Here is a 135,889-nt window from a genome sequence, read left to right on the forward strand (position 1 = left end):
GCGGGTTGAATGTGACCCTCTTTATCTCAGGCCATTGAGCTGACAGCTGGGGGGTGGGTCGGGGGGACGATCCACAATGGGCAGAATTACCTCCATCTGATCTTCAGGCTCCGAGCTGACTGTTGTCCCTCCTCGGGGAGGAGCATGAGGGGGACAGGTCCTCTCTGCCTCCAGGTGGGCGAACTATCTGGATCCTGGATCGGAAACTGGAACAAGGGGTCAATTTTCTAAAAGGGGCAGGTCAGGGAAGGAGGCGAGGAGTCCCCGGGCGAGGAGGGGGGGTTGGCATGGCCCTGCGAATCCCCCGTCTACGGGGACACCACCTTGCCCTGGGAGCCGGGACCAGGCCCCGAAGCAGAGGAGAGGGGGACGGCTGCCCCTCCCCCCTCAGCAGGGAGAAGGGCTGGTGGGCACAGCCGCCGGCCGCTGAAATCCTGACTCAGAACCGCCAGCACCCTTGGCTCTGCCTCATGGCCTAATAGCAGAGGCCCCCTGGTGGCCGTGGGCTGCTAGTGCATGAGGACGCGGAGGCCAGGCCGCTGCAGGGAGAACTGGCCATGCGAAGGCTGGGCGGGCGCTGCTGGGGGGCCCCGGAGGTAGCCCCCCCACCCAGCACCACCTCCATGTCTTCCCCCAGTTCAAGGGTTTGGGGAGGAAGGCTCTTTCCCTCGGGAGGGAAGGCAAGACACAGACTGCCTGGAGGTTGTACCGGGAAGGGCCCTCCGCTGCCTGGTGGTCTTTGTCTCCGCAGCCCTCCCGACCGGCCCCTTGGAGAGGCCAGGGGAGGTTTAGGCCCCAGGCTGGCCTTGCAGGAGGGACTGGTTTGGACAGAGCTCCACCCCTGGAGGGCGCTCCATCTGGGCGCCCAAGCCATCTTGAATTGCCTTCCCCTTCCCCCTCCCCACCAAGGGCTGGCGCTTGTGATGGGGGTGCTGACGGTGACGGTGCTACAGTGGCACTGGCCGGGGGTCGTGGTGATGGTCACGAGGAGCACAGTACGGGGCTGGATGCCAACCTACAGGTCGAGAACAGCGAGGACTGTGAGTTAATGTTTGGTGGTGACGATGACGACACCCCGATTCAGTGTCCCGCTGAGTCTGCTGAGAAAAGCAGACAGCTGCACCAGAGAGTGGGCTTGGACGGCAGAAGCAGAAGTGGTAAAGCACTAAGACGGTAAGGTGTGTAAAGTGTTGAGTATTCAAGCAGAGTCAAAGAGGATCTTGCATTCAGAGTGGACCACAAGTTGCGTAAAAAGAGCAAGGAGCTGGGAGGCAGTAGCATCCCAGTAGAGAAGAATCTGGAAGTAATTTCCCTGAGGTCATTCCTCCAAGACTCTGGATTTCATTCTAGAGAGGCCCCCTGTCGGTAACTGGCTACAGGTCCCCGGAGAAGAGGGGTTATGGACACTTTAAGGCGGAAGAAAAAGCAGCTAAGGGGGCCACTTCCCTCAGTTTATGGAAAACAGAATCCAAATATAGACCCAGGACGTCCCCACTGTCACCAGGTCAAAGGAGGATGGGCGTGGGGTGAGAATGGCGAGCGGTGAGTGAGGGCAGCCACGCTGGCTCTACGGTGGCCTGCTTCCAGACCCGCCGCCTCTGGCTCTTCTCCAAGGCCCCTCCCTCAGTGTTTCTTAGGAGTCCCCTGAGCACACACTGGACAGACCCAACCTGGACAGGACCAGTCGGCCCTCCCCCGCTCTGATGCTCTGGACGGGGTCCAGAGTCTGTGCTTTTGACTCCACCTTCTGCCCATAACTCCTTTCTCCTTCCATTCAACCGACCACCCACTCTCATCCGCCTCCCCATGCATCCTCCCCACCAACCCTCACAGGCCACCCACCTCTTCGGCCCTGCACGCACACCACGCCGCCGTGCTTCTGATTATGCGCCTATCTCTCAGTCCACACTCTCCTGCCTCTTTCCTCCATGCACCCGCCCTCCACCCTTCCGTTCCACATCCTGCCCACCTCTCCAGGCTTCAGGTCCATCCATCCTTCCACACCTCCTTCCTCTACACCCCCTTACCTCATCCTTCCTTCCATGTGCCTGTATTGTCTATGCACAAGCCCCTACAACCTCCCTCCACCTGTATGTCCTCTGTCCATCCCCCCATCCACTCATCCATCCAACCATTGAACCATCCATCCATCCATCATCCACCCACCCACACATCCATTCCCTTACCTTACACCCACCCTCTCACCCATCCATCCACCCACCTACCCAGTCATGCATTCATTCACTTACCCTACCCCCACCCATCCATCCACCCATCCATCCATCCATCCATCCATCCATCCACTTACCCGCCCAGCCATCACCCACCCATCATTCATCCACCCATCCATCCACCCATCCATCCATCCATCCATCCACTTACCCGCCCAGCCATCACCCACCCATCATTCATCCACCCATCCATCCACCCATCCATCCATCCATCCATCCACTTACCCACCCATCCATCCACCCACCCATCATTCATCCATCCATCCATCTATCCATCCATCCATCCATCCATCCATCCACTTACCCGCCCAGCCATCCACCCACCCATCATCCATCCATCCACCCATCCATCCATCCATCCATCCATCCACTTACCCACCCAGCCATCCACCCACCCATCATTCATCCATCCATCCATCCATCTATCCATCCATCCATCCATCCATCCATCCACTTACCCGCCCAGCCATCCACCCACCCATCATCCATCCATCCATCCACCCACCCATCATCCATCCATCCATCCACCCACCCATCATCCATCCATCCATCCATCCATCTACCCATCCATCCATCCATCCATCCACCCACCAACCAGGCGGTGACTAGCCACTCCTCGGCTCCTGGAAGAGACAGAGAGCAGAGACCCAACTCTTGGCGTTCCTTCTGCCTGGGGCAGGAGCTGGGCTTTCCTCGGTGTGCGCGCGTGTGTGCATTTTATCCGTACCCCCCCCCCCCCTTATCTCTCTCCCCTCCCCCACACCCCGCCCCCCGCTCGCGCTCCCCTCTAATGTGTGATCTGGAAGCTCTATAAAGCCTGATGTAATCCGTAATGCAGTCTCTGGCTCCCGATTCGGGATCCAGTTTCAGAGAGCAAGAGATTGGGGAGCGCCGGCAGCCCGGTGGGGGGAAGCGGCTCGCCTCTCTCCTCCTCCTTCTCCCCGTCCTCGGCCTCCTCCTCCTCCTCCCCTCGCCGCCCCGCCCCCGGCTCGGCTCGGCTCGCCCCCCCCTCAGGAAGGGGAAAAAAGGCGAGAAGAGCGGGGCAGGCGAGAGGAGCGGAGCGGCGGCGGCCGGAGAGGGAGCGGCGGGCGCAGGCGGCGGCGGCGGCGGGCGCGGCGTTGGCGGCGGCCCCGGCGGAGCGAGCGCGGAGCCGGCGAGCCGGGAGCACAGGCGGCCGCGCCGCGTCCTGGCCGGGCCCGGGCCCGCGCGCCCCGCATCGCCTGCAGCCCGGGCATCCGGACCCCCCGGCGCCCGGGGGGCTCCAGCAGGCGGGGGGGAGGGGAGGGGGCCTGCGTGCGCCGGCGGGGGCACCCCGGGGTGCGTCCGGCTAGGCCTGGAGCGGGCCGGGGGCGGCGGCGGCAGGAGGAGCGCCCCCCCCCCCCACCTCGGGTCGGGCGCCCGGCTCGGCCGCCGGCGACGCGGGGCGCTCCTGGGGATTTGCAACTCGCCGGATCAAGTCTTCGCCGGCGGTGCCGCTGCTGCTGAGGAAGGTAAGGAAGACTCCGGCCGGGGACCGGGGGCCGGGGGCCGGGGGCGCGGCGAGGGTGGGAGGGGGTCGGGGGAGGGGCGGGCGCCCGGACTTCCTAACTTCGCCGTTTGGGGCTTCGCAGCTCCGAGGTTTGCGCTCGGAGCTCGGGACTTTGGACGCCCCCCCCCCCCAGCCCCCTGCCTCCTCCAGCGGCAGCCAGGGAATCTGGCAGGTCTCAGCGTGCCCGCACCCGGCGGGCTGAGGAGGGGGCGACCCTGGACGTAGTAGAGGCTCCTTGGCTTTGCTCACCTCCCCCCCAGTCCACACACGCAGCCTGGCCAGCCTGGCAGGCTGGGCTGGGGAAGGCATCCCTCCCCGTCACATGCACAGACCCGGGGCAGGCTGGAGAAGGCGTTCCCGTTGTGTCCCCGACACAGACAGATGCTGGCAGGGGTCTTGGGGACCCAGATGTGACCCCTAAGGCCACACATAGACCCAGGGAGGTTGAGGAGAGACACCCCCGTGTGTCCCTCCTTCCCTTCACCACCCTCAGAGCCCCCTACAGACAGTGTAGGGGCCCGAGGTGTCCTCCCCCCACGCAGAGCCCCCGGGCGGCCGTGAGAAGCCTCCAGGCTCCCCCTCAGCCCTCACCCTTAGACCGGTACTGGCTTTGGAGACCCCCGGAGGCTCTCTCCCCCAACCCCAAAGCGGGGGAGGACTACCCTAGTGCCCCCCACCACCCCACCACCTCCCTCCCCCCAACACAAACGACCTGGCTCTTTCCGTTCCCGTCTTCTTTTCCACTCGCTCGGACAGGCCGCGCGGATAAGCCGCTTCGAACTTTGGGTCTGCCCTGCGCCCTCTCCCTGCCAGGCAGCGAGGCGAGGCGCCCGGCACTCCTCGGCCGGTCCCCATCCCCAGCGAACAGAGGCCGCCGGCCCTCCGCCGTGGCTGCTCTCTCTGGGAGCCGCGCGTAGCTGCCTCGAGGAATGAGCGTTGCCCCCTCCTGGGGAGGTTGGGGGCGCCGGGCCCAGCCAGACACCCTCTCCTGGGTCCCTGTGGCCCCCCGGGCCGGGCAACGCGCGCCTCGGGCCTGCCTCGGAGGGGGCGGCGAAGATGAGAATCGCCGGGAGCCAGGCGGCGGGGAGGACGAGTCCGAGGCTGCGGCTCTGAGCCCGGGTCCCTCCGCCGAGCCCCAGCGGCTCCTGCTGGGTCACTTCCCAGGCAGCTCAGAGAGAGAGCCCAGCCTGGCAGCCAGGCCCCAGCCCGCTGGGCACCTTACCCTTCCCACTTTTATTTTGGGCTTCCAAGTTTCTTGGAGCGCGAGGACCCAGGCTGGGACCTGACGTGCCCTAACCCACCCCACCCCTAGCACCCTTCCCCGCGGCGCACTCCCCATCACGCCCGGTTCCCCCGGGTCCGGGGCAGGGGTTCCTTAGCTGCAACTCGGGGGGAGTTGAAAGGCGTGAAGGCGCGTGGGAGGGCAGGGGGCGCGCACCCCCGCCCCAGAAGAGCCTCTTGGCGGACGTGTTGGGGAGGTGGCCCGGAGGTCTGCTCTCCCACCCCACCCTGGGGACCCAAGGAGACCGTTGGTGCCCTCCCCCACAGACACAAACACACACCCCCTCTGAGCAGCGGCCGCGCGGGCGGTGGAGTGGGGGGGGGGGGGAGGGAACCGGAGCCTGGGGTCCCTTGTCGCATCCGGGAGGTGATATATGGTTTTTGGGGTCTGGAGCAGCGGCCATGGCGTCTCCTAGAACCCTGAAGACTTCCATTCCCCGGCGAACCCCGCAGCCGAGGAGGCGGCGAAGGAGGTCGAGGGAGGGAGCCGCTCCCTCCCCGACCGCGGGCGATGGAGAAACTCTGCGCCCGGACGCCGGGTGCCGCCGGGTCCGGCTTTGAGTACCCGAGCAAGGTCACGCCGCCGAAGGAGGGGGCGGGGGCTCTCGGGCGCGCCCCCGCCCGCGCAGAGTCGCAGCTCAGGGAGGGGACGTGGGCCGCCCGCCGAGTCACCCGAGCACCCGCCACCCGCGCCCGGTCCCTGGAGGCGGACGTTGCGCGCATTCGGGGATCCCGGAGCGCCCCGCGCCGAGCCCGCCGCCTTCCTCCCCGGCTCGCTCGCTGCTCCTCCGGGCTGCTTTCAGACTTGTTGCGCGTGCATCTGGGGGGCGGGGGACGGCCCGCGAGCCGCGGAGCCCGGGCGGCCGGGGGGCCGAGCCCGAGGCCGGCGGGAATGCGCCCCGGCGGCGCGCGGCTCCGCGGGCGGGCACGGCGCTGGGGGCTCGAGCGGGGCGTTCTCTGCCTCGCATCCCGGAGAAGGGCGCTTGTCCCCGCCGCGCTCCCGCGCGGGGGCGGACACCGGGCGGTTCGCTGCCCTCGGCCTCACGCCGCACTCCGCCGACCCCGGGCGGGGAGCGGACACGGCTAAGTTGCCGAGCCCTCCAGGTCCCTTCCCCTGTCCGCGGGCCCCGGCCCGCCGCGGGCCTCGGCGGCCGCGTCCGTGCAATGGGAGCACGGATTGTGCTCTCGGAGCCCTTCCAGCCGAGGCCCCTGGTGCTCGTCCCGCGATCCAACGCGCTGGGCCCGCAGCGTGCTGGGCCTGCGGCGTCCGGGCCGGCCGGGTCCCGAGGCAGCGGGGCGCCTGCGGACACTCGGCTGCGAGGCCTCGCCGGCAGGCGGCCCCGGCAGGCCCCGGCCGCGCGCGGGCCGACTCGCGCGGCGCCTTCGTCCCCTGGCCGGCCCCGCCTCCCGGAGCGGGTCCGGGGACCCGAGCCCGCCCCCTGGGGACAAACTCGCGGCCGGGGCCCGGGCGGCCGGCGCGGGGCTGCGGTGGCGGTGGCAGAGGGCGGCGCGCTGCCCCGGACGGCCGGGAGAGGGCGCCCGCGCCCGCCCGCCGGCCTGCCCGCCCCTTCCGTCTCCTCCGCGCCCGCCCGCGCCCGCCCCATCCTGGGCAGCCCCCGGCCGCCCCGCCCTCCCGCCGGGCGCCCCGCCGCCCGCCCGCCGGGGCCGCTCGCTGGCGTCTCGGGCCGGCCCCGTCACCTGGCTCTTCCCGGCTCGCCCGGCCCCCGTGCCCCGGCGCACGGTGCGCGGCCACGGGCGAGCGTGTTTGTGTCCATGTGCGCCGTGCACGCTGCCCGCATGTGTGTGCAGGCATGCAAACTGTCACATCTGTGTGCGTGGCGCGGTGCGGGTCTGCCGTGAATGTGAGCCCGGATGGCTGTGTTGAAGTGAGCCGCGTTTTACCCTTGGGCGGGCCCCGGGTCGGCTCCGTGCGCAAGAGCTGGGCCGGAGACTAAAGCTCTGTCGTGAAGACCCCGCACCTGGAGGGGGTCGGTAACCCCATTTGTGCCGGCGAACCCACACTCTCCCATTGTCCTCTGGAACCCTCCCACCTCCGGCCTCCCTGGCTGCAGCTGCGCCATAGGGCAGAGCCGTGGTTGCTGGGTAAACACGCATGGCCCGGGGGCCCTCGTGCACACATAACACTAAACGTGTGGGTGCCCACGTGTGTACCCTTGCACTGGGGGTGCAGTGAGGGCCGTGAGGAGGGCACGGTCCCCCCCCTCCGCAGGATGAGGGCTGACGGGAATCTGGGAGTGAAAAGGCTCTGACAAGCTCTGTGAATCAGCTCTAGACAGTGGAGGATAAGGAGAAGCCTGCAGGCGTCCAGATGTGGGGCTCCCACGGAGGCTGCTGCAAGGAAGCGGCGGGCTAATGGGGACCCACAGAAGGGGTGGGTGGGTGGTGGTGAAGGGGAGGGAACAGCCACGCAAAGGCCCCGTGGCAGGCGACAGGACAGCTGCGAGGAACGGACGGGACTTGGAAAGGAGGGTGAATGGCAGGACGGGGGCTGCAGGGGGAGGCGGGCCAGACCTGAGCCCTGGAGGCCTTGGGCCGTGTCCCGGGAGCTGGGGGAGTACCGAGGGGATCTTAAATAGGGGTGGTGACTTGGCCCGACCAACGGCGGGGGGCCCCTGCGGGCAGCGGAGTTACAGGAGGCAGAACACGCCTAGTCACACCAGGTGCCCACACCTGCACTGCAGACCGCAGCCATCGTGACAAAATGCCCACCTCCCTGACCCACCCGAGACCCCCCACGTCATCGTCACGGTGCACGGATCCCATAAAGAAAAGCGCACAGGACGCCCTGGACTCTGGGCCCCACTGTGTTGCTCGACTGTGGGGAAAAGGTTTCAGTGGCACAGTCGCCGGGGATGGAGCCTGAGTCCCTCCCCGCGGGGGACAGGTCTTGGCAAGGAGCCCCTACGACCCGCAGAGGGAGCTGAATGCAGACCCCTGGGCTCGGGTCTTCTGACACCAGGTGCTAAGGAGCCTCCCTGCCTCGGTGTTCTCAGCTGGGGGGGCGGGGGGACGCAGTCCTGCTCGCAGGGTGAGGCAAAGACGAGCTCAGGGACAAAGTGTGCTACGGGGGCACATCTGTCCCGCTCTGCCCCCACCTCCCGTGTCCCCCTTCTCCGTAGGGACCCTTGCCTCGTAATTAAAGAAGCACCAAGGGCTAGGGAGCAAATAGGAGTCTCCGTCTTGCCCCCAAACGCAGGTCCTCTGCCCCGAGTGACCCCGTTAGTGACTCCCTGTTGTCTTTCCAGAATGCTCTGTGCTTCGGCAGGACAACTGCCTATGTCTTGCATGGGCAAGTGGAAGTGTTCAGTGTACATCATGGGCACCCGGCTCACCCGCCATGCCCCGGCACCCCGCCCCCTACGCCCCCACACCCCCACTCCCGGTTATCACCTCTGGCACCTCCATTATCTCTGTGCTCGTCCTGCCACCTGTCTTCCAGCCCGTCGATCTCTGTGGCCCCAGCAACCACTAGAAGCCAGGAGAGGCTCCAAGGCAGGCACTGGAGTTGAGCCCCAGCCCAGGCAGTTTTGGGGGGCTGGCTGCCGATTTTGGGGTGCTGTTTCAGGGCTGAAGGTCTTTGAGGCGGAGACGCCGAGGGCTGGTGGGCAGGGCCACCCAGGGATGGCCTGGTCTCATCACTGACCTCCACCCAGATGGGGGGGGTGTGGAGAGAGCACCAGACCCCACCCTCTGAAGCCTGTGCCTCCGTCCACCCCCACCCCCACCCCTCTTTAAGGCTTGAGCCTGCAAGGGAGTTGATGGCCCCAACCTCCCTCCCGCGTGGCAAGGTGACTTTGGAGCAGCCGCTTCTCTGAGACTTGGTGACTCAGGGCTGGGAGCCTCCCCGCCCTGTGCCCCAGAGAGCCTAGAACTGCAGAAGGCAGGGCAGCCTCGGGGCTGTCGAGGGCAGGACCTGGTACGGACCTGATCCGGCTGGGGGGTGACAGCTGGTGCCCTGGGAAAGGCATGTGACCATGGCTGCAAGACCTGAATGGAAAGGAGAGGGAATCGGCAGGCGGGAGAGCGCGTCTTCTGCCACCCCTGCCCCTGCTCCCAGCTGGACCCGCCCCTGGTCCCCACCTCACACGTGGCGCCTCCAGAAGCCCTTTGTGGACAGCAGCACGTCCACTCACACACCCACGCCTGCACACGCACACACACCTGCACGCGGTCCACTCACGCCACACGCACACACTCCCTCACCCGCACAAAGCCCCCCCCCCACTTGTCCTCGGACGTGCACTCCCTCCTACACCGTGTGCACATGTAGGTACACTCCCGCCCTGCACCCACACCTGCTCCTCAGCACCCGGCCTGTCCATCCGTGGGCCCCACCGTCCTGCTCGGGGCCGGGGGTGGGAGGGCACAGCGTCTGCTTGCTCCCGCCTCCCTCCAGAGCTGGGGGACCGTGGGCAGAGGTGGTGACCTTGAGCCCCGGCCCCACCCTCGCTGGCCGTCCTTCTCCTCAGCTGCCCCCCACAGAGGGGAGAGGTCACCCCGTGGGTGTCGGGGGAGGCCCCGGGTGCAGCCTCCAGCTGGGGGAGCCTTTGCTCCTCTGAGCAGTGGGACAGGACGGTCAGCCTTGCCGCCCCAGCTGTGCTGTTGGAGCAGGTACAGGGGACTTTGGGAGCCGGAGGACCTCGATTCCACGAAGCAGGTGCAGGCTAAGTGCCGGTCGCTGCTCGCCCCCTGCCCCCCCCCTTGCAAGCGGTCAGGAGCTCTGCTGACGCCACCCAGTCGGGCCCCCGCGATGCCCTGGAGCCTCAGCACAGAGCAGCCCCAGGGCCTAGGTAGGCCCCCGGGCCCCTTCCTGACCCCCTCTTCCGACCTTCCTGCTGTCCCCTTGCCCTCTCCCATGCGACCTTGGGCAGGTGACCTCAGACGAGCCCCTCCCTCTGGAGACCCGGGGAGCACAGATCCCGGTGTGGGGTGTGGATCGGAGCATCACTCACAGGCCTGCAGCGGGGGGGCCAGGGCAGCCTCGGGGCTCAGCGGCTCCCCCCGGGGTGCCAAGCCGGCGGACCCTGAGAGGACAGCACAGTCAGCCACCCCCTCCTCGTGAGAGTCCCCCACCCCCACCCTGGGACCTATGCCGTCGCTTAGGACTGTCTCCGGGAGAGGCTGGCTGTGTGCACGCACATGCTACTGCACGCTTACGCCTGCGTGCCTGGGTGCGTGCGCGCTTGGGGTGCAGGACACGCCCACTCTGGGGAGGGCCCGGCAGGCGCAGGTGAGGCCCTCGAGGGCAGGCCGCTTCGGTGTCCTGGAGGATGAGTGCTCCCCAGGCCGGGGCCGGGCCAGGCTTCGAGGCCTGCAAGGGGTTTAGGGTGATGGGATTCTGGGCAAGAGGAGGCGTGACAAGGCCGGTCAGGGAGCTGGCCCCCAGCTCCAGGCCCCAGCTCCTGAGCTACCCTTGGTGCGGGGAGTCCGTCAGCCTCCCTTCTGAAATACGGGTGAAGACCGCCTCGCCCTCGTGGGGCTGCTGGGCGGGGGGCTGCGGCCGAGCCACACAGGGTTCCCCCCTCCCAGCCCCCAGCAGCGGCCCTTCGGGTGGCGGGGGGCCTTTCTCTCTTCTCTTGGGCAGACTCCCTGCCATGGCACCTGTGCCCAGGCAGGGGCGCAAGGGAAGGGGGCTTCCCGAGGGGCCGGGCCGGCAGGCGTGGTGATGCGGTGGGCCTCTCGGGGTCCGGCCCCCCCCCCCCCCGCGGCCCTGTGGTGGCACCTCCCTGCTCTGCCCCTACCTCTCTGCTGAGTGCGGTGTGACCTGGGGGCTCCTCGGGGCAGGCGTGGGACTCCCCGCAGGTGAGCAGAGGGGTTCAGGGGAGCCGGTCCACACAGGCTGGGAGCACGAACACACGGTGACTGTGGGGTGGGGAGCCACATTCTCACGCCCCACCTGCGTCTGTGCTCACGGACAGAGGCCCCTCGTCCTGGGTTGTCCTGGATCTACGCCCGCCCCCCCACTCCCAGAGCCCACACGGCCACCTGGGGCCCAGGCTGCCACTGCCCGGGAGGGATCCATAGGGGCCCCTGGGCTCCCTGGGCAGGGAGGGCAGGCTGCGTGGGCAGGGGCGGTCGCGCGTCCCCGGACGGCCTCATCTGCTTGCTCTCCCGGCCCCTGCCCGCCAGCCAGCCCCTGGGCTGTCCTCGGTGCTGAGGGCGCCCACCCCACCCCTCCCCCAGCGCAGCCTTTTCCCAGGACACACAGGCAGGCACTGTTCAGGGGGCCGGGCAGGACAACAGAGTGCCTTTTGTGGCTGGCATCTGGGGATGCCATTGGCGGCCTGGGGTGGGTGGGGAGGGGATGTGGAGGCAGGGCCCGGGGTGGGTCTGCGTGTGTGCACCGGGCCTTGCGGGGGAGGGCGCTGAGCCTGGGGAGGAGGGTCGGACAGACTGGAGTGGGGCTGGAGAATCACAGTGCCTGAGGGAGCGGGGAAACCAAGGCACCCAGGGCTTCTGATGTCGGGGCGGGGGCACCGCTGGCCTGCACGTGCAGGGAGACATCTGGGACGGTGTGGCAGGTGGGCGCAGGATCCTCGGCTGACGGTGACCCTGTGAGCCTCACAGGGGGGCTTGGTTCTGCTCCTACCTCACGACGGGGCCGTGACATCCAACAAGGGGTTCCCGTGGAGCTTAGGCCAGTCCCAGCCTGTGGTCGGGACTCAGGAACTGGCGGTGACTCTTAGGGGTCCTCCTCGGCTGACCCCCAGCTTCCCGTCCCCACCCGGCTCGCTCTCAGTCCCTCACCCGCACGGTCGCCCACCTCCCGTCCCAGCAGCCTCCACCCTGCAACCCTGCTCAGACACCAACAGGGCTCCCTGGCCCCCATCCCGAGGCCAGCCCCGGGCCTCTGGGAGGCCTTGCGACGACGGGCTGGGGCTGAGGCGGGCCTCAGGGTGGGGGCTGGACACCGGGAGGAACTTTCTGGCAGCAAGGGCAGTTTGGTTAGTTTTCCCCACGCAGGAACCAGAGGGGCTTGGGCGTGAGTCGTCGCTGTCCCTGGGAGCCCGAGGGGGGCAGTGGGCAACAAAAGCCTCAGTGACCCAGGCCGGGATCGGAGGACAGGTGGCCTGTGTCTGGGGAGGAGACAGTGGGAGAGACTGTGAGCGTTCACGGAAAGGAGTGACCTGTGGCCACACGAGAGCCCATCGCTGGGGACGGCCAGAGACCCCTAGCGCCTCGCTTTCGGCCAGCGGAGGCCCGGGTGCCAGGTGAGGCTGGGGTGGGGGCCTGAGCCAGCCCGGGGACACACAGCGGAGGTGCTGCCAGAGACACCGGCCATCCACCCCGCCCGGCCCTCACGTCCCAGTGAGCACACACTGAGCCCGGCTCTCTTCTTGCCGTGTGTCCTTGTGCAAGCATGCTACACGTGTGCGTGCATGCAGACACGTGCACACATCCAGAGGCACGCGTGCACACGGTCACGCGTGTGCTCACGAATACGGGGAAACATCTGCACCCAGGTGCACGTGTAGCCATGCATATTCACACACGCACACGTGTGTGCACGCATCCGCCCCTCATCCCAGTGAGGGCCCCCACCGCCCATCGCTCACTTGCCCAACCTGGAAGCCTGGTCATCTCTGAGACCCTGGCTTCCCCCCCCGCCCCCCACCGCCCCACACCCGCCCAGATCCCACACAGGCCACATCCTCGGCTCTCCCTGCCTGCACCCGCCCGCAGCGGTCAGAGGGACCCTGGAATGAAGTCAGATCAGGCCCTGCCCCCACTCGTCCCAGGACCCCTCCCAGACGCTGTCCCCTCCCTCCAGGACCCCACCCCGAGTGCCAGGTTCCCCCCCCCCCGCCCCCCGCCGTATGCCCCCACCCTGTCTCAGCACCAACTGCCCCGGCCTGGGAGGGACTTGACCTGTCCTCCACCGTGGCTATGTGACCTGGGGCCTGACACCAGCGTGCCCCAAGCCTGCCCGGCGCTCTGCCTGCCTGGGCCTGCCTTGGTGCAAGGAGCCTCAGAGGGGAGGGGCCTCTGAGCCATTTTTCCGAGGCCTCGTTGGGAGTCAGGTATGTAGTTAATGAGGATAAAGGAGGCTCATCTGGCCAGAAAGGCCTTGTGAGCCGCTTGGGGATGGGGCGTGGAGAGGCAGGGGGACAGCGCGCACTGGCAGGTGCAGGGGCCATCCACAGTGGCAGCCCGGGCCTCCTGCCCAGCTCTGCCCTGCGACCCAGCCGGGAGAAGCGAGGCCGGGCTGGTGTCCTCATAGCCGGCACAGCCCTCTGGCTGGCAGAGCCTTTCCCGACGCCCAGGGTGTGGATGGAGCAGTTCGAGTCAGAGATGTTCTAGAGGACACCTACTGCTTCCCACCTGGCCCCGACTCCCTGACGGCCCTTGGGGTCCCCCCTTTGGAGCCCCAGAGCTCCATAGGAGCCCTGTTTGAGAACCCCATGGGTGAACACTCACAGGCCATCTTCCAGCCCTGGTAGTCTGTTGAAGGCTCGCTTCGGGGCCTCGGTCTCCGGGCACCGCCGCCTGGAAGGGCTCTGAGCTCTGCCCTGACCTGCCCTTACCGCACACTCACCCCTGCACTTGCCACCTCAGTGTCCAGGCCGGAAGTGTCCCTTCCACATCCCATACCCCAGCTGGCCACTGGGGCCTCTCTGTCCTATCTCCTGAGCATCTTCCCCCTCCCTCCCCACGACCACCCCCTGCCCCACCGTGCCTCCCTTGCCTCCCCCCGAGGCCCACTCCCCCCACCATGGGCCACCCGGGCTCCCCTCGTGAGGGACCCTTCTGATTGGAGCGCTGTCCTGCTTCTAACCCCGCTGCCACCTCTGTCCTGCCACACGGGACGCTGCAGGGGGGCCTCCGCCCCCGGCAGGTGCTCCGGTTGTGGAGTGAGCCAGTGACCAGGAGGGCTGGCCGGGAGACATGCCAGGAGGACCTCAGCGTGGCCTGGGACGGGAGCAGGCTTAGGTCCGGTTCTGCCCGCCCCAGGGCAGTGCTGGGCGGTGCAGAGGGCACCAGCTCTGACTGGCAGACTTGGGTTTGGATCCTGGCTCTGGCGTTCAGCACCTACCAGCCCCTACCAAGACACGGCTCCTCTGGGGTCCCAAATATGCCATCTGCAAAATGGAGCCCTAACAGGTGCCCCTGGGGTGGCTGCTGTACAGATGCGACGGCCTGGCACAGCACGGGGCTCACCAGAATGCCGAGTCCTCCTGGAGGCGCGGAAGGCGGGGGCCGTGCTCTCACCCGCAGCCCCATGGCTGACCGTTCTCCAGAGGGGCTGGCTGAGGCCCTGGAGAACTCGTGCCCGGCACAGGCCCTCAGTGGTTGGTGCTTGTGTACGTCACCTCCTGTACCTGCTCCTGGCCCCCCAGGTCTGCCAGAACCAGCCCCTCTTCCAAGAGTCCCCCCTTCCCTCTCCACCACCGTCCCCTGCACCAGCCTGCCTCCCTTACCTCCCCCCGAGACCCCGAGGGAGTGTCTGGGCCGGAGAGGGGACACAGGTGACATGGGCCCTCACGTGGGTCATTTCAGACCATGCAGGCCCCCTGGGGGTAGTGATGGGGTGCAGCAAGGTGAGCACTAAGCTGGGATCAGTGCCGACATTGTTCTGGGACTGGGGCTAAGTCCCCTGGACCCTCTGGGCGTTAGGGAGAGTCTGTCCCAGGGCCGGGGACTGGCTTCCACATTAGGTCCCAGCCCAGGACTTGGGTGGGGGGGTGCAAGTGGGGCTCAGATGAGGTTTTGGAACACACGGCCACCCCTCTGCAACAAGATGGCGGGGACCTCCCAAGTCTGGGATTGGCTGTAGGACCCTGGCCATGGCCTGTCCGTCCCCGTAATGTGGGGGCAGGTGGCCAGGGCAAGCGGGCTCTGCTATGCCCATATCCAGGGCTGGCCCCAGGTGGTCTAGAGGTGGGACGAGCGTCTTCCCAGAGGTAAGGGCTAAGTTCAGCGTCTGCTCAGCCCTGCCCACAGGTGCCAGGATGAGAAGTTTGGGAATTTCCTCCTCAGGGCACCTGAATGTCTGTCACTAAAGAGCCCTGGGGGGCCAGGTTTGGCCCAGCTCCCCCTGGTGACCCAGAACCTCACTCTCGCCTCCTCTCCCCTCCTCCTCCTTGCCTCCTGCCCCAAACATGGGTAAACCCCCAGGTCTAGATCTTACTCTCTTGCTGAGACAGTGAGGCTTCTCCCCCATTATACAGATGAGGAAACTGAGGCTAGGAGGTGAGGCCTGCCCGAGGCCACATAGCCACGAAGGGGCTGCCAGTCCTCTCAGGGCCGAAGGCCACCTGTGCCCAGCTCCCCGATCCACCAACAGCCCACGCAGGAAGGACGTTGGGCAGCAGGAAGTGGCGAGTCCCTGGGGGCAGGCAGTCATCATGTGCAAGGTCTGCATAGTGGAGGCCACGGGCACCAGGAGGCCCAGCAGCCAGGGGTGGGGGGGTTGGGGGGGGCTGCTGTCTTCCTCACCCACCGGCTCAGCGGCTGCATGGGGCCGGCGCCTGGCCCAGCTAGGAGCTGGGGGATGGTTGGGGAAACTGAGGCCCGGAAGCAGAAGGAAGCCACCGGGGTCCACATGGTGGCAGGTCCAGCAGGGCCACCGTCCTTTTCTGAGCCCTGGGTGGCTCTGCTGTGTCCCTGCTCCAATGGGCTGGCAGCTGCGTCCCCTTCCCCCAGGAGTGAGGGGGCGACACACAGCCGGCACCTTCTCTCCCAGAGCAGGGGAGGGGACCCAGCGGCACAAGGCTGGGGCCGCGAAGGGGTTCAGGTGTGGGTTTTCCCGCCTCTCACTGTGACCTCCTGCGAGCCACTTACCCTCTCAGCCCCGGTGTCCTCGTCGTGAAGTGGAGGGGTGGGTCACAAAGAAGGGGTGAGGGGAGGGGTTAGTATAGGCCGAGGCCTGGATGTGTGCGGTTCTGGGTGACTCCATGCCCAGCCCTGCCTTCCTAGAGCCGTGGGCCCAGGGGCCAGTGGGTCCCAGAGGGGGAGGAAGACTGCCTGAGAGGCGGCAGTGACCCCCATCACACTGTCACAGGGTCTGCGCTCCCACTGCTGGGGGATGGCCGGAATGACCTCTCCCCTTCCCCTTCTGAGAGGATTGCACTCTCCTCCCTGACGGGCAGGGACTAGGGAGGAGGAAGGGCACAGAGAGAGGAGACCGATGAGGGAGACGGCCAGGAGAGAGCGCCCAGCCCCCCACCACAGGGCCAGGGAGAGACACAGAGGCCCACGGGCCGAGTGGCCGCCGTGGCCATGATGGCGTGAGCAAGCAGGCAGCCCCGGGACCCACAGGGGCCACGCGTGGCCAGTCTGAGCCGGGCGGGCCCGGCCCAGGCCTCCGGGGCCCCGGGGCCCCGGCCGGGGGCTGCCCACCGCTCCCTGCTCAGGCCCAGCTGGACGAGGAGGCCACCGTCCCCCTGCAGGTGGACACGTTGGCGGGTTGCAGGCACGGCCCCCCAGTGCCCAGAGTCCCAGCCTCCCCGGGGCAGGGGGCGGGGGTGGGGGGGTGGGGCGTGGCCTCACACCGTCCCTCTTGTCCTCTTCTTCCAGCTGCTGCTGAGGGCCACAGGCCAGCGTCGGGGCCCTGAACCTTAGGTCGTCCGGAGCCTTCTCCCGCCCCCGCTCGGAGCCCCCGCCCCCGGCTCCCGCCAGCCCAGCCCCGCCGTCGCCGGACCCTGGCATGTCAAGGCCTGGCCTGCGCCTGCCTGCCCAGCCCGCGGAACCCCGGCGGCCCCGCGAGCTAGGATGAGGGGCCAGGCCGCCGCCCCGGGGCCCCTCCGGACCCTCTGCCCGTCGCTGCTGCTGCTGCTGCTGCTGCTGCTGCTGCTGGGGCGCTGGGCGCGGGCGGCCGCGGGGGCGGACGCGGGGCCCGGGGCCGAGCCGTGCGCCACGCTGGTGCAGGGCAAGTTCTTCGGTTACTTCCAGGCGGCCGCCGTGTTCCCGGCCAACGCCTCGCGCTGCTCCTGGACCCTGCGCAACCCAGACCCGCGGCGCTACACGCTCTACATGAAGGTGGCCAAGGCGCCCGCGCCCTGCGGCGGCCCCGGCCGCGTCCGCACCTACCAGTTCGACTCCTTCCTGGAGTCCACCCGCACCTACCTGGGCGTGGAGAGCTTCGACGAGGTGCTGCAGCTCTGCGACCCCTCGGCGCCCCTGGCCTTCCTGCAGGCCAGCAAGCAGTTCCTGCAGATGCTGCGCCAGCAGCCGCCCCGCGAGCGGGGCCCCGGGCTGCCGGCCGCGCCCCAGAGCCCCGGCGACGACTTCTCCGTGGAGTACCTGGTCGTGGGCAACCGCAACCCCAGCCGGGCCGCCTGCCAGATGCTGTGCCGCTGGCTGGACGCCTGTCTGGCCGGCAGCCGCAGCTCCCACCCCTGCGGCATCATGCAGACCCCCTGCGCCTGCCTGGGCGGCGACACCGGCGACCCTGCCTCTGGCTCCCTGACCCCCCGAGGGGACGTCTGCCTGAGGGACGGCGTGGCCGGCGGCCCCGAGAACTGCCTCACCAGCCTGACCCAGGATCGGGGCGGGGACGGCGTGCCAGGTGAGTGGCCGGGTGGGAGAGGGCTGGCTCTCTGGGCACAGGGCGGTGGGAGAGGGTCCTCTCTGCGGGGGGCTGCCCCGGCCACCTGCCCCTGGGCAGCGCCCTCCCCCCGGGGAAGCCAAGCGCTGAGGGCAGGCGACCTGAGGTGTTCGCCACCGGCCCCGGAGGTGCGCGCTGAGCGTCAGCGAAGGACCGAACCGAACCGCGGACGAAGGAGCTTTAACTCCTGGCTGGGGGAGGGGCCTCCCGTTGTGGCAGGCAGACGACGCTATGGGGCCAGTAGGCCCGGGGCCGGGGTCTGCGGGGGCCCCTCGGGCTGCGGGCCGCGTGGAGAAGTGGGCCGGGCGGGCCCTTTGGAGTTGCGGCCAGGGGACGAGGTTTGGGGATCGCGTGCGTTTCGGCGGCACAGATCATTCACCCAGCAGCTGGTTACCGCGCTTGCAAGGTGTCCAGGCGCCAGGGACACGCCGTGACAAAAAACAACCACAAAGACCCGCTGTTGCGAGGCTGCGGCGGGGGGAGGGGAAGGTGCCAGGCAGCAACAGGGGAGGGCGTCTTGGGAAACGGCGCAGGGGAAGGGTCCCCGGCGGGGTGGGGCCTCTGTTTCGCCTGGAGGTCAGGGTCACCTGCACCAGGGGACCGTGTTCAAGATTCTGGGAGGGGTGCACGTGAGCGCCGTGGGGGTGGGAAGGGCAGTGAAGGCCCAGGACGGGCAGGGCAGAGGTCGGAAGTGGATGGTGCCGGGGTGCCCGGGGCGTCCTGTGTGACTGTCGGCCCTCGGAGAGATGGGGCCCGAGCGGAGGACGTGGCACGGGGGACGGAGGGGGGTGGGGCTCGGTGGGCAGCGGGCAGGAGGTCAGTCCTGTGTGCGCTTGGTGGTCGAGAACCCCTGGCGGGCTGCCCAGGGTTTTCTGGGCGCCCCTGGGAGGCTGGAGCAGCAGGGGGCAGCCTGCCTCAGACCTCGGGGCTGCCAGCGGAATACAGGTGCTGGGCATCCAGGGGCCAGGCCTGGCTGGGCGTTCCACGCTGGGTGGGTCACTGCGGGGCCGGGTGACGTTGTCCAGGGCCTTTAGCCAATGAGGTCAACGCCCTACTAGGAACAGAGTCTTTAAAGGCAGAAAAGAAGCCCCAAGGGGTTACAGGGGAAGCCAGTTACCCTGGAACACGGTTCCAATCATGGTCCCGGCTGTAGATTCCAGAAACCTCCGTGAAGCCGTGAGCATAACTGGAGAGGAGCAGGGGAAGGGGGGCAGGCCAGCGCCTCTCCGGTGGCCTCAGGAGGAGGCAGGCACAGCCCCCGGGGGCAGGGGCAGACGGGGTGTTCAGGAATCCAGCAGAAAGCCGTAGGGTAGGAGTCTGGAAGGGCTGATCCGTGGGCTGGGCAAATGTAGGTCACTGTGACCTTGGCTTGGGCAGCTTCTGAGGCGTGGCAGGATGGGAGTGGTCCTCAGGGGACCCGGAGGAACAGAGCGGCCGGGCAGCGGCTGGTTTGGGAAGTGGGAGGACCAGCGAGGGCCGGGTCACCCCCCACGGCCATTTCCCCCCTGAAGGACTGCCGTGTCACATGGGGTATGACGGCCCCAGGGCCCGGCACCTGTGCGAAAGAGCTGGTCTCTGTTAGCGTCGAGGGGCTTGAAGCAGAAGAGTGACACAGGCTGATGGTCCTAGGCTGTAAATGCAGAAGAGCGTTGGAACTGGGCAGGGGGAGCCGGGGACGGGGAGGCAGCCGGGCCGGCACCCAGGAGGGAGCTGACCTTGGCCTGGGGGGGGGGGGCAGGGCAGCAGCAGGGTGGGAGGATGCCGGTCTGGGGGGGGTTAGGAGCAGGATTTGGGGAAGGAGGTGGCTAGACACCCCACCCCACCCCCCAGATTCCCAGCTAGGAATGAGGACATCAGCCGGGTTGGGGAAGCACTGGGTGGAGACACAGTGGGGAGGAACATCCAGAGGTCAGAGTGGACTTCAGGGTGGGATGCCCGGGGGTCTCCCAGGTGGGGCTGCATCTGAGTGGGGCACTCTGGGGCCCGGAGCACAGGGCCGGGTCAGCCTGACCCGAGCACGCTGTGAGTCCTGGGCCAATCCCAGCAGCGGTCAGCCCCTCAGGCCCCTTGACTTTGAAACGGAAACAGCAAAACTAATCCTTCCTGGACGGCACGAGGGATGACACCTAGGAGGAAGTGCGTCTAAGCCAAAACAATGGCAGCGATGCGGCCGAGGCCTCGGGTTCATCACTAGGTGGGAGACAGAGGGCTCGGGGGCAAAGAGGCAGACAGGAGGAGGAGGGCGCTTGGGGCGGGGGGCTTGCCCACAGATTCCGGGAAAGGGAACGTTGGGAGGTGGTGCTCGGAGGACGGTAGGAAGGTGGGGGTGCACACGCGTGTTTTGAGCCGGGCTCTGCGCAGGGCTGATTTCAGCGTTTTTGACAAAGCTCAGCGCGGGGGGCTGCGTGGCAGGGGCCGGCGGTCTTGTGGGAAGGCGATGTGGACTGTGTGTGGGCTGGGACTGCCCGCCACGTGGACGGGGCGGCGGGGGGCTCATCTGCACTGGGCAAGGTGGGCCAGACGGTGGTCACCCAGGCCCAGAGATAGCTTGGACCCCAGTGCCTGTCCCCGGATCCAGAGGGCCCTGATACTTCTGGGACCTCGGGAGTAAAAATCATCTTAGTAGTAACAGCAGCCACGTCTTGAGGGTTTCCTCTGTGCCGGAAGCATCCATATATTAACGAGGTTACTCCCTCTAGCAGCCGGTCAGATAGGCCCACCGAAGCACCCTCCTGCCCCAGGGCCTTTGCACTGGCCGTCCCCTCTGCCTGGAACACTCTTCCCCAGATCCCCTCGGGGCTCCCTCCCTCAAGTCCTTGCTCAGACATCACCTTCTCAACAAACCCTGACCGTGCTGTGTAAAGTGGCAGCAGCCAGAGCCCCCCTTTCCGCCCCCAGACACTGTGTCTCTTTCTCTGTCCACAGCGCACTGAGAATTTCCTCTATTTGTTAGGTCCGCACCCCCTTCTCTGTCCCTGCCGGGTTGTAAGCACCACAGGGCAGGGTGTGTGCCGTGGTCATCCACGTAACCCCCGGCACGTGGAACGGCACCGGGCCCGCAGCAGGCACCTGATGAGCGCTGGTGAATTGGAATAAGGCACAGAGATGTTGAGGCAGCAGCCAGGGTCACACAGCTTGTAAGGGGTAGGCTGACGTCAGAGCCGGCTTATGGCTTCCTGGTGGTCCGCCCGGGGGCTTCGCCCACAATAATCTCTTCTGGGAGGGCCGCGTGCGCACGTGTGGGGGCGCTTGGACCAGGAGGTACAGCGATCACTCAAGGCCTGCAGCCGAGCTGGGCAGGTGCCAGACCCCAGATCTCGTCTGCTGAGCCTGGTGCCCAGGGAGCTTCGCCCCCTCACGCTGGCCAGGGGAGGCTGGGACAGGCACGTCCTCTCCATCTGCACCCCAAGAAGGCGGTGCACGGCTGAGCTGCGAGCGAGCAGGCGGCCTGGCCAGCCCGTGGCCCATTTTCAGCCCTCCCCCAGCCTGGCCTGTCCAAACGCCACATGGCCACGTCACGCCTCCGACCCCGTGAGCGTTCCTCAGGCCAGAGCAACTGTCCCCTCTCCTCCCTGCTGCCGGCCGGCTGCCCGCCTGGCCACCGCTTTCCGGGGTCTCTCAGGCAGGGCCGGCTCCCGCGTCCCGTGTCCCCGTCTCTTTCCCACAGTCTCTCTGTGCGCTTTTCCACCTCTGGTGAGATGGGGCCGTTTCTCTCAAGGGCTGTTTTAAATATTCATGTTTTAATTAAAGAATTTTATTGCAGAAGCGACATGTAAGATAATGAAAGAGCAGCATCCTGGGGGCTGGGAGCAAGCGTGCGTGTGTGTGTCCGTGTCCCTGTGTGTGTCCCTGTGTGCGCGTGCGCGTGCGCCCCGCCTCCGTGTGCCCGCGCAGGCCGGGGCTGCCGGGCTGGAACGGGAGTGGGGTCCAGGCGCGCAGGTCGGGGCCGTGTGCGGGCGCCGGAAGACTGAGGCGCTGGGCAGAGGAGCCAGACCCGCCCAAGGCCACGCGGCCCTGCCTCCAGGCCTGTCACGCTCAGCTGGGGTGGCCCCTGCCGTGGCACACATGACCCCTGCAGGGCGCGGGAGTCGTCCCAACCCTAAGTTCGGTCCGCCCCAACTTCCCTTGGGAAGAAGTGTCTGGAGCCCCTCTCTGGGGTCCACAGGCTACAGAAGGAGGCTGGGTGTGGGATTCGGGTACAAGAAAGGGGTCCCCAGGTGTCTCTGGAGGTTGGGGGGTGGCAGGGACAGTGCACAAGGGCCAGTTGATAAAACTCTGGGAAAACAAGGTTTCAGGCCCCGTCGTAGACAATGCCCATTCCAGATGGAACAGCAGGACGAGCCCCCCTGAGGCCAGAGCCCCCCACCCACGCTCCCCCGGCCCAGGATGCCAGGGATGCCTAGCGGTACGGCCCTGCTTGGGTCCCATGTCCCGGAAAGATGGCGAGACGGGGGTCCGTCGGACTCGGGAGTGTGTCCAGGCCACGCAGCGCCAAAGGGCAGAGCTGGGGCTCGGCCACCAGGCTTTTCACAGGACACCCTTCCCGGGACAGGGGACGCCTGCCTGACCGCGAGAGAGGAGCAACGAGAAAGCATATAACCCTGCAGCTGCGGCCAAGCCGGCCACCTAGGCAAGCCTCAGCTTCCCTTCTGTGATCCGGGTTGAGACGAACCGGGTCTGTGCGAGGCTAAAGGAGGTGGTGCCTCTAGCGCACGTGCTTGGAGGAGCCCTCCTGTCCTTACCTGGGGAGTGGCCCGTGGGCACGGCTCTCAGCCCCGTCCTGAGGCCTGATGGCACCTGCCGCAGTGCGGTGGGCTGCTGGCCCCTCGGGCCCTCGCATGGGGAGCTGTGGGCCCCACTGGAGGATCAGTTCAGTGTCGGGCCGCGTGGGGTGAGGGGCCGGTGGACGGGGGTTGGGTTGGGGAGGGGCATCAGAGAGCTGTCTTGTCCCCCGTGGTCCCCATTTGCACATCCACGCGAGGGTCGGACAGGAGGAGCCTGGGTGCTCCTGGATAGGCCCTAACTTGGTGGGGGGGGGGGTGGGCAGGGGCCTCCCAGGGAGCTGGACTGCGCGGTGGGCCCCTGGGGAGCCCTGCAGGTGCAACTGGCAGGGGCTGACCCCACGTGCCGGACTGGGGAGCCCTCTGCTGGAGGAGACGGGAAGTACACGGGCCGCCTGCCTGGGGAACCCGGAAGTCGGCGCGGCCCAGCTGGGGGAGCGCCCCCATCCCCAGCCCAGACTGGGGAGACCACAGCCTCCAGGCTGGGGCACCGGGGTGGGAAGGAGGCCGGGAGCCCCCTCGCCGGCCCTCTCTCCTGGGTGGCCAGGCTGCCTGGCGGCCATTAATTGGCCCCATTCATCCTTTAATGAGATGGAAATGAGGCTTTGAGACAGAGGGGCATTGAGTGGGGAAGAATGGGGGCTTCTTTCCGCGCCTGGAGGGGCAGCCCACCCCCCCAGCCTTGCCCACTCCTCCGCTGCCCCTGGAAGCCCACTCAGCCCAGGAACGCCGTGGCCACCCAGCGCTGAGGGGCCAGGAGTGCTTGCACGGGGACTCCTGTCACGAACGTGTTCGCTCAACAAACATCGTCAGCCGTGTGTGGGGACCCACGTTAAAAATAAAAATGACAACAAAAATAGCAGCTTCCATGTCCTGAGTGTTCATTAGCGGTGAGGGTATGGCCAAGGTTGGGGACCAGTGTGTGACGGGGACCAGGTCTCAAACGTGATGGGGGAGCAGGGATCCTGTGCCCGGGATCACAAGTTAATCTGTCATGAGGATCAAGGTTCAGTGTGTGATCAGGGCCAGGAATCAGTGTGGGACCAGGATCAGAGCTAGACCTGGGGCCAGTCTGTCCTCTGAGCCGGTGGCCCCCCCTCCCCAGCCTCTCCCGGTGCGCCCCCTCCTCCTCACCCCCTCTCCCCCCATCCTCACCACCTGGGTCACCAAGGTAACCAGCCCTGAAATAGTGGGTGCTTTGGCAGCTGAGGCCTAACCTGAGTCTATCCTGAAAGACTGAGCTCTGCAGCAGTTGCCATGGGAACCGAGTGGCATCCTCCAATTAGCCTGGCTTGGACACCCTCTCTCTCCCACCCACTGCCAGTTTCCACGTCACTCAGGCTTCCTTGTGGGGGCTGGGCTGGGGCAGCCAGGAGGGACAGGCAGGACACGCCCCTGACCCTGTGACCAGGCCCGGCTCCCTGAACTCCAGCGCTCTCTGTTCCTTTGGGTCCGCGGTTCGGGACGGGATGGCTTCAGCAGGTGACAGCACTGAGGCCTGGAGCCTTGGGTTGGGGCTCGTGGTCAGTCCTGGCAGGCGGCCTTCATCTGGAGGCACAGGGGGGCTTTTGGAGGCTGATTATGGGCTCAGTTCCGGCCCCTCTCCTGGTCCAGGGAGGTAGCTTGGCCTCCTCGTCCGGCCCGCCCAGCGGCAGGGGCGTGAGGCTGCCGAGACCCCCGCGTGCGGGCCAGATGTCCGGGCAGCCTCCGCCGTCCGACCTGAGCCGCTCACCAGTGTGCCTGCGGAGGCCATGCTGGGGGCTCCCCACCCCTCTCCCAGGGCCCCCCAGCCCCACCTCTCTGGAGTCCTCGCAGGAGATTTGCAGTTTGAGAGGAAGTGGCATTGAGGTACTATCCTCCGTACTTATGGTTCTTACCCAGCACTTGAGACCCTGGCTCCGTCCACCTTCCGAAGCTCAGGCTCCCTCCAGGCAGACCCTCCGGCAGTGGCCTCGCCCTAGCCCCCCGGCAGCCCAGACCGTCCCTCTTTGAGCCTCAGTTTCCTCCGCCGTAAATGGGCTGCAAGTTGCTTCCCGGCTGGGCTGGGATTCAAGGCTCCTTGTGCTGAGGCACCTGTCGTAGACAGAGCCCACGGGGCAGGGGAGGGGCAGAGGCAGGGGCAGAGGCCAGGGCAGAGTTCCCCGCCCAGGAGGTCCGTCCCCTGGGGGGAACTGGCCACAGTAGCTGGGGGAGGAGCAACCTTTCTTGCAGGGTCCAACAGCCTGGCTCAATTCCCATTTGTCTCTTCCTCGCTGGGGGACGCTGGGGGACGCGGGCACCTCTCCACTTCTGCTGGGCCTTGGTTTTCGCATATGAACAATGAGACCCACGAGGTGTCCCTTGTGGGAATTCAGTGACCAATGAGAGCATCTGTCCCAGACCCCAAGAAGGGGCTCAAACCAGGCCCCTCTGCCCCCTAGGGCAAGGCACCACGAAAAACACAGCCCTGCACCCACCGTGTGGCCCTGGAGAGCGCCTTCCTAGGGCCCCCACAGCACATCTGGGAGCCCCGTGTTACGGTGTTATAAGCCCCAGCGAGCAAGGTCCGCACCTGCCCGCTGAGGGGCAGTGGCTAAGGTCTGAGCCAGCCCCTCGGGCTTGGTCCCTGTGGTCTGGATGCATTAGCTGACCTGCTTTCCCCTTCCATCCAGCACCGACATGCCCGCGTGCCCTGGAGGACAAGAGGCTTAACCGCTGTGTGTCCTTGGCAGGCGTGTCCTGCCTCTCTGGGCCCAGGGGGACGCGGTGCCCTCAGGCCTGTGCCTCCCATGTGTTTGCCCCTGGCTCCCCCTGCTGGTCGGTTCCCACTCCAGGCACACAGACCACGAGGAGGTGGCCGGCCCCTTAAAAGTGGCCGTCTAGGGAACGGATCGGCACCCGACAAGCTTGCTACAAATCAAAGTGGGTTCTCGGGTCAACTCTGACCCCAGCGACTGCCCACTCCCTCCCTCTCCGAGCCCTTGTGGGCCATTTATCTTCACGCACTCAGTTCTGGGAAGTAGCCCCCCTACTGTCCTCAGATGAGATGCATGAGGCCAGGGTGGGATGGACCGGACCATCCTGGGGTCAGCCGGGGGGGGGGGGGGGCGGGGCGCCGCATAAACCTGGTCTTTCCACTCCCGCCCCGCCCTGAGCCCCTGTCCTGGGGCCCGTCCTCTGGGGTCTCCTGAAGGCCTCATTCTCTCCCCATGTGGCAGGGCCTACTTCCCCAAGCCACAGATAAATCCAGACTCCAAGAGGCACCTGGGCCCTTCTGACAGGCCAAGTGTGACCTGCCCTTGGCCAGCCCGACTGCCCTGCTCTAGCCTCAGGCAAGCAGGCAGGGTGGGGTGGGGCAGAGGCCCAGCCCGAGTGCGGGTTCCAGTGCTGGGCTTTGGCAATGTCCTCTCCCTGGCCACTTCGTAAGTGGGTGTGAGGTCAGGGTGCCCGCCCACAGGAGGTCCTTGGGGAAGCTGGTTACCCTTATTGAGCGTGCTCTGATCCTGCTTCGCTCAGGGTGAGGGGGCCCTGGCGCTCCTGAGGACAAACGAGATGGCGGTGGCCACAGTCCAGTGCAGTGGGGGCGTCTGGGCCCCTTAAGCATGGCCTTTGGACAGAAGCAGCCCCCTCCTCAGCCCATCAATGCAGCCTCCACACTCCGCCCGCCCCTCAGCGGCCCCCAGTGCTTGGAGGCTCTCCTGCCCAGTGCCCTTAGCCACTAGGGCCACCAGGGGGCTCAGCCCCGCAGGGAAATGAGGTCCTGGGTTTTGTGGGGGACAGGGCGAAGATGAAGGAGGCTCATGACAGAGGCTGAAAGGGGGCGGCTGGGGTCGGAGCAGGGGGTAGCTGGAGGGGTGTGGAGGCCTTTGTCCCCAGGGTCCCTCAGCAGCCAGAGGCCAGCCAGGTCAGGTCTGGGGGAGGCTTGCCCCAGTGCGGCCACCAGCTATGGGACGTTGGTCTCCTCTGGTGTCCCTGCGCGGGGTGAGGGAAAGAGCACACAGGTCGTGGCCAGGGGTGGGGGCCTCAGGGAACACTGTACTGAGGACCATGGGGAGGGATCCAACAGGGCTTGAAGATGTGTGTCCAGGAAGGAGGGCCCCTGCTGCCCTAGGGCCTATCACCAGAAGCTTATAAGGCAGCCATTGCGGTGGGCAGGGGTGTCATTCATTCATTCATTCATTCTTCACACGCCCCTGGGGCTCCAGCTCTGTGTCCAGCCCCTACATTGGGGACCTGGGTTCAAAGCCAGTAGAGACCCTGGCACAGGTATCTGAACACAGAGAGCTGGAGAGCAGCTGGAGAGCACCCCAGAGGGACGCCAGGCCCCCAAGGCCATCCCCCCAGAGCAGACCCTTACCCCAGCACCTCTGCCCCTCCCTGTCCCTGCCTGCCTCTGCTTCACAGGCCATGATGGCCTGTCTAGGCCTGCACTGGCCTCCTAGCCCTGCCTCCACAGCCGGGGACTTGCTGGCTTCATACCTGCGAGTCTTCCGTGCTGGGGGAGGGCAGGGGGTGGTGGCCTGTGCCCAAGGTTCCCGCCAGCAGACACTCCCAGAGGTCACTCCCTGAAAGACACCCCAGCCCTTTGCCCCACCCCTGGCCCTGACCCCCGCCCTCTGATTCCTCCCAGGTGGTTGGAAGCTGTGGTCCCTTTGGGGCGAGTGCACGCGGGACTGCGGGGGAGGCCTGCAGACGCGGACGCGCACCTGCTTGCCGGCTCCCGGCACCGAGGGCGGTGGCTGCGAGGGGGTGCTGGAGGAGGGCCGTCTGTGCAACCGCAAGGCCTGCGGCCGTGAGTGCGCGGACGCGCGGGCGGGTTGGGCTGGGTAGGCCGGGTGGAGGGAGGGGGCCCGCGGGGGGAGCAGGTGAGGGAGGAGACCGGGGCGGGGCCAGGTGAGAGAAGGGAGGGCCCCGGGACGGGGCCCGGGGAGGGAGGGGGCCGGGGAAGGGGCTAGGAGAGAGGAAGGTGGGGGCGGGGCGGGGCCAGGGGCGGGGAGGGGGGGGACTCGGGGCGTGGCCAGGGGAGAAACCCGTGGAGGAGGGAGGAGCCCGGGGCGGGGCCAGGAGTAGGGAGGGAGTGGGTCCGGGGCGGGGCCAGGGGACGGACGCGCGGGGTGGGGGGGGGTGCCTGGGGAGGATCCCGGGGAGGAGGGAGGAGTCCGGGGCGGAGCCAAGGGAGGGGAGGGTGGAGACCGAGGCGGGGTGGGACCAGGTAGCGGAAACCCCCAGGGCAAGGTCGGATGGGGGTGGGGCCTTGGCCTGAAAGAGGAGGGGCGGGGCCAGGAAGGTGGAGCCTAGCCAGGGGCGGGGCCGAGGCCCGGAGCAGGCAGGGCCAGGACCAGGGAGTTAAAGGCCCAGGAGGAGGGGTGGGACCTGCCCCGCCCCACCCCGCCCGGAGTTAGGCGGGAACTGGGTGGAGATTTCTTCGGATCTGAGCGGATTGGGAATTTTGGGGTGTTCCGGGAGGGCTAATTGTGGGGTTGCCCCTTTCTCCCCCACCCGAGGAGCCCTGGCCAGACCTGCTGGCCCCAGCCTGATCCTGACTCCAGAATGAATTTCTGTAATAAGGCTCTAATGTCTTTATGCATATTTTAGTCGCTTCCATAACGTTAAATCAAGTTATAATGAGACTGTCATTTTTCGGGTGGTTTATTCCCTGACGAACCTTTCCTGGAGAGAGGAGCTCATCTCAAGAACCTGGGGAGGGCTCTGGGGTGTCGGGAGGCCAGGCCACGGGAGACAGGGGCGCTGGAGGAACGCTGAGCAGGAGAGGGCAGCAGCCGCTGGGACTAACAGTCCTGCAGGTGGACCCCAGGGGGAAGAGACGGAAGGGGTACAGGAAGGGGGAGAGGGGAGCCACAGGAAGGGGTCTCATGGTGACCGGACAGGGGCTGGTGTCAGGCCGGGGTTGTCCTGGCTCCAGCTTTCCCAGCTGTCCAGTGGGGCCAAATAGCCCTGGTGTGGCAAGCCTGGCCAGGGACTGAGGGCCACAGGGCCCAGGGCGCCGCTCTCGCATTCTGGGGTCGGTGCTGCAGGCTGTGGCCTGGACACTGACCCGAGCCGCTCCTGCAGCAGCGGGGGGCACCAGCTCCCGGAGCCAGTCCCTGCGGTCCACGGATGCCCGGCGGCGCGAGGAGCTGGGGGATGAGCTGCAGCACTTCGGGTTCCCGTCCCCACAGACAGGTGAGCCGCGGGATGGGCCGTTTTAGTTGGACTAAGACACCGTAAAGTGGGGAAAGTTGGTTTCGGGGACTGGGTCTTTGGGCAGATACTGTTCGTTATTAGTTGCTGCCAATTCTAAGTAATAAGCTTGACAACTCACCATTAGGCCAACCTCTTGGGTGCCAGGCCCTTGTCGGCTTTCGGAGATTGGTGTGAGGCGAAGGGGTCTGTTTGGGGCTGGACCCCGCGGACCCAGAGAGGGCACGAGCCGCCCCCAGGGGCTTTCAGCCTTGTAGGGGAGACGGCGAGTCCCGCAGGTCAGCCCGGGTTGGAATCCCAGGGCCTTAGGAGCCTGGCTGCGGTGCCGGCTGCCCAGCGCGGCGGCCCTGCTCCCGGGGGTCTGAGCGCAGCCTCAGCACAGAGGCAGCCGCAGGCCTGCGAGGATGTCGGTGTGGGCCCGCAGGCGACCCCGCGGCCGAGGAGTGGTCCCCGTGGAGCGTGTGCTCCAGCACCTGCGGCGAGGGCTGGCAGACCCGCACGCGCTTCTGCGTGTCCTCCTCCTACAGCACGCAGTGCAGCGGGCCTCTCCGCGAGCAGCGGCTGTGCAACAACTCGGCGGTGTGTCCAGGTGGGCCGGGGAGGGGGCGGGGCGGTGGGGGGGGGGTGGAGCAGCTGGGAGGGGGCGGGGCGGCGGGGGGGCGAGGGGGAGGGGCAGCTGGGAGGGGGCGGGGAGGAGGCGGGGCGGGGGGGAGGAGCAGCTGGGAGGGGGGCGGCGGGGGGGCGAGGGGGAGGGGCAACTGGGAGGGGGCGGGGAGGGGGCGGGGGAGGAGCAGCTGGGAGGGGGCGGGGCGGCGGCGGGGCGGGGGGAGGAGCAGCTGGGAGGGGGCGGGGAGGAGGCGGGGCGGGGGGAGGAGCAGCTGGGAGGGGGACGGGCGGCGGGGGGGCGAGGGGGAGGGGCAACTGGGAGGGGGCGGGGAGGAGGCGGGGCGGGGGGAGGAGCAGCTGGGAGGGGGCGGGGCGGCGGGGGGAGGAGCAGCTGGGAGGGGGCGGGGCGGCGGGGGGAGGAGCAGCTGGGAGGGGGCGGGGCGGCGGGGCAGCCTCGTCCCCCCCGGAGCTGCTGAGCCCAGCGGCGGGCGCCCTCCGGTCCCCTCCGCAGTGCACGGTGCCTGGGATGAGTGGTCGCCTTGGAGCCTCTGCTCCAGCACCTGCGGCCGCGGCTTCCGGGACCGGACGCGCACCTGCCGGCCCCCCCAGTTTGGAGGCAACCCCTGTGAGGGCCCTGAGAAGCAAACCAAGTTCTGCAATATTGCCCTGTGTCCTGGTAGGTGAGAGAAGGGGGAGCTGGGCGGGGGACTGGGCAGCGGAGGAAAGGAAGTGGGGAAGGGCCCATTGGACCACCGGCGCAGGTCACAGGGCCGGGTCACGGGAGTCCAAGGCCAGCTTGCTGGGTTGCTTAGAGGTTGGAGACCCTAGGGCATTCTCCCTCACGTGTCATAGGCGTTGGGATGGTGTCCCCCCCCCACCCCACCCCAGTGGTCACGCTCATGCTCCAGGCTTCATGACGGTGTGGTGGGCCCCAGAGGTGTTCACACCTATGACCCAGAATGCGTGGTGGAGTGGTAGGCCCCTAGGGGTGTTCACACTCGTGCCCCAGGCTTGGTGTGGGGTGAGACCACGGGCGCATTCTTACCCGTGGCCCAGGCTGGGCGGTGGGGTGGCGGGCGGGCCCCCGGAGTCACACCCGCGGCCCAGGCTGGACGTGGGGCCCTGGGCATTCACGCTGGCTTCCCGTCCCCTTCCTCCCCCGGGCCGGGCAGTGGACGGAAACTGGAACGAGTGGTCAAGCTGGAGCACCTGCTCTGCCAGCTGCTCCCAGGGCCGGCAGCAGCGCACCCGGGAGTGCAATGGGCCTTCCTACGGGGGCGCCGAGTGCCAGGGCCACTGGGTGGAGACTCGAGACTGCTTCCTGCAGCAGTGCCCAGGTCAGGGTCCCGCCCCGGGGCCTGCGGGTGGGGGGCCTGAAGGGCGTGAGCCACGGGGGTGTGGGGGTCCGTGGGACACGGGGGTGGCCGTGGGGACTGGTACACGGGAGGCGCTTGTGTTCCTCTGCGCCAAGCTGAGCTCCGGTTCCGCTCCCTCGGTCTCCGTTTCTCTTCCTGCTGCTGGGCCCCTGGTTCCCCGTGACACCTGGACCTGTCCCCGCCTGGTCGCCATCTGTGTGCCCTCATGCCTGGCCGTGCCCCGCAGTGGATGGGAAGTGGCAGACCTGGGCGTCGTGGGGCGGCTGCAGCGTGACGTGTGGGGGCGGCACGCAGCGAAGGGAGCGCCTCTGCTCCGGTCCGTTCTTCGGGGGAGCAGCGTGCCAGGGCCCGCAGGATGAGTACCGGCAGTGCAGTGCCCAGCGGTGCCCTGGTGAGGGTCCTCCTGCCCTGCGGCGGGGCTCTGGGGGAGGGGCACCCCGGCGACTGGGTGGGCTTGGGGCTTCGCTTTGCCGGGAACAACCCCGGACGGCAGATGTTCCGGAGGGGTCTTGCCCTCTGCGAGCCTGCTGCCCGCTCACGGCCCCCCTCCCCGCGCCCTCCCGCACCCACTGCCTCCGGCCCCTGGCAGAACCCCACGAGATCTGTGACGAGGACAACTTCGGCACCGTGATCTGGAAGGAGACTCCGGCAGGAGAGGTGGCCGCGGTCCGGTGCCCCCGCAATGCCACAGGTGAGGGACTCCTGTCCCACCCTCAGAGATAACATGCGAGGCCCTGAGAGGCCCCTGCAGGCCGTGCCCAGGCAGCTCCATTGGCACACGGGAGCCAGGACGGCCCGGCCAGGAGCCACGCCGCCGGCTGCGGTGTCCTGAGCGCTCACCCAGAGACGGCACCTGCACCCACCGCACATCGTGCCCCTCGAAGGTGCCCAGTTATGGGTGGGAAACTGAGGCGCAAAGAAGTTACCGCACTTGCCCTGGGCTTGCTGGGCCAATACGTGGGAAGCCAGCAGCCTTAACCCCCATGCATTCTTGTGGAGGGTTTGGGGGGGTGTGTGGAAAAGCGGGGTGTGCTCCTAGGGGAAGGGGCTTAGCGCCCTGAGGGGTTGGCGGTCTTTCCCCTCTTGTTTGAAGGAACGCGGCACTTTGCGCACCCTTATGTGCCGTGTGCCGTTTAGGAAGCGCCATGACCTCTCTGAGCCTCCCTTTTCTCTCTACAAAAGGAGGGTGTTTGGGGCTCTCCCTACAGGGCTGTCATAAGCGAGCGGTAGAGGGTGGGGACACACGGGGTGGGGACAGCGGTGGAGGTGACGGTGGGGTCCCATTCCTGTTTTGTTTGCACGTTCCTGGTAGCCTATTGCAAATTCACAGAAGCAAGAAAATACAGGTCCCGGGGGTGTGACCTCTGGCCTTTTGCCTGCCCCCATGACCTTGTTCCCACTCGTGATCCCGCACCACGCTGTGGGACAGGGGTCCCTTCCTACCCAGTGGCTCCTGCCAGGTGACAGGGTCATGACAGTTCTTTGGGGCCATCACTGTTGGACACGCAGCCATGCCCAGGTCCCTGGCCACTTCCTGGGAGTAAGTTCTGGGTTACAACTGATGCCAGGTGCCCCCTCAGTGTCGACGGGCCATCAGGGCCTTCCGAGGCCTCTAGTGCTCTGTGGGTGACGCTGGGCAGGGACCCAGGCGGTTGGCTCTCCGGGGGCTCTGGGTTGGGGGGACTGCAGGAGAGCCCCCCCCCCACTCCGCCCCCGTGCACGTGGGGTCCCGGGCACCTGACTTCAGGAGCCGCTGCTACCTGTGTGGAAGGAAAGGAACAGGGAGGCTGGGCCGCGTGCTGGCCCTGCTCTCCGTGGAAGGCCGTGGGCGAGTCCCTGCTTCCGGGGCGGGAGGGGCGTGTGCCGGGGGGCCACGGGTGGGACCCCTGCACTGGAGGCAGAGATGACCCACTTCTCTCCAGGCCTCATCCTGCGACGCTGTGAGCTGGACGAGGAAGGCATCGCCTACTGGGAGCCCCCCACCTACATCCGCTGCGTCTCCATCGACTACCGGAACATCCAGATGATGGTGAGGGTGGCCGCTGGGGTCTCCTGCCCTGGCCGGCACTCCGCTGCCCTTTAACCCCAGACGTGGCCCCGTGGCCCCCGTGGCTTGCCCCGCGGATGCGAGTCAGCTGGGGCCACGGGCTGGGGGCTGCAGAGGGCCCGGGCGTGGGGGTCCTCGGTACCTGCCCGGGAGGATCCTGCAGACTCGTGGCACCCGCCCTCCATCTCCCCAGACCCGGGAGCACCTGGCGAAGGCTCAGCGTGGGCTGCCCGGGGAGGGGGTCTCCGAGGTCATCCAGACACTGGTGGAGATCTCCCAGGACGGGACCAGCTACAGCGGGGACCTCCTCTCCACCATCGACGTCCTGAGGAACATGACGGAGATCTTCCGGAGGGCGTACTATAGCCCCACCCCCGGGGATGCGCAGGTGGGGCCCCCGAGGGCAGCCCCGGGGAGGACGAAGGGGGAGTGGGCCCCGACCTGGCCCCCTGCAGAGCCCCGACCCCACTCATGCGCCGAGCCACATTCTGGCACTTTTTCTCGGCTCACTGGCCCTTCTTCCTCTTCTTTCCAGAACTTTGTGCAGATCATCAGCAACCTGCTGGCAGAGGAGAACCGGGACAAGTGGGAGGAGGCCCAGCTGGTACGGATGCCAGCCTGGGCCCCGCGGTCACGGCAGCAGGGTGGGCACGGGCATGTCTCCTCCCTCCCTGGGGCCCAGGCCAGCGGGCCGGAGGGTGGTGGCCTGGGTTCCCATCCCAGCACAGCCTCTGCACCGGCGTGACTTTGAGGAATCTGATTCCCGCCCAGCTTCCGTCTCCCCATCTGCCAGGGGACGGTAGTTCACCTCGTGGGCTCAGTGGCGGGCGTGGGAAAATGTGTGGGCCACGTGGCGCGAGTCAGGGCCACCGGGACAGGGTCAGCCTCCCTTCCTCCTGGACTGACCCCGGGACAGTAGTCAGCGCGGGGGCCGTGGGTGTCCGGGGACCCCTCCGGTCTCCGCGGGCTGGACCCCTGCCCGCCAGCACAGCAGCCCCCTCCCCCGGACTCAAGGTTCCGCTCCACAGAACGGTGCCGGTGCTCAGAGGTGCTGGGTGCTCAGAGGTTCTGGGTGCTCAGACGCCCCGCTCTGCTTCCAGAGTTGGGTCCGGAGTGTCGGGGCGCCGGGAAAGGAGCACCGGGACCCTGGAGAGGGGGCCACCGATGCGGGAGTGGAGGGACGGGAGGGTGTGACCCGGGCCGGGCGCGGGGTGTTCCGGGACACCTCATTTTGCTCTGGGCCCCCCGCCCCCCCCCCCCCCCGGTCCCCAGATGGGCCCCAACGCCAAGGAGCTCTTCCGGCTGGTGGAGGACTTCGTGGACGTCATCGGCTTCCGCATGAAGGACTTGCGGGACGCGTACCAGGTCACAGACAACCTGGGTGAGCCCCGGCCCTCCCGCCTGCATCCCCTCGTCTACGGGGACGGGCCCGGCGGCCTCCCTGCGGCCCTCACGCAAGCGGCCCCGCGCCCCTGACCGCCTGAGGGGTATCGGGAGCTGTGCTCGCAGCCGCAGCCGTGCCCGTCGTCACCCCTCACGCCTCACACCTGCACACCTCACACCTGCACACCCCTACGCGTCTCACACCCCACACGCCTCACCCGTACGCGCCTCACACGCACGCGCCTCACACGCACGCGCCTCACACCCCACGCGCCTCACACGCACGCGCCTCATATCCACACGCCCACACACCTTACGCACCCCAACCCCCATGCACCTCATATACCTACACACCCCATAGTCCGTGTACTGCGCACTCAGAGAGTGGGCCCCATCTGTCCCCACGTCCTCATAGAGGGAAGACGCCCTGGTCCCCAGAGTTGGCCCCACAGGTGAAGGAGGGCCCAGGCAGGTAGCCAGGCCTGGAGGGGCACGGGCGTGCGGGCAGGGGGCCCCATGTGAACAAAGGCACGGACGGAGGTGTGAACTGGCCGCGGGGGTGGGTGTCTGTCGGGGGACGGGCCCGGAGGTGGGTGAAGGCCCAGGCGTCCGGGCACCGTGGCGGAGGCCGTTGGCCCCGGAGGCCCTCCCCCTTCACCCCACACCCGCCGAGGGCAGCTCCGCGCGGGCCCCGACCCGGCCCCGGGGTGCGGGGTGAGGGGAGCGGGCGTCCACCCGACACCGGTGGGCCGGGGTGAAGGCGACTTGGAGACACCGGGACCCCCCCCACCCCCGTCCCGGGTGTGACACGCGGCCCCCAGGGATGCCCTGTGAGGTGGGGTGTCTTCCTACCCCTTCTATAGAGCCCGTAGGGAGGGGGCCCGGGCTCCAGCCTCCCAGGGAGGAAGGGGGGCCCCTAGGGGACCCGGCCCCCGGCACCCCTTGGTGGCTGCAGGCCTGACTGCAGAAGCCGCCTTCGACCCCTCCCGGGGCCGTGGGGGCCGCATCCAAGCCTGGGTCCTCACAGTGGCAGGGGGGCTCCCGCTGGGGCGGGGGGTGGGGGCTGTCTGAGGGCTCGGACGAGGCGGGAAAGCTGCCCCTGTTGGTGCCCGCTCTGAGCCGGGAGCTCCCCAGGGCTGAGGCACCTGTCGTGTAACTGCCCTCCGCCTCTGTCCATCCGTCCCCGTGTCTCTGGCCGTCCCCTCCGCCCAGTCCTCAGCATCCACAAGCTCCCGGCCAGCGGAGCCACAGACATCAGCTTCCCCATGAAGGGCTGGCGGGCCACGGGCGACTGGGCCAAGGTGCCGGAGGACAGGGTCACCGTGTCCAAGAGTGTCTTCTCCACGGGGCTGGCAGGTGAGGGGCCCCAGGCTGCGGGAGGGGCCCTCACGGGAGACTCACCGCCCCCCCCTCTGGGAGGTTCCTTCTGGAGTCTGGCCTGCTGCCTCAAGGACCAGGCCAGCGGTCGTTTCCTCTCCGTGTTCCTGAGGTCCGCCTCCTCCAGGAAGCCTTCCCTGCCCTTCCTGCATTTGGAGGCTCCCAGACAACCTTTGCTGAATGGACCAGGGACCTTCACCTCAGGGAGGGGAGGGGTCCGCCTGGAGGCGCACAGCTGCCGCTCTGGCTCCTGGGACGGGAGGCCTGCCCTGCCCGCCCCCCCCCCCCCCCAGCCCTCAGGGGTCACTTAGAGGGACCTAGGCAGCCACCCCAGCTCTCCGAGTGCAGCGCTGTGCGCGTGATGGGGGTGGACATGACCCAGGAGCCCAGGCCTCCGCCTGGGGACACACACTTCCCTCGCCGGAGCAAGGTCCAGGCGGGGGCGGCCGGGAGAGGTGACCGCGGCACCCTCTTCCAGAGGCTGACGACTCATCTGTGTTCGTGGTGGGCACCGTGCTCTACAGAAACCTGGGCAGCTTCCTGGCCCTGCAGAGGTGGGGGGCCTAGCCTGGGAGGGACGGGGCCGAGCGAGGGGTGCGGGCCTGCGGGTGGCGTTCCGGGGTGGGCCTGGGTCTCGGGGAAGGCTCGCTGACGCGGCCTGCTGGCTCTGCCCCAGGAACACGACTGTGCTGAACTCCAAGGTCATCTCAGTGACCGTGAAACCCCCGCCTCGCTCCCTGCTCACGCCCTTGGAGATCGAGTTTGCCCACGTGTATAACGTGAGTGCCCTTGACGCGTGTACGTCTGTGTACGTGTGCCTGATTCCTCCCACCTGATCCCAGGGGGATCCCATGGCCTCCTTGGGTCTCACGTCGGCCTCGCAGGAGAGCCGCTTTGATCCCCGAACGAGGGAGGAGAAACTGCAGCTCAGAGACGTATAGCGATTTGCCCAGGCTCACACAGCGAGCTTATGCGGGAGACAGATTTCAGTCCTCTCCTGTAGCCCTGTTCTTTCCCACTGTGTGGCCTTGGGCAAGTTGCTCAACCTCTCTGTGCCTGGGCTCTCTCCCTTATCAGATGTGAGCTAGAGGCTTGGCTGAGAACTGAGCAATTACCACCAGTGCTTAGAGCGCACCACCCCTCACGAGGGCCCCCGGACCCTGCCGCTCTCACCTCCGTGGTCCCAGTGCTGGCACGCCAGGCCTGCAGGACAGGCGCGTTTGCTCATTCCTGCTCGCTTACCCCTCAGGGCCCCTGGGGAGGGGTCTCCCTCTTCCACCATTTGTATTAAGCTAGGCTGGTCGCCTGGGCACCCAGAGACGGGCCGCAGCCATTGCTGCCGGGAGCTGCTCAGAGAGGGGACAAGAGCTGCTCAAGGCCATGCAGCTGGGCTTGGGGGCTGGGCCAGTCCCTTCCCCACTCTGGGCCTCAGTTTCCTCCTCCTCAAACTCCACCTCTTGGGGCAATCACACAGTCCCAGCACCTGCCTAGCATGCCTGGGGGTGGGTCCCGGCAGTGACCTTGGGTGGGGCCTGGAGGGTGGGCACATGACCCTGACTCCTCTCTCTCCCCCAGGGCACCACCAACCAGACCTGTATCCTGTGGGACGAGACAGATGTGTAAGTTCACGTGGACGTTGTGGCCTGGGGGGGGCCTCCAGGGTGGACTGGGGCGGGGGGGCGGCGCTGACCCGCAGGGGAGGGCTGCGGTTTCAGGTTGGAGGCCGTGTCGTCCCGTCCGTCTGTCTTGAATGATCCCCCACTGCCCAGGTCTGGCTCTGAGGCAGCTTGGAGCCCCCCACCCCAGCCCGCCTCCCAGCCCTCCCAGGGAAGAGTTTGTGCAAAGGCCCCAGAGAGGGAGCAGCCTCCAGAGGAGGGTCAGAACTGGGGGCACATGGTGCGGGAGAGAGCTTGGTGGCTGGATCCCGGTGGGCCAGGTGAGCCTGGGGGCAGCTAGGCCTCCCCTGCTGGGGAGGGTGTGGTCAGGAAGTTGGATGACACTGCCACCACCCGCCTCTCTCAGCCCTGGCACCACCTTCTCTTAGGCTTCCCTGCACCCCTGCCCTAGGCCGGCCAGGAGCATGAGTGTGTGCAGCCTGGTCCGCTGCGCCTGGGGGTATGTGCGGTGATCCCTTGTGCTCTGGGCGGTGCGGTGATAAATGTGTGTCCTGGGAGGTCAGGAAGCCTCCCGGAGGAGCTGACACTAAAGTAAGACAGGTTTGCCTGGCAGAGGAGGGGACGCAGAAGCATAACTTGAGCAAAAACATGGAATTTGGAAGGTACAGGTGGCACGTGAGGTGTGGCCAGGAAGAGCAGGTGGCTGGAAAACAGACAGGGTGGTGCCAGTTTGTGGCAGTGGTTGTGTCAGAAACTATGGAAGTTGTTGAGATGGTATCATCATCCATCCATCCATCCACCCCTATCAATGCATCCATCCATCTATCCATGCACCATTCACCCATCCATCCATCCATCCATCCATCCATCCATCTATCCATCCATCCATCCACCCATCCACCTAGCCCCATCCATCCATCCATCCATCCCAATCTATCCATCCATCCATCCATCCACTCCCATCTATCTATCCATCTACCCACCTACCCATCTATCCCCATCCATCCATCCATCCATCCACCCATCCAGCCAGCCAACCATCCATCCATCCATCCACCCACCCACCAACCCATCCATCCATCCATCCGTCCACCCATCCAGATAGCTCCATCCATCTATCCATCCATCCATCCATCCATCCGTCCACCCATCCCAATCTATCTATCCATCCATCCATCCACTCCCATCTATCTATCCATCCACCCACCCACCCACCCATCTATCCCCATCCATCCACCCATCCATCCATCCATCCATCCATCCACACATCTACCCATCCACCTATCCATCCATCCACCCATCCATCCCCATCCATCCGTCCACCCATCCATCCCCATCCATCCATCCATCTGTCCACCCATCCATCCATCCATCTGCCCATCCATCCATCCACCACTATCAATCCATCCATCCATCTATCCATGCACCATCCATCCATCCCAATCTATCCATCCATCCATCCATCCATCCATCCACTGCCATCTATCTATCCATCCACCCACCCACCCATCTATCCCCATCCATCCATCCATCCATTTATCCATCCACCATGGATCCATCCACCCCATCCATCCATCCATCCATCCATCCATATATCCATCCATCCATCCGTCCATCCGTCCATCCATCTACACATCCACCCATCCGCCTATCCATCCATCCATCCATCCATTCATCCATCCATCCATCTAGCTAGCCCCATCCATCCGTCCACCCATCTATCCCCATCCATCCACCCATCCATCCATCCATCCATCCATCCATCCATCCATCCACACATCTACCCATCCACCTATCCATCCATCCACCCATCCATCCTCATCCATCCGTCCACCCATCCATCCCCATCCATCCATCCATCTGTCCACCCATCCATCCACCACTATCAATCCATCCATCCATCTATCCATGCACCATCCATCCATCCCAATCTATCCATCCATCCATCCATCCATCTATCCATCCATCCATCCACTGCCATCTATCTACCCATCCACCCACCCACCCATCTATCCCCATCCATTCATCCATCCATTTATCCATCCACCATGGATCCATCCACCCCATCCATCCATCCATCCATCCATCCATCCATCCATATATCCATCCATCCATCCATCCGTCCATCCATCTACACATCCACCCATCCGCCTATCCATCCATCCATCCATCCATCCATCCATTCATCCATCCATCCATCTAGCTAGCCCCATCCATCCGTCCACCCATCCATCCCCATCCATCCATCCATCCATCCATCCATCCACTGCCATCTATCTATCCATCTACCCACCCACCCATCTATCCCCATCCATCCACCCATCCACCTATCCATCCACCCATCCACCCATCCACCCCATCCATCCATCCAACTATCCCCATCTGTCTATCCCTATCCATCCACCTATCCACCCATCCATCCTCCAGTGATTACTGACCATGGAGAAGACACTGCTGTATCCTCAGCCTTGTCCTCTTGTCCTGTCTCCAACGAGGATGGACAGCAAAGCAGGAATGTATAGATTCCTATGAAAATGCCAGGTCATGCCACATGCCAAGGAGCAAAGCCAGATGGATCTGGTGGCAGGTGGGGAAGCCTCTCTGAGGAGATGATGTTTGAGCAGAGGCCTGGCACAGCATGTGCACGTGGGTGTCTGGAGAGAGGCATTTTGGCAAAAGGGACAGGCCGCGCAAGGTCTCTGCTCTGGGGGCGTGCAGGGCCACTCAGCAGACGTCACCGGCCTTTCCTGCCCTGGGCCTGGGGCGTGGGGACAGGCCTGAGTGGGGGCTGGGTCACCTACAGCCCTGGCGAGTTGGCACTCTGGCTCTGGTCGTTGTCCCACTGCTTCTCTCCAGGTTTGACAAGCAGCACAGCCTCTTGTGTCTGACTGGACTGAGGTGGGGCCCACAGGCCTGCGGCGCCCCCCACCCCACCAGCCCCCAGAGCCTTACGTCTGCAGGCGGTGGGGTTGTGCTGTGACTTCAAGTCCATGGCGCCTGGCCCCTGCCCACAGCTAGAATCCTGCTCCCCGGGGGCTGTTGAGAGGCCACCTGCAGCCCCCGGGGCACCTGACTGACACCCGCTGGAGGGGCCTTCCGCTTTCTCCGGACAAACACGACACCCTCTCGGACAGCGGCACCCACATTTCTGATTGTTTCCTTGGCGTCCAGTCCCCAGACAGTTTTAAGCTCTGGGAAGTAAATTACTTTCCAGACTGGTGGGATTCATCCCCTTCGCCCTTCCTGGACAGCAGGCTGTGGGAGGTCAGGCCAGCCCAGAGTGTGTCCAGTTCACTGTCCCGGGGGCCCTCATGCAGCCAAGGAGGACCATGTGGCTATGCGGCCTGGGGTAGACCCCCCACTCCCAGAGCCCTGGCTTCCCATCCTGTGGCCAGAGTCCGCCCGCTCACGGGTAGGAGCTGGGTGGGGGCAGGGAGAGCACTGTGGCCAGGTCCCCACTTCTCACCTCTGGCCGTGAACTCCACCTGCCCATCCTCCTTCAGCTGTGGGGGGGGGGGGCCTGCCCACTGCTCCAACATGCCCCACCCATCCCTGGTCACCTCTGGATGCTTGGGATCACATCTGTGCCTGGGGCCCAGGGCCCCATGGACGGCATTTGCACACGGCTCCCTGTTTGGTCCTGGGCATGGCCCTGGGAGCCCTGGGTGACAGTGCCTGTCACCTCTGAGGAAGCCGAGCCTCCTAGAGGCCTGTGACTCAGCTGAAGGCTCGGGGTGGGGAGCTGAGGCGTCTGATCCAGGACTGGGCAGCCGGGGCCCACGGGGGAGGGTCAGAGGCTGGGGGGGTGGGGGTTGGAGGGAGCTGGCTCTGTCCCCCGGGCCCCCCTCTGCTCTGCCCCAGACACCTCTCCTTCCATGGCCGGGTGGGCGGCTCCTCACCACGTGAGTGGGCTCGCGAGAGCCCAGGTTTTCCTAGGTGACCTGAAACAGGGTCCAGGGGCAGGGGCCCCGGTCCGCTTCCACCCGTGTGCCCAGGAATTGAGTCTGTGCTGGCGTGGACCTGCGTGTGCAGGCGGGATGAGAAAGAGTGCCAGGCATCTGCAGGATTGTGGGTGGGGGCCTGGGGGAGAGGGAGCCAGTGGCCACAGCTGAGAGAGAGTGATTTCTCGATCCAAGACTGAGCCCTGCCCTGATCACAGATGGAGCCTTAACACGGGTCACCTGCTGAGCCCTGACTTTCATCAAACACTGAGCCTTGACCCTGGTCACACTCCGAGCCCTGACCCTGGTCACACTCTGAGCCTTGACCCTGGTCACACTCTGAGCCCTGACCCTGCTCGCGTGCTGAGCCCTGACCCTGGTCGCTCTGAGCCCTAACCCTGGTCATTCTGAACCCTGACCCCTGGTCACCCTCTGCGCCCTGACCCTGGTCACACTCTGAGCCCCGATCCCTGGTCACACTCCAGGCCCTGATTCTGGTCACCCTCTGAGCCCTGCCCCTGCTCGCGTGCTGAGCCCTGACCCTGGTCGCTCTGAGCCCTGCCCCTGTGTCTTATCTGAAATCACTCGTGCCTGTGCACATATAACGAAACGTGTGTCATATGCTTGCAGGGCCACCGCCTCCTCCAGACACATGCGACAGTTGACCATGTGACTCGCTTGTCTTAGAAAAAATGAGTCAGAGGGTTCCACCCACAGTACAGACGCTCCACCTGCCTCGCCCCCAGCTACACACACTTCCACACGAAGGCTCGACGCCCACGCCTGACGTCTCTGTAAACATGGGCCCTGACCGACCCCTGGAGTCCCCCTTGCCCCAGCAGCCCCAGTCATGTGGCCGAATCCCGCCCTCCCCGCCGAAGACCCCGATCGCCCGCTCCGGGGCCTCAGCCGGCAGCGTGGCTCGGGGCCGTCCCCCGCAGCCCTCCGCCGGCCCGGCCCCGGCAGCAGCGAGGGCCTGCGGAGTGGGGGTGTTAGGGAGAGAGAGGGGTTCTCGCAGAGCTCCGTTCAGGACTCTGATGAGCGCGGGATGGGTGGGCCGGAGGGTGATGGGGGCTCGCGAAGGCCCGGAGCACCTCCTGGGACCTGGGCCCTGTGCTCCTGAGCCAGCCGCTGCTGTCCTCCTCGGCCGTCGCTGACTTAGAGCGGGAGAGTCAGAGCTGGTGGGATCCTCGGAGAACGTGGGCTTTGCCCTGACCTGCTTGTGGTACGCCGAGGCCCAGCGTGCCGGCCGGGGGCAGGGGCTCTCCGAGAGGGCTCCTCCTGCGACGCCAGCGTTTGGGGGTGTCTGCTGGGGGCCTGCCACGCAGGGGCCCCGGGAAGGGCCGGGTGCCACCCCCACCGCGTCCCCAGCTCCGGGACCCACGCTCACATCGGCCGTGGAGGCTCTGGGAATCCCACCGGGTTGGGGGTTCCCTCGTGCCGTGGCTCTTGGCACCCTTACTCTCTGCCACCTGAGCCGGCACGGCGGACACGGGGACAGGCTGGCCGAGAGGCCGGCGTCCTGCACGCTCCGTGGGGCTCCTGTCTTAAAGCCTGACCCCACTGCAGGCTCTTCCGATGTGCCTTGTTTGCTCACACAAGCTCTCGGTCTGCCGGGGAGGCAGACCCGGGGTGCTGTCTGACAAGCGGGGGCCCCCCCTCGGCCCATGCCGGTCTGTGCTGCAGCCCCCAGCCCCCGCCCCTCCCCGGCCCTGCCACACAGGGATACTCAGGCCCCGGGGCCCGGCCCCTTCCCTGGGGTCCCTGCACCTGTGTGTGTGTCCTGGTCTCTTTAAGAGCCTTGCCCCTATCCTTGGTTTCCTTGGAGAGAGCAGTGAGGGGCAGGCCGCGGGGGGGGGGGGGGGGGGCGAGAGCGGAAGGGAGAGTTGGCAGGGCCCCCGGGTCGTTGTCAGCGGCTGGTTCCCAGATGGATTCCTCCCACGAAGGCTGGTTTCTGATGGGAGCAGAGGAGGCAGGCGGGGGGTAGATGGGAGGGGATGGCGAAACCACCCACCCTCCGCAGCCCTGGACTCTGCCCAGCCCCTTCCCCAGTGCCCTTCCCTCCTCTGAGTCTCCCCCGACTTTGTTCTTGGGGGGTAGGGAGCTGGCGGAGCCCTCCTGTGGGCCTGCCCTCTCCCGAAGGGGCTGCTGCGTCTCCTTGCAGGGCCGGGAGCTGGAGGGGGCGGACAGGTCCCCAGGTCGTGGCCCACCGACAGCTCCTGTGTCCTGCACCCCGGCTCACAGCCTGGCTGCCCCAGCCACTGCTCTGCACCCCACGGGCCCCCTCGCGCCCCCCCCCCTCGGGGCAGCCGGGACTCTCAGCCCATCTGTGCCCAGCTCTGCTCTTGCCTCAAACGCCGCCTGCTCTGGGAGGCTCAGAGACCTTCCCGCGCATTCTCCTACACCCGCACTCCTGTCCACCACTTCCCAGCTCAGACCCCAGTTAGCAGCAAGTCCTAGGGGCCCCGAGCTCCCGCTTCCTGGTTGCCTCTCCCCCTGCAGGATGTGGGCCCCGCCCCAGGGCAGGGTCTCCTCTGCTGCCCAAGAGTTTCCCCTGCCAGGGATCCTCAGGAGGTGAACAGAGGAGGCTGCTGGCATGTGCCCCACTGAAGGGGGTCCCCTCATCCTCAGGGGACTGAAAATTTGTTCATTCATTCATTCATTCATTCACTCACTCATTCCCTGAACACATCTTTCCTGCATCCAATCTGCCCAGCGTGGTCTGACTTCGGTGACAATGTCCTGCCATCAAGGTGCCCCCGTAGCACCCACCCAATAGGATATCCACCCGGGTGAGCCCACCCCCATCCCACTCTCACATATGGGGTGAGAGGGGCCCTCCCGGGAAGGCAGGGTCAAAGGACCTGAGCTTGCCCATGACACGGCTCCAAGTTGTCCCCACTGGGGGTCCTCTTGGACCTGCTTGCCCCAACGACTGGGGGCCTGTGGGGGTCCAATAGCCACGGCTGGCTGGTCAGGATGGCCCCTCCCTCCAGCTCAGGGATCCCTGGCTCTGCTCACACTGGCCACGCAAGCCCCGGCCTCAGTTGCCTTGACCGTGCGATGGACAAGATGAGTGCCCACCAGCCCCCAGCCCCCACCAGGCGCCTCCCAGGCGACGGCAGAGGGTGGAAACTGCCAGTGGAGGCCCAGAGCTGGCCCTGGCCCCAGCCCTCCCCTGGCCCGCCCCCTCCCCCAGCCCCCTCCCCTGCTCTCCTTTCCTTCTCTGCTAGGGAGAGCACTGCCAGCTGCTGCTCGGCCTGTGACAGTGCTGGTGAGGCGTGTCTGGAGAAGAGCTTCCGCAGGGGAAGGGGTGGAACCTGCCGGGGGCACCGTGGGGGTGGCAGACACGTGCCCGAGGACCCGCGGGCGTTGGCGTGGAGGGGGCATCTGGGGGCGGGGGCCTTTCCTGGAAGAAGGGTCAGGGCCTGCGAGCCTCCTGCTGGGCTGTGTCCAGCTGTGACCGGGTCCCCCTTTGTTGTCCGGCGTCTAGCGTCTCCACACCCGCAGGCGGCCCGGTGAGCGTAGCGAAGGGGAGGGGGGCCAAGGTGGCAAGTCAGGGAGGGCAGGCCCCGGGGCTCACGGGATCTGCCTGGTAGAGTGGGGTCACACTGGGTGGCACGTGGCTGGCCGGGGTGGGAGGCCTGTAGGGGTGGGAGATAGGGTGGCTGTGGGTGCAGATTGAGTCAACCACCTTGCCTGTCCCTGGTCACGTGACCGAGCAGCCAGAGGCCTTGGAGGAGGGGCCTGGGACCAGGCGGGGCCGCTTCCCTCAGCGCCCCCACCCCACAGGCCCTGCTCCGTGAGCCCGTGCCAGGCCCTGCCTTGGGGGCAGGTGGGGAGTGAGGAAAAGGGGCCCGGAGTCACCCTCGGGGAGGAGGGGGTGGGCCCACAGGAAGCCGTGCTGGCGCTAGGACCCTGGGCTGGAGGGGTGGGTGCCTCGGGGTGAAGGGGGAGCTGCCTTGTGGGGCCATGCTGGCGCAGGAAGGGGTGCGTGTGGGGACAGAGCAGGGGGCTCTGGGGAGGGCCTGGGCCTGACGAGCACACAGTTGCTCTAGGGTGCTCCTAGCGGGGCTCCGTTCACCCGTCCCTCTGCCCCTCCACGCGTGCCCTGCCGAGACTCTGCATTCACAGTGAGGCTCACCCCACTAGCCCTGTGGCCCCACATCACCCTCCCCGGAGGAGGGGTCAGGGTTGGGGGCTGCCCGCTGCCCAGACCCCATCCTGCCGCCTCCCGCTGGAGCCCAGTCTCCTTCCTCCTCCTGGGAGCCCCGCTCTCCACGGCCTCCCAGGCCCACCCACACCACCGGCTGCCCTGCGTGGGCATCCGTCCCTGTCCACGCCCACGCCCACGTGTCTGGGGTGCCCACCAGGGTCCTACCACGACACAGCAGCTAACGGGGGGCAGGGGCAGGCATCTGATCTGCCGCAGCCTGGACTCAGATCTCGGCCCCATTTCTTACTAATGGGGTCGCCGTGGACGAGCCTGTCGTCTCCTTGAGCCTCAGTTTCCACATCTGTAAACGGGTTGCTACAGTTCTGAAGCGAGGTGATGTGTGTCGAGCACAGATTGTGGGGCCGGGAAATAACCGGTGAGTAGGTGCCATCCTTACCCTACTCCAGGGGGCTTGTGTCACTAGCTGGCACGGTGCCCAGTGGGGACAGCACGTGCCCTCGGGGGGGGGGGGCCGGGGCGAGGGGCCAAAGCGGTGGGGGACAGGCTTCCCGGTAGGGGGCTCCTGGGCTGGGCGCAAAACCCGGAGGCGGGTGGCAGAGGCTCTCTTGGCCCTGGTGCAGCACGTGCAAAGGAACTGAGGCAGGCGTCCGTGCCATGGGGTGGACTTGGGAGGTGACCTTCCTCCCGTGAGACACTTGCTTCCCTCTGCCGGGGCGCAACTGTTCGTTTTCTGTGGCAGAAAGGTCTTAGTCCCACTTCCCGGTGGCCCCGGCCTCATGCCCCTGCTGGGGGCCCTGGGGGGCGGTGACTGCCTGCTTGCCTGCCCGTGGGCCGGCCACATGCGGGGCAGGCCCGGGAAGGACGCCCAGGTGGCCGGCCAGGGGCCGTGGCTGTCCGCCCTCCTTTCTACGCCTCGCTGCAGAGGCCCTTAGAAGTGGGGGTGGTGGGATGGCCGTGAGGTGGCCTGAATCACGGGCCTTTGGGAGTCAGGTGATTCCCTGGAAGGTGGGGTCAGGGGCAGGCCGCGGCGACGGCGTGGGGTCCGGGGTTGGCCACGGCAGTGGTGCGGCCGCCTGCGCCTCTGTCCTGGCTGGCGGGACGTGAGGGTTCCGCCTCCGCAGCGCCCCGGATGTGGCGGGTGCCCAGGAGACGCCGTTGCGTGTCGGTGACGGGGGTTGCGAGCCAGCGTCCGTCTTGGTCGTGCGGCTGGTTCTGAGGCGGTGATGGCGGGCGTGATGGTGATGCTAACGGTGGAGGTGACACCGGGGACCGTGCGGCCACAGCCGCGGCGGTGACCGTGGTGGTGACGAGTGCGCTGTTGGTGGCGGCGGGTGGAGACGGTGGCCGCGAGGGCTGGACGGCCGGCGGTCGCGGGTGTGGCGGGACTGACGCCGTCGCGAGGGGACAGATACGGTGGCATCCATGGCTTCGATGCTGCTGCTGGTGGTGGCGGTGGCCCCGGTGGCCGTGTGGTGGCGTCATTCTCGTGCGCCACGGCGGCGGCGGCCCCATGCACGCGGACGGCGTGGCTGGAAATAGCGTGGCGGCGACGTGGCGGCGACGCGGCGATGTTGCTGGTACCGTAGGGTGGGGGCAGCGGTGAGGGCATCTTGGAGGTGACCGGGCCTGGCTGTGGCGGGTGGCCGGGCGTGGGATCTGTCGCAGTCAGGGGACACTCAGCTCAGGGCCCGCACACGCAGGCCGGGGAGACGCTTCCCGGATGACCAGCGACGGAGCCCGTGGTTGGAGCATGAGCGGGGCTGGGCGTCAGGGCAGTGGCCCCTCGGTTGGCAGGCGTAGGTGACACGACGGACGGCTTGGCTGGATGAGCACCAGGGGAAGTTCTGAGGGAAGCGACAGGCTCAGGCAGGACCTTAGGGTGGCGGCCCCCGACCTGGGAGGGGCCAGGGAGGGGAACGGGTCGGCGGGAGCCTGGCCTCTGAGGCCCGGTCACTTTCTCGCAGGGCTGGGGAGCCCAGGGCCCCGGCCTCTCCGGGGACCCTGGTCGCCTGGGTGGGTGGAGAGAGAGGGTGAGGACGAGAGTCCAGACCGTGGGCAGAGCCGCGTTTCCGGGGCAGGCGGGCCCGCTGCGCCAGGAGGGGGCGGGGAGGCTGGCACCGGGCGTCGTGAGGAACGAGAGCGGCCACGGGTGCTGTAGCCACGAGGCCCAGACGCTGTCAGCACCAGGAGAGGCGGCCCCGCAGGCAGGAGCACGGGCCTCACCTGGCGGCTCACTTAGCAAGGCCCGGGTCAGGCGGGTGTCCATCCCCCCGGGTCTACGGGTCACAGACACCAGGGTCCCCTCAGGACCACGGGCGTTGTTCCCAGGCCCTGAACCAAGACAGGACGGGGCTGATGTGGGCCAAGCCCCGGGGCAGCAGATTCAGCCAGCCCTGCTGGTTCCCACAAGCTGGCAGCAGACAGGGGCTGGGCACGGAAGGGGCGGGGGCGCTCACAGAGACCTCCCAGAGGCAGCAGGGGCTCTGGGGACCCCTGGAGGACCAAGTGAGTCAGCCAGGGGACGGGAGGACGTGTGGTCAGAGGCACCGGCCACAACCAAGGCCCGGAAGCAGGAGAGGGCAGCTGTGTTCTGGGTCATCAGCGGTTCCCGCCGGGCCCAGGGGGCTTGGGAGTCATGATGAGCTCTGGTTGCTGGGTGAGGTAGGACCCAGGAGGGGAGTCTCAGCACAGAAGCAGGGCAGGACCCGAAGGAGGGGTCAGGCACAATGCTCAGGAATTCATAGGCTATCCCGGCAGGCTCCCTGGAGGAGGAGACTCAGCACGAGCCTTGATCTATGGCTCAAAAGTCAATAGGCAGAGGTGGGAGGTGGGCCTCCTGATGGGTGAGGCATCCTTTAGCAGGGCCTGTGCCTGGCATAGTCGGTTTGGGGAGCACAAGTCGAGGCCTGGCTGTTGAGGACCTCCAAGGCCAGGCTGAGAAGCCTTGAGGAGCCCCTAGAAGCCCCCACCTGCAGAGACACTTTGCCTGCTCCCTGTTGCCCCATCCGGCTGTGCTGTGCCACTCTGGCTTCTTCCCTTCTTCCTGTTGTGTGGGAGGACACCCGTGAGTCATTTACACTCTGGTGCGAATTAGCCCATCAAACCCCAGGGGACCCTGCTGGGCACAGTCCTGTAACAGAGCTGCTTCGTGGGCTGGCAGGAGGCATCGTGAACCAGCAGCGAATGCCCTGGTTGGAGCAGTGGGTGGAGCAGTGGACGGGGGTGGGGGTGGGGGCTCTCGGCACACCCTCCCCATCACCGTCCCCTGATATACCGTGAGAGCGCCAGGCCTGCGGGCCGTGTGTCCCTGTGTCTCCCCGAACAGGGTGCTGGGTGAGGATCTGTGCCCACTTCACAGGAGGGGCACCTCAGCTCCGAGTGGCCAGGATGGGATCTGCCCAAGGGGGGACCGGCCTTGGCTGCCCCATTCCCCCCTCGTGGGCTGAGCCTCCTCCCAGGGTCTCTGACACCCCTTGGCTCCCACCCACCCTGGGGCCCCGGGGAGGTGCCTTGGGGGTGCTGCCTGAGCCAGGCTGGGGACCAGGCCCGTGGCGGATGGGAGACAGCCTGTCTTCTCTGAGGCGCTCTGGCGTGGGACGCAGGGACGAGGTGGTGGCCCCCCCCACTGAACTAAGCATGAAACGAGGTGGGGGTTTGCACTGGGAGCTGGGGTCCAGCGCCCAGAAGTAGCCAGAGGGGAGCCCTGGAGGGTCAGAGTGCTGGGTCAGCTCAGGGAGGGTGGGGGTCCTTGAGGGAGGAGGGGGTTGGGGGAGCTTGAGCAGAGGACGACGTGGCACTGGCACTGTGGGGGGCAGCGGCCACAGTGGCCGGGAGATTCGGTGGGGGTCCCACCAGGGTGGTGCCTCGGGGGGCGGCGAGCGGCGTTCAGACTTTGGTGCCGTTTACACGGAGGCCAGTGGGGTCTGCCGAGTGGCCGGCTGCAGGTACGGGAGGGAGGCGGCGGGGCCTGGAGGCTGACCTCTGGCAGCGAGAGCTTAGAGGGGCAGAGGGCTGTCCCACCCCCACCGCGTGCCGACGCCGAGCGGCTGGGCCCGGGCCTGCCCTCCCAGAGGAGGAGGCCGAACAGGACCCCGAAGCCGTGAGCAGTGTGGAGCGTGTGATGGGAGAAGGTCCCTGGAGACAGAAGCTGTGGGTCAGGGACGGCCTGGCTGCGGGGGCTGGGAGCTGGCCGTGGCCATGGTGGCCATGGTAGCCGTGGTGGCCGTGGGGGCCATAGGGGCAGAACCAGCCTGGCCTCGCAGCACGTGGTGGTGTGACGAGGGAGGCGTGGCTCTGCCCTGGGAGCCCTGGTCTGATGGAGGAGACATAGCCGTTTTAGGGGACCCCTGATCCGAGGGGCCCAGCGACCCCCTCAAGCCAGGCAGGGAGGGGCTCCTGCTCTAACCCCTGGACCCCCCTGCCCTCCTGGTCCTGGGGGGTGCCACTGCCCCAGCTCCTTCTGTCACCCTGGGGCTGGTGAGGGGAGGGGCAGGTGTCAGTGACCCAGATTCCTCAGGCCTGGGCTCAGGGAGGTGGGGGGTTGGCTCCATGACCCAGTATTCCGAGTTTCTGAAGCTCAGACAAGAGGCAGCAAACGGTCTCCCAGTGCGGTCGCTGTGTGCAGGAGGAGGCAATGACCTGCCCGTGTTGCAGAGATGAGAACAGGTGTCCCCGAGGCAGGAAGGATTCCGGTCACATGTGGCAAGAGCTCCCAGGTGTTGAGGTATAAGAAGATGCCTCCTAGAGGTTTTGCCGCCAGAAGGGCCGAGAACTCCCTGGCCTTTCCCAGGTCGGGGGGTGCCTAAGATGCCGACGGGGTGCTCGGGTCAGGGACCGCCCAGCCACCTGTCTTGCTCGATGTCAGTCCTTGGCTGGCGTGAAGGGCAGCACGGCAGGCTTGGCTGACCATCGGAGCAACCTCTTTCCCTGGCCTGGGCTGGGGCCTTGGGCGGGCCACCTCTCTCTCCACTCTGGGCTTCAGCTTCTTTATCTACACAGTGGAGCTGAGGGTTACTGCAAAGCTTAAAACAAAACGCACAGGGCGCGGTTATCATCCATGTGTGAGAGGGAGCCGGAAGACGGTCCCTGTCCCTGTGCTGCATGTCAGGAGCCCAAGCCTGATACAGGCCACGGGGGCCTGCCCGAGCCGGGGAGAGGCGCAGCCGAGGGAGCGTGCACCGTGGCCCTGCGGGGTCTGGATGAGCCCCAGCCCCCTGGTTCCAGGTCCGGCGCCTTCCAGATCCGCCACCAGCTGCCGGCCTCCTGGACTGCCAGCCCGAAGGGAGGTTCTCTGAAGCGGGCGTGGGTGTTTTCTTGTGCCCTCCGTGGCCCGAGGCTGCCGGGCAGGCAAAGTGGGCAGCGGCCCCTCACCCCCTCCTCTGAGAGGCTGATAAGCTAATTAGCGTCCTCATCAAGAGCCCTTCGAGGCCATTCTCCCAGGAGGTGGCCTGCAGCTATCAGCCTGGCGCCCTGCAGACTCTCCAGCACCGGCTGGGAACCTGCCAGGCTGCCGGCCCCAGCCAGCCCGACTCCTCTCACCCCAGGCCTCAGGGAGCTGTCCCCGCCTGGCCCTCCCAGGCAGAGAGCCGGGTTCCAGGTCTCTCCCCCACCCCCACCCCCCTGCCCGACTCTGCTCAGTTCACGAGAGCAGAGGCAGTGTCCGGGCCTGAATCGTGAGAAGCACAGCCGTGACCCGAACCCGGGAGGCCGGCCCCAGACGCCTGCTCTTCCGAGCAGCTGCCGGGCTAATGTCACGGACAAGCAGTCGGGCTCTGTCTCCAGACGGGAACGGCCTGCGGGACTCTCTCTCGGAGCGCGTTGCCTGTGCCGTCGGCCGTCTCGGGGTCCGGTCAGTGGCTTGCGCTTGGAAGGCTGTAGCTACGCATGCAGCCCCGGGCGTGAGAACAGGCCGCTCCTGCTAGGAGCGGGGACAGACGGCAGGAGCAGAGGCTGGGGTCAGCCAGGGCCTCGCGCCCCGCAGCCCTGTCCTGCGCGGTGCTGGGGAACGCAGGGGGGGGGCGTGGGGTGCACCAGGGCACCCCAGCGAGGCCCTGACAAACCTCTGACCAATGGTGTGGGGAGGACCAGGCTGGACCTGGGGTGTCACTGGGAGCTCCGGGACTCCCTTGGCATTCCTGCCATCGTGCGTCGTCAGTTCTCGTTTGCGGTGAGGGGTCTTTCCCTCTCGGGAGGAAGGAAGAGGAGAGGTGTCTGCCGTAGCCTCAGTAGGCCTTGATTTTTGCCCCCCCCCTCACGCTCCCCCAGGGCTAATGGCTTACTCCTGCGTTTATTTTATGGAGGGCCCCAACCCTTGGGGGCGTCCTCTTTTCTCACTGAACTCAGAGACTGAGCAGTCTGGCTGGAGCACAGGGTTGGGGGTGGGGGCTCCGGGGCCACAGAGCCCCGATGCAGGCCGCAGAGCCTAGGGCCGGCTCCTGGGCCTAGCCCCCTCCGGCCTCAGTTCTCCTCCAAGGTACCGAGGGGGCGTGTCCTTCCCCGAGGGAGGACCACGGACAAAGGCCCAGCCCCTGGCTTCCGGCCCAGCTCCGAGTATATCCCTTCTCCCCTGGGCCTGAAGCTCTGGAAGGGGGTTGTGTAACATCTCCAATTCCACAGACTCTGGGCTCTCTGGTCCCTGCAGCTCCGGAGCCTGAGCACCCCTGCAGACGCCAGCCCTGTGCCGGGCGCCTCAAGAGTGTTCACCCTCTGGGCTGTCCTGCCCCCCGGTTTTAGAGCTGAGGGAGCGAGCTAGGGCTGAGGACGGGAACCTTCCCCGAGGTGACACAGCTAGGACACAGCTAGCAGAGTGGCACTCGGGGGGGGGGGGTGTGTGTGAGTGTGTGTGCGTGCACGCGCGCGTGGTCAGGGCTCCTGTGGGGAGCACTGGGCAGGGAGCGGCTCGGCCCCCAGCCTGCCCCGCACACAGGAGAGCTGGCTGGGGGGGGGGGGGGGGGAAGCAGGCGAGCGGAAGGTTCTGGAGGCATTCGGTGGCTCCCTCGGGCTCCGAGGAAGTGGAGCTGAAGCGGGACTCCGGGGCAGGCCTTGGGAAGGCCCTCGCTGCCGCCGAGACCTAGAATGTTCCCCGAAAGTCCTGGGGGCAGGCACGGGGGCCGAGTTACTTGGGGAGAGGGCAGGCCTTTTGCGGCTCCGGCTTCAGAGGCAGGGCACGCGCAGCTTTGTGGGGCCTCAAGTGCCGAGTTGCAGTCTGGCCCCCTCAGACCTCCCGGAGCCCCCTTCCCCAACCCGGGGCCCGCGCCCCATGGGCGCCTTCTGCCGGGCGGGGCCGGCAGGCAGAGGGAAGGCAGGCCCAGCCCAGGACCAGGTGTGCCGGCCGGAGGCTCCTAAGTTCCCGGACCCGCGGGCCGGCCTTGAAGGGTGGGGGACTCGCATCCACAGCGACCGGTGCGCAGAGCGCCGGAGTCCTTCAGTCCCCGTGTTTAAATGGCAAGGCGCAACGAGGGGCCTCTAGACAGCGGGGAGGCCGTTCTGTCCCAGGCCTCGGGCGGCGCACACCGGGGGGCGACCAGCCCGGCGGAGGTGGATGCGGGGCGGGGGCGGTCCCAAGGTCACCAGCGCCGCGCCGGGCTCCGGGGGCGGAGTAGCGGGGGCGGCCCCGGCACCCCTCCCGGCGCGCCCCCGCCCCGCCCGCCGCCCCCGGCTCGGCTCGGGCTCGGCTCGGGCTCGGCTCCGGCTCGGGCTCCGGCTCCGGCTCCGGCTCGGGCTCCGGTTCCGGCTCGGGCTCCGGGTCCGGCTCGGGCTCGGGCTCGGCTCCGGCTCCGGCTCCGGCTCCGCTCGGCTCCGGCGCTGGGGGCGCGGCGGGCGGGGCGCTCTCCGGGCGCGGGGCCAGGGCCCGGAGCCCCGCGCTCCCGCGACTCGCTCTCCCGTGGCTCGGCGGCGGCCATGGGGCGCGGGGCTCCGGGGGCCGGCGGCGGGGCGGGCGCGCGGCTGCGGGCGCAGGTGCGGGCGCGGGCCGGCGGGGACAGGGGGCCGGGCCGCCGGCCGCCCGCCGCTCACGCCGCCCCTGTCCCCCCCTCCCCGTGTGTCCCGCCCCCCCCCAGGCCCTCCTCCCCCGCCCCCCCGCAGCTCGGGCCCTGGTCGTGGCGCGGCTGCCGCACGGTGCCCCTCGACGCCCTCCGGACGCGCTGCCTCTGTGACCGGCTCTCCACCTTCGCCATCTTAGCCCAGCTCAGCGCCGACGCGGTGAGACCCCGGCCGGGCCGCGCGGGGGCGACGGGCGCGGGGGGCGCGGGGGGCGCGGGGCGGGCGCTTCCGGCGCAGGACTGGCGCGGGAGGGGCCGGACTCATCCCTGCCCGGGGCCGTGCGCCCGGCCGCCCCCCGCGGCCTGGCCGGGGCCGGCCTCTGGAGACGGCGGGTGGGAGCCGGGTGGGTGGCGGTGTGGAGTTGGGGACTGGCCGGGGAGGGGCTGGGCACCTCTCCCCTCCCCCCCCCCCCCCCCCCCCAGTGACTGATGGGTGAGTCTTCCCCACTCTCCTTGGGGGCTTGGGGCCTTGGAGGGAACCGACCCTTCGGGGAGCCGGGCAGGCTGGGCCCAGGCTTTTGGGGGCCCGGAGGGGAAGGCTTGGCCTGGCGGAGCTGGCGTCCCCCTTCACCTGGTCGGCGTCCCCCTCAGCTGGGGGGCAGGGTGCTGGCCCGCCTGGGAGAGGGAGGAGCTGCCACCTAAATGGGAGACCTTCCCCAACCTCCCCAAGTAGACCCTGGCCTCTGGAGGCAGCCGTGTCCCCAGGTAGGAGTCCTGGAGTGCCTGAGGGTGCTGGGTCTGGCCCCGGTCCCCAGCCCTCCTGGGGAAGGCCCCATCATCTCAGGGGCCTCCCTTTTGTTCCCGTGATTCTTGTGGGGGCTGCCGGTTTCTATGGCGACGGCATCTGGGGCCAGCTCCCAGGCTGGAGCCCTGGGTGCTGGGCTTGGCCCACTGGAGCTGATGGGCCGTCTTGCCCAGTGCCGGGCTCCATTCACGGGGTCCCAGGAAGCCCCCCTATCCACTGGGCCCCCCGAGGAGGGAAGGGGCTGGGGTCTTTGCCCACAGAGACCCTGGGTCCAGGCCCGGTGGGGAAGGATCACTGAGCAGCAGATGTGGAGGACGGACCGTGGGGAGGGGGGACGGGGCTTTCCTGGGTGTCTGGGGTAGCAGGCCCTCATCGGATGGGGGTATCACAGATCTGCCCTCAGGAACCCCTGGGTTCCGTGTGGAAAATAGCTCCAGGCCTTTCTGGGAATGTTCTGCCCACCACCCCCTTTGTCCAGTGGGACGTGGGTTCGGAGAGTGACGTTGTCAGCCAGGGTCCCTGATGGGGATGGAGCTGGACAGGACCTTAGAGGTCATTGCCGTAAACCTTCCATTAACAGGCAGGGAAACTGAGGCCTGGGGAGCGTGCCCTCAGGGTCTACAGCCTTCCTGGGGAAGGCCCTAGGTCCTGGGGCAAGTCTGGCTGGACGGGGGTCTCTGCTTTTGGGCCTGACCTCAGTGTACCCTCCCCCATCCGGCTGTCCCTGTGACAGGGCTGTTGGTGTTGCTGGTTCTGGGCCAGGGTCCTGCAGGCAGGAGCCAGGGCCATCCTGGGGGCTCCCTGGAAGAGGAGACTGTCTGCATAGGTAGTCGTCAGCACTAAAGCAGCAGGCCCCTTCTGTCACCAGTGGGGCTGGGGGCTTTCTGAGTTCCCTGCGAGGCCAGAGCAAACAGGACCCCCAGGTGGCTGCTCATTCTCTGGAGTGTGAGGAGGAAGGCACGGGGCAGGGGAGGGTTCCGGAGTGGGATGCGTGCCTGGAGTTAGTGTTGAAACCCTGGCTTGGCCCTGACACACAGTGACTCTGGCCTGGCCTTCCACCCCTCGGAGCCTCTGTTTCCCCTCCTATAGAACGGAAGTGGCCGTGTGTTACTCAGGGTGACTGTGAGGGGGCGACCGGTTGATGGGGGGGGGGGGTCTCCTCCACCAGGGTCTGCAGCGTGGGAGGGCCCCCGTGTGCTGCGGACAGAGCCTCCCACAGAAAGGCGGTGTCCGGGCCGGGGGGCCGAGCTCCAGTGAGGGGTGGGTGGTGGTGCTGTGAAACCAGGAGCGGAGGGCTTGGTGTCCCGGACTTCTCCCGGAACACCGACCTGCGCCGGGTGCCTCCAGGGGCAAGCGTCCGGAGGCCTCTGTGCTGGGGCGGGCAGACGGGAGCACAGAGTCTCGGTCTGTGAACAGTTTGAGGTTTTGTTTGCTAGGGGGGTCGGCAGCTGCGGACCCAGCGTGTCTGTGTGTGTAAAGGTGGGACCCCGTCCCCGTCCCCCTGAAAGGAGTTGAGGCTGAAGGTACGGGAGTTCTTCCCCACTGGCCGCGGGACCGAGGGCAAGCTGCCTGGCCACGGCGAGCCTCGGTTTCCTCATCTGTAAGACGGTGCCAGAGTTGGCTCTGCCTGATCGTGTGACCCCCTCAAGGGCACGGGGTGAGCTCCGAGTCAGAGCGCCAGAAGCGCTGGGGTGGGCTCTACCCCCACCCCGTGCTCGCCTGCCAGCGTCTCCCTCTCCTTTCCCGGCCGGCTCTGGCCCCAGCGAGGGGTGACCCCAGAGATCCTGAGCGGGAGGGACTGAGCTGCCGCGCACCCCATCAGCCCGTCCGAGCCCTGTGAGTGCCGGGGGTGCGGCCCGTGCCAGGTCTAGTCCCGTCCTGGAGGAGCACGGGGTCCGATGCGGGGGACGGATGTGTGTTCAGACAGGCGGGGGACACGGCAGCCGCCTCCTTCCCTCCTGGGGGGGGTGGTTCGGGAGGCGCATATGAAGAGGAGGTTTGGAGTGGGGCCCTGAGGGGTGAGCAGGAGTTCAGCAGCTGAGCTTAGAGGAGAGGAGTGACAGTCGTCCTGGGCACAGTGAGGACGGCAGAAAGCAAGCGGGAGACAAGGTGGGGCTCAGGGGGCAGGGGTGCGGACGCCGTGGCAAGGCCGGGGCTGCGGCGAGCTGGGGCTGCGTCCTGAGGGCAGTGGGGAGCCGGGGGGCTGTGGGGGGGCTGGAGAACGGTGTGGGATTGGTGTCTCGGAGGGATCCCAGCAGGAGTGGCGGCACAAGAGCCCAGCTGGCAGGTGGGGTGGTGGCAGAGGTGGGCTGGGCTGGGCTGGGGCGGGATGGGGTTGGGCAGGCGTGGGGATCCGGGTCTGAGCAGGTGGACGCGCCGGGAATCCTGCGGTATGGAGTGGCCACAAGGGACTGGAGTCCAGAGCCGGGGTATGGATGGGGTGCTGTGGTCACACCCCAGGAGCCAGGGACAGATGAGATCCCAGGCCAGGGCAAGGAGGGAAGGGAGACAGGGCTCAGGTGTCCCCCACTCCCGCCCGAGCTCTGCGTGGAAGCAGAATGTCAGATGCCAGCCGTGCCGCTGACCGCTGGAAGGTTGAGTAACTGCTCTGAGTCACATCTGTGAGGGGGCGATGCTGTCTGCCTCCGAGCTGCAGCGGGGACCGAGCTCCGTGAGATATTCACAGCACTCAGCGTGGCCTGGCACGTACGGGCTTCCATAAAGCACGGTTGTTGCTGGTGGTGTTTCTGTGATGTGCCTGAAACCGTGTTCCTAGCCTCACCAGGGTCAGGGCTCAGCCTGTGACTGGGGTCAAGCCTCAGTGGGGCAGGAATTAGGCTGTGGTGGCGTGAGGACTTATTTACGTGGGAGCTGTGAGCCATGGGTGGTGTTGGAGCAGTAACAGCACAACAGAGGTGGGGCCGGAAGGAGGAAATCCGTGTTTAGGGTGCATCAGATGTGCACACGCTTGGGGAGAAGATTGAAAGCAGGGAGCTGATGTGGTAGAAATCAACGTAACCACATAGACGACAAAAGAGAGAGCCCCTGGGTAGGGGGAGGGCTGGGACCCTGGAAAGTCTCAAAAGGAGATGAGGGGGCAGAGAGATAAGGGGCTGGCTCAGACTCAGTGTTCAGGGAGGGTCTCTGTGAGGTGGTGACATCTAAGCTGAGGGAAGAGCCAGCCCTGCGAAGGTCAGAGGAAGAGCACTGGGCAGTGAGAGGAGCATGTGCAAAGGCCCTGGGGTGGCACCGAACTTGGCTAGGGAGCCTGTCTCCAGCAGGAGGCCGGCTGGCTTCTACCTTTTCTCTCTCTGTGTGTGGGTTGGAGCCAATCTCTTGCCCTGGAGATTTCTAATCTGGCCCCCCAACCCCCAACAAGAGCTAGAGTTCCCTGGGACCCCTGCCCACTCATCCTGTCCCCTTCTCTTCCCCACGTTGTCTAGAACCTGCGGGGCCGGGGCTGTCAGGAGTGACGGATGAGCCAGGTGGAGGGGGAGGGAGTGGGCGGGCACGTGGCTGCCAGGCCTAATGAGGGCAGATGGAGGCAGATGGCCACGGAGGTCGGGGCCGCAGCCGGCCACGGGGCGGGTGCGAGCCACTTGCTTGGCCACCCGTGACTTGCGTGGCCAGCCGGCCTTCAGGGTTACCTGGCAAGTTCAAGGGTGCGGGCCGTGGCCTCGAGCCCCCGCCTCCCTGGGGTTCTCCACCTCCCTGTGTGGACACACGAGTTTGTGTGGGAGCTGCACCCTGGGTCATGCCTCCAGGGACTGCTGGCCGCTTGGCTGACCTTGGACGACTTTCCTCATCTTCCTGGAGCCTGCCTTCCCATGTCCGTTCACCCAGCCGGCCTCATCGACTGAGCGTCTGGGCCGGGCCTGGCCCAAGGGGGCTCAGGAACACGAGGACACCGGCTGCAGGGACAGCCAGTCTCCCCCAGCAGTGGGACCCAGGCTGGAACTGAAGGGCCTGGGGGGCGGGAAGTGGTGTTTCCAGTGTGGGGAAGGGCCGTCCAGGCCGCAGGAACAGCACGCACGTGGGTGGACCCCACGCTGTCGGGTGGGTGTGGGTGCCCTGTCCGGGGGCTCCGACTCTAGGTGCCTGAGGAAGGCGGGAGGCACCATCTGAGGGCAGAACTGCAGGGCTGGGCCTTCAGGAGCCAGCGGAGTGGGAGAGGCCTGGTGCAGTGTGCCGGGCTCAGCCGGGCTCTGAGAGCTGCCCTGAACGGTGTCGGCCGAGTCAGCCTGGAGCAGGGATAGGAGTGTCCCCCTTAGGGTGGGGGCCCCTAAGCAGCCCCTTGTCCCCCAGCCGTGCTTTCCTGATCATGTCCCCAGCACACCCGCTCCCCCTCAAGCCCAGAGGCAGCAGGCCGGGGAGGGCCCGCAGAGACCATCCTCTTGGGTCCCTCCCGCCGAGGAGCCGCGGTCAGTGCTCAACAAGCGTGCCGTCCCCCTGCCACGTGCCAGCATGCCGCTTACCAGGGTGCCCTGCCCGCTGGGGCTCGGCGTGGCCCTTGACGTGGACGTGTGGGCCGCAGTCACGCGGGGGGCAGGGCGAACACGTGGTGCGTGCGTAAGCACGGGCCAGCTAGGCGCTCAGGGCTGCGATGAGCTACGTGGGGGGGAGAAACTGGTCTGTTTTCCAGCCTGAGGCCCCTCTGAGAGGCACCAGAGGCACCACCACCGACATACTGGCAAGGGTGTTCTGGGCAGAGGGACCGTCTGGTGCAAAAGCTCTGAGGTGGGAACAAGGAGGCAGCCAGGTGACGGGGCAGTCTCATGAGGCGGAGGCAGAAGGTGGGCAGGGCTAGGCCCAGTGGCCTCGGGAGCATTCACAGTTTGGGGGTGGGGCGTGGGTAGGGAGCACTCTGAGCGGGGCAGGGGAGCATTCTGAGCGGGGCAGGGGAGCACTCTGAGCGGGGCAGGGGAGCAGTCTGAGCGGGGCAGGGGAGCACTCTGAGCAAGGCAGGGGAGCACTCTGAGCGGAGTAGGGGAGCACTCTGAGTGGGGCAGGGGAGCACTCTGAGCGGGGCAGGGGAGCACTCTGAGTGGAGCAGAGGAGCATTCTGAGCGGGGCAGGGGAGCACTCTGAGCGGGGCAGGGGAGCATTCTGAGCGGGGCAGGGGAGCACTCTGAGCGGGGCAGGGGAGCACTCTGAGTGGGGCAGGGGAGCACTCTGAGCAAGGCAGGGGAGCACTCTGAGCGGAGTAGGGGAGCACTCTGAGTGGGGCAGGGGAGCACTCTGAGCGGGGCAGGGGAGCACTCTGAGTGGAGCAGAGGAGCATTCTGAGCGGGGCAGGGAGCACTGTGAGCAGGGCACTGGAGCACTCAGTGGGGGCAGGGGAGCACTGTAACAGGGCAGGGAGTGCTGTGATCAGGGCAGGAGAGTGCTCTAAGTGGGGCAGGGAGCACTTCCAGCGGGGCAGGGGGCATTCTGAGCAGGGCAGGGGAGTACTCTGAGTGGGGCAGGGAGCATTCTGAGTGGCGCAGGGGGCACTCCAAGTGGGGCACAGAGTGCTGTAAGCAGGGCAGGGGAGCCCTCTGAGCAGGGCCGGGGAGCATTCTGAGTGGGGCAGGGAATGCTGTGAGCAGGGCAGGGGAGCATTCTGAGCGGGGCAGGGGAGCACTCTGAGCAGGGCAGGGGAGCACTCTGAGTGGGGCAGGGGAGCATTCTGAGTGGGGCAGGGAATGCTGTGAGCAGGGCAGGGGAGCACTCTGAGCGGGGCAGGGGAGCATTCTGAGCGGGGCAGGGGAGCACTCTGAGCGGGGCAGGGAATGCTGTGAGCAGGGCAGGGGAGCACTCTGAGCGGGGCAGGGGAGCATGCTGAGTGGGGCAGGGAGCACTTCCAGCAGGGCAGGGGAGCACTCTGAGCAAGGCAGGGATGTGGCCTCTAATGGCATTTTACAAAATTCTCTGGCCACCACTTGGAGAAGAGCTGTGGGGGCCAGGCCAGGGCAGGGGTGGGGGTGTAGATCAGCGGGCCAAGCACGGTAGGTGAAACACAGGGACCTGGCAGAGCAGAAGGGACGTCGAGGGAAGAGCGTAAAGCCGGGGCGCCTGGAGGGGCTGCGGGGCAGCGGTGTCGGCGGAGGGAACGGGGTTCGAGGCAGTGGAGGCTGGAGGTGCCAGTCGGATGCCGGTCGGATGCAGCGGGAGCCAAGGGGCCGGTGCAGGGAGCCCCGCGTTCTGCTGTCGGCTGGCCTTCCAGAGGCGTGCGGGCTGGGAGAGCTGTCTGGGGCGGGAGGGTGGGGGGGGCCCTGTGACCTGCCTGTGACACGGGGAGAGCCTCCTCTGGAATCGGGTGGGGGCGGGAGGTCTGTGACGTGTAGGCAAAGGCTTCATCAGCAGGTGACTGTACCTACGCCAGCGAAGGCCCCGCCTCCAGCAAGGGAGGAGAAGCCCCTCACGGGACTGCCCAGGCCAGGGGTAGGGGGTGGGGGGGTGGGGAGTGCCGGGGGTGCAGAGGGAAGGCTCCACCCTGGCACCCCCGCCCCCCAGCCTTCAGGGCCACAGAGCGCCCACGAGGCTCACTCCGCTTTCTCCCGCCCTGGAACCCTCAGAACATGGACAAGGGGACCGTGCCATCGGTGACGCTCATCGTGGGCTGTGGCGTGTCGTCCCTCACCCTGCTCATGCTGATCATCATCTACGTCTCCGTGTGGAGGTGCTGCCTGAGCGCGGGCAGGGGCCGGGGTGGGGGGCCGGCCCCCGTGGGCCCCAGGAACCCCGCGGCTGGGGTCAAGTCTTGTCCCTTCTTCTTGGAGGGCGGCCACGGGGACAGGCTGGTCCAGAGCCCCCTTCCCAGCCGGCGGTACTGTCCCCTCTGTCGTCACCACCCGCCCCTGTCTCCCCCTGCCCACCGCCATCACAGATGGACCGCACCCCCACCGCACCTCTGCCATCACCCTCCTCCCTCTGTCCCCCTCCCTCCCCGACAGTCCCCACGGGCTCCCTGGGGGCCGCTGCCTGGATGCCGGGTAGCGCTGGAGAGGTGGGGCAGGTGTCGGTCGGGGATCGACCGGTCACCCTTTTCTCCTGCCCTCTGCTGTGCCCACGCTGCTGCACACAGAAGGTGGCCACGCGTCCTCCTGCCCTCGGAATGCCCCCCCCCCCGGCAGATGCCAGCCAGCCTACTCCCCAGCCAAGCGCCCTGCCCTGGGACCCCGCAGGCCCCAAACTCTGTGTCCTGCCGCACGGGCGTGCGAGGTCTTCTCTGAGCCTGGGGTCAGGTCTCAGGGCGAGAGCCTCCACTGGCCTCCCTGCCCCTCACTCCCCTCGCCCGGGCTGCGGGGCCTCGTCACAGGACCCCTGGACTGCTCCCCCTGCCGGGCAGGGTGGGGGAAAGGCAGCAGTCCCCAGCCGTCCCCAGCCCTGGGGTAAGGGACATGTATGCGCAGGCGCGGGCCACAGACGAGCTTGAGTGTGTGCGGGCACGGGGGCGCCTGCGGGCAGCTCTCACCTCCCTGCCCCCAGAGCCCTGCTGTGAGCCCCACTGAGGTTTCGGGCTGGGAGTATGAGTCAAGGTCACCCAGCCCATAGCCCTGCAGCTGCCTCTTGGTGTCTGGGCTCCATGGGCAGCAGAACTGATGTCGAACCCTGAGGCCAACAAGGAGAGATCGATGATGTGTCGTGTAGGCGGGGGAGGGTGGGCCTGTTTCCCCGTACCCCCCCCCCATCCTCCCCTAGGGCAGGAGCACTGAACCACCAAACCCCACCCCCCCACCCCCCATCTAACCAGCACCCAGTGCTCCTCCCACTCAGCCCCTCCTCAGACCATCTGTCCCAATCCCCGTGGGCGTGCTTGGCCCACTGGGCCAGCCCCTCCCCTGAGGCCTTGGTTTCCAGAGACTTCTGGGAAAGGAGGCTTGGGACAGCTCCCGCCCTCCAGCCCTGCCTGCTGCAGTTCTGAGGGTTTTGCTGAAGGTTTTCAAAGCGCCTCCTTTCTGAGCTCTGCTGGCTGAGTCACTGCCCCTGTGAGCCGCAGTCAGGACCCCAACCCCTTGGAAAGTGACCCCCCCCCAAGGTCACACACCACATCAGACCGCATCATGGCCCCTGAGGGGCAGCCCTGTACCCTCTGCTCACCACCTGGCTGGATCTCAGCCCCCAAGGCCACTGGGAGGCTGGCTGCCCTGGAAAATGGCAGAAAAAGTGATGGGGGCTAATGCTTTCTGTATCCTGCCCCTTGAGTCTCAGTCACCGTCCCAAGCAGCAGACCCCGTTCCCTCCACCAGTCTCACAGATGGAAAGACGGAGGCACAGAGGGGTTGGGCCACTTGCCCAGTGTTGCACAGCTGGAGTATAGCTAAGCCACTGCAGCCCCCACTCGGAACCATTTTGTCTTCTGGCCTCAAAGTCAGGATCAAACGGGGTGGGAAGGGCTAGTGGGACAGGGGGAAAGCTAGGTTGAAAACCAGGAGCAGGCAGAGACTGAGACCCCAGAAATGATCCGTGTCCGAGGGGTCCGGTGACAGGGAGAAGATCTTACGCAAAAAGGGGAAGCAACTCTAAGGATGAGCCATCCCCAGCGGGAACGGTCAAGTGCGCTCAGTGTCTCCCCACAACCCTCCCTGGCACCTGACTACATGCTGGAACTTAGTGTGCAGTAGGCAGGGGCGGTGGTGGCGACAGTGGCCGCAGCAAGGTCTGCAGGGAGGAGGTGGCGCCCCAGTCTTGGTACCTGCACAGGACCCCCGTTCCCGTGACGATGAGGCCCCGTGGGGCACTGACACGCTGTCTCCCGCAGGTACATCCGCTCTGAGAGGTCTGTGATCCTCATCAACTTCTGCTTTTCCATCATCTCCTCCAACGCCCTCATCCTCATCGGGCAGACCCAGACCCGCAATAAGGTAGGTGATCTCTGCCCTACCGTGTGCACACCCCGGCGTGCCCAGGTGGGACGGGGTGACGGTGATGCCCCCCAAAAGGATCCCAAGGAAGCTCGGGGAGGAGAGCGTAGGGCCACACACGGTCCCCCGTTCTCCTCCGACTGCAGCTGTCGTCTGGCCAGGACCCGATGTCTGGAGTCTCCAGCTGGACTGGCGCTCTGAGATGAGCCGGTTCAAGGACCCTGGCCCTGGCCCACCACGGGGGCCCAGACCGTCTGGTCTGGTCTGTGCCATGTGGGCTTGAGGGCGATTTGTCCTCCCTGGGTGTCGGGTTCACCACCTGCTGAACAGGTGGACTGAACCCAGAGGCCCTTGAGCGGGTTCCCGCCGGCGTTGGGTGTATCTCTGGGTAGTCGGGAAAGATGGAGGGAGAGGGGGCTCCGTCCCCGGCAGTTTGTGGCCCGGGAGACACAAGCACTCCTGGGGGGTAGGGAGGGGGCGGCTAGCCGATCAGCAGCCCTCCTCCAGGCAGTGGACCGGGGGACCCCTCGGTGGCTTCGCGCCTGGGGATTTGACCTCATTGCTGCTGCAGACGCAGAGCTGCTTCTGTCAGCCTCGCCCGGGGCGGGCAGGGAGCGGGTGAGTGGGCACCTGCCCGGCCTAACCTGCCCGCCTGCCCCGCCCAGGTGGTGTGCACTCTGGTGGCCGCTTTCCTCCACTTCTTCTTCCTGTCCTCCTTCTGTTGGGTGCTCACCGAGGCCTGGCAGTCCTACATGGCCGTGACCGGCCGCCTCCGGAACCGCCTCATCCGCAAGCGTTTCCTCTGCCTGGGCTGGGGTGAGCGGTGCCGGGGCGGGCGGGCGGCGGGGCTGCCCCTCCCCCGGGCCTGCCCTGCTGCAGCCCCTCCCCCTCCCCCCTGGCCCTGCCCTCGTCCTCCTGGGCCTCCACAGGGTTGCCAGACGGAACGGGACACCAAGTCCGTTTGAATTTCAGGTAACGACTGATGTTTGAAGTACATCCCGTTCAGTGTTTGGGATGCGCTCGTACTGAACGTGTTTTCTTTCTGGAATTGTTTTTGACGCTTACTCATTTATTTTGAGAAAGAGAGTGCGTGTGCACATGACTGGGGCAGGGCAGAGAGAAGGGGCGGGGCGGGGGGAGAGAGAGAATCCCAGGCAGGCTCCGCGCTGTCGGCACAGAGCCTGACGCGGGGCTTGACCCCACGAACCGTGAGATCATGACCTGAGCTGAAATCAAAAATCAGGTGTTTGACCAACTGAGTCCCTCGGTGCCCCCAAAGTGTTTCCTTTCTTCTTTGAAATTCAAGTGTGATTCGGTGTCCTGTGTGTCGTTTGCTGACCTGCCTGTCACGACCACGGTTCCATAGGCCCTCATCCCCGTCCACCTCCTGTCCCCTTCTCTTATGCTAGGTGTCACCCCCCCCGTTCAGGGGTTTCGGAGGCACATTGTGCCCCCGCCTCACCCCACCCGTGGGGCTGCAAGGAGGCAGAGGGTGGACGGGGCTCGGATGGCGGGGGGACCGACTCCCTTTCTTTCTGGTCCTTCCCCAGGGCTCCCTGCGCTGGTCGTGGCCATTTCTGTGGGATTCACCAAGGCCAAAGGGTACAGCACCATGAACTAGTGAGTCGGGGCAGGGTGGGGATGGGGTGGAGGCCGCTCGGCTCCCCCAGACCCTCCCACTGCCCTAGAAGGTGACAGCTGGCTGGGTGCCCGTCTCACAGAGGAGAGACCTAAGGCTGGGAGAGGGTGGGGGCCCCGGGGCTGAAGGCTGGGCTCTTCGAGGGGCTGCTTCCCCTGATCAGCCAGCTCCTCCCGGACTGGGCGCAGGGCCACCGGAGCTTTGCACCTCCTCCTTAGGTACCTCGGACAGCTCCGGTGGCCTGTTTTCCCCTCTGTACCCACGTGTGCACCTCTGCATGACTGTGGTGACAGGGGTGGCGCATAGCTCCAGGGCAAGGCAGGTGGTAGGGGGCCTGTTTTGCAGATGAAGTCCGGGAGGCCCTGAAGGGTCAGCTGGGCGAGGTCCGGGGGCCTTGAATGCCAAGCCAGGAAGCTTGGGGTTATCCTAAAAGCAGTGTGATGATTCCCAGGGTTGGGGTAGAGGAACCAAAGCCGGGAGCTGTGGCTACAGGCCACAGGGGAGGAACGGGGGAGCCAGAGGCAAGGGGAGGGACTGATGCAGGCTGCATGGGCTTGGCTCTCTGTGGAGCCCCAGGGGATCAGGCCATGGCTGGGCCCTGAAGCAGTGCCCCACGTGGGCAGCAGGGACAGTGGACATGAAAACCCATTTACCGGAAACCCCAGTAGCGTGAGTGCCGGGAGGTAAATATGGACACTGTCCCCAGCGCTGAGAGGGTCAGGGGTGGATCAGGGGAGGGTGAGGCCATTAAAGTGGGGGTTCTGAAGGATGAAGAGGAGTTTGTCTGACAGCATGGGGTGGGATGCTCAGGGCAGAGGCCACGGTGCAGAAGAATAGTGTCTTCGCTGGACTCGGGGCTCCCGTGGGCCACCGTGGGTGGCGGGGCTGGCGGCCATGTGTGCGATGAGGCAGGACCAGGCCAGATGTGTGAGCAGAGCACCGGGTGCCCCCAGCCGTGGGGCCTGGGCTCAGTGGGCAGGTGGAGGGCCAGACCAGGGGCCCGACCCAGAATGTTGGAATTCTGTCGGGAAGAAGGGTCTGTGTGTGAGGCTGGCGTGGGGCGGGGCGGGGCCGGAGGGGGGGCGGATCTAGGAGGAGAGTGGGGGGCAGCCTGGGGGCGGTCAGGCACCCTTACCTGGCCAGCCCGGCTCTGTGCTGTGTGGGTCCGAGCAGCCGTGCCGCTGCCCTGCACCCGCTTCTCCGTCTGTGAGCCGGGCCCGCCAGTGCCGCCCGGGGCCCCGAGGGCTGGGAAGCCAGCGTGAGTGCGCGGCGTGCACACAGGAGGGCTTGCTAAGCGCCCGGCTCCTTCTGCCGCTCCCCTGCGTCTCACCTGCCTTCCCGGGGGGCGGGGGCTGGGCCCACGCCTGGCCACTGACCAGCCCGTCTCCCTCCCCAGCTGCTGGCTCTCCCTGGAGGGGGGACTGCTGTATGCCTTCGTGGGACCGGCCGCCGCTGTCGTGCTGGTACTGAACCCTCCCCGCCGTCCCAGGTGGCCGTGGGCTGTATGCGTTGCCCTTTCTGGGTCGCCTTGATCACCAAGGGGTGGATGGCGTTCACGGTCCCCCTACCCTGCCCTCGGGGTGCAGGAGTGCAGAGGCTGGGCTGCAGGAGTGGCCATTTATTTCTGTGAGCACAGCATGTGTGATTATCGGGCACCGGCCGTGTACCTGCCAGGAGATAGGTGTGAGTTCACCGGGTAGGCGACTGGCCGAGTGGGGACAGTGGGCGGATGGCTGACGGGGTAGCAGGGAGGGGCAGCTAGGCCTGGGTGAGGAGCAGAGGAGCCGGCGGAGCCTGAGGCTGGGGGGCCAGAGGCCTGTCCCTTGCTGCCACCAGCTGTCACCCTCTCGAGAAGGAAGCACCTCCTTGTTTTCCCTCGCCCCTACTTCCCACACTCCTTGGGGGACGGATGTGAAACCGTGCCATGTGGCACACAGGGTTATTGTCCCCAAGTTAGGGCTGAGCAGGGGGAGCTGGGCACGGCTGGGGGCCTCCGCCCGCCCTGCCCGAGCCCAGCCCTCTCCACGCAGGGCCACACCGCCTTGGTGGGGGCACCTGGGCACAGGCCTGGGGAGGCCCCGCGCGTGAGGGTGGAGGCGGTGGGCAGCGGGCCTAGCCTGAGGGTCCCGGCTCCTTTATTCCTTGAAGGGAGAGGCCTGCGTGCTGTGCATGTCAATGCCGCTCTTCAGAGGCCAGGCCGGCTCGCCGTTTTACAAACAGGCGACCCAGGACGGATGGGAGGCTCAGCTGGTGGAGGCAGGAGCCCCCATCCCCCACACCCCCTCCCAGGGTGCGTCCGGAGGGCACGGCTGGACCCCAGCCCAGGGCCCCTTCAGTGACACGGGGACACACAGGTGGAGACAGCACAGAGCCCGCTCCAGGCAGGGTGGGGGCAGCGGCCGTCCTGCCCCTTCTGCCCCTGGCCTTGTCAGAAAATGAGGTCACCCAGGAAACATGCCTCCAGCCCCGGTGCCGGAGTCTGGAACTTTCCGTTCAGACGGGGATGAAAGGCAGGGCCTGGCCGCTGCTGTGTGTGGAGTCATGAGCGCTCAGATCGAGGGGCTGCAGGGCGTCGGGGCGCCCCATATCCAGATCCGAGCAGTGTGGGGCCAGTCCTCGCAGCTGTCAGGCAGCTGTGTGGGAGCCAAGGGGAGGGCCTTCAGGGGAGCACAGAAATGAGCTGGGAGCCTCCCCACCCAAGAGAAGGGACCCCCCAAGGTCTCCAGGGTCGTGGCTGGGGACAGCTTCTCTTTCGCGTAGGCGGTAGCTCACGCAACGATGACAGCAGGAAGCACTTTGTAGGGTGCGGGTGGCTGGCGGGAGGGGGTCAGGAAGGGCACCATGGCAGCGCAGGAGCAGTGTGGCCCCAGCACGGGAGGATGTCCCCGAGACGGCCCTCCGGTTGGGCCCTAGCGAGGGATGAGCTCCCTGTTGTGGGAGGAATCCAAGGAGCGGGGGGGGGGGGGGGGAGTGGCTGCGGGGGCACAGGGCACACCCAAGCATGATGGCGGCTGGATCACACGAGGTCCCTTGTGTGGTCTGAGCAGGGCAGGCACCCTGTGTGTAGAGCCAGCCTGATCCCTGACCTGCGACCTCTGGACAGATGGCATCCCAGCTCGGCAAACGCTGCCGACCACAGTGGGGACAGCAGACGGGCCTCCGGGCTGCCCAGTGCAGGCCAGCCCGGGGTCCAGCCTCTGGAGGGCGCCCCGCACGTCACCCTCTGAGCCCCAGCTGGGTCAGCCCGGCCCCTTCTCATGTCCACCCCTGCCGGCAGGGCTCCCAAATCCTTGGGGAGCAGGTCACGTGGGAGGGTCACGTGGGGGACTTGAGCAGCAGCACCTCGCCCTGGGTGGAGCCCTGTGGCGGGAGAACCCCCACCTGACGGCTGCTCCGGGGGGAGGTGGCCAGGCCGGCGGGGCTGGCGAGCCTGCTGGGTGGCGCTCTCTCCCCTGGAGCCCCGCCCCCACGCCCTGCTCCTCTCTGCAGGTGAACATGGTCATCGGGATCCTCGTGTTCAACAAGCTCGTCTCCAAAGACGGCATCACGGACAAGAAACTGAAGGAGCGGGCAGGGTAGGGCCGGCCCCGGGCGCCTCACCCGCCTTGAGTCAAAGACCCAGAGCCCACCCGCTGCCCCCGGGCCCCAGAGCAGGTGGACAAAGGAGGCTCAGAGGCCTGTGCAAGGCTCACGGCCAGCCCCTGCCCTGCCCTGTGCCTCAGTTTCTCCGTCTAGTCCTCAGAAACAGCGAAGCCCCTTGTTTTTGGAGACCCGACCCCCGCGGGGACCACAGGGACGGTGGAAGGGTGCACCTGGCCCCCCGCTTCCCTACCCTGGGGTTGGGTGACCCCGAGCGAGGATACAACCTGCCCATCCTCATGGTGGCTTCAGCGACGGGAGGAGGGGACAGGGGACAGGTAGGATGCTCCTCCTACTTGGGGAGCTGGAGCCCAGAGGGCAGCGTCTGGCCACAGGGCATGTGGCTCTGCAGGAGGCTGGTCCCGAGTGTGCCCCTGCTGCCCCCCAGGGGATGGGAGCCCTGAGGTCACAGACGGGGGCAGCTACTGGCTGAGACTGACCCCCTGACTCCATCCTGCCCCAGCCCTCTGAGCCCTCCGCACCTCACCTCTGCCTACCGCTCTGCACATCCCTCTGCCCTCACCGGTGCCTACTCCCCTCCCTCCGTGCCAGTCGTCTGTCTCTGTCTCTGTCTCCGTCTCCCTTTTCCTCTTCCTCTTCCTGCTCCTCCTGCTAACCCTAGTGAACAGAAGCTTCAGGAAACCATCCTCTCTGGTCCTGGTTAGAAAGCCGCTAACGCTGCTTTAGGGGAAGTGGACGACGACCCCGGAGTGCCCACGGTGGCTGGGAGTCTGGGTCCCCCATTCCTTGGGCCTCATCCCCTGGAAGTGGGGATTGGCACGCCCCACCCCGCCCGCCCGCCCTCAGGACACACCGCCCCCCACGCACATCCCTGGCCGGCCGAGGGCTGCACACCCGTCGGAGCACTGCAGCAATGGGTACGCGGCGCTCGCTCGGAGCTGGCTCGGCCCCCGGGCTTCCGCAGTCGCCCCTGGGCGGGCTCCCTCGTTCCGCTCCGTCCCTGCAGCCGAGTGGGGCGAGTGGCGGGGAGAGCGGGTTTGAGCCGCCAGAGCCCAGGGCGTCCGTCGGGCTACCTGCCTCCTGGGGCCCCTTCCTGGGCGTGCAGCCGGTGCCCTGGTGCGGACGCACTCCCAGCTGTGCCCGCACGGCTGCGCGGAGACCTCCCCCCGCAGGAGGAGTCCTCCCCACGCTCACACACTCGTGTGCACAGGCACGCACACCTGCGCACACACAGGGCCTGTGGGAGGGTGCCGCCCAGGTAGCTGACTGGTGGTGGTCGGGTGCAGCACGTGCTCCCCAGCTGGGGCAGCCGCCTGGGGTAGTGCACGGTCGGAGCAGATACGGGGGACCCGAGGGAAGTGGCCATGGCCTCACTCCGGGAGTTCTTCGTGTGAACGTGGGCACATCGTTTCACCCTCTGCTTAACACGGACGTGTGGGAGGACCGGCCCTGCCGTCCCCCAGGACCCTGTTTTATCTCTCTGTCTCGTGGACCCCAAACCCTCTGACCCCAGGACCCAGTCTGCACCCACTTCCTGTGGCAACCCTCCTTCCCCTAGGAGGCATCTGGGCCCATCCTACACCCGACTCAGACCCAGTCCCCCACCCCAGCCCCCACCCCCTACCCCGGTCCCCCCCGCTCAGACCTGGTGCCCTCCCCCCACCCTTAACCACCTCCCAGACCTGGTCCCCCCCACAACCCTTCAGAACCGGTCCCCCCCAGCCTCCCAACCCCAACCCTGAACTCAGCCCACCCCACCACCCGCCAGACCCGGTCCCCCCACACCCCCAGCCTCTCCCGGACTGGGCCCCCCCCCACCATTCCCCTCCAGGACCCGGTCCCCCACCACTAGCCAGCCCACTCCTGGGACCGGGCCCCCCAGCCAGCCCACTTCTGGGACATAGTACCCATCCCAATCAGCCCATTTCTGGGACCCGGTGCCCCCTCCCCCCGACCAGCCAGCCCACTCCCAGGACCTGGTCCCCACACCCCCAGCCCCTCCCGGCACCGGGCCCCCCCCCCACCATTCCCCTCCAGGACCCGGTCCCCCACCACTAGCCAGCCCACTCCTGGGACCGGGCCCCCCAGCCAGCCCACTTCTGGGACCCGGGACCCGGTCCCCCGACCCCCAGCCCACTCCCGGACCCCGGCCGGCCCAGGAAGGCTCAGGCAGGACTGCTCCGGTCCGTGTGCCTGCTTTGCCCGCCCCGGTTCCGTGAGAACAGTGTCTGCTCTCGTCTCGGCCTTTGCATTTCACTTGCAGTCAGCCGCCCGGGGCCCCCCTTGGGCGCGCCCTCAAACGTGCCGAGTGTGGTGTCCCCTCTGCGGCCCACGCCGCCTCCGAAGCTGCCAGTAACGCCACGTTAGTGCCTCTCCTCGCCAGTGCCCCCCGCCCCCGGCTCTGCTCTCTGAGTCACATTTTGTTTGTTTTAAGCTTTTTCTGTCACCTCTGTCACCTCTGCCATCCACTCTGGGGATCCTCCCCACCCGGCCCTTCGCCAGGCTCCCCTCCTCCTTGTGGCCAGGGACGGGATGGGGCCGGGTCAGCGTCGGAACACTCTGCACCGGCCTGCCATTGGCGTGTGGCTGTGCTGGGGTCTGGGTTGTGCGCTGAGTGTTGTAAGCGCATGTGTGCGTGAGTGGATGGGTGCGGGGGGGGGGGGGGGGGGGTCCCGTGAGCGAGCACGGAGGAGTGTGCGGGACACTCCTGGCCGTGGGGGGACCGGGGTTCAGGTCGGGACGGATCCGTTGAGGCAGAAACCAAGTTGGGAGGCCCAGGCAGGGACGAGGCTCCGGGAATACGCGCCGTCTGCTTCATGCGCCAGTCTCTTCGGGGTGGAGGGTGCCATCCTGGGCCTGTCACAAGAGCCCTGGGGGACATTCCCTGCTAGGTCACACAGCAGGTTCCAGTCAGTGGCCCGGCCCACCCTGAGCCAGGCTCACGCCCCTCCTCCGCGTCAGGGGCATCTGACCTTCCGAAGGGTCAGGCGGTACCACTGCCCGCGGGCCTCCCCGCCAGCCCCTCTCCTGCCCACTGATCGCACCCGGGCCCGCACGGGCTCCTCCTCGCGGCCCCGGCAGAACTCGGGGCTGCGGGGATGCCACTAAGGCAGGGCCCCCAAGCCCGGGCCATCTGCCAGCCACCTCGGGCTGTAGATGTCAGGGCTCCGGCCCGAGGGAAGATGGCTCACAGCAGGATGAGACTGCCCCTCTGCCCGCCCCAGGGGCTCTGCCCTGCCTTCCTGCTCCGAAGGTGGCCAGAGAGGGTCCGCTTTGGGAGGGAGGAGAGAGACGAGGGAGCCCTGCCGGCCACGGTGGAGACACAGAGGTTCAGAGCCGGGAAGGGAGAAGGACAGCCGGGCAGCGTGTGCACAGTCCTGCAGGGCCCACTTTTTCAGGTTGTGCCCCTCGTGCAGGCAGAGCAGCCCTCGTGGGCACGGGCACCGCGGCTGGGGGCCTCAGCACCCGGGGGTGGAGGGGGGCCGGGGATCGGCAGGCCCCCCACCCTGGGAGGGGAGGGGAGGCGGGTCTGTGAGGTCTAGGTCCGAAGCCCACGCAGTGGTCAGGAGAGAAGCGTGGGGGCTTCGGGTGATTCCTGGCTCAGGCTCGAGCCACTGGGCAGCTGGCCGGGGGGCTGTCCTGGAGAAGAAACGGGGCTGCGGCTGGGGCTGGCATGGGCACCTGGGTCCTGGAGCAGGGAGGGGAAGGAGTGGGGGGGGGAAGGAGGAGGAAGAAGACAGGGAGGAGACAGGCCTGTCCTCTGTGCAGGCCACCCAGACGGGTCTGGAGAGAGGAGGACGATGGCTCGGGCAGGGCCTGTGGCAGGCTCCCCACCGCAGGGCAGAGAGGGTGCACCTCTGGGGAGGGCTCCTGCCCCCGCCGGGTGAGCAAGGTCCAGCCCAGACCCCAGGTCCTCCCAGCCTCTCTCCCCACAGCTGCTTCCTGGTGGCCCTGGCCCCGGCCTGATGGTCCTCGTGCCCCTCACCCCTGCGGCCCCTCCTTGTGCCCCTCGCCCCTGCCGCCCCTCCTCGTGCCCCTCGCCCCTGCCTCCCCTCCTCGTGCCCCTCGCCCCTGCGGCCCCTCCTCGTGCCCCTCGCCCCTGCGGCCCCCCCTCGTGCCCCTCGCCCCTGCGGCCCCTCCTCGTGCCCCTCGCCCCTGCGGCCCCCCCTCGTGCCCCTCGCCCCTGCCTCCCCTCCTCGTGCCCCTCCCCCTGCGGCCCCTCCTCGTGCACCTCGCCCCTGCCTCCCCCCCTCGTGTCCCTCGCCCCTGCCTCCCCTCCTCGTGCCCCTCCCCCCCCTCCTCGTGCCCCTCCCCCTGCCTCCCCTCCTCGTGCCCCTCGCCCCTGCGGCCCCTCCTCGTGCCCCTCCCCCTGCGGCCCCTCCTCGTGCCCCTCGCCCCTGCCGCCCCTCCTCGTGCCCCTCGCCCCTGCCGCCCCCCCTCGTGCCCCTCGCCCCTGCCGCCCCCCCTCGTGCCCCTCGCCCCTGCCGCCCCCCCTCGTGCCCCTCGCCCCTGCCGCCCCCCTCGTGCCCCTCGCCCCTGCCGCCCCTCCTCGTGCCCCTCGCCCCTGCCGCCCCTCCTCGTGCCCCTCGCCCCTGCCGCCCCTCCTCGTGCCCCTCGCCCCTGCCGCCCCTCCTCGTGCCCCTCCCCCTGCGGCCCCTCCTCGTGCCCCTCGCCCCTGCCGCCCCTCCTCGTGCCCCTCGCCCCTGCCTCCCCTCCTCGTGCCCCTCGCCCCTGCCTCCCCTCCTCGTGCCCCTCGCCCCTGCCTCCCCTCCTCGTGCCCCTCGCCCCTGCCTCCCCTCCTCGTGCCCCTCGCCCCTGCCGCCCCTCCTCGTGCCCCTCGCCCCTGCCGCCCCTCCTCGTGCCCCTCGCCCCTGCCTCCCCTCCTCGTGCCCCTCGCCCCTGCCGCCCCTCCTCGTGCCCCTCGCCCCTGCCGCCCCCCCTCGTGCCCCTCGCCCCTGCCGCCCCCCCTCGTGCCCCTCGCCCCTGCCTCCCCCCCTCGTGCCCCTCGCCCCTGCCGCCCCTCCTCGTGCCCCTCGCCCCTGCCGCCCCTCCTCGTGCCCCTCGCCCCTGCCGCCCCTCCTCGTGCCCCTCACCCCTGCGGCCCCTGCACCTCTCTTGCTCCACCTGCATCTGCCTCATCCTTTTGCTGAAGGTGTCCTGAAGGAGGGGAGCAGGTGGCCCGGACCCCAGCCCCCTCTCCTGGTGGGAATGACCATGGCCCCAGAGGCTCCTTGGAGCTCCTGCAGGGCAGTCACCTGCCCATGCGGGCAGAGCCCCGGAAGTTGTAACAGTGGTGAGGGTGGGGTCGGGCACAATTCGCAGACACGGATGCGAGCCAGCCCCACTGCTGGTGCCCTCACGACAGGCCCCGAGGCTGCGAAACAGTGACCGCGCCGTTCGGAAGACGCGACAGGCTCCGAGCGGTCACAGCGTGGCCCGTAGTGGTACCCGGAGGTGCCAGGCTGCAGAGGGCAGTGCCGCCGTGGGGGGCTCCTGGGGGCACCAGCGGAGCGGGGCCTGCCGAGACGATGAGGTGCCTGTGGGTCTCTGTTCTCGTCTCTGTCCCCACCCCCACCCCTGTCTGGCCCTGTCTGTCTGTCATCTCCTCCTGGAGTAGTTCTCTCGTTCTCTTTCTCTCCGTCCAGAGCTCAGAGGCCTGGCCAAACACCGCCCCACAATGGCCACCCTGTAGCCCCCCAGCTCCTGCCTCCAGTGCACCTCCCCTCCTGTGGCCTCCTGGACAGTTAGGAACCCAGGTCTTCCAGAGAGTTCCTCTCTCACCACTGCCCAGCCCCCCCCCCCCCCCCACCTCCCGCAGACCACCCTCCCGAGTCTCTGGGAGCCCTTGGACTCCGGGCGGGTTGCCGGGCAGAACTCTGCTCCCCAGGAGGGCCCGGGCGTCCTCAAGGACCAGGACCGGAGCGGGTGGAGAGCCCCGGGAGAGGGGCGCCGAGCGGGGCCCCCCAGGAATGCGCCCCCCGGCGGGAGGGCGGCCGGGGCAGCCCTGACGCGGCCCCCCGCTGCGCTGTCCGCAGGGCGTCGCTGTGGAGCTCCTGCGTGGTGCTGCCGCTGCTGGCGCTGACCTGGATGTCGGCCGTGCTCGCCGTCACCGACCGCCGCTCCGCCCTCTTCCAGATCCTGTTCGCCGTCTTCGACTCGCTGGAGGGTTTCGTCATAGTGATGGTGCACTGCATCCTGCGCCGAGAGGTGCGCGGCCTGCGGGAAGGGCGGGGGGTGCGGGGGCGCGGCTTCGGGACCCCCGCTCGCTCCATAAGGCGGGGACGCGCGGCACAGCTGGGGCGGCCGAGGGCCGTCGTCTGCGTAAGGCCCCCTCCTGGAAGCGCCCCTGCGCCCCTCGCCGGCTCAGACCGGAGGGGTCCTGTCCTCCTGGGCTCGGTGGGACCAAGAGCCACCGGAAACGTCAGCAGCTTTCAACGACGGCGGAGACTCCCGGCCCGGTGTCTCTGGGCCTCTCCAGAGGGAGCAGGAGGAGGCTTTCACCAAACTCTCCCGACGGCCACCTGCCCGGTGGCCGCAGCTCCGGTGACGCGCTCTCGCGTCGGGAAGGCGGACACGCGGAGAACGTGCGTCCGGACGTGGGCGGAAGAGGTGCCCTCCTGAGGCCAGAGGAGGCCGGGATGTCCACAGAGGCTGAAGGGGCCGGAGCGGGTGGGCAGACACGCAGAATTACCTCCCCTTCCTAGAACCTCCTAGAAAGATGGCAAAGCGATTTTAAAGCACAGATTGCAAAGAAAGCGGGAGAAGGGCTTCGCAGTGAAGCCTGGGAGTTCGGGGAGAAGGACGGGGGTCAGGAACTCAGCCCGCCTGAGGAAGCCAGGTCTACAGCTGGCGGTGGGGCAGGCCCGGCGCACTGAGGCCAGAGAGCTTCCAGAAGTGGCGCTGCAGGGGCCCTGGGTGCCCAGGGAAGGTCTGCGGTGGATGGCTGGTTGTCCGCTTAGGTAGCAGCCTGGACGCCCCCGCCCCGGGCTGGCAGCACAGCCCCCACCCCACCTCCCCCACATGCAGCTCCACCGCCCCGGGTGGGGGCTCTGGGGCCCTGGTCTGGGGGCGCCCTGGGGTGCCCTGGCGAGACAGGGGTGCGTAAACCTGTGTGCTGGCCCTTGGTCACCCCGACAGCTGGGGCCCCCAGCCTCAGACCGCCTGGGGGAGAGGTGAGCACCCCCCTCCAGGGGCTCCGACCACGGGGAAAGACCGGATGACAAAGACCCGAAGCTTCTGATGTTGGAACAGCCCTGTTGGCAAGCCACCGCCACAGTCTCCACCACACGTCCACGTCTGGCCGGTCCCGCGTGTCCACTCTGCAATCCTGAGGACCCGAGGGGAGCCTGTGCCGACAAGTCTCAGATCCAGGCAGCCGTGGGCCCCAGAGACAGCCCAGGAAGAAGCCGTTCCACAGCCCCGAGGCGACGTCCTCAGAGAGAGCGCTCGCACCCCCAGCCTGGCAGCCACGCGTGCCCGGCTCTGGCCTGACTGATCCGTGCTAGCAATTCTCACTGCCAGCTACTCCATCTTCTATGGATGGGGCGGCTCAAGGCCAGCACAGGGGTGGTCGCCTCGGTGGGGTGTGAGCACATGTCACTGACCGGGCTCTAAGCTCACGCCCTTGGCCCTCAGCTGCCCGGCTTCTGTGAAACAAGAACAGCAGGCTACCCAAAAGGAATAGAAAGGGAGCTTGTGGGAATTCAAAGCATGAGAACAGAAGCGGAGAAGCTCAGTAACCGGATAAAACAGAGGCTGTGTCCTGCACAGGGGAGAAGGTAGAAACTGGAAAACAGAAGGCGCGTTCTGCAGGCCCACCTGACCCAAATAGGAGATTCGCCAGGGACCCGGCACAGGCTGCCGGGTGGAGAGCAGGGATGTCTGCCTCAGGGGCCTGCTCTGGGGGACAGTCAGGCACCCCTGAAGACGCATGATTTCCTAGGATGGTTGGACTTCCCCATAAACTCTCTGTGACCTCCTGGGTCCCACCTGCAGGGCCCATGCTACAGGGACCCTGCCACCAGGGGAAAGTCGGGCCTCTGTGGGGAGGGCATGGAACATTTGGCAGGTGGATGAGCAACGTGGTCGTGAGTCTCCTGAGGGCAGCGGAGGGGATGAGGCTGGCCGGATGGCCTACCTGGAGGAGGGGCCACGAGGCCCTCTGGGAGAACATCTGCTCTATGTGCCAATGGAGACCTTGCTTTCCCATCTGCTGTCTCCTGGCCCGTGGCCTGCCTGCGCTGGGCGCACAGTAGGTGCTTAGAGATGTCTGCTAGGTGGCTCAGTGAGTCACAAAGATGGAAGAAGGTGCACCTGCCAGGGGAGGCCCAGGCAGTGGCCCTGAGGCCGGCAAGACCCCAGCACCACCTCCGATCAGCCGTGGAGCATCGGGCGCCCTGGGCTCAGCACCTGGAGTGAGTGGGGGCAGGTCCGCGGGTCTGTGCTGGGTCTGGGAGCCAGGAGCCCCAGCCTCAGCGCCCCCTCCTCCCAAAGCTGCCCACCTCACTCCAGGTACCTCCTCCAGGAAGCCCTCTGTGCTTTCACTGTTCCCGTGCCTTCGCTTACTCCCTTTGCGCATCATGGCCCCACAGCGTCTGCTCCCCGAGGGGGGCTCTGCTGGCTGCTGCCCCAGCCGCGGGTGAAGGTGCGGCCTTTGCTCCTCACGCTCACGGACCAGCACGTCCCTGCAGGAGCAGGTCTCCTCTAGCGCTCTGTGCCGGCTGCCTGGGTGGCCTCTGGCCCAGAGCCGCCGTCCCCGCCCTTCTGAAGAGTCCATGGCCATAATGGGTGAGATCCCCTTCAGTGGAGCGTGCTGTTAGTGACGCAGCTTGGGACCCGCCGCCACCACAGACGCGCCGTCCCAGGGCCCTCATGGAGCCCGGGCGGAGCGCCTCCAGGGCCGTGGGGGCAGCGGAGGCTGTGGTCACTCGGCACCGGGTGTGGACTCCAGGCCCCTCCCCAGCCTGACGGCCGGATCTCACGGACACACTCCGGCCCGGAGAGCTGCAGCGCGTCCTCAGCAGGCCTGGAACTCTCTGAGTTTGGAATTTCCAAAGGGCACGGAGAGACTCTCAGAGACGGGAAGGGAGGCAGGGCCCCGGCACGCAGGCCGCCCTCACAGAGGGGCCGCCCCGCGGTCCTCGCCCTTGCCTTCCCGCCACCCTGCCGGGCGAGCGGTCTAGGGCTGCCGCTGACCGCTCTGCTGTCTCTCGCCAGGTCCAGGACGCCGTGAAGTGTCGCGTGGTGGACCGCCAGGAGGAGGGCAACGGGGACTCGGGGGGCTCCTTCCAGAACGGCCATGCCCAGCTCATGGTAGGGCTCAGCGCGCGGTGCCCCCGGCGGTGTCTCCTCGCCCTGCTCGGAGCTGCTCTAGGCTCCGGCGGCCCCTGAGGAAGAGCTCCGAGCCCAGTCCAACACTGGGGAGACTGGGGCTCACCAAGGTGAAATCCCTGGTCCGGGGTCTGGGGACGGGCAGGGCCCAGATGATGCGTCTGGGCGAGGCTGCCACCGGCCCGTGCCCACCCCCGGTGCCACAGTGCCCTCGCCTCAGCTGCGGCGCCCCCATCTCTGCACCTCCCGTGCCCCCTTCGTTGTCCTCCAGCTCAGCCGGGGTGGGACGCTGGCTCACTCAGCCTCCATCGGGCGGACCAGCCCTGGCCTGTCCACTCACCCTCCACCCCGCGTGGCCTTGTCCCCAGCCGGGTCCACTCAGGCCCTCCGGCATCACACGTGCCGTTCGGGTCCAGGTACTGCCCACCCCGCCTGCCCACCTCGCGGGTGTCTGCTAAGACATCACCTCCAGGGAGCCCTCCCTGACCCCCGCCCCCACCTGTGCCATCAGGCCTCCTGTTCAGGTCCTGTTCAGCGCCCTGGGTGAATTCTCCAGGCTGTCACTCGCCGCCTGCTGCCCACCGGGTGCCCCCCGGCACGCAGTGAGCCTGGCAGCCGGGAGCTGCTCACTCAGTCCTCGGGGCGCCGAGCCACCTCGTGGCGGCTGCGAGGCTCGCAGCCGGGACCTCAGCAGATGCCAGCGGCCGGCACCGGGAGGAGGCTTGTACCCTCACGGTCGTGGGCAGGGGCCCCCGATACCGCTCCGGGCCCCACTTCTCCCCTCAGATTCTGTAGTCTTCCCACCGACCCGACCTCTGGTTTGCAGAGAAGGAGCCTCCAGGTTTGGGATTAGGACCCAGCCCTACGGCCGCTGGAGAAGGCCACGCTGCAGCCTGGAGTGGCCCGAGCCGGGTTTCCCAGTCCACCGAGCTCCTGGGCTGGGGTGGGGCAGGTGTCGCAGCAGGGATCTCAGCCACCGCTCAGGGGACAGCTGGCCTCACCCTGGCACCGGACATCTGTGCCTGAACCCGTTCCACCTATCTGGTCGGCTGGCCTCTGTCTCCTCACCCCCGGGGCTGTGGGGAGGACCACGCAGATGATGGGGGCGGAGCCCCCCACGTCCTGCACATGAGCAGGCGGCGGCCCCAGGGGCTCTGGCGTGACACCCTTTGCGTGCCCTGCCCCCGGGAAGGGACATGAGGCCCTGGCAGAGGGGTCTTTGTGCTGGAGTCCCAGGGGCCGGGGGCCGGGGAGACAGAGCCGGGGGGGGGGGGGGGGCGGGCAGGAGCACGATTGAGCTGCAGTGGGACCGGCCTTCCCAGCTCGTCCACAAACGTCCTGGCAGGCGCGCGCGCACGCACGCACGCGTGCACGCACACGGAGCACGAAGGGGCGGGGCCGCCGGCCGGGGGTTCTCTGAGCCCCGGAGCCCCCGGCCGTGAGCTTGTAGCCCTCCTGGCGCTCCGTGGCGGGCACGCGCGTGCGGACACGCACACCCCTCGAGGTGCGGCTCCCGCTCGGCCCGGGGCCTCACCCCGCCCCGCCTCTGTCTTGCAGACCGACTTCGAGAAGGACGTGGATCTGGCCTGTAGATCAGGTGAGCGCCTGCCAGGTGAGAGCGACAGGTGGCCCTCGCCCGGGCCACTTGATTCTTTTTCTTTTCTCTGCGTGTGCGTCTGTCTGTCCATCCGTCTGCCCTCATCCCACCGCTGCCCGCCACAGCCCGTGCCGTGAGGTTGGGTCACATCCGCCCAGATGGAGGGGCCACTGCGGGGAGGCCTGGTCTGTACAGGCAGACCCGGGCCTTCCTCCGGGGCCTGGCCCGCCCCAACCTTGGCGGCACAGCCACTTCTGCGCCTCCCCACCCACTGCCCTGAGGCTGCAGCAGGCAGGGCCTGTGGGTCGAGGGCAGAAGAAACTGCCAGAAAGCTGTCCGGGAGCTTGGGCTCACCAGGCTGATGCGGTGCTGGCGGGATTCTCAGCACTGGAGCGAACCACTGGGGCCCGCTGCCCTGGGCCTGGCCCTGTCCTCTCCCCGCTGAGCCCCTGAACAAGAAGCCCTGTGCCCCCCGCTCCCACCACCTCCGACACTTCTGGTCTTCGGTCTCCGCTCTCTCTCTAGGGGCGGGGAGGCTGCACCAGCTGTGAGACACTGGAGCCACCCCGCTTCCACCTGTCACCCACCTCGTCACCCGCCCCTGCCTGCGTCCCTCCAGGGCCCGCGTTCTGTGTTGTCCTTGCGTCTTCATCTTCCATCCAGCCATGGCGGAGGGTTGGCCGAGCCTTCTGGGGGGACATCAGTGGGAGCAGGAGGAAAGCAGGGCGGAGGAGCCAACCCTGGGCCCTAGAGTAATGCTGAGTTTCCTGGAAGCAAGGGGAAAAGGGGAATCAGCTGCCCAATGAAAGGAAACTGCTTTAACGTCGTCGTTCTGAGAGCCGGGGGTCCCGGTAGTGACGGGCAATGCCGTTCAGAGCGGTGGAGAACCAGCCGGTCGCACTGCCTTGGTCTGTCAGATACTTTTGAGGAGCGTCTTCTCCAGAGATAGCCATGGGGGCGGGGGTCGAGACAGCCCCAGATTGGGAGTGTCAGCTGCTGCCCGGTGGCCCCCGGGAGAGCTCCTGGAGGAGGTGACCTCTGGTTGGGCTGAGTGGGAACTGAACAGAATGGTCTTTCACTTCCCACCTTGGTCTCGTGTAGTCTAGGCAGCCTCCCTGAGAGGTGACCCCAAGACTTGAGGGCTTTTGGAGGCTCGGGCCCAGCCCCCTTTGGGTGGTGCTGGCCTCCGAGGCCCCCACTTCTTCCTCATCGGTAAGATGGCGCAGCCTGGCCCGTGATCTTTCAGGCAGCTAGCGACTGGAGGCATGGCGGAGGGCGGCGGGCGGGGGGGGCTGGTGTCACAAACACAGGGTGAAGTGGGCACACGGGCTGGGGGGCTGGGGGCCTAGAAGGAGTCTGGATTTGGGGCCGAGCACACAGGGGACCCGCAGCCAGATTTCTGCAGGAGAGGTGCCCAGCTCTGTCCGGGCGACGGCCCGCTGTGAGGTGGACGGGGCGATCTCTGCAGGGGGGACCCCGGAGGGGCACAGGTTTGGCGGGCGAGACAACAGGTCCCCTGTTGGTCGACCTGGAGCGGGGGACGGTTGCAGACATGGGCGCAGGGGGTCGGCGTCCGGAGGCCGGAGAAGAGAAGGGGCCGGGGAAGCTCTGCCAGAGAGGAGGGAGAGTACCGGGGACTGGCGAGTGACTGTCCGCTCGGAGGGCGGGTGCCGGTGGGGTGGCACAGGAAGCCGCTGACAGGAGCTGTGGGCGTTTGGGGGCTGGACGAGGGTGTGGCTGGGTGCCCGCCAGCCAGCAGGGAAAGCGCTCCCGCGCTCACAGTGGGCTTCCCGTGGACGGGCCCCGAGTGGGCCTGGCCGCTTTGGGCTCTCCATGGGCCAGTGAGGCTGGATTGACGGGTAAGAGCAAGGCAGGTGGTGGGCAAGCTGGAGCCCGGGTCGGAGGTCGTGGTGGCCCGCCTCCACCCACTACAGCCGAACAGAAGCGGGCTAGGCATACAGGGCCCCGCGCCGCGGGAGCGATGAGGAGTGTGTCCCTGAACTTCCGAGAAGTGCGGGCTGGCTCCAGGGCCGACAGGGGCCCGCTCAGCTGCTGGGAGGGGCTGTGTGCGGGTGGCGGCCATTTGTCCTCTTGTCTGCGGGGGCAGACAGGAGCACCCCGTGTTCCAGCCTGGCTTGAAGAGGCCAAGGACTCCCAGGTGCAGCAGCACCAAACACAAGTCGGGGGCGCGCCGGATGGAGACCGTCCGAGGCATCCCCGAGGCCGCGCTGACCCCCCTCACCTGTCCCCACAGTGCTGAACAAGGACATCGCAGCCTGCCGCACGGCCACGATCACGGGCACGCTCAAGCGGCCGTCGCTGCCCGAGGAGGAGAAGCTGAAGCTGGCCCACGCCAAGGCGCCCCCCGCCAACTTCAACAGCCTGCCGGCCAACGTGTCCAAACTGCACCTGCACGGCTCGCCCCGCTGCCCGGGCGGCCCCCTGCCCGACTTCCCCAACCACTCACTGACCCTCAAGAAGGACAGGGCGCCCAAGTCCTCCTTTGCCGGGGACGGGGACATCTTCAAGAAGCTGGACTCGGAGCTGAGCCGGGCCCAGGAGAAGGCCCTGGACACCAGCTATGTAATCCTGCCAACGGCCACAGCCACGCTGCGGCCCAAGCCCCAGGAGGAGCCCAAGCACAGCATCCACATCGATCAGATGCCCCAGACCCGCCTCATCCACCTCAACATGGCACCTGACACGGGCCTCCCCGCCCGCAGCCCACCCTCCCGCCAGCCCCCAGGGGGTGGGCCCCCGGAGGCACCCCCCGCCCAGCCCCCACCGCCCCCGCCCCCACCACCCCCGCCACCCACCCTGGAGCCAGCGCCCCCCAGCCTGGGGGAGCCCGGCGAGCCCGCTGCCCACCCAGGGCCCAGCTCGGGGACCGGGACCAGGAACGAGAATGTCTCCACCTTGTCCGTGAGCTCCCTGGAGGTGAGGGCAGCCCAAGGGTCCTGGGTGGGGGGGGCAGGGGTGCTGTGGGCACTGCTGGTTTGGGCTGCAGCCGGCGTTAGGCAGGCCAGGCCTGGGAAGGCCGGAGGCCGGCATCCTGGCCTCACTCCTGCCGGAAGGGGTCCCCTGGCAAGAGTGGGGACAGGCCTACGCCGGAGAGCTGGTTCCTGGCAGGGCCTGCCCTCACCCTGTTCTCCGGCCACGCTGCCCCTGGCCCTGCTGGGCGCTGGCGACGGGGGGCTGGTGGCCTGTGCCATTGCAGTGGGGCCCACCCAGCTGGGCTTGGGCTGGCTGCAGTCTAGCCCATTCCGTGGTCAGGCGGTCACGGCAGCAAGTCCCTCCTTAGGTCAGCCTGAAGCCTGGAAGTGACCACACTCAGCCTGTCCGGCATGGGGCTCGGAGTGCGTTGGGGGGAGCGTTGCCTAGCACCCCCAGGGACCCCCGCCCTCCCCGGGCCACGCCCCCACCTCCTGGCTCACTGCCTCTGGTGAAGCAGCCCCAGGCCCCGGTTCTCTGTGGTCCCCCAGCCGTGCCACCCGCCCTGCGTCCAGTTCTCGTCTCCTCGTCACTGGCCAGTGCCGGAGAACAATCTAAGACGGTGAAGAAAGGCAGGGGCAGAGAATGTGGAGGCATTGCCCCGCTCTTCCATCTGGCCTTGGTGTGCCCACAGTCTCCTCCAGGACCCCTGCCCTCTGCATCACCCTTGTCCTCTGTCTCTCGAAGCGGGAGATGGCCCTGGGGACAGTCTGGGACAGAACGTGGTGAAAAGCATCTGCAGGCTTACCCCCATTCTGGAGCTGCAATACCGGAGCCCCAGGCGGTCGAGTGACTGTCACTGCTGTCTGGGGCCTTGGGCTTCTATTCCCCTTGGCTCAGCGGGCACCCCCTCTGCCCACCCTCTTCCCCCAGAGCCCTCGGGCTGGGCCCCCGCTGTCCCCGGGGAAGGGGCGGGGCCTACAAGCGGCCTGGGCGCTGCCAACTATAGGGCAGTCAGAGGCATGTTCCCCGGCTTGGTGGAGAACCCGAGTAGCCATGGGGTGAGGGGGTCCCCAGTCTCCCCCTGTCTCAGGCGAGGAGAGGCCTGGACTTGTGGTCTGGGAGGTTTGGGGCGACTGCTTGCAAATGCGCACAACCCCCTTCTCCCCACAGCGGCGGAAGTCGCGGTATGCAGAACTGGACTTTGAGGTGGGTCCCACCTCCTGGTGTCCCCTTCCCCAAACACCCGTAGCAGGAGGTGCTCAGAGCCCCGGGGGCGGGGGTCGGGGACAGGCAGCTGGAGTCCAACCAGGGGCAGGGAGGGGCTGGGGGGGAGGAGCCCGGCCAGGCAGGGCGGCTCCTTTCCAGGCTCAGGATGCCCGGCCCCTCCCGCCCCGCAGAAAATCATGCACACCCGGAAGCGGCACCAGGACATGTTCCAGGACCTGAACCGGAAGCTGCAGCACGCGGAGAAGGACAAGGAGGTGCTGGGCCCAGAGAGCAAGGTCTGGGGGACGGGGCGGGGCCTTGGGGCTGCGGGCGGGGTGGTGGGGCGGGGCCCTGGGGCGGGGCCGACAGAGGGAGAGCCCTTGGTTGAAGTCCCTACGCGCTCCTTCCCCTCGCTTCAACTTTTCCCGAAGACTGGCCCGACGCAGCCCTCGCCAGAGCCCCGCACACCGGCCTTCCCGGGGACCCGCCCCACGCCCAGCCCCGTCCGGAGGGGTGCACGGGGAGGTGCACGGGGGGGTCTGGCTTCTGCCAAGGAAGGCAACAGCCAAGGGAGGGGTGCCGGGCAGGCGGGGCCCCCACGGCGGCGGGAAGCGCTCCGCTCCCGCTCGGCCCCGGGGGGGCCCCTGCAGCCCGCCTCTCCGCCCGCTCAGGTCCCTTCCTCTCTGTTTGGTTCCCGTGTGCGTTCTCTCCTCCCCTCCTCCGCCCCTGCCCCGTGGCCTCCCTCTCGGCCCCTGCCCCCCTCCCGCCCGCCGGCCAGCAGCCGGAAAAGCAGCAGACACCGAACAAGCGGCCCTGGGAGAGCCTTCGGAAGGCCCACGGGACGCCCGCGTGGGTGAAGAAGGAGCTGGAGCCGCTGCCGCCCTCACCGCTGGAGCTGCGGAGCGTCGAGTGGGAGAAGTCGGGCGCCACGATCCCGCTGGTGGGCCAGGACATCATCGACCTCCAGACCGAGGTCTGAGCGGGTGGGCGGCGGCCACGCACCGGGCCCCCGAGGAGGACATCCTGCTCCGCCCGCTCCCGCCGCAGGACGGGCACAGACACGCTCCCGGGCTGCGGGCCAGGCCCGCGCCCCGGCCTCAGGGCGCTCGGACGGCGGCCGGGCGGAGGCCCGCGGCGCTGGGACCAGAGCCAGAGGGGACAGGAGGCCCCGGCGGCCCCGGGTGGGCACAGGGCTCCAGAGGCCGGAAGGTGCCTCAGACTCTGCCCTCCTCGAGCCCGGCGCCGGCGGGCAGGCGGGCGGGCGGCCGCGGACAGTGGCGGGGCGGGTGCGGCCAGCATCCCCAGGACACCTGCCTGAGCTGCCGCGGCAGAGGACCAGCCTGCTTGGCCCAGCTGGCCTGGCACCATTTTTTAGACACCCCTACCCCTCGGGAAGCAGCCAGCCCCCCCCCCTCACCTTTCCAGGGCCCGGGGCCCCTCCCCAGACCCAGGTGGAGAGCCCTCTCTCCCACCTGTGCTGACCCCAGGGGCAGGACTAGAAGCCCACTCCGGGAAGAAGCAGGGGTGGGGAATCTATTTTTTCTCTCCTTTTCTTTTCTTCAATAAAAAGAATTAAAAACCCACATCCCCTCTGTGTGGGCCTTCTCTGTGCTGCACGAGCCCCGAGGCTGCCTTGGTCCCTCCATCCGGGTCAGAAGGGCGGGGCAGGCCCGGTGGGCACCTGGCCTCCACTCCCGCCTCGTACCCTGCCTGGGTGTCTGGAGCTCACCCTGTGTGGGCGTCGGTCCCCAGGCTAGCAGTCACGTGGTCCCCGGGGATGCCGTGAGGGAACCGAGGGGGACCCTCGGATGCTGGGCTCCCTTGCTCCCCTGCCCGCAGACTTTTAGACCCACGGGGCTTGGCGTGTGACTTCCCTGCGCCCTGAGTCATGGCTGGAGGGACAATCCAAGACAGCAAAGAAATGCAGGGGCAGAGAATGTGGGGGGGGGGGGGGGGGAGGAAGGCCCCTCACGCCTGGCCTTGGTGTGCCCACTGTCTCCTCCAGGACCCCTGCTCTCTGCATCACCTGTGTCCCCCCGAACCTTCCCCTTTGTCCTGGGGCAGGTGTGAGGAACAAATGTGGAGCCACGCCCCCTTCTCCATCCTGCCCCGCCCTCTGCCGCCCCCGACCTAGGCCTGGGGCACACAGCTTGAGAAGCTTGTCTCTCCAGGGGAAATGCCGGGTCCTGCGTCTCCTCTGTATTTCCAGCAGGGGGCAGCCTGCGCCTCCACTGGGAGCCAGGCTGGCAGGTGCGAGACTAGGAGGGGCCGTGAGCCAGGCTCTCCCCACCAGGCTGCCCTTCCCACCCTGGGGGCAGACCCCCAGACCCCGCTGGACCCCGGGAGGCGGCAGTGACCACTGGCCCAAACAAGGGGTGTGCAAGTGGTCTGTTTGTGGGTCCCAGCGCCCCGGATTATGGTCCCCCAACCGCATCCTTCAAGATGAAAAAATGCCAACCCCCCCGAAAAGTGGGGGGCTGCTGGCACGGGCCTCACGGCGCCCCACCCACCACTTGTCACGACCCCCTCGGGTCACAGCCACAAGTGACTAAGGAGGGAGAAGGACCAGTGGTGACCAGGCATGGCTGGGGAATGCGTGGCCACAAGCGCCCTGGCACGGGCCCGCACGTCCCCGGGAACCAGCCTCTCAGCCACGGTCTGGACACTTCGAAAAGCCAACTCTTGTGGGTGCGATGTGGCAGCCAAACCTCCCCCGGCTGAGGCTTAAGGTTGATTCGAACACTGGGTGCGCCCAGGCTCTCCCGACACAGAGAAGCCTCCAACTCCGAGCGCATCTGGCCTGGGGCGGGGGGCGGTTCGGACGAGGGCGGCCACTGGCTGCCTTCCTCATCCTTCCCCAGAAGGCAGCCGGAGCGCCCCCAGGAAGGGGGTCCTGGTGCAGAAAGCCCTGAGCCCCCCGCCACGCTCCTGGGGGGACGGCGCACGGAGCACAGGGTTTACCACTGCCCTCGTGGTGTGACCCGGGCAGGGTCCGGCCGGTGACCTGCCCTCCCCTGTGCTGCTCGCTTGTGCAACAGAAAAGCTGGGAAAAACAGCAAACCAAGATGGACCCAAGCCACACGCTCCCCGCATGCGATGGCAGTAACCCGGGGGCTCAGGGTCAGCGGACCCAGGTCCCCCCGTCCCGGCTCCCTCCAAGAAGGCTGTGTCCTTCCAGGAGAAACCCCGTTCCCTGTTCTGCCCCGGGCCCCACGTTCACGGCTGTTCCGTGCTGCACGGCCACCTGGCACGGTGACTGGTCGCAGAAATGGCTGTCCTCTCTCCGGGCCTCGGTGCAGGAAGCCCGCCGGGGATGTCCCCCCCCCACCTCAGACTCATGGAAACCCCCGGGCCTTCGTGGGTCCGCCTCCGTCACCTTCCGTGGGGGGCCTGCCGCAGCTGCTGCGCTCTTGCCTCAGGGACCGGGGAGGGGACCGGGTGCCAGGTAGTGAGCCCAGCTCTCCCAGCCCTCATCCCTGTGGGGAGGTCACCCAGTGGCAGCCGGGAGGCTCCCCGTGCTGTTCCCACGGCCAGAAGCCACTCCTTTCCAGAGGTGGTCGGGCCACCAGAGAGATGTTTTCTTCACTGTCCGGGCGCCTCTGTCCAAGTGCCACCCCGCCACGGGCGCTCGGAGAATGCCTCCGCTGCCCCCTTTTGCCTGCCACCGGCAGTGCATCGTGGCCTAGAGGTGGCGCCCAGGATGGCGGTGGTCACCCTCAGGGGCGGGAGCACGTGCGGCCAGAGCTCCTCTGGCGGTGCTGGCGGTGGCTCTGACGGCGATGATCCGTGTGGCTGGTGGTGGTGCCGGGGCGGGGGGGGCATCTGGCAGATGGAGGGACAGAAGGGTAGGAAGGAGGCTCCCCGAGGACAAAGACCAGAGCCTGAGTCCCCCAGGGGGGAAGGGGGGGAGGGCAAACTGGAGGCAGCCTCCTCCAGGCCACACACTCCTGACACCCAGGTCCTCCTCACCCGACGTCCTCCTGTCACCAAGGCCAGCAGGGCCGGGCCGAGCCTGGAGGGAAGCCCAAGCAGTCCCTGCTCGCCCGGTGGAGACGCCCTGCCCCTGGGCAGGGGGAGACCCTCCCTGGAAAAGCCTTCACAACCACCCCCGGGCCCAGCCCCCAGCTGGCCCCCACCAGCAGCGAGCCCCCCACTATCTGGAAGGCCCTCTTCCAGGCCAGCCTCCCACTGCCGTGCCGGCCGCCGCGCAACACCCTCCGGCCCCTCCTGGCCTCAGCCGAGATGAAGGGCCCGCCTCCAGGCTCCCATCACCTCCCCCGGCCCCGCACCCAACACCGGCTTTTGCCTCCACAGAGGAGCAAATCCACGGTGGGCCTCATGCCCCGGGACTGTTCCAGAACCTTCCACCAGCAGGGAGTGCCCTTCCTGGGCCTGCTCCACCTACCCCCAGTTCCTCCTGGAGCCTCCAGGCTATGTCTGGGGAACACGGGACCTGTGTGGCTCCCCTGGGGTGACAAGGCAGCTGGTGTCCCACCTCAAAAGTCCAGAAACCGCCACCCACCCCTGGTGGCCATCCTACTGCCCTGGGAGGTTACCGGCAGCCCTTTCTGACAGATGTAAAATCTGGGGTCCCTGGCTACCGCCCCCCCCCCAGACCCCTGCAGGTGTCTGGGCTCATCCTGAGGAGTGTCCGCCCCCTGGGGAGGACGCCGAGGCCCTGGACGGAAGGGCTGGCACACCGGTCAGGGCCGGGAGGGGTCACACGGGCCTCTGCCTGCGTCACCAGTGTGCCCACTACTGCCAGTGACCGAGGGAGTTCTCAGACCTCCTGTGGAAGTGGGGGTCCCCACCTGGTGCACCTCTCCGCACGGGGGTGTCCCACGTCCTGGCCAGGTCTGCTCAGAACGGTCCACAGAGGGGCCCAAAGGTGGGCCGGCTAGGGGCAGAAGGCCTTGACCTTGGACGAGCCCCGCCCCTCTGGGCCTCGGTTTCCCCTCTGGCACTGTGGCAGCAGGATGGGGTGACAGATCCCTTCCAAGGCCAGCAGTCTGTGGCCCTGTAACCTCTTGAGGCGGGGAGCAGCGGGCTCCCCAAGTACTTCTCTTAGGGCCTAAAAATAACCAGGAGGGGAAGGGTGTCTCTGAATAGCTCGGGAATGTGCCAGTCACTCCGGCGGAACCACCTCCAAATAAGGATCTGGCAGAGCCGGAAGCCCTGAGACAGTCACTGCTCACGTCAGCCTCCCAGCTGTGCTGCTCCAGAACTTTCCCTCCCACCGCAGCCGGCCCTCAGCCCGGGGCCCCAGGGGTCTCCCCCCAGAGCGGTCAGGGCACGGGGCAGGGGTCCTGGGGGCCCCCTGTAGAGCACAGCTCCTTGGACAAAGAGTACTGGGGTCTGAGCAGTTACAATCACGGAATCGAAGATTTGCTCATCCAGAAACTTCCCCTTGCGTGCGTGGGATCTTAGGACAATCACATTCAGACCCCTCCCCCAAATCTCCGAAGACGGAAGTGCAGGGCCCCCTGAGGAAGGTAGGGTGGGCTGTCAGCCGGCTCTCCCCTTGGCGTCCCAGCCAGCGGGTACCCCGACTGGAGACGGTGGCGGGGGGCAGCCTAGAGCCCTGCTTGGGCCAGTTGCAGGGCGCAGGCGTCCCCAGCTGTCCCAGGAAGGCAGAGGAGGTGTTGCTGGACTCAATATGGCTCTCTGGGAACACCATATGGATCCTGCCCAGGAAGGGGAGTCGGGAGGAGGCAGGAGGCAGCACCCCCACCAGCGGCACCCCTCTCTCTCTCCATCACGGGGAGCTCCTTGGGAGGCAGCGGTGGGTGCCGTGGCCTGGTTCCGGGACACTTCGGCTGCCTGTGACCTCAGGGGGCCTGTCCCCTCGCTGGTGTGCCTCCTTCACCAGCCTGTGCCCCACCTGTCCTCTCCTGTCCTTTCCAGGCTCAGGATTCCCAGATCCTCAGAGGGGAGGCAGCTGACAGGCTCCAGCCCGGTCCCTCTAAAAGGGAACTAACCTCCCGGATGGATGGATGGGGGGGTGGGGAGCGGCGAGGGGGACCAGGACAGGAAAGAGGGGGGATGGAGTTGTGGTGGAGAAGAGGAGGGGACACGGCCCGGTGACGGTGCCCTGAGAGCCAGAGCAGGGACACCATCCCCCAAGGCTTCTGGCGGTGGGGAGGAGGGTGGGGAGCTAGGCTGAGCCTGGAGGTCATCGGGGTGGGAGGTGGGCACCCGGCGAGGCAGACAGACCCCAGGCTGGAGGCTGCAGACGGCTTGAGAGCCGGGCAGGGGCCTCTCTGCTGGGGAGGGACACTCTGCTCTCAGGCCCTACCCCTGGGGAATCCCAGGGACCACAATGGACTCTGGCCTCCCCCGGGACCCCAACAAGTCACTAGGGGGCAGGTGTGGCCAGGGTCACACGGCTGAGGCCTGCACCGCTGCCTGGGTCGCACTGGAAGCTCCCCCCGCCATCCTGGCCCCCGCAGTCTCTGCCCATGGCTGCCATGTCCTCTCCTGGCCTCACCTTGCTGGAGCCGCCCGCCCCCACCCCACCCGTGGCTCCCTGTCTCTCTAGAGCCACCACGCGTCTTGCCTCAGGTTTTGGTGTGGGGGTCCGGTCCCCCCTCCCTCCGGCACGCACATGAGATCTTGTCCTCTGACAGCGGGGAGGGCCGCCGGGGAAGGAGCCCCCCCAGGACCACGCTGGGGAGGGTGTGCAGGCCACTTTCACCCACGCCCCGGGATATGGCAAGGTGTGTGTTGGGGGGGGGTGGGCAGTGGAGTAAGCCAAGCGGGCAGGAGAGGGAGAGGGGACGGTGGAGGCCAGGAAGAGGGCCAGGCTGAGGAGCGGAAGCATACGGCCAGGGAGGGGAGCCACCGGGCTGGCAGGGGCGGCAGGAGAGGGGGCTCCTGCCGGAGGCTCACAGAGCAGGTGGACCTCAGGGAGGACCAGAGCATCACAGAACAACAAGCTGCTGGCAGCGGGGAAGGGCAGACCCCCGTGGGGCAGGGGCTACTATTCCCATCCCCCCTCGCAGAAGAGCAACCGGAGGCACAGAGAGGGTGAGCGCCTTGCCCAAGGCTGCAGAGGCGCGTCCGTGGGGCGCTCTGAAACCAGGCGCTCAGGCTAGGGTCGCTGTGCGCTTACGCGAGGTCACACTGGCCCCCTAGGTTTGTGAGAGCGGAGGATCCTCAGGAAGAAAAGGAGTCACTTCCGTTGCATAACTTAAAGCAAAGCAAGACGTGACGCCCACGTACTCGTCGCCGTGGCCTGGCCTACTTTAAAGCGCCTACCGGGCTGCACACCTGCCAGGCCCTGACGCTGTCTCGGGCAGGAGGGCGACGCGCCCTTCTCTCTGCGCCCATCTACCCCTGCCTTCCCCGGGAACGCCGGGCGGAGACACCCGCCCCTCCCCCGCCGTGAGACTCCCGCCCCGCCCCCTGTCCCTCCCTCCCTCCGGGCCCCTTACACCAGGGACTCCCCTCTCGCCACACGCCTCCACGGCTCCCCTAATTAGGCCTTCTCACTGCATTTAATTACACAACCATTCAGGCTTTCTACTTCTTGAGACACTTCTAGGACGCCGTGTATTTTTAGAGATCCGTCCGTTTCAACTTAAGTCTCCAAATGCATTGGGATGAAATCGCTCCTAATAGTCTCATCGCCTTTTTTGGTTTCGAATGTGTCTGTAGCTGGGTCCCCTTTTCATCTGGCCTTTGCTTGAATCGTGGCTTCTCCTCTCTTTTGCGCGCCGTCTTAACGGCTGTTGCAAAGAACAAGTGCTTAGCTCTGTGGGCCTGCTGTATTCATTTTCTTTCATTAATTCCTGCTCTTACCTTTGTCTCCTTTCTTCTCGGGTTCAACTATGAACAAAAGTAACTAATTCCTTAAGCTGGATGCTTATCACATCAAACTTTCAGCTTTCCATATGCCTCGGATGTAAGCCTTTAGGCTACACATTGCCCTCAAGGTGTTGCTTTAGCTCCACCTTTTCCCATTATCGTTGTTCTAATGGTTACTTTCTTTGATATTTCATGTGCTTTAAAGTCCTGAATCATGGACATTTTTAAATCTGCTTTTTTGTGATTTCCATTTTAATTATAATGCTGTCATAGGAGCACAGGAGCTATGCTAGCTATAATGCCAGCATAGGAGCTAGTCCGTAGGAGACCTGCTTTGTCGCATAGCAGGTACCAATTAAAAAAAATATATATATATATATGGGGCGCCTGGGTGGCGCAGTCGGTTAAACGTCCGACTTCAGCCAGGTCACGATCTCGCGGTCCGGGAGTTCGAGCCCGGCATCAGGCTCTGGGCTGATGGCTCAGAGCCTGGAGCCTGTTTCTTATTCTGTGTCTCCCTCTCTCTCTGCCCCTCCCCCGTTCATGCTCTGTCTCTCTCTGTCCCAAAAAATAAATAAACGTTGAAAAAAAAATTAAAAAAAAAATACTCCCTGTGTATTTTCTAACTGCTAAGCACACAATAGTTAATATGGTCGTAAAGTGAAAAGCCTGTGAGTCTCAGTGCTCGTCTTCCATGAAGCCAATGGTTTTCTTTCTCTGTGACCTGCCAATAGTCAAAAAAGGTATGTCGAAAATCCCCACCAGGATAGAGTTTTTTGTAGTTCTACCAAAGTTTGCCTTGTTTATACGTCTAAACACAGTTTAGAACTGTCGCATCTTCCCAGCAAATCAAATCTTTTATTCTTTTGAAGGGACCACCTCTCTACATAATAATGTTTTTATCCTTTGATTTACAGTCCCTCGTGTTGGATATTAATGTAAATACCCTATCTTTTGTTAAATAGTATTTAAAATCCAACCAGAGAATCTCTGTTTTTGAACTGGTTTTTAATCACACTGTGTGTAACCACTGCTGGGTGGGGGCTCACTCCTCTCAGTGTTCCCTATTCGTCCTGCTTTAATGGCACTTTAAAAATCCTCTGTCTTAAAAAAAAAATCGGGGCGCCTGGGTGGCGCAGTCAGTTAAGCGTCCGACTTCAGCCAGGTCACGATCTCGCGGTCCGTGAATTCGAGCCCCGCGTCAGGCTCTGGGCTGATGGCTCAGAGCCTGGAGCCTGTTTCCGATTCTGTGTCTCCCTCTCTCTCTGCCCCTCCCCCATTCATGCTCTGTCTCTCTCTGTCCCAAAAATAAATAAACGTTGAAAAAAAAATTAAAAAAAAAAATCATATTTCTTGGGGCGCCTGGGGGCTTAGTCGGTTGAGCAGCCGACTTTGGCTCAGGTCATGATCTTGCAGTTTGTGGGTTCAAGCCCCACGTCAGGCTCTGTGCTGACAGCTCGGAGCCTGGAGCCTGCTTCGGATTCTGTGTTTCCCCCTCTCGTCACCCCTCCCCTGCTCATGGTCTGTCTGTCTCTGTCTGTCTGTCTCTCTCTCTCTCTCAAAAATAAGTAAACATTAAAAAAAATAAAAATCCTCTTTCTTGAATTTTGAAACAATTGCACTTTTTAAATACTTATTTTTAACCCACTTTTACCTTGTATTTGGTCCAGAAACCATAGATTCTTTCTACTCCTTTTCAGCTTCCCTTTGACATTTCACCAGTTATTTAACTTTATGAGGTCTGAAATTTATCAAAATAGTAAATCCTTTTCAAACAATACAAGGACCTCAGAACGTTTTAATCATTCTCTTCAGACTTACGTGGTCTACTATTTTAGCTCTGTATTTTTGAAACTGCATAACCGAGACATTATTTTTAAAAAGTAGACAATATTTGGTTGTATTTACTTATGTGTTTCACGGTTTCTTTGCTCACCACTTAATTGGGCTCTGTGCCCAAGTCCGATCTGTGGGTGTGCGTGTTGGCGGCGCTGGAGGGGGGAGGTCCCACCAACAAGCAACGCTCCAGACACCAGCAGGTGTCCTACAAGTCAACTCAACTCCGACATGACCCGCACGCGGCTGCAGCGCCCCCAGGCTGAGGGCTCCGTCCCACAAGGCCGCCCCCACTGCGAGCCCAGCTTGTCGCCGCCGCTTCTGACCAACCAGCCTACGCGGCAGGTCCCCACGATCCCCGCCACGGGTTTGGTTAATCTGTTAGAGCGGCTCCCGGAACTCAAACACTGTAATCATTCGATCGCTCGTCCGTTGTACAAGGATGTAACTCAGAACAGTCAGACAGAAGTGGTGCGCAGGGCGAGGTGTGGGGAAGGGGCGCGGCCATCCTCCCCGTGTCACCAGTGTTCATCGACCAGGACGCTTCCTGAACCCCTTCCTTTGGGGGCATTAACGGGGCTTCGTTACGTAGGCATGACCGATGAGCTCATTGGCTATTGGTGATCGATTCAGCTGCCAGCCCTTCCCCTCTCCCCAGATGTCAGGGGTGAGACTGAAAATTCCAAACGTCTAATCCCACCGTGGGGCCCCCCCACCATCTTGAGGCGAGGCCCGAAGGTCGTCTCATTTACACAACAAAAGATACCTTTCGGGGGTTTTCTTCACTAATGAACCCCAGGGTTTTAGGAGCCGCCGTCTCAGAAAGGAGGCCCGAGACCTAATGATGCTTGTTACAAATCACAATGTTACGTCAAGTCCCCTTAAATTTCATGCCTTCCCTCTTGAGCATATTCTTCCAAAGTCCTTGCAGCCTGTCCATGGTAACGGTCTCTCTTTGCACAAGCAGAAGACTGAGCTGCCCCCACTCCGGGCCCACCGGCCCACTGCCCCTGCCGTGTGGTCACCACTGCCCCCTGCAGTCCCGGTCCTGGGTGTTTATTTATCCCTTTTCTCCCCATAACCCTCCCCAACCCATAAACAACTACTCTAGTTTAGTTCATGTGTCTATTTCCTTTGTAATTGCTCTCAGGAAAAAAAAAAAAAAGGAAAAAGGTTTTTTTAACTTTTGGAACTAATTTTAGGCATACAGAAGAGTTACAAAAATAGTACCGAGGCTCTGTATACCCCTCACAAGCTTCCTCTAACGTTAACGTCTTACAAAACCGTGAGACAGGGGCGCCTGGGTCGCTCCGCCGGTTGAGCGTCTGACTCTTGATCTCGGCTCAGGTCATGATCCCAGGGTCGTGGGACTGAGTCCTGCATCGGGCTCCGTGCTGACCATGGAGGCTGCTTGGGATTCTCCCTCTGCCCTGCCCCACCCCTGCCACCGTCTCGCACACTGTCTAAAATAAAAATAAACTGTGAGACAGTTATCAAAGTGTACGGATTTTAAATTTATTTAAATTATATTATATACCTCATCTGTTTTGACTTTTTTCCACTAAGCATTTTTTAAAAATTTTTGTTTAATGTTTATTCATTTCTGAGAGGCAGAGAGAAAGAGAGAGCGCATGAGCAAGGGAGGGGCAGAGAGAGAGAGGGAGACACAGAATCTGAAGCAGGCTCCAGGGTCCGAGCTGTCAGCACAGAACTCACAAACCTGTGAGTTCATGATCTGAGCAGAAGTTGGACACTTAACCAACCGAACCACCCGGGCGCCCCCAACCACTAAGCACTTTAAAAAAAAAATTTTTTTTAAAGATCTGGGTTGCTATGGGTGTACTTGATCCGTTTTCTTTTCTTTTTTTTTTTTTTCTTCACATGATTTAATAAAAAAAATACTGCCCGACATATATCCTACATGAAGCTACATGTAACGACACACTCCGTGCATGCTGACGCCAATGTGCCTGCCGGAACTTTCCATGCTTTACCCCCACTTTCCTGGGGCACACATTATGTACAGTTAAGCCCCACCCACCTCAAGTGCTTGAGGAGTCTGGGCAAACGCACACACGTGCAGAGCCAGCCCCGCCGTCAAGGGTGCGCCGGCTGCCGGGAGACACCCACACCTGCACGCGCAGGGGGACGGGGCGCCGGCTGCTCTCCTGCGGGGCTCGGGGCTGTGTCTCGTGGGCGGCCGTCCCCCGTCAGCCTGCGGGCTCCTATCCTTCCAGAGGAAGCCGTGGCAAAACACAAGTTGTTAAGAAGTCTAACATCCACTCTTCTCCCTTGTGGATTGTGCTTTCGGTGCTAAATCTACAAACTCACGGTCACACACGACGCCATGCAGGTTTTCTCCTGTGGGACCTTCTAGAGGTTTTACAGATCTGTGTTTTACGTTTCGCGCTCAGATCCACTGGAATTCACGTCTGTGACCGGCGTGTGGGCTCCGTCTGGATTCTCTTCTTTTTTGAACGTGGAGGTCCAATTATTCCAGCATACTTGCTGGAAAGGCTATCATTTCCCCCACTGAATGGACTTTTTCTCTTTGCCAGACATCAGCTGGCTGTAACTGGGGGGGAGGGGAGGGGTCTATTTTGTTCCACTGACCACCGCGTGTCTTCTCGTGCCAAAACCACACTGCCTTGACATTTCATTCTTTTTCTGTCTCCTGTTTCTCTGTGGAGACGTTCTAATTTTCCATTTATTGTACGAGCTCTTAGGGCTTGGTTAAGTCGTTGATTCAAGGTCTTTGATAATTTCAACACGTGTTATCTCTTAGTTGGTATCTATGGAATGCCTTTGCCCTTGCACTTGAGATATTCCTGTCCTGTCACATGGAAGCAATTTTGGATTGCATCCCGGACACTGTGGTATTTATTTGGTTGTGACGCCCGGTCCTACTTGAATTCTGAGAGGAATATTGATCTGGGGGAGGGGACGTTTTTGCAGGCAATCAGATAGGCTAGGTTCCTGCTGCCAGCCCCACTTTCCATGAGCTGTGGTCCTAAGACCAGGTGGGTTTTCAAATCGTTCCCCAAGCTCTTGAGACCTGCCTTGTCTGCGCACGGGGCAAGCCCGGGACCTGGGCAGGTCTGCCCTTTAGATCAGCTCTAAAAACCTCTACATGCTGTTTCTGGTTGGCCCAGAGCAGGGTGAGCCCAGGGTACGCGCACGACTTCATGTGGTCGCTCCCCCAGACCCCTCCTCGTGGAACTTCCCAATACTTCTTAGGGGGCCCCCACCCGCACTCTAGCCTTCTGGCTAGAGAGTTGGGACTTTACCTCGCCCCTCAGCGGTGCACCTGCTCTAACTGGTTCTGTCTCCCAAGCCAAGACCACAGAAGGAGAAACACAAAAAAGCAACACCCTCCCTGCAACCCCCTTGGGTTCAGGTGTCTGTACCGCCTCCTTTTCAGAGTTGCTGGGGACTGGGGCAGAGACAGAAAGCAGACAGAAAAACAAGGGCACGGCCTCTCCTTTCCCTGTCACGTTAGGACCCCCCTCTTCCAGCTCCCTGCGCAGAACAGGGGGCTTTCTCTCGAAGCTCCTTCTGTCTACACCTGCTGCACACACCCAGGCTTGGGGCTGGCTGAGTGCAGTCCAGGAAGTACCGGGGGAAAAAACAGGGAACATGCCACCAGCTCAGCGGTGCTCTGAGGTCTACACTCTACCTGCTGGTATTTACGAAGCCCTCAGAGAGCCCTCCATGCACGGCGCCCGCGAGTTTCAGCCACGTTCCCCAGAGAGGCGATGTGGAGTGTGCGGGCTCCCACCCTGCCCAGAACTGGAACTTCCCACCGTTCCGTGGCTCCCCGTGGCCTACGTTCCCTGTCCTTCATCTGTCCACTTTTCACACTGTCGTCACAAGCACCACGATGGTGTATGTCCCCCCACAGGCCCCCTTTTGTATGAGGATTGCCTGACACGGGGCTCAAACTCACAAACTGCAAGATCGTGACCTGAGCTCAAGTCGGACGCTTAACTGGCTGAGCTCCCCAGGCACCCCGAGAATCGCTCTCCTTTGTAAATGCAGGTGTGGACCGGGTAGGTGCATTCTTAACCCGGTGTGAGGCCGTCAGAACGTGCCAGGCCCCTCATAACCGCAAGTTCTCGCCAGCACCAGGCATCGGCCGACTCCCTAGCTGTTGTCACCCAAAAAGGCATAAAGTGAAGCATCATTTGGTGGAACGTGCCCCTTCCCAAATCGTTAATGAGTTTCTGCACCTTTCCGAGTGAATGCCTGTTGGCTTTGGGGGCCCCTCCCGTGTGACTCGCCTGCTCGTACCTGGGACAAGTTTTCTGTGGGACTGCCTCCTCACCGACCTCTCTGCCTGCCCCAGATCTGGGTTCCAGCGCCGCAGGTTTCTTCGTGCTGTCGCCGGTGTCCGCTCTTTACCCGCGATGTCCGTCGCCGCTCACAGGCCCGGCTGCGGTGCCGCTGCGGGGAACGCTGCTCCAGCGTCGCGGTGACGGCCTTCTCTCTTTCTGCAGCTGTAGTGTCGGGTCTTTCGGGCTCGTGTTGGTGGAATCGCATACACCCGTTTTTGCCTTACGGCTTATTCTTCCGAAGCTTGTTTTTGAGGCCCTTCATTGTCCACATTTTATTCTGTTAACTGGCAAGCCTGTCCTTGCACATTTCACTCGGGATCCGCCTCCTGCGTGGCGCTGGTCGGGAACCAGCTGACTTTTTGTCCACCCAGTGAAACGGTTATTCCCGACGTAGCCACTGAAATAACCCACCCTTTTCCTATTGACTCGTTCTGCGGTCTTTCCCGGAAGCTGACTACGGTGCGTGTGAACACGAATCTGTCCGCGAGATGTCTGCTGCTCTGTGGATCTGTTCTTCAGCCAAAACACGCTCTTATTTTTTGCTCTTCCCGGTTCCTAAATTTACTGCCATGACTTTACAGGATGTCTTGCATTTGGTAAGAGCCTAGCAGCGGTGGCTTGTCTATCTCGAGGCCGAGCGTTTGGTGCTTACGTGTTTATGATGGGTACAGCTCGTGTGCTCCCTCCCTTTACTGGTACCCACATCCGGTTTTGCCCATTAGAACAGTTTTTGCCTCTCGGACTCCACTTTGCCAGCTAACCAGACTGCTGACACGGCTCTCTGGTTCCTCTGCGCTCAGGACGTCTTGCTCGGTTCCGTGTCTCCCTTGGGCCTGTCTGGCTCCTACAGGCTGACCTGGGCCGGGGAGCCAGCGACTCGTGCAGGCGGGCGCCTAGCGCATCCGGTCTTTGTGCACCTCACCTCCACGCTTGCGGCCCGGCAGTACTGGGTTTACAGCTCCAGGCGGACAGTCACTGAGCCTTGTCCTCTGCCGCTGCCCCAGGCACCGCCGTCGGCCCCAGGGGCTCCGCACCCGTGGGCGAGATCGCTTTCTTTAGTGTTCTGTGCGGTCTGCGTCCTGGGGTATCTCACTGCGCTTAGTAGGTGCTGCGCTTCCTACCACGGTGGACGCGGGTCTCCCATCAAATCTGGGGAATCTCTATTCGTTTTCCGTGCAGCCTCCAGTCATTAATTCACAGGGAGAACCTCTGGCCCCTGAGACTCTAATTCAGGGACTGCATTTTTCCTCTCTCAGGTTCTGATTCTTCTCCAAATCTGCTTGGCTATTTTTGATAATTCTCTACCTTTGGTCATCGTATGGTTGCCTTTTGTCCCTTTAAAAATTTCCTATGGGATCATTTTGCGAACCGTATTTGTTCATTCGGTTCCTCATCCTGGGAACATCTGCAGTCCCCAGGGGCCTGAAACCACGGGGCTTCCTGTTCTCGCTCACGGGCTGCTTTCCTTCCATCTGCGACCTTCTGGCCGGAGCCCGAGCGGCTCCGCTCAGGCGTCTGTGCCCTGAGCCCGGGAGGTGGAGCTCCGTCCTGCCAGGCAGCTTCCTGCTCACCGCTGCTTGGAACCGGTGGGCGACGCGGCCCCCAGCCGCCCCCCCCCCCAGAGCCCAGGCTGCGCGCATCAGGCCCCCGCTCCCTCCTCCCTCACTTGGGGAGCCAGGCCCTGGCCCCACCCCGGGCCCCCAGTCCTCAGTGTCTTTCCACCCACCATTCCCGTTGTTGGCTGGCTTTCGGCTACTTCCATTCTTTTGCTTTTGCTTTTAAGCTTTTGGAGGTTTCCCTCACTGTTCTCGAGAGTCAGCAATCCACCCGAAAGCACATTTATTGTAATCCAGCCAAGGTCTACTTGTATTTCCGCGGGAGGCCACTTCGGAACACCTAGTCTGCACGCCGCAGGCGTCGGAAACTTCTGTTCTGGCTCGTGTCCCCACGGCCGACCCCAAAGTGCTCTGGAGCGAGACACGGATTCCTTCCGCGGTCCCCACGCCCTCTCTGGAGGCACACTCTGCTCCAGACCCTTGCGACGCCTCACTGCCCGTCCTCTCCCCCACCCCCACCCCTCCCCCCGCCAGCTGCCGTGTATCCTAAGTACTCTTTGCCGGGACACCCTCCTCAGGGGAACCACGACAAGCGGGGCTTCTCGTTCGCAGCCAGCCTGCCTCTCCTCCCCAGATCCCAGCGCCACCCCCCCCCCAGCTCGGACCACCCCCCCGCCCCAGGCCCTCCTCCAGGGGGCACACGCCCTGGTGCTCCCCGCCCGGCCTCCCCGCCCTGGCCACCTAGCGCCACCACCACGCGGTGCTCGGACGGCAGGAGCCAGGCCGTGCCCGGCTGCCGGGAAAGGCCGTGGGGTGCGGCCACACTTCTCCCCCACCAAACACCGCCATGGGCTCCCCGGCTCTGGCACACGCAGGCCCAGACCCAAAGGCATCTGCAGCTGCCCAGCCCGCCGCCCCCTGCCCGCGGCTGGCAGAGCGCGAGCCCCTGCCTTGGCTCACACGGCACCCTCTGCCGAGACGGGCTCCCGCTCAGTGCCTTCCGCCCCTGACCGCTCCCTGGTCACGTCCTCCAGGCTGGCCTCCAGCTGGCCCTCTCCACAAAGCTCCCCTCACTTCCCTGGCTGGAGGCGGAGTCTCGGGGTGGTCCCTGGGCCCCCAGACAGCTGTTGGGGCGCATCTGCACTTCTCTCCGAGGGCCAGGGGCACCCCGGGAGGATGCGAGCTGTGTCCCAGGCATGGTCTTAACTCGCTGGTTTGACTCACGTTTACCAGGCGATTACCACGTGCCCACATGCCATCCCCAGAACAGCCACAGTGGGCAAGGGGGCCGTCGGACACAACCGAAGGGCCCCTCGCCGCGGCACGGAGCAGGAGGGAAGGCTTTGCCCTGTCCACCTGGGCTAGGGAGAGGGGGCGAGGCAGGCAGGGAGGCCAGTGAGACCAGGCACCGAAAGGGCAGCACAGGAAGGTGGACACAGGGCCCCGAGGGTCTCGGGGCCACGCGTGGTGCAGGAGGGGAGGCTGGGGGCTTGGACCACGGCAGGGCAGTGGGAAGATTCTAGATGCTGGGGATCGCCGGACCTGGGGAGGGCTGGGAGAGGTGTCAAGGCTGACCCCCAGGGCTCCGGGCCGAGTACCAGCAGAGTTGCTGAGGACCCCACATCCTGAGTGTCTGCGTCTGGAGGGGAGGCCACCCAGTCCTACTGAGGGGGGTGCAAGGCAGGGAGAGCCCAGGGAGGCCAAAGGGAACTCTGTCACATTTAATAGAGAATGTCAAACACACGCCGGGAACCAGCACGACATCGAGCCACGGTTCAGTGGGTCACATACTGGGACAGCTCCCAGATGTCCTCCAGGAAGCTGCTGTAGAATCTGCGGCTCATGGAGTCTGGGTCCTGCTTCAGGATCTCCAAGTCTGCACAGAGACCCCCCGGGGCCTGACACACGGCCCCCCGGGGCAGGGGAGGGCAGGGGGCAGTCTGCTGCGGGAGCTGAAGGAGGAGGGTCCAGGGGGAGGTGCACAGCCATCCCGGGAGCCCTGTGGGGTGAATGTGGGGAGGGGGGCACAGCCCTGTCCTGGAACCGAGTCTCAAGGAGGAGACGATGCCCTGTTCTGGGGACAGGCCGGCTAAGGGGCCTTCTTAAGAGCTGGGGAACAAAGAGGCCCCTGTGCTGGGCCAGGGCTCACGTTTCCTGAGGGTCCTCACGTCGGCCTTCCTCAGACAGATGCAGAGGTCGGGAAAGTAGTCCTGCAGCATCCCCCCTGCACCAGGGACGGAGGGCGGTGGGCACGGGCGCCTCCCTGGCCCCTGGGGGAGGCCAGCTTGGCCCCGACAGGAGACCGGTCCACCCGACCCCCGGACACGGGAGCCCGGCCCTCCCGGGGGCAGCTCTGGGCTCTGAGTGGTGGGGGCTGGGTGGGCACGGTGGGCGGAGCACGAGACCAGGGGCCAGCACCCACTGATGAACTTCATGGCCGCCTGCTTCAGGTTCCTGTCGGGGCTGCTCAGGTAAGTCAACGCCTGCATGAGAAACCGGTGGTAGTTGCCAAGGTTGCTCTCCACCTGGGGAGGGGGAAGAGATGGGCCCACAGCCCCCTGTGATGCCGCTCCGCCCGAGGCCCCCCGCCAGCCTTGCAGTCCCAAGACCCATGACTCCCCGCCCCCCCGATCCCGCCTCGGGCTGGGGCCTGTGTCAAGGGACCTGGGACCCTGCACTCTGTCACCTCTCCCTGACACGTCCTCCGGGAGGCCTCCCCTGCCCCTCCCACCCCCCACCCTCCCCAGCTTCAGCAACAGACCCAGGGCCAGTCAGAGCCAAGAGGAGGCAGGGAGGTCTGCTGGGCTCTTCTGCACCAGGACTGGAGCCCAGCCTCTCTTGCCGCCCTCGCTCGCTCCCCTGGGCTTGTGCTGTGGACACGCAGGGTGTGCGGCTGCTCTAGGAGGGGACAGCAGGCTCAGGACGGGACGGCCCCTGGACCGAGGATAAGACCAATCTAAGGACGGGGGGCAGGGGACGGACGCAGCCCGAGCTGCTCGTCTCCACTGCTGGCCCAAGCTGCTTTGTGGCAGCACCCTCTGGGCCTTTGCAGGATTATAAACCGGTTTATTTTACCGTCTAAGCCTGCTGGACCCGGCTTTTCTGCCACCTGCATGACAAGAACGCCGGCCCCCTCGCCTCAGCCCCCAGGCCACCCTGGTGCCCGCACTTCCCGCAGGGGCCCTTGGCCACTGTGGCGCCAGGCCGTGCTCCCCCGAGGGGCGCCCGCTTCAGGTCACCCCTGCCCGGCCTGGCCCTCCTCTCTCTGGCTGCGCCCTGGCCGGGCCGACCCTCGGAGCTGCGTTTCCGCCCACACCAGCTTCCCTCCACAAACGTCAGACCAACACTGCAGGTGGGAGGTCCAGGTTCAGGCACCGGGCGGCCTGAGGCCCCAGCCCTTCACCCCCGCTCCCCCCCAACCACCGTGATCGCCTGTGCCTTCTTGTCACAAACCCACATTCTGGGATTTTGGCCGTCAGCTCGCGACCTTAAAAAGACAACCGCCTTCCTGCTCTGTGCCCGTTCTGGGACCACCCCCAGAGCTCCGAGCCCCCTGAGATGCACTCTGGGCTCTCACACCCTTTTCCACTCAGACACCAGGACTTCCTGGAGGAGGCTGATCCCTGGAGAGAACAGGCACTAGGAAGGGCCTGGAACACTCTAATGCTCTCAGAAACAAGGATGCCTATGGACAGAGAGTCCAGGGACAGAGCTCACTGGAAACAGGATTCAAGTTCAAGACAGGCCAGGTGTGACAGTCTGAACAATAAAAGCAATGACACCAGCAGCGGTAACGGTGCCTCCCTGGAAAGAGCGGGGCCCTTCGTGAGCTGAGGGACCGGCTGGACCGCCTCTCCCAAAAAAGATCTGTTGATTCCTAACCCCCCAGACCTCAGAATGGGACAACACTCGGAGATGGGGCCTCTGGAGGCAATGCGGTGAAACGGGGTCCCCCAGCGGCCCTGACGCATTACAGGTGGTGCCTTAGGAGGGGAGGCGCCAGCGTGCAGAGAGAGCACCTCGGGCGCAGTGACACTCAAAGCCAGGGCAGCGCCGGGCCCGGGAGAGGGGCCTGGGAGGGGCCGTGGCCTGGCCAGCACCGTGCCACAGGCCGCTGGCTTGCAGAGCCGGGAGACAGCAACGTCTGTGGTCTAGGCTCGCGGAGCAGTGGCACGGGGGCCTTGGGGACCCAGCAGGCCATCAGCTCGCGGCACTACTCCAGAGGCAGGAGTCAGCAAAGAGAAAACAGGAAGGAGGTTTCTGTAAAAGAAGGGAAACTATGATAGATTTAACTTCGGTGCTTAAAAGTGAGGGAGCACTTGAATACCGGCGTTTTGTTTCTTTTCTCTGCGATTGTTGAAAAGAAGGCCTGGCCGTGAGCCTGGGCCCATGCGGGGAATCGGGACGGAGGGAAGGCAGAGCTATGAGCATATCACGTGGCCCAGGGGCCCGGGGCTCAAGGTGACTGGTGGCCGAGGTCAGCCGGGGGGGGGGGGGGGGGGGAGTAGGGCTCAATGGCACACCCCACAACGGGGCACGAAGACGTCCCCGGGGAGGGCTGGGAGCATCGGGACTGGAGAAGCCCTAATCCACACGTCTCAACTCTTAGAAAATTCCAGAAGAAGGGGCTCCTAGCAAAGCTGACGGACTGGAAGTATCGGGATGACGGGAAGGCCGTGAGCGACCTCACGTGAGGCTTCCGGGAACCACGCCGCCGTGTGGAAAGGAAACCATACGGGACAGCGAGCGGCCCAAAGGCAGCGGGCCGGGGCAGAGGACAGTCACTGCGGGAGGAGCCCCTGCCACCAGCAAGCCCAGCCGCGCTGCCCGACTAGGGGCGTCCTGAGCCCCTGCCAGCCGAGGCGGCAACTGCTTCCTAAAACTCCAACTCCTGGAAGGTGGGAAAACGGGAAAAATGTGCAAAGCCAGGAGAGTCCACGTGAGAAGAGCGGGAGGGGGGGCCCAGAACGGAAGGCGGGGAGGACGCACGTGCCCACGGTCTCCGGGCTCCCCCGGCGCCCGAGCCGTCCCCGGGACCCCTGTCACAGCGAGGCTGCTAGTGGGGGCTCAGAGCCATTTCAATGGGTCTGAAACCCACAGAAAAATAAATGTTTGAGGGAAACGTACTTGGTTAAACCTGTGAGTGTAACTCAATAACGTTGACGGTCTCATGTTCTAACAGACGGAGTGTTTAAGAAATTGGTAAAATCAGGGGAACCCGAGTGGCCCGGTCGGTTAAATGTCTGACACCGTTCTTGAGTTCGAGCCCCGCGTCGGGCTCTGTGCTGACAGCCGGGAGCCTGGAGCCTGCTTCCGATTCTGTCTCCCTCTCTCTCTCCCAAAATTAAGTAAACGTTAAAAAAAATAAATTGGTCAGATCGGTCCACTAGGTACCGAGACACCGATGGCAAGCACGGACCTCTCCACGCGCTCTCCTCAGCAACCAGCTAAACACAAGTCCCCAAGGGCAAAAGCGGGCAGGACAAGACCGGAACCACAAGCACGTGACAGGTGGCCCCGCTGTCCCTGCACACGGGCTGAGGTGGGCATCGAGTCCGGGCCCCTGAGGTGTCTCCGTGGAAGGAAAGACCAACCTCACGCCCAGGACGCCAGAGGCAGGGGGGGACCTGACATCGCCCACGCACCTCGGGAACCAGACCGGAAGGACCCCAAGGGAAGGCACAGGGACACCAAAAGGGAGCCTCTCTCTCCCTCCCCCACCCCGGGCCTGAGTTAGGAGCAAGAGAAAAGACAAGTTCCTTGAAAAGCCTCAGCCACGGCCTGGAGCCGCATGAGGCCCTGGGGCGGGACTCGGCACCCACGGCTCGGCACCCACGGCCGCCCGCACCCACGACACCTCAGAGACGGATGTCACTGTAACATCCACCCCGCGGCGGCACAAAGGTCTCCGACAGACGTACACAGAGAAAGACCCGCAGCCCCAAATGACAAGGGCAGGAAACCCAGCCCGGGCCACACCCCCGAGGCGGAGGCCCTGGCGCCCACCGGAGCGTTCTCTCCCCTCCCAGCTCCAAACTCACCCCTGCTGTGCACTCTGTAAAAGCGACCTGGGCCCCAGTGTCATCCTCGCCAGCTGGCGCGAGGGCACGGGGGCAGCGTGGGGACACAGGAGGGGCTCCCGCCCTCAATCCCGCGGGCACCCCCAGGGCTCCTCCCCCACCCCCCGGGCCGTTTCACGGCTGGTCTCCTGTGACCCCTCCCCGTGTGGGACCTGTCCCGGCATCTCGGCGGGCTCGGCTCTGTGCCACACCAGCTTCTCTGCCACGCAGGGGCGTAGCCATGCCCTCGGCTCTGGGGGTGGGGGGTCCTCCTGGCCCGGGGCAGGGGCTCCCCTCCACTACGTTGGGACATGCGACATCACGTACTCCCGTCCACGTCCACGCGCCATCCCTGCGGTCCCGCGGCCTTCAGAGTTGGCTCCCCCGCAAACCGACCAGCCCCCCGCAGCCCCCGGGCCCTGCAGCGGTTAACCACCCCTCACGTTAACCTCCCCCTGCTCAAATCGCTGTGACGTCTGTCTTCTGAACGCATCCTAGGGACACAGACGCTGAGCGCCGATCACAGCCACGAGGGTCAAGTGCGGCAGCCCCGCGGGCGCCCGCGGCCTGTGCCTCGGGTGACGCGTCACCGTCATCAACCACGGGGGACAGCCTAATGCCCAGAAGCGCCGCACACAGTTTCCCGCGGGCAGGGAGCTGGGCATTGCAGCTGGTGGAAGGTCACAGCCACCCCGCGCCCCTCCGGGCACCAGCGCGGCTCCAGGGCGGGGAGGGGCTTCTCCATCAGACCCGAGCACAGACCGTGGAAAAGTAACACGTCCGGCCACAAAACTTCCGCGCCAGCAGAGACACGGTAAGCACAGTGCAAGAAGCCTGGAGGGGCGCGGAGCCTGGAGCCTGCGGAGAATTCCTCATTCGCACAAAAAAACACCACCGGCACGCGGCGGGCGAAGCGCTCGGCACGGAGGCCCCGCCGGCTCCCCAGCAAGGTGGCGCCTACCAGAGTCACTGCCCTCCGGACCCTGAGAAGCCCCGCTCCCTTCCTCCGGGCACCTTCACCCCCAGACCGTAGCCTTCCCCACTTCTCAGGAAACGTCTGCCGTCTCCCAGCCGCGGCGGGGACCCCCAAGCCCCCGCCCACCTCGACCACATCCAGTGTGGCCCGGTGCGCCAGCCTGCCCGCCACCAGCTGGAGGAAAGCCCGGGATGGGGACCGCGGTCCCCGAGCGCTGGGGAGGGGTCCCAGGCGGGCTCTGAGGGTCTGGACTCAGAAATAAACGGACCACCAGAAATCAGCGCTGTGGTTTCTTGCTCACCCGCCCCACGCACACGCGTCCCCTCACACGAATCCTCAGCAAGGCGTGTGGGCCCAGGAACGTCCGTGGGGTCCCGGTGCGGCCACTCCCGGGTTCCCAGAGCTACGGGGCCCTCCCCGTGTCTGCACTGGGACATCAGTGGGCGCTACGCTCCCCCAAGGCCCCTCCGCAGCGGCCATGGGAACTGCCTCCAGGTAGGGCTTCCCCGTCCGGGTGTGGTGGTCCCCACGTGGCCCTGGAGGCCCCCAGCTCGGTTGCTGACAGAGGGGGCCCACTGAGGGAGGCTGAAGGGGCCAGCCCAGCACGGAGCGGGCCTCTAACCAACACCCGTGGGACCGAGTCAGATGCCACCCAAGAGGGTTCCTATATCAAGCCCATCCCCCTCTGGGTGCTGGGGGTGAGGACCCTCACTGCACACGGCCCCGTCCACTTCCCCGGCCTCCCTGCCCCTCATCCGGGAGGGTGCCGACACCTTACCGTGTAGATGAAAATGTCGTTCTCGGCGCTGAGGCCACGACCCCATGCCAGCTTCCCAAACAGCTCCTTCCGGAACTCCCATTTCAGCAGGACGGCACAGCGCAGGAAGGTCAGCTTTGTCTTCTGTGGGTGCCACGCAAAGACAGACGGGTCACCTCCCTCCACATCAACACCCTCCCCCGGGCAGAGACCGCAGGACAAGTGGCCCGGAGGCACCCAGGGCCCCGGCCCGGCAAGAACACCGCTCACAGCCGCGCCCGGGCCGTGTAGCCTGCTCACACCCCAGAGGGGGCACAGGGTGCCCCCGCCATAGTGTCTTCACCCCCCCAAGCCCCGTGGGTGCCGTGCTCTAATTCACATGAAAATTCGAGAGGCCAGTGGTCACCCTGGCCACCCAGGCTTCCTTCCTGACCCTGAGGGAGTCTCTCAAGGGCTGGGGGACAGGCACCCAGGGGAGGAAGGCCGGTCCCTCACTCACCAGTACCCAACAGCCCCGCCTCTAGTCTCAGAACTCCTTTAAAGGGTCCCTGTACGACCCACGATGGGCGGAAATCACCCCCAGGACCTCAGGCTGTGACTGTCCAGAGACACGGTCTCAACAGAGGTGAGGTAATCAGGTCCCTGGGTGGCCCTAGGGCAAGCTGTCTGGTGTCCTCACCAGGAGGGGAATCTGGACTCGCAGACAGGGGGACGACCACGTGAGGACACGGGGAGAAGACGCCGTCCATGTGCCCAGGAGAAAGGCCGGAGGGGACCAGCCTGCCACACCCTCGACCCAGCAGCCCTGTCCGCGGCACTTGGTGGTGGCGGCCTGATTTGAGACGGACCGGTCCCCGAGCTGACCTCTCCCTCCCTTGCTGAGTTGAGGGGGGATCGGCCCACCTGGTTTTCACTCCAAAGCCCTCAACCTCCTCCTGAGTCCACCACGCCTCTGTCCCCAGGACACTGTGCTCCGGAGGGGGGGGGAGCACCTGTTTTTCAGCATCTAGGACGAGGCCCTGATCACAGAGGACCCTCCGACCCAACCCCGGGCCCAGGCCTGCCCTCAACTTCCTGTGTTCCCGTTAGCTCACAGAATGCACCGCCCACCTCACTCAGAGGCCCCTGGCCTCTGGGCCACTTATCCTAAGACTACAGCTTGTGAGGCTGAGTAGGCCGGCCTCCCCCAGGCAGCCTCTCCTGGTTTCTTCGACAGTCTCCTCTGAACTCCCAGCTGTACCCCTCTAGCCCCCCCACCTGGCGACACCCCTGCCTTCTACTGGTCTCCCATCCACCCTTCCGTTCACCCCTTCATTTAGCTGCACATTCACTCAGCAGCTGCCCTGTGCCAGGCTCCGGGCTGCTGGCTGGCTGTGCAGACCCAGACCTGATGCGGACCCTCTCCCAGGCTTGAGGTGTTCCCAGCCCATCACACCACCCGTGATGGGTCCGGAGGGCTCCTGGGTCTGGTGGGTCTGGGGCAGGGGCAGAGAGAAGCCCTGGGACTGAAGGAAGTCCCTTTGTGAGGAGGAGGCAGGAATTCAGGCAGTTTCCCAAGGGCCCCAGGAGGGGCTGGAGGGAAGGAGGTGGCCACGATCAAGAGGGCAGCAGGCAGGGCCTACTTGGCCGAGCCAAGCTGTTAGGTGACCACAGTGAGAGCTGAGACCCAGGGATGGGGACCCAGGGCCAGCAGAACGCTGCTGAGGGGTGGAGGCCAGGAAAGCTTCCCTGAGAGGGGGGGGGCACTTGGATGGGGGTCTCAGGTGAGAAGCAGCTGTTCCCAGTGTAGAGGGGGGAAGGGGAACTCCCCGAGGCCAGAGGGGCCGCTCAAACGGATGATCTGGGAAACGTGGGGCCTGTGAAATGGCTGGTAGCTCCAGGGCCACCCTATGGGTCCTCTGTGGGAGTCAGACACGGTGCCTCCCTGGGGGCAGTGCCCTTGAGGGGGGCATGGTCTGCAGTAGGCCCTGGGGAGAGCGGGGAGCGAGAAGGGCCCCAAACTCCAGGCTCCTGAGGCTGACTGCGTGTGTGTGTGTGTGTGTGTGTGTGTGTGTGTGTCAGGTGGGGGTTGCTTCACGGGCTCCTAGACTGGGGGGAGAACCTAGAGGTGAGGGCAGCGCCACCTTGGACGGGGTCGCCTGCAAGGCGCCTGTCGCCTGTCGCCTGCAAGGCGGGGGGGCCACTCACCATGACCACCTTGGGGCAGGAGTCGGCCAGGTGGAAGAACAGTGGCACCAGGGCCTGGAAAGCGTGATTCTTGAGTGCCTGCTGGTACTTCTTGCCGCCGCTGTACAGCACGTCTCCGTACAGGAGGATGGCCCCTCCGCGCACGTCGGCCTCTTCCTGCCGGCAGGTAGAGCCCTCAGCCGCAGGGCGGCCCCCCGCCCCCCCCAATCTGCCAGCCACCGCCCATCTCTCACCCTTCTTCCGGCCCAGGGACCTGCGGTGGCCAATGCGCCCTGATGCCGACGCCCGCCCTCTGCAGCTCTGGGACCGTCCGCTGCGCCCCTCCACCGCACCCCTCCACCGCACCCACCTTGCTGCCCGGGCCGCCCACTGGCACGCACAACCCAGCCTTCTGGGCAGCTGGGGCGCCTTCTCCTCCTGCCACCCCCTCCGGTGGCTGCGGCCAACCCTTTCTCGGCCACAGCGACCTCACCCCCTCTCCCGGGCGGACCAGGCGCACCCTGCGGCCAGACCGGTCACTTTGAGCTCTGAGACCCAGCAAGAGGCCTCGGGCTTTGTGCTGGGGGCGGGAGGGGGGCGATGAGGACGCCTAGAGGCTGCGAACCAGCCCCTGCATCTGCACCACGGGCCTGCGCCGTCTTGCCGCCCCCCGCCCATCCTTGCTCTCCTGGCCGCGGCCCGCGCCCTCCGCGTGGGGGAGCACGAGGCTTGGGCAAGGTCATTTCTGAGGCGGCCCAGGGGTCTCCCAGAACCTACCTTCCTTGGGGCCAGGCTCCCGCCCAGGTCCACAGGACTTTACCCACAAGCCCCGGGGGTGGGAAGTGGGGGAAAGCGGCCTCGGCTGCTGGGATTGGCTGGGGTGGCAGCCGCAGCTGCTGGGATTGGCTGGGGTGGCAGCCGGAGGCTGCTGGGATTGGCTGGGGTGGCAGCCGGAGGCTGCTGGGATTGGCTGGGGTGGCAGCCGGAGGCTGCTCGGATTGGCTGGGGTGGCAGCCGGAGGCTGCTCGGATTGGCTGGGGTGGCAGCCGCGGCTGCTGGGATTGGCGGGCTCAGGCGACGAGCTGCACCGCCGCCGCGCTCCTCACGTCGTCGAACAGCTGCAGCAGGTGCTGGGCCATCCTGAGGCTGGTGGCGCCGACGCCCTGGGCCCCCAGGCGGTGCAGGATGTCGCCCAGGATTTCCATCAGGCCCATGAGGTCCTTGGGCTCGGGCCCCACGAAGCCGTCCAGCAGCCCGGCCAGCCGGTTCCGGAGCAGCATCACCTGCGGGCGGACGCAGCCACTCCCGGGCCTGCCCCGCTCCCTGGAAAGTGCCCTTCCCGACTTTACCATCGTTTCTATTCTACGGGTGTCGGCAACTCGGCGGGGCCGTGGCTGCCACTCCCTGCCCGCGCTGCCTCCTTTAACAATCCGCAGGGGCCTCAGCCCCAGCCCCCCGGCCTGCACCGTGGGGCGTGGACTTGTTCTGGAAGGCCTAAAGGGCAGAAGGAGGACGTGCATCCACAACCCAGCCAGGTGCCAGTCCTCTATGTGACGGGTGGCGCGGGAACCAGCTAGCAGGTGTGCTGTCGGGTAAGAGACCCCTACTAGAAAGGAGGCCAAAGTCGCAGACCTCAGAGCCCCCTCCGGCCCTGAAATTCTAGGATCCCCGCTGCATGCAACGCAGCACCGTTCCCCAAACGTTTCCCCCCCCCCCCCCCCCCGCCCTCCTGCCTTGGCCTGCCCTGCCTTCCCCACCCACCCCTTCCAATCTGACCTGCTGTGGAGGCTCTTCTCACATGCCTCCTCCTCCCTGAAGTCTTCCTGGGATAGGAGCGAGCAGCCCCTGCTCTCACCTTCTCAGGATGCATCAGGGCACTGCTGAGGCCCTTCAGGCTCATGGCCCGCACCAGCTGGTTGGGGTTGTTCAGGCCCAGGCTCAGGAAGTTGTCCAGGGTTCTCCGAGACATGTACTGGGTGAGCTCGTGGCTGTTGAGAAACTGAGTAGTGTTGGCACCGTCAGCTACCAGGGAAAATGGGCCTGTGGCACAGCATGAGATAGGGGGGTTAGACGTAAGGAAGCACTTCCAGAGAGCAAGCAGGTCTGACACGGAAGGCAGAAGTTAGGATACCTTTACGTGGGAGGGTTGGAGCGGAAGTCCAATTCTCTGAGCTTCCGAAGGGCCCGAGGACGCTGGTGAGGGGCAGGGGCAGGGGCAGGGCGGGGCCGAGGAGGGGCTGACCTCCGTGATGATGAGGATGGCCACGATGTTGTCCCGCTCCTCAGAGCTCTTCAGGGAGATGACCGCCTGTCCCAAGACGGCCTTGACCTCACAGTCATAGTGGGCCATGGCCCTGTCAGATGAGAGAGGCAGGCACGGGGGCCCTGAGGTCTCCATCCTTGGCCCCCATAACCCCCTGCTCACTCGGGGAGATGGCCCAGGCAACTGAGTCTGGAGCCCAGCTCCCAATATGGGGTGTAGCCTTCCCGTGAGGAATGCTCTCTGGGGCCAGCACCGCCCCCCCAGGCTGTGCGCACCTAGCCAAGAGGGTCACCCCCTCGGTGTAGGTTTCCATGTGCTCAAAGAGCTCCCAGCCTCTCAGCAGCTTGAGGTAGGCAAACACCTCCCAGTAGTTGGTGGTCCAGAAGAGACCCTTCAGGGCCTCCAGGCATGTCCTAGGGGCAGGTGGGGGTGTGGGGAGAGGTGAGTCGGGGCTCAGGGTGGGCTCTCTGCCTGGACCATAAGGTCATCGGCGACCTCCTCTCCCATCTGGGCCCCAGTGAGCTGTCACCTTCTAAGCCTGCTCTGCCCCAGGATTCTCACTCCCGCTGGCTTTTGGTGGCTGTGCCCCCTGCTCCCTACTCGGGACTGAAAGCCTCCAGGTGGGGCCAGAGTGCATTCCTTTCCGGGTCCCTAGCCCTGAGCCCAGGGCCTGGTGCCCGCCAGGGGTTCCGTGGGTATGTGGAAGGAACCCGAAAGAGGGCACGGTTGGGGTTCCCCAGGGGGCTGGGCGCCGAGGCCCATCACAGATGTCACCTGCAGGGGCTGAGGGGCTTCCTGTCTAGGACATCCTCCTGGTAGTCTGAGATGCCGTCCACCACATCCAGCTCAAACAGGTAACGGAGCTGCGTGAGCAGGCCCACGAGGACCCCTGCGAAGGCCCAGCGCACCGTGGCCTTGTACTCCCGGGTGTACAGGAGCTCATAAATGGTACCCAGGGCCTGCGGCGGGCGACAGAGCAGAACTCAGATGGGCGACTCTCCAGGGCCGGCTCCAGTGAGCAGAGGAGTGGGGAGCCACAAGCACGGGCGCCACCCCCCCCAGGCCCAGGCCCCTGTCGCCTGTGCCTGCCTCGGGCCGGGACACTCCCGGGGACGCTGGCCCCGCTCTGCTGACCACTCAGCAGTCGAGAGGCCTCGGCTACTCTTGCCGAGACCCTCTGCCTGCCGGCTCAGCCAGGCATCCCACAGGGCCCCTGGATGACAGCGCGGTCGTGGGGGCGGGAGGGGCCGGGTGGGGACATGGGGGGGGGTCCTGCTCACCAGCAGGGAGATGAGCTCCGCCTGCTGGGTGAACCTGATGAGCTCTTTGGGGGGTCGCAGCCTCAGCTTCATGTAGAGCAGGGTGAGGACCTTGCGGGCCAGCTGGGTGTTGCTGGCTAGGGCCTTCCACAGGGGTATGACCTGTCTGGGGAGGCAGGGGGCCCAGTGCCTGCAGGTGGCTGGCCATGCAAGGTGGAGGGGTGGGCGGGACGTGACCCTCGGGACAGCAGGATGGCCTGAGATGGCCCAGCCCCCCAGGGACAGTGAGCCCTTCCATCCGTGGGGTCCAGGAGGCTGTATCCGGATGGGGCCCCCACTCGAAGCCCCGAGCACAGGACAGGCTAGCTTTCCCTGATGTCGGTGCTGATTCCCGCTTTGCCGCACTCCTTTGCCACGTGACCCCAAACAGAGCCCCGTCCTACCCCCAGCTTGTGGGGGTGGGGGCTCACCCCTCAGGCAAAGCAGGCAAAGTGGGTCTGCACTGGGCGTGTCTCCCTGGGGCGGGGTGGGGGGCGTGTGGGGCTCACAGACCTGCATCCCCCAGAACTCTGTTCCCTGTCCAAGGTGCTGTGGGCCTGTGACAAGCCGGTGCTCCCTGAGACGCTGTGGAGACACCCTGGTGCTCCAGTGGCCCTCAGACTTCAGGGGACACACACACACACACACACCATTCAGGCTGCTTAGAACGGGGTCTCTACTCACAGGCCAGGCCCAGCATCACGGTGCTGGAGCTCATGACGTCCACACGGTGCAGCCTGGAAACCCAGTATTGGCCCCGGAAGGGCAGGGGGCCCGTGTGTGTGCTGGGGCCCTGGGCAGCTAGAGGGGGCTGTTTGGGGGACAGCTGACCTCCAGCCCCTCTGCCAGCTGGTCTCTCGGGGTTCTCCCGGTCTGAGGGACGCTCCCATGCCAAAAGCCCCCTCCGGGGACTGATGGAGCCTCCACCTTAACCCCTCAGCCTAGAACACCTCCGGGGACCCCCTGGCCGTGGTTCGGGAGTCTGGGAAGGAGAGTGGAGTCTCTCTCACTGGAAGGGCCAGTGTCGTGCATGCCGCTGCCTGGCCAGGGATTCTGTGGCCTGGGAGGGCAGACCATGGAGGAAGGACGGGTGTTCACCTCTGGGTCGTGGGTGCCGGTGCCATACCTCTCAGAGGGGTGACACAGGGACAGTATCACCTCGACTGTCTCCTGGGTGTGCTGAGTCCCCAACACTGACACGGCCTGCATCACGGTCTGCAGGGCGTTCTTGAAGATGATAGAGGGCAGCTCCTGGGACAAACCCTGCAGGATCTCAGCCACCTGAGCAGGGACGGGCAGACCGGGACAGGGCGTCAGAGCCACCCCCGGCTCCCGCCTCCGTCCCCTGCTGGGGCCGGGGTCTGCCTCCCCCATGAGGCAGCCTGATGGCCTCGTCAGCCTTCGGCCAGTAGCCTGACCGCTACGTGATCCCTGCCCCACGATGAGGCATCTGGACACGTACAGGACCCGGTGGGGTCGGCGGTGGAAGCGGCACCGTGGCTCACAGCTGGTGTGGCCCCGCCGTCCCCGCGGCCTCACCCCATCTCCCTGTGTGCCTGTGAAAACGTGAGGATCAACCCCGAGCGTCCAGGAGGGTTGATGGGCCCGGCAGCCCCTGAGAGACGTTCTGTCTGTGTGGGCTGTGAACTAGGTTGGCCACGCCCCCTTGCCCCACTCCCCAGGGAGGTGGGGGAGGGGGTGGGGGCAGGGAATTTTTCTCTCCTGAGTAAGGTTGAATGAACAAGGCAGGGTGTTGCTGTCAGGGCCCTGGGACCTTGAGGGTCCCGACCGGCCGGGAGGGGTGAACCAGGGGCCCTGGGGCATCGCTGGGTCTCAGCCCTGCTAACAGGGCTGTGCTATTTCAGGGAGCGGGAGGCTGGCCGTGGACTGCGGATGGCTAGGACTGAGCTCGGGACCCACGGCCTCCAGCCCCGGGCGCTCTCTGTGAAGACGTGTGTGCACAGACACGGGTGCGTCCGCGTGCACGCGGGCAGCCCTGGACGCAGGGCCAGCCCGCCTCCCCCACCCCAGTCCTTCCTTAGCGGGTCCCCCGACTCCCATGGGGAGGTCCGCAGAAGGTGTCCCGCAGGCGGGGCTCAGCGCCCACCTGCTCTGCCTTGATGCTGTGGTCCTCAACGATCATCAGGAGCAACTGTGAGGCCAGGTCACAGCGCAGGTGGTTGTGGCTGCAGAGCCCTCGCAGGAGAGTGAGGACGAGCTGCGTGTGCTGGGCCACGGTCAGGTTCCCATCCAGCACCTGGGCCGGGGGGGCTGCGGTGAGAGGCCGAGGCGGCACCCTCCCTGGTGGTCCTCAGCCCTCCAGCCCCTCCTGCGTCGGGCCTGGAGACAGGGCCGGCGTGGGGGCGCTCCTCGTACTCAGAGGTGGAAAAAATGCCAGGCGAGGAGACTTGTCCCCTCCCCCGCACCAGGCTGCTGGGGCCCCACCCCTCCTGCCTCCGTGGTGGGAGGTGTGGCCGCCGAGGGCTGAAGGATCACTCTGGGGATGGTGGGAGCAAGCAGTCGTGTCCAGGCAGTCAGGTGCCCCCCCACCCTTCAGCCCGCAGCCAGTCACTGACTCGGGGTACAGGGTCCAGCCCCTGCCTCGAGGTAGGGGACACTTTAAGCTGTCACACTCCCCTGGCTCAGACAGACCACCCCCCTCTTGGCTGCTCCCATCCCCAGCTTGCTTCCCTTCCTCCTTCCTCCTGAGCGTGAGTCTCTGTCCCCTAAACTGCACTGAAATTCCTGTCCCAGGCTCTGTTTCTAGGGAACCCACCAGGACCACAGGCTTCTAAGCGGCTGGCTCCCTAGGAGGGGTTCCCAGGGGACGACCCTCTGCACAGAGGCGTTGAGGGCTTGCTGCTCCTGTCCCAGCCTGTCCTGAGAGCAGGCAGGGGGTCAGACTCAGGGACTCTCACTTGGAAGGTGGGGAAACTGAGGCATGGAAGGGTTGAATGACCGCCCCGCAGTTGGAGGCAGAGCTTGGACTCAAACCCAAAGCTTTGATGCCCCGTTTGTCTTGAGGGGAGGGCCGGCCCGGGAAGGACACACACAGGGAGGGAGGGCAGAGGCGATGGACAAGGGAGACAGACAGCATGCTGCCTGCCCGGGACTGCGCATGAGTAGTGAGCTCGGGACAGCCTCAGGCAAACCCAGCTGTCGCCCTAGTGAGGGGCCCCAGGGGTGAGGCCGCAAGAGGAGTGGGGGCCGAGAAGGGAGAGGTCAGCAAGAACCTCAGGACCGGGCTCCAGAGGGGCCCTGCCGCACCTCCAAGTCACCGGCGGGAGGGTGCAGGCCGAGATTTCAAGGGGCAGAGTGATGGGGTGCTTTCCCTGCAAGAGAGCGTCCACGTCCCGGCTACGCCTGACCCGCCCCCCAGCTCCCCTGCGCAGGTTGCAGAATGGGCAGGGAGGTGGAGGCCGGAGAGGCCCCTACTCTTGGACGGCTTGGGGCTGCGTGCAGCTTGGGCCCCACCTTTACCAGGTCGTAGAACTTCATTTCTGATTTCCTCCTGGCATTTGCTTCAAAGTTCTTCATTTTATTCAAATACGTGAACTCCGACGTGCTGCCTGGCGAGGGGCACCGAGTCAGGGGGCCTGGGGCGGCCAAGCGGCCAGCGCCCCGGAGGTGGGGGCTCCCAGCTCACCCTTCTGCTGGGTCAGCAGCTGCAGGAGGAGGTACACGCACTGGTGGGCGTGGCTCTGGGTGACGGGCTCCTTGTCCCTCCACAGCAGCATGAGCAGGCCTATCTGGTGGCCCAGCATGGAGGGGGTGGCCTCCTCCTGGGAGGGGCGGGCAGTGAGCGAGGCCAGGCCCGGCCGCCAGGTGTCTCGTGGGCAGGGCGCCCCCAGGCCCTCGTCCCACGCGGGACCACCTCCCCCGCCACCCGGTCTCCCTTCCCCGCTTCCTTCAAGTCTTTGCTCTGAGGCGGCCTGGCCATCGAGCTCCCCCCACCGCCCCCTTTGAACTCTGACCCCTGCCCCGGGACCGGGGGCACCCCAGGGCCTGCGTCTCGCCCCCCAGCCCCGTGCCTAGCAGCCGAGACGCTCCGTGAATACGGCCGCGAGAATCAGGAGCGAGGGCCGGGGTGCCCAGCACGGAAGCAGCCGCGCCATGGGGGCTCCCGGCCCCTCTCTGGGCTCAGGCCCACCTTCCTGGCTGCCCTCCCGAGGGTGCTGGGCGAGGCGACTCACAGTGAGCCCCACGTAGTCCACCACGTACTTGAGGAACAGGAAGATGGTCTGCACCGCCCGCTGGCGCTCGTGGCTGCTGTCTGACTTCAGCCACGGCTCCATGTGCTGCGATGGGAGAGGAGAGCCCGAGGCCGGCTCAGCGCACGGACCCACCCTCCCCTCCCGGACGTGGCCGCTGGGACGCGGAGCGATGGCGGGCCGGCCGCAGCCGGGCGTGCCCACCAGATGGCTCGCCCGTCCGTGCCCGGCCACCGGCTCAGCTCCCCGGGGCGAGGCCGGGTCTGGGCCCAGAGGGAAGCCAGGGTGTTTGAGGGCCTACATCTGCACGGCTGTGCGGGAGCCCGCAGACCATCCCCGGGACTTCCTCCCCGCCCACGGCGGTGCCCGGAGATGAGCCAGGGTCACCTTCTCCTCGCAGGGCCCTCGGCTCTTCTGAAACGCCCGCCCCTCCCTTGCCGAGAGCCCCCGGGTCAGCGGCGTGGGGCACACCTGCCGACCTGGCCGCCTTTGTGTCCGAGGGACGCACCCTGGGTGGGCAGAGCCCCAGTCGTGTGCCCCCCGCCAGCCCAAGCCCCACCTGCAGGATGAAGCATAGCTCGTCCACACTCTTGTTCTCGGAGATGAGGCTCTGCAGCAGCAGGTCCAATGCCTGCATCGACTTCCGGTACAGCGCCTGGCGGGGCCGGTGGCCTGGTGTCACTCCCCGGGGGGGGGGGGGGCACCCGCCAGCACCGTGGCCCTCCCTGGCCGACACCCTCGCCCATCTCTCCCCTGGTGCCCTGGGACTCGCCCCCGTGAGGGCTCAGTCACCCTTCCCTGCGGGGCCTGCGGAAATGATCATAATGTCCACGCCAGGTCCAGTCCCCACTCGGTCCCTGGTGGGGACACACAGTGCCCTCCCGGCTGCCGGGCCTCAGGTCCTAACCGCTGAGGGTGTTGAATCTGCCCCTAATTTCCCAGAACGGGGGCAGAGTTCAGTGAGCTCCCGATGCTGCTGTGGGCACGCTGCCCAGCCCAGGGCTCCTCAGATGGCGCCCCTGGGCGTATTCCCCCAGCACTGAAGCCGAAACCGGGAAGTACGTTGAACTGAGTGAAAATGAAAACAGCATATCAAAATTGATCATCTGCATAGACCCAGCAAAAGCAGTGGGCAAAATCCAACATCCATCCTGATGAGCACTGTCCGAAAAGCAGGACTAGCAGAGAACTTTCTCCACCTAACTAAGAGCATCAGAGCACCCACAGCAAGCCACGGCAACAGCAGACTCGATGGCGAAGACAGATGCGTTCCTGATCACATCAGGAACAACGTGGTGTCTGTTCCCACCACTGGCGGGTCCTGGCAAGGGCGGTGGGGTAGGAGGGTGACAGCACAGCACCATCCCCGTTGACAAGAAAGGAGACTGTTCGCGTAAGTCACGTATAAAACCCTGTGGAATCTACAGAAGGCTCTGAAAAGCTAACACGCGGTTTAGCGGGGTTTCGGGAACAAAGTCAACATACGAAAAAAGTCGATTGTGCTCCTATAAACCAGCAACGAGCAACTGAAAGCTAAACATTTAAATATCATCGGCAATATCAGAAGAAAATAGAGAGAGGAAAGGCTCTGACACAAGACGTCCGAGGCGAGCACACGGAAAACCGGCCAACGCTGCTGGGGGGTTTGAAGACGACCTAATTAAACGGAGAGGTGCGCCAGCGCCCAGCTCGCCACACAAACCGGTGTTAACGTGTCGGTCTTCCCCAAGTCGGTCTGTAGATTGGGTGCAAGTCCAGTCGAAACCCCAGGGTGCCGTTCACTCGAGGTTGAGCCACTCATTCTGTGACTCGCGCAGAGGTGCACAGAAGCCGGGAGAGCAGAAAACAGCTTTGAAGAAGATGACCCAAGTGGGGGGCCTTCACCCCTTCCTGTGGAGCTACCAGGACCAACACCATGTGGCATCGGCAGACACGGATCAGAACAGAATAAACAGGCAGAAACGGAGACAGACACGCAGTCAGCTGGCTTTCGACAGAGGCGAACTTGGGACCCGGATGGGTCCTGAACAACCAAGGTGTCCGTATATGCGCAACGAGCTAAGCTTCAGGCCATTCCTTACAGCAGATAAGAGTTGGCTCAGAAGCTGTCGCGGACCTCAGTGTGAAACCTAAGACCGTAAAACTTCCAGAAGAAAGCAGAGAAGAATCCTTGTGACCTTGGCTTAAGGAAAGAATTCCTGGATGCGACAGCAATATCACAACCCACGAAGGAAAGAACAGATACATTGAACAACCTCAAAATCGAGAGCTTCCGCTCTTCAGAAAAGACCATTAAGACAAAAAGAAAGCCTGGAGACCGGGAGAAAATATGTTCAGACCACCTGGGTGATAAAGGACCCCCATAGAACTCTAAAAGGGACTCTAGAAACTAATAAATAATGCAACTTAAAAATTGGACATGAGAGGGGCACCTGGGTGGCTCAGTCGGTTAAGCGTCCGACTTCGGCTCAGGTCACGATCCTGCGTCCGTGGGTTTGAGCCCCGCGTCGGGCTCTGTGCTGACAGCTCGGAGCCTACTTGGGATTCTGTGTCTCCCTCTCTCTCTGCCCCTCCCCACTCGTGCTCTCTCTCTCAAAAATAAACATTAAAAAAAATTTTTTTAATGAGGCATAAGATTTGAACAGACAGCTCACCAAAAAAAGATACAAAGATGGTCAAAAGCACACGAGGGGATGCTCCTCTCAGTAGAGACACGAACACTGAAACCACCACTCACCGCTGCACACCCAGGAGAATGGCCAGCGTTTACGACCGACTACACCGTGTGTTGATGAGGATGTGGGAGGAGCAGGGCTCTCGACCCTGCTGCTGGCAGTCAAATCAGCACAGCCGGTTAGAAGGCAGTTTGGCAAGTTAGACGCACACCTGCCTTATGGCCCAGACGTCTGGTCCTGGGTGTTTACCCAAAAAACAGAATCAGGTCTGTAGAGAGACCCGCACACAAATGTGCACAGCAGCCTGACTAGCAGTGCGAGGCTGGAGATAACACAGTGCCCCTCGTGCGGCGAGCACATCGACACCCGGTGGGCATCCGAAAAGTCAGATACCGTGCCACAGGAACCAGGAATGAGCCATCTGTACAGGCTGCAGTGTAGACGAATCTCCAGGTTGTCTGATCGGGAAGCGTCCAGGCAAAGCTAAGCAGAACCCCCATAATCCCACTTGGTGAAATTCTAGGAGATACCAACTATGATGACAATAGCAAGGAGGAGTCCCGTGGTGGCACACGGAGGCTCTGGGGGTGGTAAACGTGTTCATCTTGGCTTTGAGGATAGTTTCACAAATCCAGGTCAAAACATGTAGAACCATACACTTGGAAAAGTGCCACGTTTTGCGTGGCAGTGACACTTCGGTTGTTAAATCTGTCACCCAGACCCAGCTCCCGCCCGTGTCACGTGTCACGACCCGTGGCCTCCCCTCTGGTGCCCTGGCCCCTCCCTCCTGGGACAGGGCTCCAATTAGATGTTAGACTCGGGGGCCAGGCACCCACTCCCGGCTGCTGGACGCTCAGGACTTGACCTCCAAGCTCACGCTCCCTCGAAGCAGGCTGTCCACAGGCCAGCGATGGGCCGGCCGATGTCACGATTGAGCTCCCTCGGTACCAGAGCTTCCCAGGGGATCGGCTGAGCCCTCCCTGAGCCGCACCAGGGTATGCTTCTCCTGTGACCCCACCCCACCCTCTCAGCTCCCCACCGGGCCTCTCCTGAGAGTGTACCCCCAACTCTGGGCCCACAGTCTGCTCCCTGGGAGCCCAGCCTGGGCACAGCTCAGGTCCCTGCCGTGGCTCGAGTCCACGCCGACCTGCTGTTTCTTGCTGACCAGGGATTCCCAGGAGCTTGGCTGGTGGCATGTGGGTGCATGTGTGTGTCCCTGCCCACCGGGGGGTTCCAGGTAGGGAGCAGGGTCTTGGGAGGAGACCCCACGCTGGGCCTGCCGGTGGTGGGGATCCCAGCTGCTCTGTCTGCCCCACCCGAGGAAGAAACACTAGCCCTGTTCAGGCAGCAGAAGCTGCTGAATAGGCGGCCGGAAGCGGCACACATCTGCGGAATGCTGTCACTTCCTTGTCCCATCTGAATCACAGCACCTCAGGGGGCGGCATGGAGACCAGAGCCCCACTTGAGGGCAGAACTCAAGACTCGGGCTCCAAGGTCAAGACCAGCCTGTGGCGAAGCCGGGAAGAAACCCTGGCCGGGCGAGCTCTCTCCGGTGCTCCCCTCGCTCACACACGCGGCCGGGGCTTGGCAGGCCGGCCCGGCACCCGGAACCCAGCACCCAGAGACGGGAACAGGCAGTCACCGTGACGTCCGGGGCCACGTCCAATGGAGGTAAACTGCTCCTGAGCGTCTCCGTGGGTGGGAGCGTGTACAGGCTCTGCAGGCAGGTCTGCAGGATCTGGGACTTGACCATGGGTTTGAGACCGGGCCGCAGGTTGCTGGAAGAAACACGGGGAAGATTCTGGACGTTTTCACAAGAGCCCACGGTTCAGGAATGAGACACCAGGCTGAAATGGATTCCCAGCGGGGAGAGGCCTACACAACTTAAGATTTACGAGTGGGTGTCACCAGGATCAGGGCCCAGAATGTGACCGGGGTCAAGGTCGAGGTTCAGCGTGTGGCCCAGGGTCAGGCTCAGGTTGTGACTGAGGCCTGGGTTTGGTGTGTGACCAGGTTGGGGATCGGTCTGTGTCAACATTAACGACCTGTCTCGGATAGGAGACGAGGCTGACGGAGCGTGGCCTCAGCAGGGCCAGCCCCGTGTTCCTGGTCCCTTATTCACATCCGTCTCCTCACATGTGGACCCCCACCCCCACGCAATGACTTGGCCTATCTTCATTCTGGACCCCAAGGAGAGTTACCTCAGTCCCACAATGATCAATATGATCTTCTCCCGGAAGAGGGTGGTCAGGAAGTTGGGCTCCTTCTGAAGGATGCACTGGGCGGGGGGTGGGGGGGGAAGGGGGGGTGGAGTCAGAGTGCCCGGTCATTTCAGCCTCCTGGTCCCGCTGGCGGCCCTGGGAGCCCCCGGGAGCCCCCGCAGGCATCGCTCACCAGGAGGCACTGGATGAGCTCTGGGATCTGAGAGAATTTGTAGCTCGGGGTGCTGTTCTGCCTGAGAGCCTTCAAAAGCATGATGGTGGCCGAAAGGAAGCTGGTCTTGAGGATGTTGTCCTGTCCGTGTGGAGTCCGGGGAGGGTCAGTGGGCCGGCCCCAGTCAGAGGACGCGCGGCCCCCACACCCCCCGCCGCCCCGGCCGTGGCCGCGCTCACGTAGCGGCTGCAAGAGAAGTAGTACACCATCCTGGACGCGATGTTGTCCACCCAGGGCAGGATCTGCGCCCCGGCGTGCGCGGCCATCTGCCCGTAGCAGAGCAGGGAGGTGCTGCCAGCCCATCTCCAGTGCGTGTCCGGCTCCGGCTGCTGCGGACAGAGTGGTGGCCACTGGGGAATCGGCTCTCTACCTGCCGCCCTCCGCGGGGGGGCCCTCCCCGCGTGCGCCTCAGGACCGCGGCCCCGGGCCCCGGGCTCCCCGCCCTCTGGCTGGAGGTACTGCTCCTCGTCCGGGGGTCTCTGTCGCTCATGTCTCTTCCCAGCAGGGTGCCCAGGACTAGCAAAGCACAGATGCTCCACGTCAACCCCCAGGGCGGGACCATAGGTGGACACACAGGACCCGGGCCACACGCCCCACCTGAAAATCAAGGCAAGCCCACACGGCTCCCGACCGTCAGACCCAGCGGAGGCTCTGGATCCCGTGTGGGGCCCCAAGGACAAGGCTCAAAACTCCCGGGCCGCAGCAAGAACGGAGGTCTGACACCCACACACCAGCCCCTCAGGAAGGTGGGCAGGGCAGGGGTCACCCCCACGTTTCCAACGAGCAAACTGAGGCTCAGAGCAAGCCAGCACCGATGCGGGCCTCTGGCCCCTGCTGCCCCCACGCTGCCCTCTCTACCTGGCTGTCTGGGGACGTGAAGACAGTCCTCAGGAACCTGGTGCGGCCCACGTGCTCCAGCGTGGCCCACACCTCCTGCATGTGCCTGGAGGACACAATGCCGATGGCCACGGCAATGCCCTGTGGGCCAGAGACGCCGTGAGCTCGTCCCCACGCGGCAGTGCTGGACGCGGCCTGCCGTCTCCTTCCCACCCTCCCCGGGGCCCCCGCAAAGGAAGGTGGGCGAGCCCCACCCCTGCCCTGAAGGGCGTGTGTCCCACTGGGGCCGCCGGAGCGGGATGGAACCAGGACTCGGCCGTGGACAGGTGCCCGAGGTCACCTCCAGGCGGCACCCGCACCGCAGCCCCTTGTCGCTCGGCACAGCGCCGGGGGCCGCGGGAGCCCCACCAGGTCTGGCGTGAAGGGTGGGGTGTCCATCTGCCGTCAAGCAGCAACCTCCGCGCGGGGGGCGGGGCAGGGCGGAGGGGCGGGGGTGCCGAGGGCTGCCACCCACCTCCCGCTGGCCGGATGACTGGTGGGACAGCTCCAGGAGGCTGGCCAGGTGCCTCCTCACCAGGTCCGCACAGGAGCACTCTCGGAGGATCAGCCCGTAAAAGTGGAAGAGGAAGGTCTGGGGGGAGGGAGGAGGGGGCGGGTGTGGGACGGGGCATGGGGGCTGGGTCGCCACCACCGCAGGGCGAGGGGCGAATGAATTCGCGGAGCTTGTCCTGAGCACCTTCCGGAGCCGCGCGGCTCCTGCCTCAGGCTGCTGCGCCCACTGTCTGCTTGAGGCCGCAGGAGGCGCGGGGGCCGCCGCAGCACCCCCTCCCCGCCCACCTTGAACTGCTTCTTCACCGCGCCTGGGGCTGCCGCCAGACCCTGAGCGCCAAGTTTCGTGGGTCCTGCAGGGCGGTACCCAGACGCCCTGTCGGCTGCGGTGCCTCGGTTTCCCCGGAGGCTCCCGCGGTTCCCACCCCCCCCACCCCGCCCCGGGCACACCCAAGCCGAGCCTGAGCGCCGTCCTGTGCAGGGCCGACCAGTCACAGCGGACCTCCCCTCCCGCCCACCTCAGGTGTCCCGGGCAGAGCTGCGCCCCCCTGCCCCCCAGCCTCATTTCGTGCGGGCGCAGGAGGCTACGTTCAGGGTCTTCCAGAATTCCCCTTTATCTTTCTCCCGATGAAAATGTGTAGTTTCTACATCGGGCAACACAACTTGAACAGAGTGCACTCCTGATTGTCACCGATGACCCCACTGTCGAGCGTGGCTCCCTCACTAGAGCGTAAGCCTGCCGCCCTTGCCTCCGCCGCGCCCCTGGGGCCCGGAAGAGGGCCTGGCCGGCTGGGAGCCAGGGCTCAGCGAACACGAAGTGGCCCCGAGGCCACCGTCCCCTTGCAACAGCACCCCTTGTGCCTTCCCGGCATCGTCCGTGTGCGCAGAGCTTCAGATGGCGACAATCACTTGGGAAGCGGGGAAGGGGCCTGAGCGGCCGCGGGCTCTCTGCAGTCACAGCCTCCCGGGGGCTCTGAGCACACGTAGGAGAGCCCGGGAAGCCCCACCCCAGGCACTGACCTTCTCCAAAGGCTGCCTGAGTTCTAGGTTCAAGGCCGCCAGAAGCTCCTGGAGGCCAGCGTTGGGCACCTCTTTCCTGATGAGCTGTGGGCGGAATGCAGTGTTCAGGCCCCACCCGACCCTCCGGGGGAAGCTGGGAAACCCCAGGGATGAAAACTCGGGATGGGCACCTGTGGGTGAGCAGAGAAGACAAGCCACCCCCCAAAGGGTAAGGAGATATCTGCCAGAGGGCTGTGCCCACCTCTGCTTGGTCCCTGGCAGCCCCCCACCTGCGGGATACCCCTGCACCCCTTAAGCTGGCTGGGGAGCCCGTGACACTCTGGCCCTGCCAGTGTCCCCCAGCCCTCTCATGCTGCCATCTTGCTGACCTCAGGGCCTTTGCACGGGCTCTTCCCACTGGCCGGATGTCCCTCCCTCCCCTGCTCTGAAGCAGAGCAGGAACCTGGCCATCAGCCAGGTTCCAGGGGCCCGAAGCCAAGCTGTGTGTGTGCTTAGAGCCCGTCTCCCTCTAGGCACACGTCCGTGCTGCTGTCCCTCGTACTCAATTCTGTCTGTCGGCCCCGAACCCCTGAAGACTCTGCAGCAGGAAGGTGGAGGACAGGGGCCGGGGGGGCCCCACCCGACCTGGGAGCTCAGCCACCGCCGGTGGTGGCTCAGGCCTTCACGCTGAACAGGCCAGAGCGTGTGGGGCGTCAGGGAAAAGCAGGGCCTGGCCCCCCACGATGGCAGGAGTCCTGAGCTGGGGAGCCTCCTGCGGCCCACAGGTTGGGAGGTCCCCAGGCACGGAGGTGGATCAGACACCACCCTGTCCTCTCCAGTCCCCGGGGCCTAGAGCGGGGGGCAGGCTGGCTGGCTCCACGTGGCTCCCTGGCCCGCACCTGCCGCCAGGCCCCAGTGGCAACGTCTGAGCACCAGCTGGCAGGGCCTCTGTGCCCCACCTGCCCCTCCGCTTGTGGCCCAACACCTTCCTACATCCCGGCACCTTCTGCCACACGTCCCTGAAGGTCAGGGGCTTCGGGGGCTGCCGAGGCCGGCGGGAGCCAAGCGGCAGTGCGGGCCTCGGGGCTCACCCTCTGTGAGCCCTGGAGTGGCAGAAGGTAGCGTCCCGCACAGACGAGCAGGGCTCCTGGGGTCCCACCTGGGTGTGCTCCCGGATGTGGCACTGGATGGCCTCCAACGCCTGGCTCTTCTGCAAGGCCGACATGGTCCTGATTTTGCCGACGAGCGCTTCCTCCCAGAGGGGTCCGTCATTGGGGGGCTTGCTCGTGCTCGCCCTGCCCAGGTGCTCTGCAGAGGACAGAAGAGCAGTCTGGTGCCGGGGGTGCCAGACGGAAGCCTAGACCCCCCCGGTTCTGGCTCCGGCCGGGCCCTTCGGTCACAGGGCCCAAAGGACTTTCTTGACAACGCGTCTGCAGGGAAACCGGTGTGAGCGCAGCCAGGAGGCAAAACACAGAGGGCAGACGCCGCCCCGGGTGCCAGGGCACAGCCCCCCGCAGAGCCCAGCCAGCCAGGCGAAGAGAACACGCCTCGTGGCGGGAACGCACAAAACGCCAGCCCAGGAGAACGCGGTCCCAAAGGAGTCGCTCATCGTTTGGAGTAAAAAAGTAACCTACGTCCCTGCCCTAATTCTCACACCAAAATAAATAGCAGGCAGTTACGAAGCTTGAATTTCCGAATGGCAGCTGTGAACATGCCGAGCAGACGCGGCTTTGTTATCCGGAAACCCCAGAGTAGAGGTTCTGAATACGACACAAAGAGGCAAAAGGGAAAACGCTTTTAGAGTCAGTCGGCTTAGGGCCCAAGCATCGTTACAGCCCACGGAACGGTAAACCGAGGAGGCGTCTACACGGGACGTCTATGACAGAAGGCCAGTATCGATGCTCCAGACCCTTCTAGGTCAGGAGAGCGTTGAGCCACCGCAGGGAAGGGGTGGAGAGGCGCCCAGAAGAGACCCTGGTGACCAGTAAAGAGACGAGAAGGCCGTTCAGCAGCGATACAAGGAAAGCAAATAAAAACCACAAGGAGACAGGACCTTTCCCGTCAGGTTGTCGAGGCACAGGTGCGGAGGAGCGAGGGGTGGAGACGCCGTCCCAGCGCTGGGGGTGGACGCAGGGACCCGTCCTCTTTGAAAGATGACAGCACTCCTTTCTCGAGCGTACGTCAAAACCGTGTTCCGAGCCACTCGGACAACCAGCTTCCCGGCTCACGAGGCACAGCCTGGGAGCCTTCTGAGAACCAAATCCTCTAACACAGTTTACAGAAATGATCAGTGCTGCTTTGATCAGGAGAAAGCGGGGGTGGGGGGTGCGAGGCCAGCGCCCCCTGGGAATGGAAACAAACTCAGGCCTGGGGTCAGCCGCAGGGTGGGTCCCGCGCTGCCGGTCCCTACCGCGGGCCAGGAGCCAGCATCGCCCGGTGGCCCACGCACACCCCACTTCAGGACCCCCCCAGCCCTGGCTGACACCCACAGCCAGGCCCACCGCTCGAAGCCAGCGCCGGGCCCGGGCGTAAGGCGGCTTGTGAGGTGGCCTCACTTGTGGTGCTGACCCGCTGCCGTCTGGGTCCATCTGCTGTTTCATTCATTCATTCATTCATTCATTGAAAGCTTGTTGGGAATCTATTACTTGCCCAGCACGAGAACCACAAATAAACAACAAATGCTCGTGTTTACAGCACTCTCGAGGGGCCTGTGCCCCCAGAGCAGGTGGGGGACCACCCTGCCCCTCCCTGGCAGGGCCACAGGAAGCCGGTGGCACAGAGGCAGTGCCCTTCCCCCCCGGACCTGCCCCCGAGCAGCTGTGGACCCTGGTCTCTTCTTGGGGGTGGCCTGGGTGGCTGCGATCCTCCGTGGTGCTGCAGGCCGGCAGGGAGAACAAGGCCTCCAGAGCAAGCCTCACCTGCTTTGTCAGACTCCAGAGACAAAGCCCTTCCAGAAGTTTCTGTCAGGTGTGCATGGAGGCGGCCCTCAGCACCCGGCAGACACAAGACCACGGCACCCTCCGTGCCGCCCTTGGCTCTGCACCCACACCCTGCACAGAGCGGACACTTCGCAAATGGAAGCCAAGTGACCTGAAACAAACGGCCAGGGGAAGGGACGTGCTCCGAGCCTGGAGGGGACCAGGACAGTGTTGTCCAGAGACCGCCCACTGGGCCCCCGATCCCCACAGCCCCCAGCCCACCTGCTCACCAATATCCAGCTTCTGTTCCCCTGTGGGCGACAGGCAGTTGGACCTCCAGTGGGGACAGGAGAAACCCTCACTGGGTGTGGCCACCATGGACAGCGTCACCTCCCTGGAGAGCAGGTTCTGGGGTGGGGACAGAGGGCAGGACCAGTCAGACTTGCCGAAGAGAGGCCACACCACACTGGGGCCCCCACCTCAGTTGCCCCAACCATACCAGGGCCCCACCCCAGTCACCCCAACCTTATCAGGACCCTACCCCAGTCAGTCACCCCAACCTACCAGGGCCCCCTCAGTCATGCAGCTCCGTGAGCTCTGGGGACCTAGGGAAGGAGGAAGGATGAGCTGACATTCAAGGCCATCGGGTCCTCACCAGCCCCAGGCTCCCCTTCCCAGAGGCTCGGGTTCCACATCCCGAATCGGGCCTCCCACTGTCCAGACACCCACAGCCCAGGGGCATCGTGGAGGGTCAAAGGAGCTTCACCAGAGCTTTCCCAGGATGCAGGGGGACCAGAGCCCAGGCGCCCACCGCCCCCTCTGACCTGGGCCTGCGTGGAGGAGTCATGTGCTCCGACCGGCCTTGCAGCCCCATGGCAGCCCGGGGCCCTCCTCTGCCGTCACGTCTCCCTGGGCCGTCCACACCCGCCCACCCTTCCACCAGGCTCCCCAGCATGAGGGGATGGCGAGGGGCCCGCTTCCAGGGCACCCTCTGGTTCAGAGGGCCCGGGACAGGCCAGAATGTGCATTTCTTAGAAGCCTCCAGGGGACCCCGATGCTGCCAGCCTGGGCTCCGGGCCATCCCTCTCTGGGCTGGGCCCCCGACAAGTGCTCTCCCCCAGGACCCTGGCCCGGGGGCTCCTCCTCCGGGAGAGAGTGCCTCCAAGACCATCAGCCACAGTAGGGCTCTGGCGTCCCTTTGACCCCTCCCACCTCCACCTTAACTCCTGGTGACTCCCCAAAGCTGTCCTCTCCTCCGCCCACTGCCCCCTCTCTCCCTGGGCCCCAAAAGGAGCCTCGCGCATCTCCTGAGCCCAAGTCTCTCTTCCCGGCCTCTGCTCCAGTCTCCCGGAGAGCTGGGGCCCCGCTCTGGGTCCCTCCCCACCAGAGGCAGGGGTGTCTGCACCCCAAGTCCCCAGTGTGTACAGGAATACGTGAAGGCAGGTGAACCCGTGAGTCTATGCCCTCTAGCAGGTGCTCCTGAGGGTGAGCCAGAGAAAGCCTCTCCCCAAGCAGGGGCAGGGGCCCCGTCCGTCTGGGCTCTCACACCCACCGGCACGGCGCCAGGGAACAGGGGTGCCAGTCGGCTCTCGGGGGAGCCTCCTGTACTTCCCGAGTACCCCTGCTCCTCCTTCCCTCACTCGACAGATGTCCGGTGTCCTGTGCACAGGCCTGGAGTAGGTGACTACCGACAGCCACAGCCCAGCCCTGCCCTCCGTCCCGGGGCCACCTGCAGCCGGCACCCCAGATCCCAACATCTGACCCCCCTGTTCGCCCAGACCCTCAGCACCCTGTCGCTTCGGGGCCCGCGTCAGCCCCCTCCCTCCCCACCCTGGTCTGAGCTGGCTGCTCCCTCATCTAGGGTCCCCGAGACTCCTTCCTGACCCCAGCAGGCCCCGCTTTTGCTCCCGCCTGACTCTTGGTGATACACTCCTGAGGGCGCCCTCAACACCCCATGCACAGGCGCTCACCTCCTCCAAGGCCCTTGTGACCTGCACTCTGGCTATGGGTTCTGGCCGGGAGGATGTTGGTGTCTGGGGGAGAGAGCTCTTCCTGGAGGTTGAAGCCCAGGTTGAACTGGTCCCCAAAGCCCTTTCCATGGGTGAGACAAGGGCCACTGTCACCCATTCCCAGCCTGGGGTGGGGGCCAGGTTGTTGGCAGTGACAGTGGGAGCAGGCCTGGGAGGCTTCCTGGAGTGGGTGAGGTGAGACCCCAAAGTCCGTGAAGGGGACAGCGGACCCCAGGAAGTAATGTTCAGGGGCCCCAAAGTAATCAAATCCCAAAGAGGGTGATTCGGCCAGAGACGGCAGAGGTCAGCTAGTAGGAAAGCAGCTGGGGGAGGGGAGAGCATGGGCTCCCCTGCTGCTGGCTGATCTCCCCCAACAGGGATGGCCCCCCACCTGCAGGGCCCTTCCTCTCCCGCCACCACCACCAGGTGCAGTGACCCACCCTCCGAGTTACCCACTGCTCTCAAAGGAAGGAACCACCCCAGGCCCCCAGGCCCCTGTCAACTGCTGCTCCCTGCCTGGTCCCCAGGGTCCACACTCAGACCCCTACCTGTACCTTGGCACAAGCTACTTTTGCCCGGAGCACGCCTTCCCTGTCGCCTGCATACCCCTCCACTCCGTGCTCCCTTAACCTGCTGGCCCTCTGCTCTGGCCCCCACCCACTCCCCCCGGGGTTCCCTTTATGCCTCCCTCCCCGGGCCATGAGGTCCCAACGGGGAGCCTGCCTTGCTAAACACACGCTTCGGGGACGCTGGGAATCAACTCAGAGACGAGCTTCAGGCTAATCCACGAAATCTCGTGTAAAAGATGTCATTCACGCGTAAAGACTGTTGAAAAGGTTGTGAAAGATAACAGCCCCCAAGAGAGGGAATCTCAGCTAAGACCCCCAGAGTGCACACAGGTGCACATTTCTGGGAGTTTAATCTCTGGAAAACGAGAAATGCATGAAAAATCTACCTACTCGAGGGTGCTTCGTGGATTTAAAAATCTATGTTCCAAAGTAGAGGAAAGAGGGGCAGTGATCAAAAGCCGGGTTTCTAAAGACTGTTCAACGACGTGGGGAAATGCTTAGGAGCCCACAGGGAATAAAAAAAATCGACGACTCAAATTTACAGTCAAAAGTCATCTCGGGGTGTCGGGCTTCCAGGGGATTCTGTTTCCTGTACCCTTTGCAACATTTTGCAACCTGTGTTCCGAGGTCCGGGGACCCTGAGGAGACAGGGAGGGGTCAGGCCCCGGCCTCGAGGGTGGGGCTCTGCTCAGGCCTGGGAGAGGCCGGTGTTGGGAGAGGTTCACAGGGGGGCAGGACGTCAGCCCATCCCCAGCCCCTGCACAAACCAGCAGCGTCCTGCAGGCATCTGACTGAGCCGCTGGGAGGCAGTGACAGCTCGAGGTCACCCAGCCCTAGAGGCCCTGACAGGCCGCCACCAGATGGCAAAAGGTTTATTCTCCGAGAAAGCCTGGGGGAGACTTGGAGGACATTTATGGGTTCACGGGGTCGGGAGCCAAGCCAGGCCGAGGTGACCCAGAAGGGCCTTCCTCCAGTGACCCGGGGAGACCGCGCAGCGGGGGGCAGGAGCAGCTGTGTGTCTGGCTTTCCCCAATGCCGTTTGGAGGTCAGCAGGGGCCCCATGGACGTCATGCAGACCGGAGGCCCCCGTCAAAATCGTCTGTGATTGTGAGTGTGGTGCCCTGAGTGCTGGGGGGCATCTAGAAAGGCCTGTGGCGGGGGCACCTGGGTGGCCCAGTCGGTTGAGCATCTGACTTCGGCTCAGGTCATGATCTCGCGGTTCGTGGGTTCGAGCCCCGCGTCGGGCTCTGTGCTGACAGCTCGGAGCCTGGAGCCTGCTTCGGATTCTGTGTCTCCCTCTCTCTCTGCCCCTCCCCTGCTCCTGCTCTGCCTCTCTGTCTCTCTGTCTCTCTCTCTCTCTCAAAAACAAATAAACATTAACAAAAAATCTCGAAAGGCCTGTGGGCGTGGCTCCAGCTGCGCATTTACGGGCGGCTCAGCTGTGCCTCAGGTCGGGCTGGATACCTCCGGGTGGCCTTCCTTCCGTGAGTCTTCGAGTCTCTGATCCCAGGGCTCAGTGGGGACACGTCTCCTGAGAAAGTGGGTCCAGAAACCGCGTTTCCCTGGCTGACCCTGTTTCCCAAACAGCCACCCTGTCCTGAGAATTCCATCCCCAACCGACATCGTGGGCAGTTGAGGGCCTTCCGGGCGCGCATGGCCGCGGGTTTGCTCCTGAGGCCGAGAGGGACCCCAGCCTGGACGCTGACCCAGACAGACGGGCCCGAGACGGCGGTGCCCACCCTGCCTTGTCGCAGCCGGGAAGCGGCAGTCAGGCCTCGCTCGAGGGGCCTGTCTTTGGAGAGACCCCTGCCTGCTTCTGGCCAGCACCCTGAAGACCCTCGGGGGCGTGTGTCCCCGGCACCACCATCCGGGTGCTGCCCGGGGCCAGGCCCCCAAAAGCCCCGAGAATATAAAACGGGTGCAGACTTGCTCCCACCTTCCCACGGGCGTGTTCCGTGACGGCCTCTCCTTGACGAGCACTCGGAGATGCAGCCACACCCACTGCCCCCGGGGGAAGCCGAGCCCCTCCCTGGCAGTGCTCCCCAAGGGATCCTCTCCCCACCCGCCCACCCACCTCACCATCCCCCAGGGCTGCTCAGTGACTGAAAGCAGCCTCCGGCCGGGACAGACCAGGGGTCCCCTCCCTGGCAACTGCCACAGGGGGCCTCGGCCTTGGCCACCCCCCCCAGCCCCACCAGCAGGTGCACTCCTGAGCCTTCCCGAGAACAGCGTGCCGCGTAACTCCCCTGAGGAGCCTCCACCTGTTAAGAGTTTTTATTGCAAGAACTTTCTCCTCCAGAGACGCCCCCGCCAGCCACCCCTGGGGGCAGCTGGAAGAGGTCCCCTTGAGAGTGCTGTAGGTCCGTCACTGTCTCTGGGACGCTCTCGAGGGCATCCCTGACCAACAGCGGGGCTCTCCAATTCCCCAGGCTGAGAAAATCCCAGGGCTGCAGACCGCTGAGTTAGAAAGAGGCCCCCTCCCCTCGGATGAGCTCGGGGTGAGGCCCCAGAAGGCGCCGCTGCCCTGGTGGAGAGGCAGGCGGGCAAGTAGAATGCGAACCGGCCCCTTGAGGCCACCGTAGCCACCAGCAGGGGCTGATAAGGGATGGGGCCCCAAGGACCCTGGGGGTGACCCCACAAGCGGTCCAGTGGGGGGTTCCTGCCATGAGTGCCGTGGGAGAGGTGGGTCCCGGGCTCAGAACGGGGAGCCTGGGCCTGTGGGCGGCTGGCCTGAGGCCTCCACCTGTGAGGCCGTCGGGAGGCTGGGAGCCCGGTGTAGAGAGAAAGCCCCAGAACGAGGCCTCCCCCAGGACAGGCAGCGGCCGCTTTGTTGGGCAGTTTGAAAGCTGTGGCCCGAGGAACCTTCTGCCGGGGGGGGGTGCTTGTCTCCCCACTTGTGCCCCCCACTCCCTGTCAAGGCCCACAGCTCTTAGCTCTGGAGGGTATTGGTGGGGAGGGCGGGGCGGGGTGGGGGACCCTGATGCAGCCCTGTCCAGGCTCTGGGGCACTGTAGGGACACATAAAGGGCTTTCCCAACCCCCACAAGCCCTTTGGACCATTTGCCACGAGAAGAGGGGCCAGAGTGGCCCTGAGATGTGTCGGGGCGGCGGGGGGCGGCTCGCTAAAGACCCTCAACACCTCCAGATCGCAGTCAGGTGGAACCGAACTTTCAGGCCACACTGTGGGCACGTGGCCCTCGAGGGCCCCACATCTGAACGGGGACCTCAGTTCCTGGGCCTCCGGTGGCACGTGCCATCTCTGTGGTGACGAGGGCTGTCTGGGGAAGAGTGGCTGGTGAGGGGGGAGGCACTGGGCACTGGCTGGCCTCTGCTTCAAAGCTCTGAGCAGAAAGGCCACAGGCAGGGGCCGCGGGCGCACCGGGACTGGGCGGGCGCCACCTGGAGGGTAGAGCCAGCGGCCCAGTGGTGGTTCTGAGCGGAAGTGGGGGGCGCCGGGGCACCGGGAAGTACCCCACTGGCAGGGCCCTGCCCAGCCCAAGGGCTTGGTGCCCCCAGGCCCTGTGCTCAGTGGGTGCCCCTCCCGAGGCTGGGAGCACGGCATGGGGGCTGGGAGGACGGCATGGGGGCTGGGAGGCATCCTGCTGCCAGGAAGGGGCGTCCTGGAGGAGGCGAGGGGCTGGGGGAAACAGGCCTGAGTTCGGCTGGAGAAGGAGGGCTGCAGGGCGGCCAGGGTGCATTTGCCCAGGAGCCGGCGAGGCCGGTGACAGCCCGCGTCAGAAGTCAAGCAGCGGCCAGGACTCAAAGCGCCAATTTCTAGACAGGAGAGTGCAGGTGCCCGTGGTGTGGCCATCGCCCTGCGGCTGGGGGCCAAAAATCTGAGGAAGCAGGAGGATGGCCCTCACCCTGGAGTGGGTGTGGAATCAGGAGCAGCCTGGGAAGGCTTCTTGGAGGAGGCAAGAGAGGGACAGAGGACCCTGGGTGCTCTTGGGGGGGACCACCGGGAGAGGAGGGGCGAGGATGGACAGGCCGAGGTGGGGGGGTCATGGGGGGGGGTTTGACATTGGCAGCGGTGGGGAGCAGGGGAGGGGCACGGGGTGGGGCTGGGGGGAAGGAATCCCACCTTGACACCATAACCGCGAGGCTTTTGGAGACAGGTGGGCTGTGTGGCTGCTCGGTGGCAGGGGCGGGGCGAAGGGGGCAGGACAAGCAATCTGAGAGGTGGGGACAAGCACCGTTGTGGCCAAGGTCGAGCTGCATGTGAGTGACCGCAGGGTACTGGGGGAAGGCAGCCGGGGGCAGAGGGGTCCCGAGTCGGCGGCATGGAGTGGACAGAGTGCTCGGGGAAGGCTCGGCTCATGGGGCCTCCCAGGCAGCCGTCTAAGGGCCGCCCACCCTCCAGCCCCTCGGAGGGGATCCGCTCTCAGGGCTGCAGCTGACAAGACACCTGCCTGCCGCACGTCCTCGCGGCCCCAAACCCGGTGTCAGTTCCTCAGCACGCACCGTCACTGCCGGAGTTTGAAAACCCAGAATCAGGTGCACAGAAATGGAGGCGGCCGACGGAGCAGTGTGGGGGCTCCGGCACCCCCACCCGGAGGGACCCCTGGGCGGAGGGAGGCCCTGAACCGCAGGAGCCCGGGGGTCACACTGGGGAGCCTGGGAACCCAAGCGTGGGCCACGGAGGGGGGCCGCCTCTGCACCTGCGGTTGGTGACTCTGTGAGCCTTACCAGGCTGACTTTCTCCCTGCCGCCCAAGGTCCGCGCGGAGCTGGGGAGGCAGGGTGTGGGGGCCTCACGGCTTCAGATGGACGGACCCCTCCCTGTGGGGAAGAGGTGGGATGAGAAAGACACGGGCCCCGCTGAGTCCCGTCACAGCCCACGGCTCCCCGCGACAGGCTGTCACCATCTGACTCACTTATTCCACATATGATCATTGAACACCCAGAATGTACTGTCCCCCGTCAGCTCGGGAAAGGAAGAAGAGGGGGGCTCAGCCTGCCAGGGAGGCAGACTCCTAAACCAACAGTCATTCAAAAGCGCCCAGTGGAAACCGTCCAGGTCTGCCGGGGAGAATCAGGGCAGGCTTCCTGGAGGAAGGGGCACTGGAGCTGGGGCCTGAAGCAGAGGGAGGAGCTTGCCAGACCGCGGCACGCGACGGGAGGGAACAGCGTACAAAGGCATACGGCAGGGGAAGCCGGTCCAGGGCCCGGAGAAGGGGGTGCTTGGGGGGCCGCATGTGGCCCCCACGGCGGGGGCAGGGGGCGAGTATCCTTTGCAAACGCAAGGCTTGGGATTCGGGTTTTGCCTTTTGGCAGAAGGGAGGCTTCTGGGGCTTCAAAGCAGCAGGAAGGAGCAGGGTATCGGCCACAGGGAGACGGCGCCTGGTCGCCATCAGACTCGGGCTTCACGCCGCACTTGAGACAAGGCAAGAGGCCTCAGAGGCCCTTCCCGACACTCTCCTCCCGGGTCCCGGCTCTGGGTCCTGCTCTGCCCGCAGATGGAGAGGGAGGGAAGGCCAGGAGGGGCAGCCTTCTCGGCGGAGGGAGGGCGGGTGGGGGGGGGTGCTTCAAGATGTCTGCAGCCAAGCAACCCCAGGCCAGGGCTCGCCCCTCCGGCGGTCAGCTCGACCACGGCCAAATCCCCCAGGGCCCCTCCTGCTCAGGGCCTGGGCTCAGCTGTGCTCCCGCACCACATGCTGTGTGGCCTCGAGCAGGTCACTGAGCCACTCTGTGCCTCAGTTGCCTGTAAAATTCAGCCGCAGCATAGGGTTGTGATGAAGGTAAACTGAGCATTTATTTGTAAGCCGCTTGTCAGCGTGCTGGGGCGGGAAGACAGTGAAACAGGGTGACTGAGGACTTGGGTGCTTATACTCACCAGGCTAGCGTTGGGGGGGGGGGGGGGGGGGTGGCTGGGCGACCTGGGCCAGGTCCTGTCCTCAGAGTGGGTAATCAGGGAAACGGTGGCCAGGACGGTGACGTCTGGGCAGACTCGGGAAGAAGCAGGAGCCTGCGCTTGGGGGGCCACCAGAGGCCAGCGGGCCGCGCGGCTTCTCCTCACTCCCTCCTGTGTCCCCTCCTTTTTTCCCTCGAGTATCAAACAAGCACCCAGCGTTGGGCACCCAGAGCACAGTGGGTGACAGAGAGCCGTGTTGAGGGGCTCGCTTCCCAGCTGCTGCCGATCCGCTGAAAGCCGAGTTGCAGGCGCCTCCAGTCGCCTCTGGCGGATGTAGGACGCCCCTCCCCCATGTCCCTCTTTCACCTGCAGGGTCCCAGCGGGTCCCCACCACGAGCCACCACTGGAGCCTACCAGAAAGAAGGCGGGGACTCTGCCCGCCAGCCCCAGCGGGAGGGGAGAAACACAGGGGCTGACGAAGGGGGTGCCGGCGTGCTGGCCAGGAGCGTGGAAGTCCCCAGAAGGCCAGGGGGCCAAGCCAGGCGAGCAGAGGGACAGGCGCGCGCCTTCAGGCCGCGTCCCCATATCAGGAGGAGACACTCTTGTGCCCATCCCCTTGGGCCCCTCCCCTGCTGACGGAACCCCATCAGAAGGAGACCCCCCCACCGGGGGGGGGGAGGCGGAGCGTGTTGGCTCCGAATGCTGCTGCTGTCATCCCCCGCTGCCCCCCCCCCCCCCCCCCCCGCCTCACCAGCGATGGC

The 135,889-nt window shown here is 65.7% G+C and overlaps 2 protein-coding genes across 16 annotated transcripts; one reads left to right on the forward strand and one right to left on the reverse strand.

Annotated features, from left to right (window-relative positions):
* Positions 1-3,594: 3,594 nt before the first annotated feature.
* On the forward strand, positions 3,595-84,611 carry ADGRB1 (adhesion G protein-coupled receptor B1). Of its 14 annotated transcripts, none has more exons than XM_043601908.1 (32): positions 3,595-3,721; positions 16,579-17,569; positions 26,999-27,160; positions 28,441-28,551; positions 28,994-29,158; positions 29,687-29,851; positions 30,339-30,512; positions 30,778-30,942; positions 31,141-31,242; positions 32,474-32,580; positions 32,792-32,986; positions 33,134-33,202; positions 33,871-33,979; positions 35,194-35,337; positions 35,837-35,912; positions 36,035-36,137; positions 36,934-36,977; positions 53,150-53,291; positions 60,434-60,537; positions 62,620-62,722; positions 63,388-63,538; positions 64,273-64,342; positions 65,758-65,824; positions 67,851-67,936; positions 73,327-73,494; positions 73,997-74,168; positions 77,178-77,273; positions 78,849-78,903; positions 81,143-81,825; positions 82,993-83,028; positions 83,220-83,324; positions 83,807-84,611. In XM_043601908.1, the coding sequence occupies exons 2-32, from the start codon at positions 16,774-16,776 to the stop codon at positions 84,005-84,007; spliced, it is 4,926 nt and encodes a 1,641-aa protein (XP_043457843.1). In that variant the 5' UTR covers positions 3,595-3,721; positions 16,579-16,773; the 3' UTR covers positions 84,008-84,611. The 14 variants fall into 14 exon arrangements, with proteins under 14 accessions (XP_043457843.1, XP_043457845.1, XP_043457850.1 ...); XM_043601910.1 differs by having other exon boundaries at positions 83,810-84,611; XM_043601915.1 differs by having other exon boundaries at positions 83,220-83,303.
* Positions 84,612-100,266: 15,655 nt separating this feature from the next.
* Positions 100,267-131,320, reverse strand: LOC122495865 (maestro heat-like repeat family member 5). Of its 2 annotated transcripts, none has more exons than XM_043601924.1 (28): positions 130,744-131,320; positions 127,266-127,306; positions 126,992-127,109; positions 124,943-125,091; positions 123,805-123,888; positions 122,750-122,866; positions 122,257-122,376; positions 121,578-121,727; positions 121,360-121,479; positions 121,167-121,243; positions 120,608-120,743; positions 116,850-116,945; positions 116,273-116,377; positions 115,726-115,861; positions 115,554-115,648; positions 114,187-114,336; positions 113,206-113,360; positions 112,062-112,206; positions 111,556-111,740; positions 111,057-111,194; positions 110,761-110,872; positions 110,374-110,517; positions 109,625-109,801; positions 108,540-108,695; positions 106,374-106,496; positions 100,983-101,043; positions 100,710-100,784; positions 100,267-100,436 (listed from the first exon to the last, which is right to left on the reverse strand). In XM_043601924.1, exons 2-28 carry the CDS (start codon positions 127,281-127,283, stop codon positions 100,336-100,338), a joined length of 3,243 nt encoding a protein of 1,080 aa, XP_043457859.1. In that variant the 5' UTR covers positions 127,284-127,306; positions 130,744-131,320; the 3' UTR covers positions 100,267-100,335. The 2 variants fall into 2 exon arrangements, with proteins under 2 accessions (XP_043457859.1, XP_043457858.1); XM_043601923.1 differs by having other exon boundaries at positions 100,983-101,085; positions 130,744-131,317.
* Between the last annotated feature and the right edge of the window lie 4,569 nt (positions 131,321-135,889).

Source organism: Prionailurus bengalensis, chromosome F2 (assembly GCF_016509475.1).
Source record: "Prionailurus bengalensis isolate Pbe53 chromosome F2, Fcat_Pben_1.1_paternal_pri, whole genome shotgun sequence".
In the NCBI taxonomy this organism is placed as follows: domain Eukaryota; kingdom Metazoa; phylum Chordata; class Mammalia; order Carnivora; family Felidae; genus Prionailurus; species Prionailurus bengalensis.

Excerpts from the sequence above, each read along its gene's own strand:
- LOC122495865 (XM_043601923.1), bottom strand. Across the intron at positions 120,744-121,166 it reads TTGATCATTGTGGGACTGAG|CAACCTGCGGCCCGGTCTCA; the intron begins GTAACTCTCCTT and ends TGTTTCTTCCAG. Across the intron at positions 110,518-110,760 it reads CCATCCTCATCATCACGGAG|TTTCTCAACAGCCACGAGCT; the intron begins GTCAGCCCCTCC and ends AACACTACTCAG.
- ADGRB1 (XM_043601908.1), top strand. The coding sequence starts at position 16,774 with ATGAGGGGCCAGGCCGCCGCCCCGGGGCCCCTCCGGACCCTCTGCCCG. Across the intron at positions 32,581-32,791 it reads ACCGGAACATCCAGATGATG|ACCCGGGAGCACCTGGCGAA; the intron begins GTGAGGGTGGCC and ends CCATCTCCCCAG. Across the intron at positions 36,138-36,933 it reads AGTTTGCCCACGTGTATAAC|GGCACCACCAACCAGACCTG; the intron begins GTGAGTGCCCTT and ends TCTCTCCCCCAG.